Source organism: Larus michahellis, chromosome 23 (genome assembly GCF_964199755.1).
Source record: "Larus michahellis chromosome 23, bLarMic1.1, whole genome shotgun sequence".
In the NCBI taxonomy this organism is placed as follows: Eukaryota; Metazoa; Chordata; class Aves; order Charadriiformes; family Laridae; genus Larus; species Larus michahellis.
This window is the reverse complement of record NC_133918.1, coordinates 1,800,559-1,940,277: the sequence shown is the minus strand read 5'-3', so window position 1 is coordinate 1,940,277 and position 139,719 is coordinate 1,800,559. Positions and strand designations below refer to the sequence as shown.

General features: G+C 48.1%; 4 protein-coding genes across 9 annotated transcripts; 3 read left to right on the top strand and 1 right to left on the bottom strand.

The window, feature by feature from the left end:
* The first annotated feature begins 21,058 nt into the window (after positions 1-21,058).
* Positions 21,059-65,532, top strand: AP3D1 (adaptor related protein complex 3 subunit delta 1). 4 transcript variants are annotated; one of them, XM_074566148.1, is made up of 33 exons: positions 21,059-21,496; positions 35,519-35,614; positions 36,321-36,401; positions 37,150-37,230; positions 39,178-39,285; positions 39,615-39,744; positions 41,111-41,250; positions 41,524-41,597; positions 43,464-43,513; positions 45,159-45,208; positions 45,602-45,650; positions 46,461-46,606; positions 47,029-47,177; positions 47,270-47,500; positions 48,878-49,109; positions 49,604-49,749; positions 49,876-50,017; positions 50,959-51,030; positions 51,968-52,043; positions 52,850-53,049; positions 53,766-53,839; positions 54,982-55,005; positions 56,123-56,327; positions 57,082-57,144; positions 57,753-57,851; positions 58,355-58,504; positions 58,639-58,686; positions 59,074-59,263; positions 60,383-60,471; positions 61,521-61,606; positions 62,046-62,167; positions 62,947-63,026; positions 63,400-65,532. In XM_074566148.1, exons 1-33 carry the CDS (start codon positions 21,401-21,403, stop codon positions 63,493-63,495), a joined length of 3,675 nt encoding a protein of 1,224 aa, XP_074422249.1. In that variant the 5' UTR covers positions 21,059-21,400; the 3' UTR covers positions 63,496-65,532. The 4 variants fall into 4 exon arrangements, with proteins under 4 accessions (XP_074422249.1, XP_074422250.1, XP_074422252.1 ...); XM_074566151.1 differs by lacking the exon at positions 21,059-21,496 and adding an exon at positions 33,300-33,318; XM_074566149.1 differs by lacking the exon at positions 54,982-55,005.
* Positions 65,533-69,651: 4,119 nt separating this feature from the next.
* Positions 69,652-115,869, top strand: LOC141734408 (ceramide synthase 4-like). Of its 3 annotated transcripts, none has more exons than XM_074566153.1 (12): positions 69,652-69,831; positions 73,514-73,568; positions 89,814-89,987; positions 97,706-97,823; positions 100,415-100,533; positions 102,847-102,904; positions 105,404-105,454; positions 107,953-108,045; positions 108,929-109,057; positions 109,331-109,437; positions 109,856-110,012; positions 113,876-115,869. In XM_074566153.1, the coding sequence occupies exons 2-12, from the start codon at positions 73,549-73,551 to the stop codon at positions 114,065-114,067; spliced, it is 1,218 nt and encodes a 405-aa protein (XP_074422254.1). In that variant the 5' UTR covers positions 69,652-69,831; positions 73,514-73,548; the 3' UTR covers positions 114,068-115,869. The 3 variants fall into 3 exon arrangements, with proteins under 3 accessions (XP_074422254.1, XP_074422255.1, XP_074422256.1); XM_074566154.1 differs by having other exon boundaries at positions 69,677-69,804; XM_074566155.1 differs by lacking the exon at positions 73,514-73,568 and having other exon boundaries at positions 69,700-69,804.
* A 4,148-nt stretch (positions 115,870-120,017) lies between these two features.
* Positions 120,018-134,632, top strand: LOC141734409 (ceramide synthase 4-like). The gene is made up of 10 exons (XM_074566156.1): positions 120,018-120,321; positions 122,064-122,181; positions 123,449-123,567; positions 125,521-125,578; positions 126,139-126,189; positions 126,943-127,035; positions 128,435-128,563; positions 128,867-128,973; positions 132,332-132,476; positions 133,622-134,632. The coding sequence occupies exons 1-10, from the start codon at positions 120,164-120,166 to the stop codon at positions 133,697-133,699; spliced, it is 1,056 nt and encodes a 351-aa protein (XP_074422257.1). The 5' UTR covers positions 120,018-120,163; the 3' UTR covers positions 133,700-134,632.
* A 1,779-nt stretch (positions 134,633-136,411) lies between these two features.
* LOC141734405 (kelch-like protein 23) lies at positions 136,412-139,493 on the bottom strand. The gene is made up of 3 exons (XM_074566146.1): positions 138,365-139,493; positions 137,237-137,648; positions 136,412-137,014 (listed from the first exon to the last, which is right to left on the bottom strand). The coding sequence occupies exons 1-3, from the start codon at positions 139,341-139,343 to the stop codon at positions 136,702-136,704; spliced, it is 1,704 nt and encodes a 567-aa protein (XP_074422247.1). The 5' UTR covers positions 139,344-139,493; the 3' UTR covers positions 136,412-136,701.
* Between the last annotated feature and the right edge of the window lie 226 nt (positions 139,494-139,719).

Here is a 139,719-nt window from a genome sequence, read left to right as displayed (position 1 = left end):
GAGGTGTGACTGACACACCGGAGGGACAGGATGCCATCCAGAGGGACCTGGACAGGCTGCAGAGGTGGGGCCATGTGAACCTTCTGAGGTACAACCAGGCCAAGTGCAGGGTCCTGCACCCACGTCAGGGCAACCCCCAGCACAAACCCGGGCTGGGGGATGAAGGGATGGAGAGCAGCCCTGAGGAGAAGGACTTGGGGGTGTCGGTGGGGGAGAAGCTCCACACTCCCCGGCACCATGCGCTGGCAGCCCAGAAACCCCCCGCAGCCTGGGCTGCATCCCCAGCAGCGTGGGCAGCAGGGCGAGGGGGGGATTCTGCCCCTCTGCTCCGCTCGGGGGAGACCCCCCCTGCAGTGCTGCCTCCAGCGCTGGGGCACCGACAGCAGAAGGACACGGAGCTGTTGGAGCGGGGCCAGAGGAGGCCCCGGAGATGCTGGGAGGGCTGGAGCCCCTCTGCTGGGAGGACAGGCTGAGAGAGCTGGGGGGGTTCAGCCTGGAGAAGAGAAGGCTCCGGGGAGACCTTCCAGCCCCTTCCAGTCCCTAAAGGGGCTCCAGGAAAGCTGGGGACTCTGGAGCAGGGAGGGGAGCCACGGGACGAGGGGGAAGGGCTTTACACTGGAAGAGGGGAGATTGAGATGAGATCTGGGGAAGAAATTGTTTGCTGTGAGGGGGGTGAGCCCCTGGCCCAGGTTGCCCAGAGAAGCTGTGGCTGCCCCATCCCTGGAGGGGTTCAAGGCCAGGTTGGCCGGGGCTTGGAGCAACCTGGGCTGGTGGGAGGTGTCCCTGCTCATTGCAGGGGAGGTTGGACTAAATGATCTTTAAAGATCCCTCCCAACCCAAACTATTATCCGATTCTGTGGTTAATGCACCAATGGATCATAATTCTAGGATTAATTGCACAATCCATGCTCCCAGCACACCCTGCACAAGCCACGTGCAAAGGCACATCCTGAGCTCACCCCCACCCTGTCGTTATTCCCCTCAGGGCTGCGGGATCGGCTCCTGGCATCCGCCGTGCTCATGGGCGCATCGACCCTGGTGGCCGACGTGGCACTTGGCCGCGGGGTGGGCGCCGGGGTGGGCGCGGGGGCCGGAGGTGCACGTTGGCTTCTCCAGAAACTTGCCTTTTCAGTGATGTCTCATCTCGAGTATTGACCCAATTTAGTTGACAATAACAAGTTGGATCATGAGGCGGGTTAATGCGGGCAAGTCTGTTCCCATCAGATTAAATATTCCAACCAGAGCCCTGCGCATTTGCCCCCGTACCGGTGGGGAGGATGCTGGTGATCCATAGCCCCAGGGAAGGGGGGCAGCTCCCCGCTCTGACACCGGCTCTCCGCTCTGATGCCCCAGCCCCGCAAAATGCTTCCCTCATTCCGGGAGCCCACATCTTTTTGTTTATTTCTAATTCGGGCTCCCCTGGGACGGGGTTACTGGTGCCCTTCGTGGTCCGTGGTTTTTCCTTCTCTCCCCCCGGAGCCTGGAGCACGGCCAAGCTCTGTTCAGTGTTTCGTGGTAGGACCAATAAAACTCAGGCTCTGCAAATGGCTCCCGTTGCACAGCTCGTTTCACGGAGCCGTTAAGCTGTTTAACCCCAGCTGGAATTGCACGTCTCAGTCCCCCATTAGCCTTTCAGTGGTCCCGTGAAACAGGGCAGGACGTTTGACCACACGAGCGCGAGCCCGGCCGTGCAGAGCTTCCCTTCCCCTCCTTGCAAAGTGGCCCACGTGCAATTTTCCAAGCCCCATTTTAATTTCCTGGGGTCAATCCTGCGTCGCACCGGTGAGTTCCCTTCCACATGATGGAGCAGCATCTGTCCTTTCCATCTGTCCCGGCAGCTTCCTGGGCCAAATCTCTCCGGGGATGCTCTGGCTGCAGTTGCCACAACAACAAAATGATGCAACAGTTTCTTCTCGGGATGCAGAAGTGGCGTGAACGCGGGGACCGGGGAGGGCGAGAGGTGCTACGGCTGCGCTGGTGCCAGCAGAGGTCTGGGCGGGGTAAAGCCCTTTGTGGCCATGAATGTCCCCAGTCTGGGGACAGGAGGAAATTGTTTGCTGTGAGGGGGGTGAGCCCCTGGCCCAGGTTGCCCAGAGAAGCTGTGGCTGCCCCATCCCTGGAGGGGTTCAAGGCCAGGTTGGCCGGGGCTTGGGGCAACCTGGGCTGGTGGGAGGTGTCCCTGCCCAGGGCAGGGGGTGGCACTGGGTGGGCTTTAAGGTCCCTTCCATCCCAAACCATTCTATGATTGCTGAGCCCATCCTCTCCTGTTGCCCTTCCCTGTGCACTGCCCTGGCTGCCAGTGAACCCTGTGTCCCAGCTGTCCCCCCAGGTCCTCATCCCCTCAGCCTGCAGTGACCCCCCCAAGCATTCCCCTTTCCACTGCCTTAGGGCAGATCCGCACTCCCAGGATTAAGGGCTCTGCTCCTGCGGGGAGTCACTGCCAGGCTGGGCTGGGCGCCAGGGGGACAGGGAGGAGGAAAATGTCCCCTGCTCCCATCAGCCTCCTCCGGGCTCCATCCCTCTGTACTGGGCAGCCCGAAGGAAGGCACCTCTGAACCCAAGCCATGTCCTGGCTCCGTGCTCTCTGGTTGCCTCCGGCCGCCGCGTGGGCTTGCCCGGGTGCCGGTGAGTCACCGCACGGTGGCACCTGGGCCTGGCCAGGAGCCAGGCTGCAGCGGGATGTGGGGACAAGAGTGAACGGCCACCCCCGGGGCCCTGCCCCGCATGGGTGGGGAATTAACCCAGTGGGCGAGCGGTGGCATGGCCGGGCAGCCTGGGAAAGCCCAGACCCATCTGAGCTGGAGTTAAAACCCCAGAGGGGTTTCCCTCGCCGTGGAGGGCAACGTGCAGGCACAAAATGGTGGCTCCAGCATCCGCAATGAGCCCAGGGCTCACCAGCGTGTGCATCCCCCGGAATCTGTGGACCAGGCGTCTGCTGGGTGCGTGTCTGTGTCCCTTCACACCCACTTGCTCAGTTGTTGCTGGAAAATCCAGCTCTGCCCGGGTGCCGGCACAGCAGATGCTGACCAGGCTTCACAGAGCTGGACCGGGCTTTGCTCAGGGGCTGCGGCACAGCCTGGAGCCGAAGGATTCCCCCCCCCCAGCTCCCTCCCACCCTGCCCTGGGAGGTTTCTAACAGAGCTCTGCTTTGGCAGGGAAAAACAATCCCAATTCCATCCTTTTAGGCTCTGCTGGAGCTTGAATCACCCAGCGCCACGGCCCTGACGTGCATTAGCCAACGCCACGCTACCGGAGAGCTCCTGGGGCTGCGGGATCCATGCAAGGACCCTCTGCTCTGCCCCGGCCCCCGGCACAGCCGTGACCCCACAGAGGGACAGAGGCCAAGCCAGGTCCCATGGGAGGGCTGGGGGGTCCCCGCACCTGCCTCCCACCTCCATCACCCTTCTTCGCTCCCGGGCTTGCCAGCTCGGAGTTGGCTCAGGCAGCTGGGCAGCTTTTGTCCCCAACGCGCCTCTTGGCTGTGCCCAGCACCCCCTGCCCCCCCTGCCCGCACTGCAGAAGGCAGATGGGGCTAGTGGGGACACTGGGGACACCCAGCGCTGAGCTTTCCGCAGAGTCTGGCGGGGTCTCCCCAGCCTCCAGCTTGTCAGGCCGCGCCTGCTCCAGCCTGGCATCGTTTGCAACCGTTTTCAAGCAAGGAATAAAATGTGGCATCTTTAAGCACGAAGCTGTGGTATTTAATCCTTGGGCTCCATCCCCGCTCCGGGATGGCACTGTCCCCGCTGCATCCAGCTCTGCACCCCCATTTCTGAGGAGACTGGGGCGGGGGGGTGAAGGCGCTGGGAGGGTTGGGGGCAAGGGGGCCATGCCAGCTGTGTGTGCAGCGTGGTGCCAGACCCGAGTCACCCAACGCGGGGCCCGGAGCAGTCGAAAGCAGCCGCGGCGCATGCAGCCGCCTGAATGGGTCCCTTGTCCCCCAGCGCTGGCTGGCTGGGTGCCCTGCTCCGTGCCTGGCCCACGGGGACACCAGCTGCACCCCACACCCCACCCCACAGCTCATCCGTCACCCAGCGCAGGGCACCCACCACCCACACCCTAACATGGGTGACCCAAACATGGGACATCCATCACCCGCACCGTAACATGGGTTCAGGTGCCCTGAACATGAGGCAGCCATCACCCAGGTATGGGGCACCCATTACTCCCACCTGGTCACAGCTCACCCATCACCCAAACATGGGCCAGCCTTCAGCCAAATATGAGCACCCATTCCCCCCACCCAAACATGGGGCACCCATCACCCAAACATGAGCACCCATTATCCCCACCCAAACATGGGGTACCCATTACCCAAACATGAGCACACATCATCCCCACCCAGCCACAGCTCACCCATCACCCAAACGTGGGCCAACCTTCACCCAAATATGAGCACCCATCATCCCCACCCAAACATGGGGCACCCATCACCCCAACATGGGGCACCCAGTACACCGACCTGGTCACAGCTCACTCATCACCCAAATGTGGGCCGACCTTCACCCAAATATGTGCACCCATCACCCAAACATGAGCACCCATCATCCCCACCCAAACATGGCACACCCATCACCCCAACATGGGGCACCCATCACCCCAACATGGGGCACCCAGTACACCCACCTGGTCACAGCTCACTCATCACCCAATCATGGGCTGACCTTCACCCAAATATGTGCACCCATCACCCAAACATGAGCACCCATCATCCCCACCCAAACATGGGGCACCCATCACCTAAACACGGGCCACCCACCGCCCAAACGCGGGGCACCCGTCGTCCAAAGGCGGGTCCCCCCTTGTCCCCTGACACAGGGCACCCCATGCGGGCCAACCACTCCCGGCAGGTCCCGCCGTGTGTGTCCCTGTCCCCGCCACTCCCCGCCCCGGCTCTCCCGGGCCGGCGGCGCCATCTCGCGGGGACCGAGCGGGAGGCGGCGGAGCGGAGCGACGGACAGGGACGGGCAGGGACGGGCAGGGACGGGCAGGGATGGGCAGGGATGGGAAGGACCAGACAGGGTGGTCAGGATCGGGCAGGGGTGGTCAGGATGGGGCAAGGATGGGCAGGGGTGGGCAGGGGTGGGCAGGGGTGGGCAGGATCGGGCAGGGATGGGCAGGGGTGGGCAGGAATGGGCGGGGGTAGGCAGAGGTGGGGAGGGATGGGCAGGGATGAGCAGGGGTGGGCAAGGTGGGCAGGGATGGACAGGGTTGGGCAGGGGTGGGCAGGATCAGACAGGGCGGGCAGGATCGGGCAGGGATGAGCAGGGGTGGGCAGGGATGGGGAGGGGTGGTCAGGATCGGGCAGGGGTGGGCAGGGATGGGCAGGATCGGGCAGGGATGGGCAGGAGTGGTCGGGGGTGGGCAGGGATGGGCAGGGGTGAGCAGGAATGGGCAGGGGTAGGCAGGGGTGGGGAGGGATGGGCAGGATCGGGCAGGGGTGGGCAAGGTGGACAGGAATGGACAGGGATGGGCAGGGGTGGGCAGGATCAGATAGGGTGGTCAGGATCGGGCAGGGGCGGGCAGAGATGAGCAGGGGTGGTAGGGGCTGGACAGGGATGGGCAGGGGTAGGCAGGGGTGGGGAGGGATGGGCAGGGATGGGGAGGGGTAGGCAGGAGTGGGGAGGGATGGGGAGGGGTGGGCAGGATCGGGCAGGGGTGGGCAGGGATGGGCAGGGGTAGGCAGGGGTGAGGAGGGATGGGCAGGGATGGGCAGGGATGGGCAGGATCAAACAGGGTGGGCAGGGGTGGGGAGGATCAGACAGGATGGGCAGGGGTGGGGAGGATCGGGCAGGGGTGGGCAGGGTGGGTAATGGTCCACCGGCCGGGATAGGTGACAGAGGGGGCCGCTATGGGGGCTGTGCCGGAGCAACACGGGCACCCCAGGACAGGGTACCCAGGCATGGGGCACCCCAGAAAGGGCACCCCAAAATGGGCACGCTGGAACTGGGCACCTTGTCATGGGCACTCCAATATGGACACCTCAGCATGGGCATCCCGAAACGGACACCTCACCGTGGGCATTCTGTCACGGGCACCTCAGCATGGGGACCTCAACATGGGGCACCCCAATATGGGAACCTCAGCATGGGCACTCCAACATGGGCACCCCAGTATGGTCACCTGGGGACAGGGCACCCTGACGCAGGCACCCTGGCACAGGCATCCCCATCACGGGCATCCTGTCAAGGACACCCCAACGTGGGGCACCCCAGCAAAGTCACCTGAACACAGGCACACCGTCACAGGCGTGGCATCATGAACATCTTGACAAGGGCACCCCAACAGGGGACACCCCAATATGGGCACCCCAGCATGGTCACCCCAACACAGGCACACTAGCACGGGTACCCCAGCGTGGGCACCCATCGCCCCAGCTCAGGCACCCGTTGCCCCGCTTGTCCCTGGGCCAGCGGCGAGGGGCAGGGACGTGCCATGGGGCAGTGACGCTGTGAGACCTGGCACCCTGAAGTGCCGTCTGCGCTCAGGCTGCCGCAGCCCCTGGCCTTGGCTGGACACTGGGCAAATCCTGCCCGCTTCTGCCTCCCATTTGGGGACAGGACGGTGAAGGCACATGGCCCTGGGACCGGTGACACCATACCTGGCCACTTCAGCATCACGCTCCCGTGGCCACAGCAGTTGCTGGAGCCCAGCCTGAGCTCAGCTTTTGTAGAAAATCCTATTTTTGCCATTGGAAGCTGAATAGCACCAATTTCACATTTCCTTCCCCCGGATCAGTTTACAAAAGGTAGCAATTAATGTTAACTCAAACGAAATCTCGTTAAACCTCATCGGGACAGAGTCTGGGCAGCAAAACCCGTGAAGCTGGGATGGGGGAGCCCTGCAAGATGGTGAGAAAATTCAGCGAGGTGCTGCCATTGGGGGGAAAGCGGGGGTCAGGCCCTGAATGGAGCAGCCCAGGTCCAGCTCCACGGGGGTGCCATGGCTTGGGTTTTCCCACTGACAGGCACCGGGACTCGGTAGCCCATGGCTAGAGCTCTCCCGTGGCGCAGCATCCCTTAGGGATGTTCGCTGCCAGCAGCAGGAGGAGACGCAGCTGCCAGTGGGAAAGTTCCTTCCCTGAGAAAGCCGCCTGCAAAATTACACAAGCAAAAACAGGAGGTGGAGTTATTTATTTTTATTTATATATATATAAAAGAAAAAAATCCAAGCTGCAAAAGCCATAAGAGTCAAGCAACTGGGAATTTTAAGGGCTTTAGATATGCCCTATAGCAATGATTAGGGATAGAGCCGTGCTTTTAATTATGGGTGACCATAAGGGAATTTCAAACCCTCCGGGGTTTGTAGGAAGAAGAGTGAAAAAGTCATTATTGCCGCGAATTTTTAAGATTGAACCAAGTCAGGCCACCCCAGGAGGAGAAATCCCTGGAAACTCAGTCTGGGGGGATCAAGTCCTGGGTGTAAGTTTGTCTGTAGGAGGCTTTCCCCATGCGCTCGGTGCCCAGCACCCTGCTCTGGGTGCTTCTCTCCTGCCCAGCTCCCACCCCGCGGCACGGGGCTCGTTACTGGTGTTGTGGGGGGGGAAGTTGCGGTGTTGCATCTCCCAGCCTGGGCCTGTCCCGCAGGTGTGACGGTGTGCGGGCCTGGGCTTCAAGTGAGCCACTGAAATGGTTTGGGTTAAAACTAGGGCTTTTCACAAGTATTTTGGCGGAGTCCCTTGGAGAGGGGCACTAGCAGCCGGCAGAGGCAGGGGGACGGCTGCTGGGAAAAGTGGCAGTGGGGTGGGCACGGCCGCCCCTTCTCAACCTCATCCTGGACATTCCCGCACCGCGAGGGCTCCTACGAAGACGACTCCCACCCTTTGCCTTTTTCCCCGTATCGGAGGGGAGTTATGGGGGAGCCCGGGCACGTACCGAGGGATTATGGGGGGTCGGGGCACATACCAGGGGGCCGCCAGAGCAGGGTCGGGGCCGAGCCTGGACCCGCGCTCACCGGGCGCGGACCGCCTCCGCGCCGCCGCCATGCTGCCGCACGCGGGGATGACGCCGGGGGCCGGGCGGGCCACGTGACGGGGGCGCGTGTGCGGGGCGGGTATAAAAGGCCCGGCGGCGGCCAGGGCGCCTCAGAGCGGCGGCGGGGCCGGGGTTTGTGTGTGCCCGGGGCGGGGCCGGCGGCCGGGCGGGCTGTGTGAGGGGTCGCAGCGCCGCTGAGGTCAGTGTCCGTCCGGCTGTGGGAGGCTCTGAGCGCTCTGCGGGGGAGCAGGGCCTGTGGGCTGGGGGCGGCCCTCAGGAAGGGCCTGGCCGTGGGGGCAGGACCCCCGGGTGAGGGGCTGTCCGTGTGGGGAGGGGCGGCCGGTGCGTGGGCCTTGCAGGAGCGAGAGGTGTCGTCCCGTTTTGGGGCACCTCCTGGGTGCTGACCTGTGAGGCGTTCGGGATGAGCAGCAGCTGCTGTGCCGGGGGAGCAGGGCTCATCCTGGCTCGAGGGACAGAACAACCCCCCTAGAGGCCCCCATCTGGTGACCTCTGAGGGGTTCTGTGCTTTGGGGCTTTGGCTCTTCTGCCTCCTGCTGGCTGTCAGCTGGAGAAGGTGGAGCTCTCCGCAGAGATGCGGGGCGCTTGGTGTGGGCTTTTTTAATGTGGGGTTTTTTTAAGCAGTAAATGCAAGGCCTGGTCGCTCAGGGCTCAGCCGTCTCCCATTGCACAGAGGTGTAAATCTGCTTGAAGCTGTCCCGTGGGCAGAATTCTGTTGGTGCTGCTCCGGCAACAGGGTTTTCCACATTACCCCTTGGAAGGATTTTCAAGCTCAGCCCAGCTGAGGTGTGAGAGGGCTTTGTGTTTCGGCTGCTGGTGGCCCATGGGAGGAACTGTTTTTTGCTCCTCCTTTGGTGCAGGCCGTTGTGCCTTCTTCCTGCTGTGGGCAGGCTGCGGGATGGATGGAGGAGCCGTGGGACAAAGCTCCCTTGTCTCTGGGGGCTGGGGTCGTTCTCTGGCGTGGGCTGTAGCCAGCACATAACTCACTGCAGATCTTTGGTGTTGCCACACGTTCCTGGTGGGTGTATTAAGGAGGCTGTGCTGCTAATGCAGCGAGCAAGGGCTGGTGCTCATAAGACTGGCCAGAGTGCAAAGTCTGCCCTTGTGTTTGGTGTGTGGGTGGGAGTTCAGACTGAAAGACAGAGTGATGTGACAAGTGTGGGGTGTTTGGTGTGAGATGGCACTTGCTGACCTCTGCTTCCTCCCCTCTAGCTGCCACATCTTCCCCATGTGTTTGGGACCCTGGTTGCAGCCTCTCCAGCTCCATAGTCATAGAATCAGGTCATACGGAGGTTGGAAGCGTGTCCAGGGGGGCGAGGAGCTGTGAATCCTGTGTTGTGGCTGCCTGAGCTGGATGGCTTTCATGGGCGAGTAGAGTGCTTGGATCGCCAGAGCTGTCGCTTCAACATCCTTCAGCAGCACTAAAGCAGCTTTGAAGAAAACCACTACCCAAGAACTCGCTGGGAAAGGCCAAGTCAGGAGAAGAGGAAAGGCTGATTGCAGGAAAGTGTGATGTGTACACAGGGAGAACTAAGTCAGAAAAAGTTCAGCTGCTTGAACGTCCAAGTTAAACAAGGGCCAAGTATGAATGAAAATCCCCCTTCAGCGGGGCTGTGGCACCTGGTGGGGGCCGATTCCTGCTGCCCCCCTGTGCTCCCTCCCCTCCCACACAGGCACGGAGCGGGGCTGGAGAAACAACTTTTAATGGAAAAACACAAGAGAAACGGTCCTAACAAAGCCACTCTAAGCCCCCCTCCCTCAAATCCGCCCCCTCCCACAAAACATATCCCCCCACCCACCCCCAAATACAATACCCTCTCCTCAAATGCCCCACCCTCCCCTAAACTCATTTCCCCCAAAACACACTGCCTGCTACAACTTGTAATGGAAAAAGATGAGAGAAAAGTCTCTATCAAAGCTACTCTAACGCCCCCTCCCCTAAACTCACCCCCCCATCTCTCAAAATACACTACCCCCCCTTTAAATATACCTGCCTCCCCTAAACACACCCACCTCCCCAAACACACTGCCCACTACAACTTTTAATGGAAAAACAGGAGAGAAAAGGCCCTATCGAAGCTACTCTAACCCTCCCTCCCCTAAACATGTCCCTCACACCACCCCCCCAGATACAGTCCCCTCCCCTAAATACAACCCTCCCCCCACCCCCTAAATGCACCCCATCTCGGCCCCCCATCATCTCTGTCTCCTCACTGGGGGGGGTCTCTTCCCCCCTGCCACCCCCGGGCTGCCTGCCAGAGCCCTGCGCTTGCTGGGTGGTGGTGACAGGGGGCTCGTCCCCCGCTTCTCTGCCATGGTGGGCTGGGCTGGCGGCAGCTCCATCCCCGCGTCCCTGCATGGTTCCTGGGACTCTGTCCTGGAGCGGAATTCTTCCAGGATGCTGACAGCCTCCATGGTCTCCTCCATGCTGTAGTGGGGCGTCAGCAGCTCCTCGGGCAGCGAGAGGGAGGCAACCTCACAAAGTGGCGCAGGTGTGCCAGTGCCACTGGGGTTGCAGTCAAAGAGCCTCAGGGCCTCCTCGATGGGCACCTTGTGGGGCACGGCAAGGTGGCCGGCCGCGTCCCCAAGGGCTTGGCTGTGGGGGACAGCAGAGGGGCTGGTGGGGACGTCGCTCTCCCAGGAGGTGTTGCTGCTGCAGGAGGTGTCACTCTTTGAGGAGATGATGTTGTGCTCTGAGGAGATGTCACTCTTTAGGGAGAATTTGCCCTCTGGGGAGATGTGGATCTTTGGGGAGATGTCCCTCTCAGAGGAGATGTTGGTCCTTGGGGAGATGTCGAACGCGGAGGAGATTTTGCTCTCTGGGGAGATGTTGCGCTCTGGGCAGATGTCACAATCTGAGCAGATGTTGCTCTTTGGAGAGATGTCGAACGCTGAGAAGATGTTGCTCTTTGGGGAGATGTCGCTCTCAGAGGAGATGTTGCTCTTTGGTGAGATGTTGAACGCTGAGAAGATGTTGCTCTTTGGGGAGAAGTCACACTCTGCGGAGATGTTGCTCTTTGGCGAGATGTTGAATGCAGAGAAGATGTTGCTCTTTGGGGAGAAGTCACACTCTGCGGAGATGTTGCTCTTTGGGGATATATCACACTCTGCGGAGATGTTGCTCTTTGGCGAGATGTTGAATGCAGAGAAGATGTTGCTCTTTGGGGAGAAGTCACACTCTGCGGAGATGTTGCTCTTTGGCGAGATGTTGAATGCAGAGAAGATGTTGCTCTTTGGGGAGAAGTCACACTCTGCGGAGATGTTGCTCTTTGGGGATATATCACACTCTGCGGAGATGTTGCTCTTTGGCGAGATGTTGAATGCAGAGAAGATGTTGCTCTTTGGGGAGAAGTCACACTCTGCGGAGATGTTGCTCTTTGGCGAGATGTTGAATGCAGAGAAGATGTTGCTCTTTGGGGAGAAGTCACACTCTGCGGAGATGTTGCTCTTTGGGGATATATCACACTCTGCGGAGATGTTGCTCTTTGGCGAGATGTTGAATGCAGAGAAGATGTTGCTCTTTGGGGAGAAGTCACACTCTGCGGAGATGTTGCTCTTTGGCGAGATGTTGAATGCAGAGAAGATGTTGCTCTTTGGGGAGAAGTCACACTCTGCCGAGATGTTGCTCTTTGGGGAGAAGTCACACTCTGCGGAGATGTTGCTCTTTGGCGAGATGTTGAATGCAGAGAAGATGTTGCTCTTTGGGGATATATCACACTCTGCGGAGATGTTGCTCTTTGGCGAGATGTTGAATGCAGAGAAGATGTTGCTCTTTTGGGAGATGTTGCTCTCAGAGGAGATGTTGCTCCCTGGGGAAATGTCGAATGCAGAGGAGATGTCGTGCTCTGGGGAGATGTCGCACTGTGAGGAGATGTCGTGCTCTGGGGAGATGTCGCACTGTGAGCAGATGTCGTGCTCTGGGGAGATGTCGCACTGTGAGCAGATGTCGCACTGTGAGCAGATGTCGCACTGTGAGCAGATGTCGCACTGTGAGCAGATGTCTTGCTCTGAGGAGATGTCGTGCTGTGAGCAGATGTCGTGCTGTGAGCAGATGTCGCACTGTGAGCAGATGTCGCGCTCTGGGGAGATGTCGCACTGTGAGCAGATGTCGCGCTCTGGGGAGATGTCGCGCTCTGGGGAGATGTCGTGCTCTGGGGAGATGTCGCACTGTGAGCAGATGTCGTGCTCTGAGGAGATGTCGTGCTCTGAGGAGATGTCGCACTGTGAGCAGATGTCGCGCTGTGAGGAGATGTTGCATTGTGAGCAGATGTTGCGCTCTGGGGAGAGGTTGCGCTCTGGGGAGAGGTCGCGCCGTGAGCAGATGTCGTGCTCTGGGGAGATGTCGCGCTGTGAGCAGATGTTGCGCTCTGGGGAGATGTTGCTCTTCAGGGAGATGTTGAATGCTGGGGAGATGTCGCTCTCTGAGATGTTGCTTTTTGAGGAGATGTTGCTCTTTGGCGAGCTGTTGAACGCAGAGAAGATGTTACTCTCTGGGGAGATGTCACGCCCTGAGGAGATGTTGCTCTTTGGTGAGATGTTGAACGCTGAGAAGGTGTTGCTCTTTGGGGAGAAGTCACACTCTGCGGAGATGTTGCTCTTTGGTGAGATGTTGAACGCAGAGAAGATGTCACGCCCTGGGGAGATGTCACGCCCTGGGAGGCTGATGGTGCTCCAGGAGATGTCGCTGCCCAGGGGTGTCTGCGCGGAGGAGGCCCTGCTGGAGCTGTTGGTCTCTGACGAGCATTCCTCTGCGTTCTCAGAGGCAGGGATGGAGGTTGGCAGCTCGGTGGGTGCTGGGGCCACCGCTCTCCCCTCTCTGCCAGTGCCACCAGGGTCCCCAGGCGTGGGGACACTGGTGTCAGGGTCCTGGTCATCCTCCACTGCGTTCGGGGAGGAACCCAAGAGCCTGAGGGGCTCTTGGGGGAGCACGTCCTCGGTCACATCAATGTTGGCATCCGGGTCGCCAGGAGCTTCTTTCTGGGGGGCAGCAGCGGGTCTGGGGGGGACACAGGTGCCCGTGGGGACGCGGCAGGCAGGGGGTGTCTGCGCAGGTGTGGCCGTGCCGGAGCTGTTGTTGCCTGCAGGCTGTCCCTCGAGGTGCTGGCGTCCGGGGATGGAGTTGAACAGCAGCGGGGGCGCTGTGGGCACCGCTGTGCCCTGGTGGCCGTAGGCTGGGTGCTGCGTCACGTGGGGCAGTGGGTGTTGTCCCTGGGGGGTGCCAGGGGCTGCCCAGGCCGGGAGGGTCCCGCAGCCCCCGGGGCCCCACAGGGCAGTGCCTGGTGGAACAGTGGCGCCGTGGCCAAGGGTGGCGGTGGCCGGTGCTGGCCCGTTGGTGGTGGTGCACTCGACGTGGAGGAATCGTGGGTCGAAGCAGCAGCAGCCGCATGGGGCCCTGTGCAGCCCTGTGTGGGTGGGAGGGAGCCGTGCTGGGCCGGGGGCACCCTCCGGGGCACCCTCCGAGCCGCCCCCCGTGGCCATCAGGGCGCTGATGGTGTCAGGGTGGCAGAGGGGACAGGGGTGCCATACCTGGTGGTGGGGCCTGTGGGGCTGCCCCCAGTGGGGGTGCCCAGGCTGCAGGGAATGGCTGCTGCTGCCCGGGCAGAGGGAACAGGGTGGCTGCGCCTGGAAGAGAGACAGGAGCCATGGCCGGCGGTCACCTCCTGGGCTCTCATCCCCGAGAGGTGGCCCCAAGTATTGTGGAAATTCTCAGGAACTGGGAGTCACTGGGCAGGCGAGGGCAGGGACACTCAGCCGGGCTTGCTGAGCCCCCGTGCCAGAACTGCCGGGGGGGCAACAGGGGAGGTGGGATGGTGAAGGTGACCGTGGAGAGGGGAGGGGGAGGCTGAAGGTGCCCAGGGTTCTTGAACACCAATGGTGTTGGGGTGGCAGAGGGGACAGGGGTGCCATACCTGGTGGCGGGGCCTGTGGGGCCGCCCCCACTGGGGGTGCCCAGGCCGTGGGGAAGAGCAGCTGCTGCCCGGTCGATGGGAACAGGGTGGCTGCGCCTGGAAGAGAGACAGGAGCCATGGTCACCTCCTGCGCTCTTGGCCCCGAGAGCGTCCCCGGGCTGCGGGTCAGGGTCGGTCCCTGCCTTGGGGGTAGAAGGTTTGCGGGAGCATGAAAGCCTGAAGGCTCTGGGGCGCCGGGGGAGCACGGGGGCCACGCAGTGGGAGCCACCGAGGTGGCAGCGCCATGGTCAGTCCCCTCAGTCTCTCTGCTGCTAAGGACTCTTTGGCGTCTCCAGGATGGAATGTTGGGGCTCCCTGTGCTCCGCCCCCTCCCAACGGCCCCCCCAACAGCCCCCCCAGCTCCTCCTGGGGAGGGAAGGGGCTCGGGGGGGCTGAGGGCCTGCAGCCCCTACCGGCGGCTACCGGGGGCTGTAGGTGCAAGTGCCTTTGGCTGGAGCCTTGGTGTGTTCCCAGAGCTGGGGTATCCTCGGGGTGAGTGGGGCTCGGTGGGACGGTCCCACAGCTGGGGAGCCGTGCTGGAGGTGCCGGGCTGTGCCGGGGGGGTGGCAGGGCAGGGGTGGAGGGGTCGCACTGTACCTAAAGGAGAGGTTTGATGGTCCAGCCACAATGGTGCAGTGGGGGTCTGCGACCCATCGCCCAGCCAGGATGCCGGCACTGAGGCCATGAGTCTCTGAATCTCTAGGGGCTGAGGAGACACCTCTGTGTCAGGAGCCCTTCTCCTTCTGGCAGATTTCATCTTCCCAGGCAGCATGTGGGAAGCCCCTGGTGCTGTGAGGAGCAGGGCTGGGCAGTTCCTGCAGTTTGTGGGAGATGGGAACTTCTTGTCAGCAGCGCTCGGGGGGCCATCAAGGAAAGATGCCCTCCGAGACCTGGTGGTTGTGAGCGGAGAAGGACTCGTGGGAGACGGGAAGGTCTCGGCTGCAGACATCATGAAATGGTTGAGTTTCAAATTGTCAGAGAAAGGGTGGGCAGAGTTGCTCCCCTGGATTTCGGGAGCTGAATGCCCCATTAGGAAGGTTGCTGGTGATCCCAAACTGGGAGGTGCTGTTGAGACTCTTGAGGGCCAAGAGGCCTTGCAGAAGGCTCTAGATGGCTTGGAGCGTTGGGCAATCGTGACCGGCGTGAAATGGAACCAGTCCAAGTGCCGCGTTCTGCAGGTGGGAGGGAGGGAGTAACAGCGGCAGCAGTGGGAATGGGGAGGGTGCGTCTGGGGAGCAGCCCTGCAGAAAGGGCTGTGGGGGTGGTGAGCAGCTCAGGAGGAGCCAGCAGTGTCCCCTGGCACCAAGAGGGCAGCCGCATCGTAGGGGGCATCAAAGACAGTAGAAGCAGGCGGCCAAGGGAGGGGATTGTCCCGCTGTGTTCAGCGCTGGCGCGGCTTCACCTGGAGCACTGTGTGCGGTGCTGGGCCCCACCGTTGGAGAAGGATGGGAAGGTCCTCGGATGGTGCAGAGGAGGGCAAGCAAGGTGGTGACAGGGCTGGAAGGCATGTCCTCTGAGGAGCGTCTGAGCGCTGGGGGTTGGTCTCCTCTGGAGAGCAGGAGGCTGAGGGGCGAGCTCGTGGCTCTGTGCAGCTTCCTGAGGAGGGGACGTGGAGAGGGAGGTGCTGAGCTCTTCTCCCAGGCATCCAGGGATAGGATGCGTGGAAATGGCTCAAAGCCGCACCAGGGGAGGTTCAGCCTGGGCATTAGGAAGCGTTTTTTCACCAAGAGGGTGGTCAAACCCTGGAACAGGCGTCCTTGACAGGTCGTTGGTGCCCCAAGTCTCTCTGTGCCCAAGAGGCACTTGAACAATGCCCTTAAGAACACGCTTTAACTCGAGGTCAGCCCTGCAGTTTGGGTTCTGGTCTTTCTCTTCCCTTTTCCGCCTTCTCTGGCGCAGAGCAGCTCCCCGCGGCCCCCGAGAGCTGCGGGCGGTGGCGGTGCAGCTGCTGCAGGGGACGGGAGTTTTGGGTGCAGGAGGGTGCTCGGGGCGGGGGATTGGGAGGCCGGACGCGGAGCAGCAGCGGTGCCAGGAGCTGCGCCGGGCCCTGCCGAGGCCAAGGGGACTGCGCCCGCCCGGGGCCCACAGTGGCTCCCCCTGCCCCAGCGGCGTCCCTGGGGCTGCCCTGGGGCAGGGGCTTAGCCCCCGACGCTGGGGGTGCCCCGTCGGGGACCGGGGACCTCCCCCCGCACCTTCTGCATGCCGGACCCACAGAGGGGCTGCCGCTGCCCGAAGGCGCCCTTGGCTGCATTGGCCCCGGGCTGTGGAGCTGGGAGGGGGAATGGGCAATAAAGAGATGGGGTTTCCCAGGGAAAAGAAGGAAGGGGCTCGGGGGGGCTGGGTGTCCCTGGCTCCTACCAGGGGCTCTGTGTGCAAGTGCTTTTTGCTTTCAACAGTATTTTTCAGGGGGCAAAAGGACCAAGTTGGTTCAGCTGAGCTTTGTGGGGACGAAGCTGCACCCGCAGCCTCCTTGTGCCACACGGCAAATGCCTCTGTGACTGTCGCCTGTGCTGCGCTGCCTGGAGTGACGCAGAGACAGGAACAAGGACCTGGAGGGTGCGAGGGAAGGTCACACAGCATCCCTCGGTGGCACGCTCCCCTGCCCAGCCCTCCCTCAAATCCTGCTCTCGGGTCTTTTAGTCTCCTCATTGGGAAACAAGCAGCTCTGGGTCCCCCTCGGAGGGGGCTGTAGTTCCCCTGGGTGCATGACACCGGGAGGAGACGGTACCCACCGCTGCATGCTCCCAGAAAAGGCCGGGATTCTGCACAACATCCCATGACGAGATGCTGGGTCTCTTTGTGCTCTGCAGGACCCCAGGGACTGGGTTAGTTCATCCCCTCCTGGCACTGGGGAGGATTTGGCACTACCGAGGACACCCCGGTAGGAACAGAGGCCTCTCGCTCCCGCTACGGGAACAGCGTGTGGCGTGGGGGAGCCGGGACAACTGCCGTGAGCTGGAGGCCAGAAATCCCTCCTGGCCTGTATCCTGTTCATTAAACAGATTGCTCTCTGTTAGCGAGGCACCTCTGGCTGCAAGATCACGTGAGACCATCTGCTGTGTAACTTGTGGCAGGGACTGATGCTGGGGGCGTGAAGGCAACTTCTAAAAAACATAAAACTTTCATTTCATTTCAGAGCGCAGCTGAACAACCCCGTTCCTCGACACGCATCGTCCTAATGCCTCCTCTTGACCCGACGCTACAGGAAAGGGCCTCCTCAGCCCTATCTGTAGGAATTTGCCTTGTGTTTAGGCAGGCAGGTGAAGTTGGTAGCTACGGCTCCCAGCAGCAGCTCACTGGAAGAAAGAAAAGAACAAAAACAAAACAAAAATAAACCAAGGAGAGGTTTGTGTCCAGTACAATAGAGCCACCTGTACACTCTTGCGTCGCCCTGTGGCTCTACAGCGAAGGTGATGGCAGTCAGATGTGTCAAACCAAGCCTCTACCCTCCCGAAAATTTAGGGCTGCTGCACAAAACCGCCTCCGGTGCTGAGCTTTAACCTGCCCCTGTCATGATATAATGACAGCCTGCGGAGGCATAATTTAGCCCTGACCTGAAGACGTCTGTTTTAAGGTTAAAAAGTCCTCCCAGCTAAACTTTATCCAACAGCAGCAATGAAAAAATGAACTTGTCCGGTATTAATTTGGGTTCCTCTCGTTAATGAAGCCATGCAGGATCCCAGCCCGGAGGGTCCATCCTTGCTTTATCCTGTAAGAAAGGCAGGTATTGCTTTTGCAGAGGAGAAAAGCCGTTTCCATCGGAGGTGACACGATAAGGGAATGACTAACACCAAGAGGCTCCAGCAAAGGCTTGTGGAACATCTCTTATCGCACAGACAAAAGGACAAACTGATTCCTACTGGATTAGTGTCTAGAAGGGTAGTCAAACATTTAACCAGGGCTAATGACATTGAGCAATCTTTTACCAAAAAGGAAAGAAATAAACTAGTCAGATAATCCCTCTAGGTGTAGCATAGAGGGAAGTAAACAGAGGCAGGACATGCGGGAAGAATTTTAGGCGCCTCGGACAGACTGTGAACCCTGGAGTACCTAACCAATGGGAAACAGGGGAGGGAAAAATTCGGCCGGGATTAGGGAATAAAAAGGTGTGTTTCAAGAACGGGAAGTGTGCCTACTTGCTAGGTCACCCGCTCTTGCAAGAACGTGAATAAAAATGTGCTTCACAGAGGATTCTGCCTGAGCCTATTTCATTCGGACCGGAACTTGTTTCTCACAATCCCAACTTCCCATATCCGCTGCAAGGTTTAATTGGTTTCATGGCACCGGATCCCAACAAGGATTTAAAATGATCCGGTTGCTAACAGACCTGGTTGCTTTAACCCTGAACCCCAGCACTGGAGGGACGCAGCCTCCCGACAAGGACAATGCCCCTATTGCTGGGCATTGGAAAATGACATTTAAGAATTCAGATCCCGCTCGATGTGCTGGTAACGTGGTTTCAGGCAGCTGTTGCCAGCACTGACCAAAGGGATGAGGATTGGCAAAACCAGAGAAGGCCGTAGCCATGCTCTATTTCTGCTAGTCTCTGTTTCCGTGAGACGGGAAATAGCAGCTGGCTGCTCCAGCTCTCCTTTTAGCTGCCTTTGAGCTTGCAAAGTCATTTCAAGGCAGTGCCTGAGGACTCGTAGGTGTGGAGAAAAACAGTTCCCTGCACTGTGTTGCGTGAACTCAGAAATCGGGTAATGAAAAATGGGGAAAACGCTCAGCTCTCCTAACCTGGCGATGGGCACCGCTTCCTGCTTGGCATCTCAAGACTTGCAGCACCTCAAGACTTGCAGAAAAGGGACTCAAAAAAAACCCCACAGCCCTTTCCCTTCCAACTTCTGCCTGCTGCCAGGGAGACACAGCTCACCATTCCCTGCTCCTTGATCAGCTTATTTGCCTTCTCGCTGAGGTCTAGTGCCCAGAAATGAACCGGGAGCTCTGGATCAGACTGGCAGGAGCAGATCGGGTAACAGGAGATGAGGCAAAAGACAAGCATCTATTGAAGGAGGGAAAATGCACTGCAGAACGTCTTCTTACCTTCTTGTAGACCAGGTCAATGGGACACCCGACATTGATGTCTACAAAGTCCACTTCAATTGTCTGGTTCAGGAGCTCTGCGCATTTGGTCATCGTGTCTGGAAACGCTCCCTCCGGCTGCCAGAGGGGGACAGGTTGCATGAATTCAAGCAGCAGCTTTTCTCCTCAGAAGCGAGTTATCATTTCTTTGGTTCTCAAGATGATAGCACCCACCCGCACCCCAAAAATTACCTTCGGTGTGATGCCGTTTGAGGAGAGCCCACTGGGAGGACTGGCCCTGAAGCAGGTTTGTGCACACAGCCATCTCTCCACAGGTGACGTCTGCCCCAAAGCGCTCGAATAGCCTTTGGAAAGGGAGGTTACCGCCCTGACAGAGACAGCAGAGAGATGGTTTGTCAGGAGATTTGCTCTGTTCCAGATGTGGCAATGGCAAATTTGGACAAAAGGAGAGAATTATCCACCTACCGTGGTCAGCGGAGCCAAGTAGAGCTTGCCTTGGATTTCCAACTGGAAAACAAGAAGGATGGAGGAGCACGTTAGGAGAGCTGAAGCAGCAGTGGTTAAACAGAAGGATATTCCAGGTAGCAATTGTAGCACTTGCCTTGGCTAAATGTCAGTGGGAAACCCAGGAAATCACTGGTTTTTCTTCGAGAGCCCCAATTGTTCCAAGAGAATGTATCACTTGGAGAAAAGAACCAGAAACTTGAACCGCTCCGTTTGTTTTCAGCGCTCAGCTTGGAGAAAACTCAAAGCAGTTACAGATATAGAGGGATGCAAGACTGGCTAAAGGATGCAAGGACGGAGGTGACGAGGAGAGGAAGGAGGCAATGCTCTCACCCCAGGAGAGCACTGTGCAGTACTCACAAACCAACCAGCCCCGGACTAAGCTCTCCTTGCAGATCATTTCCACCTTCATGACAACTGAGCCCCTGCTCTCCTTCCCATGCAAGGGGCGGCAGCTTCTCTTGGTTCTCACCCCTCCAAGGACACCACCACAGCCCCAGGAGCTCACCTTCCCGCATCCTTCCCCTCTCCTGACAGTAACACGGTCCCCAGGCAGCTCTGTCCCCTGCCTGCCTCTCACCCAGCAAACAGGTCTCTTCTGCCTTCCCAAGCACAATCTCAACCACTCGGCAGGGACACGAGAGACGGCAGCCCTCAGCCAAACTCTCCCTGCTCACCTTCTTCTTCTCACATGACCGCAGCTTTATAACATCTTCATCTGTCACCGGGCCCACCGTTTTCACGGAGGAAGCCTCCTCACTGGCGGTGGGACTCTGCAAGGCGTCTGGTTTGGGATCTTCCCCCTGCTCCGGTAGCGCAGGACATTCAGGACCGTCTCCCAGCCCCTCCTGGGCTGTTGTGCAGTTGGACACCTCTTGCTCCTCTGCAGAACGCTCCGTGGCTTTGCCTCCCTTCCCACCATCCCCGTGGGGCTTGCCCAGACCACGGAGGTACTCGTCAGCCTTCCCGAAGCTAAACTTCCTCTTGCGCAGCTGGTGCTGGAGCTCCTTGGAAAGGTTGTTCCTCACCAGCGACTTCCCCTCCCACTGCTTGGCCAGGTCCGTCTTGATGATGTTCTGGTAGCCATCCCCGAGGTGCGCACTGCCACTTGCCACCTAAGGAAACGGGTGACTGTATTTATGAGTCCCCACGAGTGTTAGTTACTGTGAGCGGTCACGGAGGGTGGCACTTGCTCCCTGTGGGGTGGCGGCAGCCTCTGGAGCTGCCCCCATGAGGGATAGGGCCAAAATTCGCCTGTGCCGGTTGTGCGGCCACTAAAGTGGCCTGTGGAGCTCCGTCACCCGCCTCCCCGGGCCGGTCACACGGAGGAGCCCCCGTTCCCGTTACACGCGTGTCCCCGCAGCCCGCACCCCCCCCGCCACGTGGGACCGGGGCGGGTCCAGGCCATGGGCGTGGCCAGTCGGTGGGCGGGGCCAGGCTTTGGCAGTAACGCGGCCGTCGCTGGCTGGCGGGGATGGGCGTGGCCTCGCGCTGAATGGGCGGGGCTGGGCGGGCTATGGAGGCGTGGCCAGGCGTTTCGAGGAGTGGTTAGACGGAGCGAGGGGCGTGGTTAGCAGTCGGGGGCGTGGCTACGAGGGCGGGGGCGTGGCCGAGCCCTCAGCTGACCGACCGCCATTTTGTCAGGCGCTGGGAGGCTGAGCGGAGCCCGGAGTCGGGGCTTGCGGCCGCCGGGGCCGCCCCTGCCGCTCGCCTGCCTTGCGCCGTGCCGGGGGCCAGCAGCGTCCGCGCCCCCACTCGCCTCCCCGCCCGGCATGTGAGCGGCTCGGGCCCGCTGGTCTCACCCGGCTCTAGCGGTAGCAGGAGTCGCGGCGGCCCCCCCCTTCCTCTCCCCCGGCTGGGCCCGGCCCCTCAGCCCCGAGCGCAGGCCCCGCGGCCCGGCCCGGCCCCGCCGCCGCCATGGCGCTGAAGATGGTGAAGGGCAGCATCGACCGCATGTTTGACAAGAACCTGCAGGACCTGGTGCGCGGAATCCGCAACCACAAGGAGGACGAGGTGAGCGGACCCGGCCCACGCCGCCAACGGGGGCGTCCTGGCCTGGGCTGGCTCCCTTCATCCCTCCGTGCTGGCTGTCACCCGCTTCCCGGTCAGGTCCTGCTCCTCCGGGGGGCCGGGGTCGCTGGGAGCTGCCTCCAGCCCCCTCCCCGCAGGGGAGGCTGCGCCAGGCCCAGAAGCTGCCGGGTGTCTCGGCCGCCCGGGAAAGGGGATGTTGTGTGGGGGAAGGTGGAAGCAGGAATCGGAAGGAGGAAGAGATGCCTGTGGGGTGTAGGCCGAAAGGGAGAGGCTGTGGGAGGACCAGAAAGCGTTAGGGGAGCCAGGAGTTGAAAAGGGGGATGAGGGAGGCTCAAGCTTGGTACTTGCATTCCCATCTAGCGTGTTACTGTGGTGTTGAGATCCCTGATACATATAACAGGGAATTCCTTCCCATTTCACTACAGGCAACTACCATAGCCAGCTATATATTCTTCATCGTGAAGTTGATACACAGGAAAGCTGAGTTCAGTCATAATTCAGCTTTCAGATTATTCATGTTGTATACCTTTTGACTAAAATATATTTTCCTTGTTTCAAAGCCTTTGTAGGCAGAAGGCAATTGGATGTGTTGGGCTGTTATTCTCACTTGTATTAAAGGCACGTGATCAGGAAATTAGTATAGGTGAAATAACTAGTCATCAAGAACGTGTTATGTGAGACTTCCCACATTGAGGTGTCACACGTTAATTGGGAAGTAACGGACACTAAGGATATCATTTATGTTTGTCTTCAAGTAAGTAGTTGTGGCCTTAGAAGCTCTCTTACGAATGGCCTAACAGTTATGCTTTGCTGGAATATCAGTGAGTTGCTGTGGAGTTAGTGGCAGGCTAAAAATATTTGTAGACTATAGTGTCTCTCTCTAAGACTGCAATATCCAAATGGTGTCAGCTATGAAAAGTATCTGTAAAAGTCGTAATTGTCTAACTAAATAAAATATTTAATTTGGAAAACTATGTTCTCCATTACTGGCACTGCTGGATTGAAACACAAAATACAACTTCCAAAACCACTTGAATGTTTAAATGGCTTTTAAGCCTCTTGTGCACAGAAAAAGGGGTTAGTGATGATACCTGGGAAGCTTGGTTTTTTATTTTGATATACATTACATCTATGGCTATTGACTTGGTGACAGAGAAAGATAGTGCGACTATGAAGTGTGCAGTGCCCTGCAAAACACGGGAAGCTGTATGGAGAAGTGGAAACAGCATGTTTTTGTGGACATTTAATGTGTTATACTCAAAGCTGGAACAGGTGAACAGTAATTGTATGGAGCACTTCCCCATAGCATGGTTAGGCCCAGTTTGTATGTTACGCTGCTTTTAGTAAATATGTGTTGTTCTTTGAAGCATAGGACAAAAAATGTTTCTTCAAGTGTCAGACCTCTGAGGATTCCCCAGACAAAGGTCCAGGCCTTTGTGGCACCAGTACTCTTTGAGGAGGATTGAATGTACTGTTCTCATTTCTAAAACAATTTTGTGACAAATAGCTAATTTTCCAGGACTTCATATATATTCAGAGGGTAAAGAGCACAAGTGCAGTTACACAGTCAGGATTAAAAAGTTGCTGAGCATCATAAGCCACGCTGAGTTTGTTCTGTGACAAAAAGTAGTTACGATGCCTTGGCTTTGATCTCCTTTAGACTTAGGAAAAAATCCTCCTCAGACAATTTTGGAGGGCTCTGTATATTTGAAGGAAGCTGTTATACAGGTATACACACTCTCTAGGATTCAGGGAGGTCAAAGCAAATGTGTTATCTCTTACTGTAAGTAAGAGGCTGATGTCAGTTACAGTGGTGGGGCTGCAGCATTATTGTATTTTAAACGATGGTAGTTAAACCTGTTAGTTAAGTTAGTTTAAACTTGTAGTCTGAAATACAAGTTGAAAGATTTTTAAGTAGGTAACTGAAGAATAGTTCTGTTTGTATCCTCATGTGAGCAGCAAAAATTAAATCCTGAATTTCAGGATGTGTTCAGCTGGTCAGGAGGCATTGCAGTGATGAAATATGTGTCTTCTGTAGCACAGACTGTTCTGGAATCCTTCAAAGATTTTGCTTATTACATAGAGGGGCTGCAAACAGCACAGGACTGTTCCTTTCTCTAGACCAGCTAGCCAAAGAGGGCTGTAAACCTTCTGCTATTAAGATGCTGGGCATTGATTCAGTGCTTCCCAAGCAATGGTCTTCGATGTTTGCTAATTTTCAGGTGATGTTACAAAATCAGAATAGTATTTTAGAGGAAGTAGCTGCAAAAATTCTTCCTCCTTTTCCTACAGTGCTTCCATTGTTCATTGTATCTCTTACATGTTGCTCCAGTGCTGAATGTAGTTGTTCTACCAACATTTGTGTATCTCAAGATAAGTGTCTAAGCTTAAGACGCACACTCTGTCCTGTACAGAACAAATTTATTTAAAACAGCAGCGTGCTTTGCTGGCAAGGATAGGAGATGTTGATCTAAGCTCAAGAAGAATTACTCTGTGAAAGATGTCTCTGGAAAGGAGATATTGTGGTTGTTAAATAAAAATTACATGGAAAGAACTGAAAGCATGATTATTGCTTTGACTTCTGATTTAGTTATGCTTTTTGTAGAAGGTTAATTTCTGTTGTATGTGTTGGTTCTTGTCTCTTGGAATTTAATTGTATGGAAATTCTGCCATCGCTTTTTCCCCTCATCATTTTGGGCAGCCTCTCCTGGGACGTAGGAGATAGTAAGACTTATTCCTTTCCAGTTTCTCTGCTGGTACCATCACAAGCGAGTGTACCTGGTATTTCACTGACACATCGAGGATGTGTTTGTGGCGCAGGATGTGCCAAGTGGTTGTGACCTCGGTTCAGATGGGGGTTTCTCAGTACAGCTTTTCACCAGACCCTCTGCGTTTTTCCTTGGTGGTTATATGTTCACCCTGTATTGCTGGGACTCTTAAGCGTGCTCCCCAAGGCTTGTTGTGAAGTTAATGGAGCGCCACGAGCTCCTTACCAATAAATTTTAAGTGTCCTCCTCAGCTCAGTAGAAGAACCAAGAGGGTACTGGAGGCTGCCTGATGCTGAGCTCACATCCTTGTGGCAGAGTGCTTGATTACCTGTCAGAGGCCATTTTCATTTTAGTTTCTGGTCTGTATCCAAAGCTGACCCGTTAATTTTGCGTTTAAAACACTGGAAGGGAAGTGATGGCCTTCTGTAAGGATGAGAGGTAAGGGACAGGAGTTAACACAGTCACTTTTCTGTGCAGACGTGCTCTGTTTGTTTTCCAGTCTTCCAGGGAAAACTGGAGCTGCCATCATCCTTCTGCAAAGTAAATGCTAGCATGGAAGGAATGAGGCAGTATAACAGCATTAGAACTTTCCCTAGTTCGACGTGTTGTGTTTGCTTTTCAGCGCACTGTACAGATGCTTTAATCCCCGTGGTGTTTCCCAGTGCCAGTTCAAAGTTTGAGGGAAAGCCAAACCTGCAAGACAGACGTTGATCCTGTTCTATTCTCCCTGACCTTCACTTCTAATATGTCATTCTCTCTTTTGTTTGGAAGACAAATCTTCTTGGTAGTGAAAGCAGTGAGTTTTTCATCTGCTATTAGGTGGGTTTGTACCCTATGGAATAACTTCTCCCACTTTGTGCCTGCTTGTTATGGATGTGCTGTACAGCAGGCTCAAGGGGAGCGTGGCTGGTACCATAGGCAATTAAAAGTAGAACAGATTTTTTCCTAGCTATTCCAAACTGAGAAATTATTTTTGTTTAAGGGTGTTTTCCTGAGTGTGAAATAAAGGAAGGGATATTCCTTTGATGCTATTTGACTCTTGCACAGTGTTTTGCATTTGCAGTTAAGAAGTTTGTTGGTCCCAAAAAGGAAGCTGCTGTGAGAGCTATGGTGAGAGGTTCCTTTATAAAAACTGAGATGATAAAATAACAGAAACAGATGTTAAATGAGTGGTCCTTCATCCTGTTCAGGCCATAGCCTGTTTCAAGAGCCTTTGATGGAGAAAGGGTTAAAAAAAGTCCTGCATGAAATGTCTGTGTGCTTCTCTCATAACTTGAGAAAATTGCCTCCTTCTTCTTTCAGAGAATCTGCTGCTTGTGTGCCAGGATGAGCACTTCACATTTTTGGCAATCAATACTTGCAGGAAAAAGCATATAAAAAAATTCACGTTTTCTTGTGTATATTGTTCAGTGATAAGCATCTCATTGCTGGCTTATATTTAAGAAGTTGTTTTGTACAGAAGCAAGTTGGAGGAGCGAAAGGAGCAATTCAGTGTTTCTGGTTGGAAAAAAATAAAAATTCATTTTGGTTGATAATGTAATGTTAAGCGAGAGGCGTGTTGAGTGCCCATGCTGTGAAATATGTATTTCATTCTTCAGAAAGACCAGGCTTACCAAACCAGCAGCGTGTTCTCACTTCTTAGTGGCTGTTACCTGAGGACAGTGGACTTGTATTGTTAAAAAACCTTTTCCCCTAAATAAAGGGCTGCTGTGCTTGACTGCATGCATCCAGCTACTTTTCTGGTACGCTTTCAGATGAGATGATGGTCTAAGAGTTTTGAGGAGTCTTTTAACATCACAAACATCTTTTTGGGCACAGCCTGTCATCAGTGAGGCTGAAGGACCATCTAATGCTGTGGTCTTCTGACAGCTTCGCCTCCGGCCACTCTTGCGGTGTTAGTGTCTAATGGTAAAGGCTGTAGCGTGGAACATAATAGGGGAATTTTGAGGAATGTTAAAAAGCTTGTTGGTGCCCAAGACTGAAAAACCAGCCCAACTGATAGGCAGCGTGCAGTTCATTGATGACAGACAGCTCTTTCAGTCGATGATGCTCGATCACTTACTGCTTGTCATATGTGTGTTAATATCTTTGAAGGGAGCTCATTATTCCGCCCACTTTCGAGTGGATCTAGAGTTGCTATTGTTAATTCTTTGAGCATGTGAATTGCTGGAAAAGACAAAGTCGGAAATAGAAACAATACACAAAAGAGGGTTTGGGGAAGGACCTCGCAGCAGTTGGTAAAAAAGCAGACTAGTGGCGGCCTCCAAGGTGGCAAGGCCTAGAGCAACAGTGTCCCCAACGTACCTGCTGTGTCACAGAAAATAAAGAGCCTGGAGCCGTGGAACACGAGCCAAGCTGTGGGCTTTTTCTTGTGTGATTACGAGCACAGAGCAGCTGAGGCTTTGCATTAGTGCTGCCTTTCATTAGCTTCTTGCTTTCTCCTGTGTTAAATATTACTTAATTGACTGTGGCATAAGTGGGGCTAATAGCTTTGTTCCCAGTCCAGATCCTCTTGTAGCCGTCTCTTCTGAGGGTTTGAAACGCTCCAGACAGATCGTTTTCCTACACATGTAAGTAAAAATTCTGCCCAGGCAGGTCCAGGGGAGAGGAAGAGCTTTCTGGTACCTCATCGTGAGAAGTGGAGTGGCCCATGCACTGCACCATTCTCGAGGCCGGTGAAAGAATGCCCATAAAAATCAAAGTAGAATCAAGATAACCACATTTCTGTACTGTGGTCATCTTCAGAGAGCTGTTTATTTGATGCTTTTTGATGCAGCTCTCTGTCTCAGTGCTGAGTGCAGAAAATGGGGCCTTTTGTGATTTCCTCTAATGTCATCAGTGTTCGCAAAAGTGACTGACAAACCTCTTCCTCTGCGATGTGGGTTAGTAAATATATTTGGTGTACAAAGAGTACCTTTAGGTCTTTCACTGAGAAGTTTTCTTTGGTAGTGTGTCCCGTTTCTTGTGTGATGTGAAGAGCAGCAAGGGAAGCATTAAAAGACATGCATCAGAAAAACCGAGTCATGGGACCAGTTACAAAGAAGCATTTGTGTTCCTTAGGTTATTAAAAAAACCTGATCGTTCATGCTGAAAAATAGAAATGCTTCATAATCTGAAGGGGAGTCTGCTTAAATCCAGGTGGCAGGAAGTAAAAGATATTTGAGTAAGGTGCAGAAAATAACATGGTTAGTGGTAGCGTTAGTAGCTCATAAAGGCGGTTGAGTGCCTTTTTAAACAAGAAACATACGTTCAGAATAACTGACAATACTTACGAGTCCTGTTGAATACCAAAGTGCAACTGAGCATGAAAAAATGTGAGGTTCATACCAGTTTACCTCCTCGGTCAGTGCCCAGCAGGCTGCTCAGACAGGGTTTGTAGATCACGTAGTTGAGGGCTGGCTTCGTATTTGCTATTTCCTTTTTATTGTTATTTATTTTATGACCTAGGTGTTCAAACCTGTTAGCTTTCGCCGAGAGATTCGAATGTTAAAAGGTGTATAAAGGGAAGTAGGCATCAATGGGTGGAACTTTCTTCTGGTGGGCTCCATCTTCATGGCAAACTCAGGCTGCATAAAATCTATCACTGCCACCTACTGCGGCGTGACTGAGCTTCAGCCTGGAGGAGCGTAAGTTTGTTTAGAGCAAACGGCATGATTGTACAGCAGGGAGTAGGTGAACAAATTTACTTTAATTACACAAATATTTGCATTGAATTTAAGAAGTCAGCGACGGCCATGAACCATCTTTTTCTTCATTGTCCTTCTTACCTTCCATAACGGAGAAATACTCATAGCTTTGCATGAGTCAGTGTTACACCTTTGTAATATTTTCAGTGTTACATGTTTATATAGTATTAATACATTGTTAAGTGTCTTTTTTTTGTGATGTTTCCCTCTGAACTAATTCCAGTCAGCTGAGTCTTGGAAACAGTAGCTACTTTAGTTCCTTAGAAGGAAGTGACTATTTCCTATACATACAACAGAACACGTGCTCATAACGGCACCTACCTTTATCAAAGCCTGAAATTATGCACAGAAATATGTCTGGAACTAGCAAACTGAAAAAATCTACTGTGAGAGTACTTGCATAGCTTTTTGCATAATAATGTAAAAATAAAAGTTTGAGCACATCTTGTGTTTGTAGGGATCAGCACTTTTATCTGACGCATCTCTCTGGTCTTAAAAGCTGTCTGCGCAGGTATGATTTAGACAACGCAGGCCCCTGAGGATTGTCTAATTGCCATGCAATTAAATTAACAAATACTGTGATCAGACTGGAGACGTATGTATCTTAAGGGGCCGATCACACTAAGAGACATCTCTAGAGCCTTGCTTACTGATTTCTGTTGGGCTGGGTTGGATTTTCCTATCTAATGCCTGCTTAATTGTTGGCATCTCGGCCTGGGGAGGTGGTCCAGGATGGCTTGCGTAGCTCCAGCTTCCTGTGTAGGTGCTCTTTTGTGAGAAATACTTCAGTCGTCTTTGGGTGAACTGCTGGAAAGGTGCTGTGCGTGGGAGAGTGCAGGAGCACCCTGGTGCTGGAGAGACGCTGCGGTGCTCGGTGTGTCTGGGGCAGCCTTGGTCCGGCTCTGCCTTGGAGTCCCTTTGGATGAGCAGCTGCAGCTCTGCTGCTTCTCTGAAATCCAGTCCTTCCTTTCAAACGTACCAGTTGTTTCGTGTCTGCTCTGAAACTGGTAGGTGTACGCTACTTGCTTAGCATCTCTCTGAATTTTTAAAATAAGCTTCAAAGGTTTTTATTGGTTTATAGAATCACAGAATTGCCTAGGTTGGAAGGGACCTTTCAGATCATCGAGTCCAACCATCAACCCAACGCTGACAAAAAACATCACTAAACCATAACCTTGTGAATCAGTTTAGGATGGATAGATGCATCGTGTCAAATTTCAGTCAGTATGTATAATTTCAGGAAACATTAAGAAAAGAAGAAAATGTAAATTGACTTTTCACATACCTCCATCAGTGTCGTTTTGCCAAGGAGTTTGCTGTCTCCCTTTGGCTGTAATGGACAAAGGGGTAGTGGGTAATGCATCAAGTTTCTAATGACAGAGAAGACTGCTGCAGATGAAATGGCAAAGGTTCACCTTCATGCCTCCGGTGCTCATCACTGATGAGAACAGCACATCAGTCTAGAATCTTAAAGTACCTACAAGATGAGGGAATAAATCCCTGGACAGCTAATTACCAAAGGCAAACTGAGACATGTTAAAACACATCTAGCGAGACTGTTTATCACCAGCTCAGGGAAAGATAAGCTTGCCTTTTCAAAATGCCTTTCAAGTCGTAACATGTTTTCTGAGCTCTTTATTGCCCCTGACTACCCTCTGCACCGTTTGATTTTGGCTGCTGCAAAACTGGTTTAAATGAATGCTGTGCAATTTCTCTGTTATTGCTTATATTGTTACATGCTTATCTACTTGCTTGGTTTAGTGGAGTTAGTTGTGAGATAGCGTGTGCCTTGGAATTCTCTTTCTATCCAGCCATAGAGTAGTTTTAATGAAGGCTCCTCTTACTTATCACAAATAGCTTTTCCTACAGTATTTAAATAATATAATATTTTTAGTTATGTATGACAGAAGTTAACATTTAATATGTCTAGTGCTGCGTGTATAGCAGCACGTTTCACCTTTTTATGCTCTTGACTGTTCCTTCAGTTGATTTATCCTGTGCTGTCATGATATGATGCTTGTGTATCAGGTACTGTAGTCAATTATAGGTGTATAAATTCTATTTGACTAGTTCAGTGGCATTTTTTGACATGAAGTACTGCTTTTGAGGGTTTTAATAGAAGCCCGGCAAGTGATATGTATTTCTTTCCAGTCCTGTTCTTAAGTTGGGAGGTGGCAGCTGATCTGCACTGTGCTTGTAACAGGATCTTCTGCTTGAAGCACAAACTAACTCAAAAGTTGCTTCGCCTCCACGGCATGTCTGTGGTGTAACTCCATTTTGTGTTAAGCGTGGTGGTCGTGTCCTGTGGCTTGCACGCCACAGGTCATATTTCTTAAGATCATCCAAAAAGGCAAAAAGGGAGGGGCAGTTGTTGCTTTTTTTCCTGGAAGCTGGAGCGGTGGACATCTTCCTCTCATGTGAGATCGTCATGTGCTCGCGCCCAACGTCATTTCATGGAGTTAATGGCAAGCGTATGTCTTACGGTGCTACAAAAAAAGATAAATCCTGCAGTGCTTAAAAGAAAAGAAACTACATATTTTGTGCTTATTTCAGTGATTTGTTTTTATGTTCTACTTATTCCAGTCTTTCTTCTGTTTCAGAATGATGTAGGTATGCATTTATATCAAATCATATCTTGCTCCTTGTGGCATTCACTGTTAATCATCCTTTCCTTAAAACACTGTATTTAACCCCGGAAGTGCCAGAGAAGTAGGGACTGATGTTCACTGACGTTTTGCTGTTTCATCTGGGTGGAAAGCACTTGGCTGTTGCAGTAAGTGACAGGCTTGAATCTCAAATTGGCTGCAGCAGATGCAGTCATTGAGGCTGGATCCTGACAAGGACTTTGGTGGAGGATTCTGCCGCGTTTGGTTTGCTGGACCGTAACCCTCAGTGGTAAGAACATGAGTTTTCCTTCTCTTGGTTTCAGAAGATGGTATGTGGTTGAGATAAGAGTACAGCTTCTTTGAGACTATTGGAAATGAGTAGCTTTCATGATTAAATTTAATATAAATGTTCTGCAGTGATATCTCTTCTAATCATTAGTGTCGTCTCATCCGTCAATGAAAGTACAGCGTAGAGAGTCACATTTCCGAAGAATGTAATTGTTGTTCAGTTAGATCAGTGATTTTTCAACTTCATTCACATATTGCTTAAAAAAAAAACAAACCAAGCAGTCTTATGTGAACCTCTCTGAAATTGTCAGCAAACCCCAAGTTTGGAATTAAGGTTTAGTGTATTTTGAAGTTAATTCAAAAAAACTTGGCTTGGGAAGTGAAAAATCCTATAAACTGACATTTTGGTTCTCTACCATGACCCACTTTTCCCTTCTACACTCCCTCTGTTTCAAAGGGGTTGTCTCTTTGAGTCGTGATACCTTCATTCTCATTTTAGCCACTCGCACTAGCTTAAATGCACATATTTTCTGGGTGAGGTCTTGGAATTCTTGAGGAATTTGGGCTTATTTTAAAATTTAGCTTGTGTACTTTGTTAACGGATATAAAATGCTTACTGCATCTGTTTGGTGGAATACATTAAGAAATGGCAGTTGTGACTTTGTGCTGTATTCACAGCTTTGTTGGGTAATTACTGTTAACATCTGCATGCTTTACTTGTGTTGTAGCTGAGCTGCTCTGCGCGTGTTTCTGTCATCTTCCTCCTTCGGAGGGATACACGAGTGGAAACAGGCACCGGGTGGTTGCTATAGCAGTTCATTAAGGGCTTGTGGGGAAGGCTCCTTTCCCGCTTGGCAGCCTAGCAGGAATAAAAGAGCTCCTCTCAGCCCTTTTCCCTGCGTTATCATATGCCCTTCAGCTTCTGACGGCAGCCTGGCAGCTTGGCCTGGGTTGCCATCATTCGGAGGGGGTTCTTGTCCGTAATGGCTCTGCTTGTTCTCCAGTACAGCGGGACTGAAAGGCTGCCTTATAATCGCCGCACTCGCTCAAAGCGGTCTGGCTGGGGATGGCCCAAAGGTCTATATAAATATTGTGATGTTAGAAGTGCTTCTCAGTTGACTGGCCAAAAATGTGGGAGCAATTGAGTAGCATCCTGGGAAGACTTCAAATAATAAGACTGTCATGGAATTAATACTTAAGAAATATATCGATATTATAATGAATACTGTGAGCATAAATGAACTGTGAAGTATTTTCCTTTTGCATTCCTTTCTTCATGGGATCTCAAAAGCATTTAAGGAAAAACTGAGCCAGTTATGCCCTGGGAAGTACTTATTTTTAATTACCATGATAGGAATTGCTATATTAGGATTTATGCAAAAACTATCTGAATCAATGCTGGGAAAAGTATCCAGATTTTGTCCTGGTTTAGTATGCAGATGTTTTTCTTTTTTCTGCAACCATTTAGGCCTTGCTGAGCGACTGCCGTTACTTCTTCATTGCATCAAGTGATGGTTCTCCCATTTACTGCCTGGTTTGGCTCTGTTGAAGAGCTCTCAGGCTGCGGCGTGGGGCCTGAGAGCATCGGTTGCCTGAAAATGCTTTGGGGTGGCCTCCGGTCTGGCCCTCGCAGAGTTCAGTGATTCCGGTAGCCACAGTCCGGGGAAGGGCTTCACTAGAGACCTGCACATGTGAACTTGTTTCCTTCGTATTTATGTAGATGTTAAATGTGGTAGCGAATCTGGCGAGGTGGTTGGGGTTCACGTTTAAGTGGGAGACTTAAATAGATCAGTTTTCTTCATATTGCTTATTCATGATAGTGCTACTCCAGAGAGATTAACAAAAAGTTAATACCTGCTGATCCTTTAAAGCTTTCTATATATAGGGTCTTACATTCCTTGTAGTCTTCTAGGATTTGAAATACAGCTGGTTTGGAAGGACTTGTTTCTGCTCTTCAAAATCCCTTTTTTGAGTTTCAGATCTGATTTGGGGTTCTGTAATACACTTTTCCAAAAGTCCCTCGTTCTGTTGGGCTAACTGGGAGACAGGGCTTTGCCTGCAGGCTGCTGGGGCCATCGAGGGTGGCTGGTGGCTCGGGAGTCTGTACCAACGGTGCTGGGCTATACATTATTGAACTTTTCTGTACTTATTTTTGTTTGTTTTTTTTTTTTTTTTTTCCCCAACTGGTCACACGGTGGTTCACGTTCAACTCCCAAGAGGTTTCCAGGAAACTGAAGCTAATTTTGAAATAGTTTTGGTATAGGTGCCATGGGAAATGAAAATTGTGCTTTCTAGTAATGGACATAAAGCCTCAGAACCTGCGTGTTGGTGTCCTGCACTGAGAGCCAGTGCCGACCTTGCTGACCAGGATGCGGCAATGGGATACACACATGGAGGATTCTGTGATGCTGCTCCTCCAGTGCGCTCTTATGTGTGCATAAAATATTCAAGGCTAGGTACAATGTATTTGTAGATCAGTTGCATGTTGTATAAGTCGTTCTTTCAGCATCTCTGTTCAAGTGTGTATTTTCTACTCTCAGAAGGTTTGTTGGTGTGGGTTTTTTTTGGTTTTGTGTTTTTTTTAGTTTAAACTTCACATGGGAGTTGTCTGGACCTGAATTACTCTCAGGCAATGGATTTAGAATCCCAAATCTTCTAGTTTCTGGGAGAAGTCACCTGGGCTCTACATTGGAAGTGTTTGGGGGAAATGGCATCTCTGGTTTTGGCAGATGTGATCCACTTGCCTGTATCCAGGAGGACAGATGGGGATCCCTGTAGAGGAAAGGGTTGTTTGGGGTTTAGTGTGCTCTCCCTTTACATGAAAATTCCCATTGCAAAGATAGTATTTCTACCCCAGTTACAGGCATTTAGGAATATCTTAAATTTCTTCAACTAAATTCATTTGCCAGCTTGCTTTCTTTAGACCTTCTGATTTCCGTTATGCTGGAGAGCGGGACTGGTGTTTGAGGTACCTCGGTGTGCTGCAGGAATGGGTCAGACAGGAGCTCCATCAAGGTCAACAAAGACGTTTTACTAAAAGTCTCAAAATAACAAACGTGGTTGCACCTGAGCTTACCTGTGCCAGGGAGGACCTGGCTTTTATCCCTCTGTACGTGCAAGGTTTGAGAGAAAAGCCAAATAATCATTCTGCCTATATAGAAGCTGTTAAACCGGGGAAGCTGCAGCTCCTCTGAATTATGTGTATTCACCTTGTGTCCTGCTGGCGGATTCTAATTCTGGTTTCACCAGACTCTAAATGACAGTGGTGTGAATTGTCGCTACGTGACTGCTGCTTGGGGTACGAAGTCCCTGCATTAAAATTCAGTTGCTGCCTTTCCTCACCTGGATCGTTGCAGCATCTCTTTGCTCTGCAGACCTTGTACTTTGGGTTTTTTATTGTCACCTGCTATTTATTAAAAATAACATTCTCTGCTTCTAGCAGCATACTTTTATGAGTTGAAGCACTCTAGGATATTGTAAAAGACAAAAGAATCGTTGGGATAATACTCAAAATTTAGTGTTAAGGGGAGAAATGTTAATTAAAGGCAGGCCAGTAGACTTCTATGTTGAAAATATCGTTTTGGTGGAAGGTAACGGTATTCAGGCAGAATTTTACTTTGAAAGAAGGTAATCTCTTTCCGACCTGGTTCCTCTGTCAGTTGATATATTTATATGGAATGTGAAATGCCCTGGTGCATGTGTGGCTTTCCAAAGAGATTATTTCTCTCTGCATTTAAATTTTCATGATTTCTGTAGCAGATCATAATTAATTGTGAACTGAAAGAATCTCTGACTGAGCTAAGCCTACTTCTAAAGTAAAATCTTTACAGATATTTTTAAATCCTGCACTTGCCACATCCTTCCCACAACCACAGACGCGATTGTTTGGAAAGAAATGAAGGACCGATATTTAAATGTAAACATTATGACATTTAGCTCTCTGAATTCCTGAGAAATTCATAACAAATAACAGTTGCTTATCAAAATGTGTAAATGGGGAGATGGCTCTCCTAAGCTGGGAGCCCGGGAGGGGGTGTCGTTGCGGTGGGTGGGTAGATGGCCGAGGTTACTGGTATCCTGTACCAGACTTGTGCTGTGTCCCTCCAGGCGCAAGGACTGTTGTGGGTGCACACCTGCAGTGCCATCCCTGTACAGCGTGCCCAAAAGTAGAGTAACTCACGCTATTTTCATCAGCCATCTTAAATTTGTGGGCTGTTAATAGTGTTTGACACAGTTTGTTCTAGCCTGGTACTGAATGGGTGATCTCAGGCTTCCCATTGCGGTAAGTGACCGGTGTATCTTCTAGGAATGGTGGAACCCAGGTTTTGTCAGACCTCTGGGTGCACAGTCTCCACTGAACACCTTTTTTCACAAATCTTTGAAACTGGAGCTCCGGACTGAACAGTTTAATTGCAAGGGAGAGGGGGGTGAAGGGAAACCACCGAAGAAACATCTTGGCGTACTTTTGGTTTTCTAATGGAGTTGTGCTGTTTCTCGTTAATGAATGGTTTTGTCAGAATTAAGTGCTTACCTAAATAGTGTGTATGTGAGATTTGGTGCTTGCAAATGATGAGTTCTGCTGCTTCTGTCCGCTAAAATGTGGGAAATCTACAAAACTGCAAATGAACATAAATTTTTCTGGTTTGTTTTCATCAGGCAAAATACATCTCCCAGTGCATCGATGAGATCAAGCAGGAGCTGAAGCAGGATAACATTGCCGTGAAAGCAAATGCAGTCTGCAAACTTACATATGTAAGTGCCTTGCTGGCATACCGTGTCATCACATCTTTATTTTTTTCCTTTCTTGCTGACTAGGTGCTGGTCTTCACTCTGAATTCCCACTTTTCTTAGACTGCGGTTTCTTAGACTCTTGTAAGTGCAGGCTGCAGGTGAAAATGTTCCCAGCCATGTCTGAGGTCAGAGGCTGCATATTCCCGTTTTGTTCATTCTACTGGCACTACTGTTGGTACAGTTTTGTTTTATTAAGATAGGTCAGGAAGCTAATCTGATTTAAAACTTTAAAAAGTTGCCTTCAACTGGATTGTTCCTTATCACGCAGTTGCACGAGCACTTGAAACTGGTGTTTGTTTCTGTTTGCGCAGTCCTTTGTTGAGAAGGAGAGGGGGGAAATACTGCTAAAGAATTATTTTTGTTGTTCTGTTCTGGTTTTCATTTAAAAGAAAAAAATCCAGGAAAAACACCCTTCACAATGAATCTTATATAACTGCCTATGTGGTACCTGGAGTTAATTGAAACTATTTAAAACTTGCTTCTGGTGGAAATTTGAGACTTCTTTCACTTAGTGCGGGGGGTGCAGAATGTAACATTATTCATAAACTTGAGACGTCTTCTGCTATTATTTTTGGCCTATTGTTACATCTTCAGTTTTGTGAGGTATCCTGACCTGTTTTCTTGAGTCCCATATTTCAGAAGTTTATCTTGGCTTCTCTGCTCACAGTTACAGATGCTGGGCTACGACATCAGCTGGGCTGCTTTCAATATTATTGAAGTCATGAGTGCATCAAAGTTTACATTCAAAGTGAGTTCTCTGCGTCACTGCAACTGTGCGAGCCGGGCAGCTTCAGTACTGTATTTAATGCATGCGTTGGTACATTGTCTTTTCTTTTGCTTTCTTCAATACAGAAGGGAGGTGGGCTGTATTTGTTTCTAGTGCACGGATAATACTTGGCCTGTCGGTATAGGCTTTTTCTGCCAGATACCCTGTTTTTTTCACAAAAGCTATGATGCCTGTTTTTTATGTGAAGACCACCTAAGATCCCTAGCAGCAGGCATATTTTATTTTGTAATAGCTTTATAATGTTTTTCTTGAAAGGTTTTGTACATGCTCTGTGTGGCAGACCTTTTTCACCAAAGGGAGTGGAATGTTACTTTGTAACAAAGAATTTCCAAGTTGTGCTTTAGTACCTAAAAAATCAGGCGTCAATACAGACAAAATAAATGTAATAGTCTCCATTTCTCCTACTGACAGACCTATCTTATTTCTACATGTTCGTGGTCATTGAAGCTGTATGTTTTAATAAAGTAGAGAAGGTGAAGCTAGTTTTATTATCCTTGAGAGAGATGTATTATCTCTAGAGATGTTGCTTGTCTGAGACTATTCTTTCCTGATCCAAACCCCTTTTTCTGGAGAACCCTACTATGCCTCTTCTGTTAAGAAACCTCCTGCCTAATTGCTCATCTTTTTAATACTGCTTATGAAGCTACCAGTTGTTGTTCATCTAAACATTGTCTGAACTTACTTTTTTTTCTTCCTTGCCTTTTTCCAGAGAATCGGTTACCTAGCTGCCTCTCAGTGCTTTCATGAAGGGACTGATGTAATTATGTTGACTACTAATCAGATCCGAAAGGTAAACTTTTTACTCCATTTCTTAATTTTTTTCTCGTAGCGTCTCCCTACTTGTATTTTCAGATCAGTACAAAGTATTTCTCTTTTAGCAATATAAAGGTGTTCAAGTAGAATCCCGCTTGCTTGGTTTACAGTCTGCTCTCATTCCGCAAGCAGAAGGATTAATTAAATACTGAGGATCTGACCATGGGCTTCCCTCATGCTGTCTCAGACCAGCTCTCTGTGTTTATTTGCCACAGGGAATGGTGACAACAATAACCGTTGTTAAGGTTACTAGTCTCTTAGCCAGCCCTTAGAAGAATGTAATGGGTAAGAAAAATGTCCTCATTTCTGAAGTAAAATGAGCAGTAACTTGGGTCCACAAACCTCCTATTTGTGAGGGCCTGTTTTCTTCTGTTTAATAACAGACCAGGCTTTTGACTTCTTTCGTATAATTGTGTCTAAAAAAAAAATGAAGAGTGTGTGTAAAGTTGTATTCTGTATTAGTGTACCAAAGTGTGTTAGATTTATTTTCATAGAGCTTTATCCCTTGATTTTTTTCACAGTTATTGGGTCACAGCATTATTTTCTTCAGATTACAGATATCTTTTTAAAGCTCTTATGTTTAATTTTTTTTAAAGTATCACTGCTTAAAAACTTGACTGATCCAGTACAAGATGTGCCTACATTTTTAACATCTAAGTAGCTAAACTGTCTTTTACTTGCTTAAAAAAGATCAGTGGGATGTTATCCAGCATCTCTCCTAACGACTTAGTGCTTTTCCCTTTATCGTTTAAACTGTTCTGCTCTGACAACTGCATATTTTTAATAATGTCCATCCATTTTCTTTACTATGGAGACTTTATTATACTGGATTTCAGTCACTTAATAGGGTTCTTCCTTTTTGTGCCTGAGTTTTTACTTAAAAGCATCTTTATTTATGCCTCTTCATGTTTCGTTGATCTAGCAGGTTTTTATTTTAAGGGGCTATCGGTTCTCAAAGCCAGAATGAATTGCAAAGATTTTGTTGCTCCTTAAGTAGTAGATTTCATTATTCTTAAAGTAGAATCTAATTGCCTACCACCTGTGAAAGGTTTTAAAATGAGCTGGAAATGGCAAGGAACACTGAAGGCCTGGCTATGGTTAGGTCTCCTAAAGCAGCCCCCGTGTACGTGGGAATCTGGAGGGTTAATTCTGTGCCGTTCACTTTGTATTCTTATTTTCTAATAACTGCAGTTAAGGATCAATCCTGTGACCCTCTGTATTCAGTGAGGTCTGGTTTTATAATCTATACTTGAACATACTCAATAGTAATATTATTAAGAGTCAGAAGCTTAGAGAAAACTATGTAGGATACTGACTACAAATAAGTCAAGAGAAACTTGACCAAGAAAATGTATTCTACGCTCTAGCTTGGGTTATGTCTTCATGGACGGAAAATCATGGTGCTGCCAGCATCTTGGAAGGAAAGTAATCCCATTTCTCTAATAGATTAAGCTAGGACATTGTTAAGCACTCGACAAGAGTGCCTGTTCCCAGTGAAGTTGATGACAGTTGGGCTTTGATTTAGCAGGGTTAGTATTTAATATTGATTTTTTAGTATTCTAAACATGTTTGTGATGATGTCATGAGGGTTTAAAAATTATTTGCTATTCCTAAATATCACCAAGGTACCATATCTCTCGTTGCTTTTGTGTCTCGCGGTCATCCATCTATTGTTTGATTATGATTCCTCGTGCCCATTATTAAACCTCAAGCTAGCTGTATTTTAGCAGGTGTTGGAGGACGTTCCCATTAATAGTTGATATAAATATTCTCACGGAATATTTATATATTATATATAAGAAGCTTATATATTATGTAAGAAGCTCTGCTTCTTATCTGTTGAGTGAATAAAATTGGTCTGAGAAAATTGTTTTTCAACATCCTGTGTAATCTTAAATTTTTGAGCCTGTTTTTCCTTTTTTAGGATCTGAGTAGCCCTAACCAATATGATACTGGAGTTGCACTGACTGGCTTGTCCTGTTTTGTTACTCCAGATCTTGCCAGGGACTTGGCAAATGACATCATGACACTGGTGAGTTGATAAGGTTGAAATAACTTTTTCCTGTAATTACAGAATGTTAAATTGTTCAAATGTGGTAAATATCTGTTAAATTTAGAAGTGTTGCATGTGAAAACTGACACCTGTGGGGTTTTTGGGGAGCCTTTGCAGACCTTAGTTAGCTTAAGAGGGTCACCTTGAATATTTCTATTAATTTTGGTGATAAATGACACTGAGTTTTCAACAAGTGGTTGAGTGTCCCTGGGGAAATTTTGAGACAGTGGTGTGGACATAAGGACCTTGAGAAGAACTCTGGAAACACAGAGTTGCTAAGGGCCTGATTGCGATTATTTCATTAACAGATGTCTCATACAAAGCCTTATATCAGGAAGAAGGCAGTGTTAATCATGTACAAAGTTTTTTTGAAATACCCAGAGTCCCTCCGTCCCGCGTTTCCTCGCCTTAAAGAGAAACTTGAAGATCCAGATCCTGGTGAGTGGATTTCAGTAAATTATTTCTGCTCCAGAACATCTGGGTATACATGCTTTTAGAGCTTGGGGAGAGAAGAATACATGAACAGTGCTGTAATTATCTTCTGGGTACTGATTTGCCTGTTTAATAGGTAGATGAGCATATGAGAGTTTTGACAAATGTTGCCATATTAAAAATACATTCTTGAAAATGTCCAATTCTTACTTCAAACCCAAAGCTGTCAAAACCATATCTTAATGGGACAAAGCGACTTAATGATTCCTGGTTTGTTGTTTACTTAACTTGGCCATTGGAAATATTTTGGATGGTTTCAGGGTTTGGGTTTTTGTTGTTGTTTCCTGTGCTCTTTTACAAAGCTGCAGCTGTTGGCTTGCAATGGATATACTTAAAATAACTTCACATCACTTAGTATATATATTTTTTTTTTCCATTTTTTAAATTCAAACTTTGAGTCAGGAGTGCTCTTTGGGCCCTTCAGTACTGTGTCAGTGCAATTCAGCTGCAGTGCGGGAAATTTGCAATTGCTCTGTATCGTATTCACAATTCTACCTGGTCTTCCTGGAAAATGCTGGTCTTCCCTCGCTGCACCAAAACGCCATACACTTGTTTCAAGACTTCAGTGTGCGATGCAGTTCTGTGATCTTCGTTTGATTTGCATGTGTGTTTAGAGGGAGAAATTTAATTGCATATACTGGACTAATTTGTGGGCACGTAAGAAGCGTCTTCCAGGGACAATATTTTTAAAAAAAACAAAACACACGCACACCCCCTCACCTGCAAACAGAGGAAGAAAATACCTATTATGCTTTATGGAGAAAAGGACTGCTCTCTACTAGAAGACTCGGACTATCTAGATTAAGAGTCCACATTGAGAACAATCAATCTGAAGGCTGAGCCATTAGAAAGGAATGAACGTGTCCAGGCAGATTATCTAAGGATTCATTATTTTTGTGTTGTATTGAAACATGTCTAAATAACACATTTTAAAGAAGCAAGAGTGCTTGGAAACTTTATGGTGAGTAGGGTTATTGGTTATTATGTTGTCTGTGTCCCACAAACAAGCACCCACAGTAAAGGGGGAAGGAGGCTGGCAGTGTCCTGTTCTTTCTCGTGCTGGACCCAAAGCAGATACCCAGTTTGCTGGGATGTTAGAAAATAGACACAATTAAATAAAATCCTCTCTGTTTGTTTTTGCATTCTTGTGTTTAGTTCACCACCCCACGGTTGGTAACGATGCTGAACCGTTCCCCTTGGACACACAAGTCTGAATCTTTAGCTGCTTTTGTTCTGGGGGTTCTGCACCAGAAACTCCAATTACAATTAAGGCGTTGATGAGATTTCTGCTTCTCGCACTTCTTTTTCCCAGGTGTGCAGTCTGCTGCAGTTAATGTTATTTGTGAGCTGGCTCGACGCAATCCCAAAAACTACCTTTCCCTTGCTCCACTCTTTTTCAAGTTGATGACGTCATCAACCAATAATTGGGTTCTCATTAAAATTATAAAACTGGTAAGTATTCTGAACCTATATGTACAGGATTGGGGTACTCATTAAATTAGCTTGGGTGTGAAAATACATTTCTTGCTTGGAGGTGTGGTTATCGTTTAAATCTGAATAAAAAGAAACCAGGAATATCTTCTAATGTTTGTGAACGTAACCAAAGAGAGAAAAATATTTTAACATAGCTTGGTTTAAATAGTGAGCTGCAATTTAAATAATGTTTTTATACTGTTTAAAAGCAGCTATTAAGTCACTTTCTTGTCTGCACTTCTCTTTTAATAGTTTGGTGCTCTTACTCCATTAGAACCTAGGCTGGGAAAGAAGTTGATTGAGCCTCTGACCAACCTCATCCATAGGTACGTATAAGTGTTCCTTTCTTCATTCAGGACTGGTGAAGTGCCTGTAGGTGGGTCAGTAACCAGGTCTCTGGATGCATTTCTGCACCTTTTTTTTTTTTTTTGAGTCCCAATATATTGGCTTCAGGTATCAAAAGGTAATTCCATCAGTGCTATTTCTGAAAAACCTGAGAGAGATAAAATACCTTAAAGGAAAGTCTTTGGGTGTCTGACTGTCAGCATGAATTTCTCCAAAGCACGCATGAAAACTGGAGCAATTTGATTTCCTTTCACTTAATTTTAAGCTGGAGATAACTATGGAGAATATATCAAAAGTTTGGCTTAAAAAAGGCTCAGCTGTATATTTGCAGCTGTCTGTTTGCTGCTTCTGTTCAGCTACACACATTTTGTTCTTCACTTTTTTGGGAATGCCTTACCCACTAAAGCAGCACGACAAGGAGTACGCTAGAGTTCTTCCTCATGCCTTTGTCAGCCCAGAACTGTTTTGGAAGAGGTTCCTTTAATATCTGTCCTAAATACAGATTAGATAAATTTGAAGATACTTCCTTGTCCCTTGTTAAAGCTGGTTTGCAGTTTTGTTTTGGATCCAATTCTGAATTGAAATCAAAAAGTAGTAGATGTCTTGGAGGGAACACATGTATTTTTCCAGCTATGAAAAGGAATTGTAACCTTAGACATGAGTTGTTAAATGAGAAGGTTTGTTTTTCTTCATGTGGCAGAGCAAGAGGATAGATGGGAATGAGCAAATTTTAAATAGATATCCGTGTAGCTGTGAGAGCAGCTTTAGCCAACGATTTCTGTCCATCCTCCTAGTATGCCTTTAAGGCTGGTTCAGAGCAGACCAGCCAGCAGCCTTGTGTCCAGGTACCCAAAGAGGGATTTTGCAGCAGTGACAAATACATACAAATTCATCAGAAACAGGGCTTTGCCAGAAAAAGCAGGAAAATGGACAGTATGTCTTCAGTCCTGCCTCTGCCTCCCCTCCCCAACTCCCACATTAGTCATTCATTTTATTATTTGTGAGATCTTAATGCTGTTCGGTTTGGTCTCCATGTGGTGAGTTTGGATCTCGTATCACTCACGCATAAGGCGAACCACCCTGCCATCCCCCCTGAAATGGATAGGGAGCGAAAACGATTCTCAGTTCTGAGCGTCCTGGAGTATACGGTGTGCTGTGACCGTCACGCAGCCGCTGGGACTGCTGCCTCCAGAGCTGTTTGTTCATTCCCTTTGCAGACCTTGCTTCTGGAGTCTGCTCCTTTCTTACTCGTGAGGTTCACTGTGTTTCCTTCTTGTTTAGATCAGGATTTGTAAGTACTTCCAGAATCCTCAGAACTGCACTGTACATGTGTTCAACTGGCAAAAGTTGTCTTGAATTTAAGTTTTGGGGGAAATCAGACGGGGAAAATCTGTAGCTCACTTAGGAATGAGCAAGCGTGTACCTGCATGCCAGCAGAGTCTGCTGTTTGTGTAGGGCTCGTTCCCTTTGGAGAGGGACTTGAGCTTCTCCATTTGCCTGCCTTATCGTGAATTTTTGACCTTGGGCAGCGGATTTGATTTGACCCTCGGACAAGATTGGTTCAGTGCTTTGTAACTGGGACCGAGGTTTTGAATAACTGCTTCCTTCCTCATCCCTTGTGTTACAGCGCTGTTACTTGCTGCTTCTCAGAAGATATTTAACATTCAGTAGTCCCCCTCCCCCATTTTTGGGTGAGAATCATTTCATCTAGTTTGAAGGTACATGGAGCAGAATACTGGCAATTTCCTCTGTAATTAAAGGTGTTAACTAGCTCCAAGATATTGTTGACAACTCTTCAAAATGTGCTGGTTTTATTCCTTATTTAAAATACTTCATTTCTGTTTCAGCACCTCAGCCATGTCTCTCTTATATGAATGTGTGAACACAGTAATAGCAGGTGAGAAATGAGATTTGTAACCTAGAAAATAACATGATGAACTTTGTCGTCAATTAACACCATCTGCAAACCTTTCTTTAATTTACTGTGTTTTATAACTGAAATAAGTCGCCTGGCAAACTTTGATTTGTGTCACTGTGTAACTGTAACTGAAATCCTTTGTTGTCAGTCGATGAGGCGAAGTTACTACAGATGTGTTGTGTTTGCTAAAGGCTGAAACAAAATACGGACAATGGGTGTGATATTTATATGTTGCTAGAACTATGAAGTATCCCAGCAGCAATAGAATTAAAATATGACGGATGCCTCGTGGAAACTTTGACAAAGTTTTCTTATGTGACGAAGGAGAAGACTTATTTTTTCAATTCTACAATTTCACAGTTTAAAAACTCGGTGTAATTACTTAAAGGAGGTCATTGGAATAATTGATTTACAGTTTCAGCTGCTGGGGGAGGGATGTGAGAGAGTAATGGGGATGGAGAGAGAAACAAAGGCAAAAAGGGATAACGCAGTATTCCAGCTCAGACTTGGCACTTTTCTGTCAGAGTGGGGAAGCAGAGGGTTATTGACATCCACAGTCTGGCTGTAAATCTGTTTCTTTTGGGTAGTTTGGATAGTGAGGCAGGAACGTGCTGTACTGGGTCAGTTTGGAGAGGAAAGGGTGATCTGTCACTCACTTTGTATTCGCTCATTCCTTCAGGGAAATGTGAGATGACGTTATGATGGGTGAAAAAAATAACATGGAGGTTAATTCCATTGTGGATGACAGTGTGCTTCCCTGAGATACAATACTATAATTCTGTGGTTCAAAGGGAAGTTCACACGCCCAGGACGCCTCAGGGACTGTAATGTGAAGCTCAAATTCAGAAGATGAGATGTGAAGCCGGGTGCCTGCATTGGAGCAGCACCTTGTGCCTGCCAGCTCTTTGCATGACCCAGGACGATAGCATCTAACACGGCTTCTCAGAAATGCAGCTCTGCGGGATTATGGAGAGCAAAATGCCACTGTAGTTATTAGTTGTGTGTGGCTTGCTCGCTGAGAGCCAGTGTTGGCGTGGCCATGCTGTTTGACAGCAGCAGTTAAGGAGATAACGCCACCTTCTCTGCTGTGGGGCTGTGTGCTGCCAGGGCTTTACAGATGCCAACAATGGGACCTGATTTTTGCCTCGAGTCTCTCACTGGCTTGATTAAAGCTCCAATCTAATTACATTAAACTCCAGGCTCCGCTGCTGCATCTCGTTACATTAGGGAAGTGCACACTTAAAAATTCAGCTATACGGTTGCTGATGACATATTTACAGTCTCGATTGCTACGTGATATCAGTGAAGTAAACCTTAATGAGAGCAAAGTGTAATGAAAAGCAGCTTTGACCTGGCTGTTCCAGCAGTTCCTACCCTTGCACTCGTTTTTTTTTTTCCTGCCCTGCTATTATTCCTCTTAAAGTATATGAAACTATGATTTGTGTAACAACCTACTTTCTCCCACATTGCTCAGGTCCCCCAAAAGTCCAAACAAACAGACAAACAACAAAATAAATGGGCATCTCTGTGTGAGCCGAGCGAGCTGTTGAGCTTTAAGTGTTGTGTTGTTGCACTCGTTCGGAACACAGAAATACTAACTGCAGTTTGTGCTTGTGTATTGCAGTTTTGATCTCTCTGTCCTCTGGGATGCCGAATCACAGCGCCAGCATCCAGGTACAGCTTTTGGTGGGGGTTATTTGTTCTGCTCTACTGTGTAATGCCATGGAGAAACTGGATTGTATTCCTCTGCCAAAAGTTAAAGCAATAGCTCGCTCTCACATGGGTGGACTCCTACAGACTGAAGCATTTCCTATATACCTTCTCTTATTTTCTTTGCTTTAAAATGCAGATTCTTCTCATTTAGAGTTTTCCTAACTCTTGTTCAGGTGCTACTGTCAATACAATCCTACGGGAGTTCCTTTTGTTTTGAAATCTGTTAACGCAACAAGACCCTCTGACCGGGTCTGGGTCACAATGCTTCCTTGCGTATTGAATAAATGTCATAAAACGTTATTCTAATTAAGGCTTTTAAGGCTTGTAATAAGCATGATGTGATCTTTTTTCCAGCTTTGTGTTCAGAAGTTAAGGATATTGATAGAAGATTCTGACCAGAACTGTAAGTATGTTGCTTGTCTTCATGGAAGCTTTTAGAAACGAACCGCTGGGGAGGAACTGCAGCTGCAGAAGAGCGATGAGCTGTTTCTGCAAACAGCTTGTTCAGTGTTGGAGTGCCTGGCATGTTGTACACCATTGCTGGGATTTTTAATGTGGAAATAATTTTTGATAGTGAGCGCTTCTTTATAATGAGCTTTTTTAAAACAAATTAGATTAATTGTTACTGCTGTTTGTGGCCTTGTAAATCTAAAACAGTTCTTTTTCCATGCTCCGGATTTTCCCTTTTTATAAACTTGCTGCTTGGAAAGTAGTGAGGGGTATTCAGCAGTGTAAGCGTAATAGTAAAATGCAAGGACGCTTACTGATTTTAGTGACTGCAAAGAACACTGGGAAATCCTTTTTTTGGTAAACCTTTTTCCTGCTGTCTGAATTTTTCCCATTGAGAACAGGATTCCTACTTAAAACACCAATCTTCGGTGCTTTTAAAGCTTTCTTCATCCTGGGATGCCTGTTCTCGAACCCCATAGCTTCTATATATTAAATACATACTTGTAAATCAATGATAAAATTTGAGGTGCAAGAAGACTGTGATGAAGACTGTATATGTAACTATGTGCCTGTATGTGAGATTATGAAATTAAAGACCGTAATCTGTGATGTATTGTTTCTCAGAAGTGCTTTTCCTTATTACAGATTTTTATTCAAGTGTATTAAAGTCAGTTTCAGTAGAAGCACTTGGTATTAAGATGTCATGCACAACACAAACCAGTGTTTCTATATTTGGAAAGAAGTTTTATTTTGTCTTTCACAGTGAAATACCTGGGACTGTTAGCTATGTCCAAAATCCTGAAGACACACCCTAAATCCGTTCAGTCTCACAAGGATCTCATTCTCCAGTGTTTGGATGACAAAGATGAGTCCATCCGACTCAGAGCTTTAGATCTCCTGTATGGCATGGTATGTTTCTACGCCTATTTCCTTTCCTCTCCAGCCCCTGTGACCCTGTAGGAGGTGATGTTTAAGAAAAACTTGCAACTTTCTCTTCCTCTCACCCCAGTAGTCTTGTGATAATAACTCCCGTATCTTTTCGTGGCATGTACGACAAGTAAAAGATCTGTAATTCTGATTCTCAGCTCTCCCACAGCATGGCTGTGTATACTTGCACTGGCTCTGCTTTAATAACAACATTGAAAAGAAAGAAACAGTTTCCTTTTTCAATTGTGATCAAAGCTGGGACCTCTAGAGGTGGTTCTGATTTCCTGTTAACACATGACACGGGTCCGGCAAAGAGCTCGCAGCTGCTTTAATGGGATTAGAAGGACTTGACAGTATGGGAAATGGCTTAGTTTTGGTTCAGCCTCTCAATAACTCTTTAACAGGTATCAAAGAAGAACTTGATGGAGATAGTGAAGAAACTGATGATTCACGTGGATAAAGCAGAAGGGACGACATACCGGGATGAGCTGCTGACTAAAATCATAGATATTTGCAGTCAGTCCAATTATCAATACATCACAAACTTCGAATGGTCAGTGGTTTTGTGTGTTACCTTTGAGATCATCAGCAATGGTAACGCACGATTGTCTGCTGATAAAATTGCATCCCTTTCACTTTTTGTAGGTACATAAGCATCTTGGTGGAGCTGACCCGCTTGGAAGGCACACGGCACGGGCATCTCATAGCAGCTCAGATGTTGGATGTAGCTATCAGAGTCAAAGCTATCCGTAAATTTGCAGTTTCTCAAATGGCCATGCTTCTGGACAATGCTCATCTCATAGCCAGCAACACCCAGAGAAATGGGATCTGTGAGGTGCTTTATGCTGCCGCGTGGATATGCGGGGAGTTCTCCGAGTAAGTGCAAACAGAAACCCTGCTGTGCTTTGAGCAGCTTCTTTCAGGCAAATGTTCAGATTGCTCAAAAGTACTTTTGGGAGAAGAGTTCAGAGTGTGCACCCTGAAGCTAACAAAATGACTGCTGCTTTCCCCCTCCCTCACCCCATAAGACTCCTCAGCTGTTTCTAACCAAGAGGGATACTTCATTTTGAATATCTGGTCTTTTACCATATCTCTGTAGTCCTGCCCACTCGTGCAGGAAGGCGTAGTTGTGGGTATGAGCAGTAAGATCTTGACATTGGAAAAACTCCTTAACCATGAAGGTCTAACCCCACTTTATCATAGGGAAAATGTCCGATCGCTATGAATTAGTTTTTGCTCTCCTCCCTGTTTTGCCCTTGTTGAAAGGTTTTTGCAGCACCTAATCTTTCGGAGGGTTAGAAGTCATCTTTTTTGCTCAAAATTTATCTGTACCCACACTAGCGCAATTTTCATTGGTTTTGTGCCAACAATGTCTTTTAGCTTAAATAGATGTTTTTGTCTCTCGATCGTGTGTGCAGATGCCTACCCAGCTTTCGTTTTGTCAAGTTGGACACATCATGATACTGTCGTCTCCTTTTGTCGTCTGCTTTGGTGTCTCTTCTTGTAATTGCCACTCTGAACACTGGTTCCAGTTTAAATTCCCATAGTAGGTGTGATATTTTTAGGGAACTCTGATAAGGCGCAGATCTTCATCTGATTAAAAAAGTTCTGCAAAGAAAACTGGAGATTAAGAACCAAGAGAACATACTTTCCTGCTTCAGTTTGATCACATTTTTTACTTGGAAATAACTTTAGCTTTCCATTTGCAATGGGCCAGTAGCTTTTGTGCATCTTCCATTTAGTTGTGAGCAGACAATGTTGAAGAAGAGCATGGGATTATTATCACAAGTGCTGTGTTCTGCATTCTTTTTGGTGTGTTAAGCATTGCCTACTAGATTTTATTTTTGTTCAGTGTATCATTGGAAATACAACCTCGGTGATGTGAGTGGTGAAGTACAGAATGGCAGGAAGGCAGTCGGGCTGCTAGATCCAGGCTGTGCAAGGAGCTGGCACTTAAAAGTGCAGTGCTTAGTTAATGGAGAGAATAATGAACTTGTAAAGGTGGAAACTGGGGCGTCCCTCCTCTCCGGTGAAAGGAGAAAGCTATAAAGTCTTCTGTGCCACGTTACTACTGTAATTTGGAAGGGGAAGATACACAGGGAGCAAATCATTCCGCATTTGTAATCTGTCCTGTCTTTCTGTAGTACTTTGTACTGCAACCGAGGTTTTTCGAAAAATTCTTTTCCATGAAGACTGATGAAATTTTGAAATTTCTCAGTTTCTGGCTTTCATCTGTCCTCTCTGTCTTTACAGACACCTTGAGGAAGCAAACCAAACCTTAGAAGCAATGTTGAGGCCTAAAGTTACAACTCTACCAGGCCACATCCAGGCAGTTTATGTCCAGAACATGGTGAAGCTGTACGCGTCCATCCTGCAGCAGAAAGAGCAATCTGGCGAAAAGGAAGCAGCTCAGGAAATTACGCAGCTGATGATTGACCGCCTGCCGCAGTTTGTCCAGAGTGCAGATCTAGAAGTTCAGGAGAGGGTAAGAGAACAAAATTACTTTGGATTTTATCATACAAAGTCTCTTATTTGTCTTGGAGCATAAATGTAATTTGCTGTGGCCATGCATGTTTTATATAAGCCATTGTTATCGATGGAGCGGTGCGTTATTCTGTACTTGGTGTAACTCGGTGGAAGAGAAGCTCCGGAACTAGAGAACTGGGAAGGATGGGGACAGTTCATGTCAGAGCCCAGATCTTATTCCAGTTCAATACCACCTCGGAAGACTGCCGTCAAGAATTTCACTCAAAACAATGTAATTTTAAAATTATGCAAGCACTTAAGGACACAGCTAGAAGAGAGGGTTGACATGGATTATTTCTTTTAACATTTGCTCTAAACCTGCAGTTATGCTGCTTCCCTTAATTCCCTTAATGGAGTAGAGCAGTTCTCTTCTGCTGACGTTCATTCAGTTGATTTTTTTTTTTTGGTTCAGTTTAATATTAATCCTGAAATTACTTCTGCATTTGTTTTTAGGCTTCTTGCATCTTGCAACTAATAAAATATATTCAGAAGCTACAAATAAAAGAAGTACCTGTAGCTGAGGAAGTGATAGCCCTGTTTGCTGGTGAGCTGAACCCTGTGGCTCCTAAAGCACAGAAGAAAGTACCAGTTCCAGAGGGGTAAGGTTCCTTCTCTCTCCCAAAACCTTATTTAAACTTAAGTAGCAAAACAAAATATATGATTAGAAATACCAAAATACTCAGGGGCACTCAGTCGAGCTGTTTGTTTACTGCAATTCTTCCCAGATTGGACCTTGATGCCTGGATCAATGAACCTCCATCAGACAGTGAGTCTGAAGATGAAAAGCCCAAAACAATTTTCCACGATGAGGAACAAAGGCATTCCAGACACAGACAGCCAGAAATAGATGAAGAGGAACTGGCCAGAGTGAGTGAATGTTAAAATGCTTTTCCCTGCATAATTCAGTAGTAATGTTGCAAGTGCTACAGAAGCAGCTGGAGCTGTTGTGTGTTCTCCGTGTAGCCAGGGAGCCGTGCTGCTTTCTACAGCTCAGAAATCTGATGATTTGATGCAAACAAAATATATGTATTTGAATACAGGTATTTTTTTTTTTAGGCATTGTGGAATACAGACAGTATAAAGTTCTCTTGGAAATCTAGCTTGCCTGTCTTGTCCAAATGGAAACAAGATATCATAAAAACATGGCTCTTGTTAGGAGTTTGGAGCTGTTGTAAAAATCTGACCTGTAAACTGTGGGGTGTAGTGCAGTGCACTTCGAAGTAATGGGGTCTTGAGGATGGACGTTTGTGCTGAGCTCTGCAACTGCTTGGTATTTTACACGCCTTCTCTGTTGGTGTACTTTTCTTATTCTGTGTGCTCTGTATAGGCAGAAAAAGAGGCAACACCTTTGCTCCTGGACTTTAGCAGCTTCTAGAAATTACTCTAATGTGACTGTTCTCAGCAATGATACCATATTTCCTGCTTCTGACCTTTTTGTTTTCATAATGAAAACTTTATTGATAAGAGTCTTCACTTCTTCCTATTTTTGCAAAAATGAAAATACAAACGTTTGAATTGCCATCAAAATCTGGTCTTCAGAAGTTACTCTCTCCAGTCCAGAATTAAAAAGCAAAGAAAGGGTGTTCTAAGGATTATTAGTTGTAGTAGTAACAGTACTTGTGGTTATATTCTAGTATGTCTTGTAACTCAGAACTGGTTTGTTATACACAAGCTAGTGTGCTGTAGCCTTTTTGCAAGCGGTTATATATTGTTCCAAAAATTCAGGGAGATTGTGTTTTGCACTTTGCCTTTTATCTGTTTTTGCTTGTAAACAGACATTCTAACTACAAATATTCATCTGCTTTTAGCGACGAGAAGCCCGGAAACAAGAACAGGCAAACAACCCATTTTACATTAAAAGCTCTCCTTCGCCGCAAAAGGTGAGTGAGCCTGAATTAAAATCTCTTACTGGCCTCTCATGTAACTGTGTGAAGGCTCCCTGGATGTCAGAGCTGCAGCTTCTGTCTGGGACATTCTGATTATTTCCACTGCAGTTCTGATCATGTAACAGTGTGCCCATTGGAGTGACGACCTGCAGTTGTTTTTCTGAGTCTCCTTTGTGTTGAGAAACTCAAAAACGACCTGATATAACAAGAGCAGCCAGCTTTCTGTGAACCTTTGGTGGACCTCCAGTTTAGAAATAAGAAAGTGGTGATTGTCACAGCTCCCATTACACAGCAGTTTGGAACAATCTGGATTAACTTGTCATGGAAAGCGCAGCGTTTGTGTTTCTAAAAGCTGTAGAGAAATACTGCTTCTCTGTGCCCCTGTGTCACAAATTCCTGTGCAGGTAGTTTGTCCCAGCTCTGGGAGATGGAAGGATTCAGGTTGCACTTCATTAAGAGCCACGAAGAGAGAGGGAGCCTTGAACATGTTCTTCTTGAACACCCAGTGATTTTAATGGATGAAAAGGTCGTGGTCTCTTAACACTGTTTTCAGGGAAAGAACCTGCTTTATTCCCTCTCTATCCTAAGGACTGCCCCATTTTCTTCAACTCAAATCTCAAAATTGATCTTTTGAAGTGGCAAGTCATTGGCAATAAAACACAAAGCAAAAATTCTTCAGAGAGTTGCAACAAGCCTTCATGGCAGTAGCAAGGTTAAAAAACTGTAGGTAGAAGTAGGGTCTTTATAATAGCGATGAGCTGGCTTTAAAATGCACCCTGCTCCCGCATGGGATTTAGTCCTGAGCTATTCCATTCCTATCCTTTAAAATGTTTGCTTAAAGGATTAAACTACTTGATGTTTTGAAATGCGCCCATCTATATAGATTTTTATCTGGCAGTGCTCTGAATGTAACAAACTTTCATTTTCCCAGCGATACCAAGACACTCCAGGTGTGGAACATATACCCGTGGTCCAGATCGACCTTTCTGTCCCATTAAAAGTTCCAGGTAAGTTAATTGCAGAAATTCAGTTAAGCAAAACAATAATTCCTTCTTAGGAATTTCTCCTTGGGTTTTTAAGGGCAAGGAACATTCTTTCGTTAGACTCTTAAATGTATCTCCTTAACTTACACGTGTTTGAAAATAGCACTTTGCAGTCCAAGTGCGGTTTCTTTCAGGACAGTATTAGAAGTAATTCTGTGATTAAGTATAATATGCAGCAAAGTCTGTAACGTGTAAACTAACGCTGTTCTGGTAGGAAACAGTCACCTTTGAAGTGTCTGAAAGGGCTGATGAAGGTGACCAGCAGATACTAAGTGGAGTCTAATGGTAGAGCTACTATTTTAACATCTTGTTTCAAGTATCAAAAGATAGGTGTGTGTCTGATGAGTGGTTTGATATAACGCTGAAAGGCTGTTGATAAAGTGCAGCACATTGCAAGTGATCACTTCTAGGTGCAAATATTTGAGGCTTACACAACAAAGGTTTTCCTGAAAGTGTGGAAAGTTGTCAGAATTAGTACAGCAATGGCACCGGTTCTGCTTAAAGAGCATCTAAACATTGATATTTTAATCCAGTTAACATGGACAGGAATCGGGGAGCAGGACAGAGGTGTGTCCTGTTTCTGGAGAGATGGAGTGTGATAGTAAAGCTGCTGCAGGAGGGGCTGTATGTGAGATAATGTGGAAGCAGGGAGAAGTGTCGATCCTTCTAATTCTGAGAAGCTACACGCAAGGGTCACTCCAAATGTTATTGTTTCTGAGATCACTGTCCATGTGGACTGTAGCCTGAAAGCAGTTTGGCTTCCTCCACAGGAATGCCTATGTCTGACCAGTATGTGAAACTGGAAGAAGAGCGAAGACACAAACAGAAACTGGAGAAAGACAAGAAAAAGAAAAAACAGAAAAAGGAGAAGAGGGGTAAACATCATCGCCATAACTCTCTGCACACGGAGAGCGAGGAGGACATCGCTCCAGCTCACCACGTCGATATCATAACGGAAGAGATGCCGGAGGTCAGTTGCTTTGGTTGGAGGTCTGAGTTGTGGGGGTTTATCTGTGTGCTCTTCTGGAGAGATTTCGCCCCAGGAATCACCAGCCAGTCTGTACTGTTGCAGTTCCAGAGCTCTGATTTCTTGCAAAGCTGTTGAAGAAATGACTGAGATGCTCCTAGGCTGTTCTTTGCAGGGCGAAAAATGCTTTTCTTTTTGTTCAGAAAAAGACAAAAATTGCCACTGAAGCTATTAAAAAAAAAAAAAAAAAAACCAAACCAAAAAAAAACCAAACCCAAACCAGACACCAAACCCAAAACAAACAGTATGCATCTCTGCTGTAAAAGTAATGCTGTCCAAATAGTCACTTCATTTATTACGCTCTGCTGCTTCACTTTGACACTAACTTGCTGTCTAGTCAGCAGGTTTGCAGCTGATTATAATTAATTGCGCATGCTAATGATGTAATCTGTATTTGTTCCTAAAATTTCCTTTAATCAAAACCAAAGAGCAGCAATTCAAATCCTGCCGTTTATAAAGAATGAGTTTCTGTTCTAAATTAATCTTGTAACTAGACGCTGCATCAAAGTGCATTGTTCCTAGAACTTGCTGTGCCTGATCACAAGCTGGGCTGTTCCAGGGTTAACAGTCTTAAACTGCTTGGGGGGATGTAGAGCTCTAGTTTCGAAACTGCCTGTGGTTCACTTCTTTGGTGGATGGTCTCTTTATCTCTCCTGCAGAACGCTTTACCCAGTGATGAAGATGACAAAGATCCCAATGATCCATATAAGGCACTCGATATAGATCTGGATAAGTAAGTGATGGTTTTGTATGTGAATTTACTTGATTGCTAACTGGAATGCATGAGGGCAAGTCTGGGGCTGAACAGGCAAAGGCGTTATTTGCAGTCCGCTGGGTGAAAAGACCAAGTCGTGTCTTGGATGTAACCTTAGATGATGGTCCAGGCTTGGGTTCCTGCTGCAGCATGAATGGGAAAAGCTGAGCTGCTGGTGTCGCGGGGGTTCGGTAGGGGCAGGGAGATCATTTTCTGTGTGTGAATGGAGTCTGAAAGCACAGGCAAGTGCAGCTGGGATCGGGTGTGGGAGAGTTAGTCTGAGCTTTTGGGTGTACCAGCATCTCTCTGATCTAACCTGCCTTGGCACTGAGTGTGACCTGTGTTCGGCTTGGCCTCAGTACACACAGTAAGCCTCTATGCTCTGTCTTGTGATAATTTGACCAGTAACAGCCAGTTTATAGCATCCCTGTTGCCCTGTGGACATTCAGCGTGGTGCCACTGTTGAAAAATGATTGAGTGAACTGCACATCCTAATTTTGACCAGAGTCTGGCCCCCATTCAGCTTCTGGAGTTGTTTACAGTTCAGGCTGTGAATCCCTGCATGCCACGTGATAATTAGCAGTGCGCTGTTGAGTAGTGCACATGGAGATTTATTTTTTTTTTTAGTTGGTGTTTTACAAAATTGCCATGCTAAAAATAATGGCTGATGTATGGTCCGTGGATGCCTCCTGTAAAGTTTTGAAGACTCTGCAGGCACATTTAAAGTCTGTGCCGTTCTCTGTAATTCTCAAGTCTGTAGGGACCCTGCAAAAAAGTGATGTAGCATTTTTAAAAAGCAAAAGAACAGTTTCTGTAAAACGTCTGTTTTTTTCATGAGCTGGTCTCATTTTACTGAGTCTGCAGGGGATCAGTGTATTAGTTTCTGACTATAGACCTTGTATTTGCATGACAAACCTCAACAGCCTAGAAAACACTGAGCAGAACAGTTCCTGAACGCTGTGCTCCGGGAGGCATCTTTGGACTTTTGTATTGTTTCCGTCCATTCTCTTGCCATTTCGTATGAGTCGGTGTGCTCTCCTGTCACGTTTTCTCATGTCTCTGTCCTCTCTCTCTCTCTTTCTGTGCTTGCACTGCTATGTCTGTGTCACGCTCACACGCAGTCTGGTTTCAGGGAAGCCCTCCAGGTAAGAATATATTGCCAAGTGGCTGACCTTCTTCGTCAGGTTGGTTGATTCCTGTGGACAGTGTAAATACTTGAAGGGTGGTGAAACCATTGAAATCCTTCACCCTGAAATTAGTGGGAGTTTATTTCATCGTTGACTTTCAGCATCGATCCCTGTTTCCTTACAGGTATATGTGAAATAGCTTAAAGATGAGATCTGGTTACTGTTCAAACAGATGTGGGGGGGATCCATCTTGCCCTTACGTTGTATATTTCAAAGTTAAAAAATGAATCAAGTCTGGTTCTTTATGCAATATAAGCAAAAAAAATTAAAGCAGGTGAGACCATTAGAAATTTGCTGAATGCGTGTTTGCCGCTGAAATGTGAAAATTAATGTTAAGCAAATGCTGTAGAAATAGAAAAAGAGGCAATCGGTGAACGTCCCGCTGATTTCTGGACAGTGTTTGACAAGAGTGGAGAAATGGCTAAGCTGGTTTTTCCCAAGTAATGGATTTGTGATACAGTGTAAAACTGAACTACTCATGCTTTTTGGAAGCAGGTATCCGAAATTAAACGCAATGCTTAAAACGTAACAGTACAGTACAGATTCATAGTGTAAGCTTTCAAAATGAGACAATTTATTGCTTATAATAATTTCAATTTGAAGTGATCTGTTTATTGATAACAACAAAAGAACACGCCCTTCAAGGGCTGTTTGAGCCATGCTGTCGTTCCACTGCTTGAATTTCCCCACTGTTGCAAATGCTCCCTACTGTTTCCTGTTTTTGCTCTTCCTTTGAGAGTGGTTTCGCAGGAGTGCAGCGTAACGCCGTGTGAATGTGTTCTTCTGCGGCTGTTACGCAGCCTGCAAGTCTGTAGTTTATCCCTTTTAAGAGTGATCAGGTGTCAGCAAGAGCTTGGCTCTTGGTCACCTTCAAAATGTTTCCATTAACTTCTAATCCACGAGGGCAGTGTCTGCAGTTATGTAAATAAGCTTCAGGTACAAAAGTATGTGCTGATTTAAGATTTTGGGGCCCAACTCTTTAAAACCAAAGCATACCTTGTCTTGGATGTCCAGCAGGATAATCTGAGCTGAGGGAGGCTGTTTGCAGAAGGATGATGGTCTCTCTGTTTTTAAGACCCTTAGCGGACAGTGAGAAGCTGCCAGTGCAGAGACACAGAAATGTTGAGACCCTGAAGTCACCAGATTCCGAAGCTCCCCTGGTAGAGAAGAAGAGCAAGAAACCCAAAAAGAAGGAAAAGAAACACAAAGAAAAAGAGAGAGACAAAGGCAAGAAGAAAGAGAAAGAGAAAAAGGTAGTAGAAGAGGAAGAAGCAAAGAAGGTAATTCTCCAAAACTTGCTTTATTTTAGAAACTGCTGTTACGGGCCATATTTATCGCTGTGTTTTGTTTGTGTTGCTTAGGAACAGTCACGTTTGACAATCCAAACAGCTGAATGTTTTCAAGCTTTTTTTCCTTAAATTTTTACAACCATAAGAGCAGGTATTTAAAGATTTCTGCTAATAAAAATAACATTTACTTAGCCTCACAAGTTAGCAGATCTCAGCTTACTGCAGCCTACGCAGCAGATCTTCCAGATCTAATTTGGAAGCTGAGTCTACTGATGCTCTGTCGGTTCTTACAATGGGGAACTCGTTAGCAAAATATCTGGAACTCCCTTTTGTTCTCCATCCTGTCCCCTGTGTACTTCAGAATCTTTCAGTTACAAAACCTGCCGTTAGTTGTCAGTTACTCTGGAGGCTTGAAGTATCCTTCATGTTAACCACTCTGCGGAGATGCACTTTTCCTCTAAGGGGCAGCCGATGTGCTTTGAATGCCTGTAGATACTGTGATACGGAGGGTAACCTGCAGTTACTCTCAGCCGTGTCCGGGTTTGGAAGTGCGTTCAAAGGCTGACATCAAGCTGCTTCAACTATTTGCTCCTAAAACGTGTTGCAGTATCCGTGTGTGAGCATTCTGGAGCGATGAGTTTCCATGAAAACTTAAGGTTTTAATTTAATTGATGATTTTTTTTTTAATCTTTCAAAGAATGGTATCAAAAAAACTATAATGGCTTTGTTTTCTCTTGAAATTCAGGGGGAAGACTTGGATTTCTGGCTCTCTACGGCTCCACCGTCTGCTTCTACTACCCAGCCACAGGTAGGCATCTTATCTCATGATTGCATTTTAGCTGTGATCCGAGTGCTTTGTCATGCTGCAGGAGAGAAGGGGAAAATCGGCTTCATCTCCTCAATTTATTGCCGTGAAGCAATGACACTTTATCTCCCCGGTTTGCAGCCACTGTAATGGGGGGTTTCAAGCTCGTTCTGCTGTGCAGATCAGTGGATAGGAGTACAGACGCAGCTACAGCCTTGGTGGATTTTAATATTATTGGTGGATTTTAATATTGTGTTATTGTATGGTTTTATTTCCTAGTGTGAGCCGGACACTAGCAATGTTAATAGACGTGACAGACACAGTCTGAAAGGAAAAGTCTCGTGAATTCTGATGGGAGATTTTAGAGGAAGAGACAGGGAATATAAGGGGACATATTCCTTGGAGGAAATCTTTTGTATCTTGTCCTCAAGATCGTATTTGCTGGTTGTCAGAAGCATGAAACAAAAGGCTTGATACTGTGTTAGTCTAATGTAACTTTTTGAAATAACAGTTGATGGGTGGGGTGTCACTGTTGAGATTTCCTTTGGTGTGGGATTCGGTGGTTCCAATGCATTCCGTTAGTGTCGTAATCCTTCTGCTAATCTACTCAGAGTGAGCCTGAAGCGGGTGCTGCTGTTGTGGCTGAACCTCAAGAGGTAAAAAAGGAAGACAGGGAAGAGCGAGATGAAGAAGAGGATGATGAAGGAAAGGTAAGTGGTTTAAATTGCTGACACCCATAGCCATTTTCTCCTAGTGTCTCGTATTCTTTAAAAAGAAGCCCACAGGAATTACCAATTACCAGTCAGTGTAGCAACCACCTGCAAGTAGGCAGCAGTGGGATGTTACGCCCTTGAGGAGCTCGAAATGCTTCATAGTAAGAGGTTTGGTTGTTGCTTGAGCTAAGGGTCAGGGAGCAGTTTTAAAGCTGAGCTTCCAAACAGTTGAAGAGATTTGTCCTTCTGCTGAGCCCAGGCTGCTTTGGGTTTAAGGTATTGTCATCTGAGTGGGGAGCAGGAGTTTACTGGGACTCAGCACAGGATGTCGGTTGGGGTTTCGGGTTTGTGCAGTAGTAGGAAACCACGTTCAGTCATCCAAAAGGCTGTGTAGAGTGGGAGTCTGGAGTTGAAAGATTGGTAGAGGGGTCATGATGTAATGGGTGGAAATGTAGGGTTTTCTTTAAGGGTTTCTCGTAGTTTCTTGTTCTTTTTGGTAGAAATCCTCCAAGCATAAGAAGAAAAAGCACAAGAAAGAGAAAGAAGAGAAATCAAAGGACAAAAAGAAATCCAAAAAGAAGAGTCATCACAGCGAGGAGGAGACAACAGAGTCGGTGCAGAATGGAACACTAGATGATGAACCACTACCAGTGAGTAGCTGTGCACTGGCAGCGCTTGCCTCGGGGAAAAGGCAGGAGCTAAACTGCTTTGCGAGGAAGGAGAATGATCGCTATTTCAGAGAAATTAGTTACGTTACGACTATGATTTCTTTCTTGTTTTTCAGCCTATGTCCAGTTACCGCCTTCTTGCTGAAAATCCATACATTAAAATGGTGAGTTTTTTGGCGTTCAGATCCAGATAGATGTCTTCTCTTTTTGTGCTCTCTAAGAAAAGAGAGCATACGCTGGGGATCCTACAGCACTCTATGTAGACAATATCTAACTGAAACACTGTTTAAATCCCAGGAGGCAGAAACGTAACAAAGTTCCATTGCCATTCCTTTGGCTGTCCCACTTAACAAGTTTAAGTTGATATTTTCCCACAGTTTAGCAGTACTGTGGAGCTGGTTACCAGTGTGCTTTTCACTACGCTATAGCTGTACCAAATTACCTTCTTTTTTGAAGTTTGCTTTATTCTGATGCTGTGTTCTGTCCTGGTGCTCTGCTGTTTGAAGTTTCTGAATCTTTCCTTTGATTTTTTTTTTCTTCTTCATTTGCAGACCTACGATATTCAAGGAAACCTCCAGAATGATAGTCAAGTTACCGTCTCTGTTATCTTTGAAAACAAAAGCACTAGCTTCCTTAAGAGCATGGAACTAAATGTCCTGGACTCTCTCAACACTAAAATGCTCCGACCAGAAGGATCATCAGTACACGATGGGATACCTGTGCCCTTCCAGCTACCCCCTGGTATGTGCAGCTTTGCACAGGGTTCTTGGAGTGTGTCTAGTCCTACACTGCCCTCCTGTGGAAAGAGTTGTTTGAACCTCTTGCTACTTGCTGTTTTCCAGAAAGGCTTGTCCCTCTGCCTGGGTGTTCCCTGGGCTTTCGCACAATTCACTGGACAGGATAAGCCTTCTCACAGTATGGGTATAAGCGCAGGTGGTTCTTCACAGCAAAAGAGCAAAGCCTGTAACATAGGGCTGGGGGTCCGAATGCCTGAGTTCCTTTTTCAAGTGACCGCAGGCTGGCACACCTTTGAACGTGCCAGCATTGCCAGCTAAAGGAACTCCCAAATTCATGAGGAGTTTGCTATGAGATTTAAAATGGAACACAGCTATAGGTTCTTGAACCGTTAGAATCTGCTCTGGATTGATTCTTGAGCTGTTGTCTTATTCTTTTAATGGCAGAGGCCATATGCAGTGAAAGTTTGCGATAAGTATGTGCTTATTCTGCTGGGGAGCTGAGCCCTTAAGAAATGTTAGACACAGATGAAGAATAATGGCTTCATATAGAGTATAATAGTACAGTCGAATCGCCGAGCTGCTCCAAATTTCACTTCCTTTGCCACAGAGTTAATTTGAACGCTGAAAGAGCTCACAGAAGTCTTCGTGGGATTTAGTGGCTTCAGGGAGCATTTTGATCCCCCGTGGAAAGCAGTGGGGTATTTTTTTATTTAGTCTGCATAAGACAGTTCTTAACACAGAGCCGTATATTACAAGAGAAGCACAGGAACATTAGAATGCAAATTAGTTCTGAAAACTATGTGGAAAGTTGTATATTTTCCCATTATACAAACAGTTGCCACTGTGACATACTTTTGCTCAGGCCCTCGCTCAATAACCTCTGCCAGGTGCCAGCTCTCACTGCTGCTTTTCAGAGACCCGAGAACTAAATGCTGTTACGCTGTTAGTTCACAGCGGGAATTGTGCATATAACTTTCCTCCAGCTACACGGAAACCTTCAAACTTGGTTCAGAAATAGTCAGTACATAAAGCTTAGCTGCTACTGATCAGTTTAATCTAACCATTACTTAGATCTGGAAACCATTTTCTGACTTGACTTTTCCCTCTCCTCTCTTCGTGCTAGGAATCTCTAATGAAGCCCAGTTTGTGTTTACACTTCAGAGTATTGTTATGGCTCAGAAGTTAAAAGGAACACTGTCCTTTATAGTCAAAGTAAGTGCAGCTTTAAACTCTGTGCTTCTGCTTCCTTTGGAACTGCGTAAGGGAGCTTGACTTGGGTGGAAAGCACTGCTTTAGAGCTTTTTTTTTTAGGCATCATTTCATCTCTGCTGCACCAGCCCATTCTGTGATGTGAGAAGTATTTTTACATGACATCTTGTGCAAAGAGTGTCCTGAATACTGCGTAAGCATGTCCTAAATTGTCATTCCTGGCAGTGTGTGAGCAATGCAGCCTGAAACATATGCCACATTGTCAGCTAGAAAGTCACTGCAGTGGTGCATCTGGTGGGGAGAGGATGTCAACCATCTCATGAGAGATGCAGCCTGGAGTCCGTTTCTTCTGATCTCGGTTACCCAAAGATGGGTTGGATACTGCTGCCTGGTACAAGACTGGCAAAATAATCCTAACAATTAGATAGAGTTAATAAGGATGGAAACCCAGAACAGGAGTGAGGTTAGCTGAAGGCATTGTTTAATAGGGGTTGACCTGTATAAGGCTATATGGGGTTCTGATCTTATTTCAGTAAAATTCAGTAAAATGAAGGAGCTGCGTGAACAGCTCGAAAGAAGTGAATGGAGACAGTTGTGGCTAATTCTGAGTCAGCCATTATCTCTATTTTAAGGGTTTCTTAAAAATAACATACCAGTCCTATTTCCAGTACCTAAGAATCTGGGAGTTATAGCTTATTATTTTGCTTGGGAAATGGTGAACTGTAAAACCACGTCTCCAAGTGTTAATTTAAATTGTCTGCTCAATGTATTTCAGCAAAGCACATTGAGAAATGCAGCCGCATCCCTCCAGTTGTGTCCCTTACCTGCTCTCGGTGTGCGTATCAACCCGGCTGTCCAAATCTTGTCTCTAACTGGCCTGATGTAGTAGCGTGATGGTCGTTCTCAGACTGATCCTTCAGGCCTAGCCAGGGTATATCAAAGGGAATTGAGCCCTAAAGTCTCCATCGGTGCCTGTTTTGGTAGGTGGGGGTGGTGCCTCCTCTTGCTGCCTTGGGGCTCCCATTCATCTCCTTTCCTTTGACCTGTTGCAGAATGATGAAGGTTCAACCCATGAAAAACTAGATTTCAAATTGCACTTCAGTTGCGCTTCATACTTGATCACGACGCCTTGCTATAGGTAAGTGCCATTTAGGGAGCACAACATTGGTGCTTTCGCCGCCCATGTGAAGCTGAGCTTTGGCTGCAGGCCATCTCTGCAAGACACGCAGCATGCTTTTGACTGTGGCTGCTTGTGATTGCTTTGATTACAGTTCCGTTCTCTTGTGTAATATTTGACTGTTAAAATATGTCCAGCAACTTATTTCAAGTGATTCTGAAGAAGGAGCTGTATGCCCTGTAGGCTGGCAGAGGTGTGGAAGTAGCTCTGGTTGAGGTCGCAGGGTGCTCCAGTGGATTCTGGAGTTTCGTTCCCATATTTGCTGTAAACCTTTTTTCCTAGAGCTTGGTAGTACTTAGACTTCTGCATCCTGAGATGTCTCAAGGTCTGCATGGGGCTGATGTGGTGGATTACACTTGAATTTCTAGTACGAGTGTTTACTTTCCGTCCTGTTTTGCAGTGATGCTTTTGCCAAGCTCCTAGAGTCTGGAGATCTGCACATGAGTTCTATTAAAGTAGATGGAATTAGCATTTCTTTCCAACATCTACTGGCAAAGATCTGTTTTCATCATCATTTTTCAGGTGAGTCTTCCTTGACGCAGAACCTTCTGCAAAATTCCATATTCTAAAATTTCTGCTGTGCTTGGCAAGCGCAACGCTCCGTGGCCTCAACAACGACAGAAGCAGGTTAAATGTCCAGATTAAATACATCTGGGAGAGGAGGGTTTTTTAACCTGGTTTGTAATACATTGGTATGCTTAAAGCATGCAACGTTCTTTAAAATGAACTCTCCTGGCGTCCCTGTGGCTTTCCCCCAGTCCAGCGAGGCACGTGGCAGGTGTCACAGGAGCAGCTTCTAGTCAGGGCTGTAACGGTTCCCTGGGGAGTGTGTTTGATCTTCAGTGCTTCAGCCTCCCTCTTTCCTCAGCGCTTCGTTTCAGCAAGGGAGAGCCCGAGCTATTCAAGCTTGGGCTTATTAATTAAAGCAAAGCACTTAGTAAGTAAAGTAAAACAAGTACTGGATGAAGCGAAACAAATGGCTGTTTCATCATGCTCTGGTGTACACATTAGACATTGCCTCACTGGAGGTATTTCTGGGGAAGAGATCTACGCTCTAATCAGCTTTTTTGCCACAAAAAATTTGCAGCTTACTTAAAAGACAAAGGACTAACATCATTATTGCAAAATATCCCAGATAGGAGCCAGGCACATACATCATCTTAACCCTGACTCTCTCCTCCCCTCACTCAGTAGAAGCTTCTGTTCCTTGAGGCCAGACAAAGCAGCAGTGCCTAGTCACGGGAAGCAAATCTTGTATTAAAAAGTTGTCCCGCTAAACGAAAACTCCTGCTTTTTTATAGTTGTGGAACGCGTTGATTCGTGTGCATCAATGTACAGTCGTTCTATCCAAGGCCATCACGTCTGCCTACTGGTAAAAAAGGTGAGAGCGTTGTAACCCTCTGAAACAAGACCCGAGAGAAGCTAAATCCACAGCCTTCCCTGTCTTAACAGAAAGGGGGAAATAATCCTGTCTAAATCATCCGGGGTGCCATGGGGGCTTTAACTGCGCAGCCAGCAGTTCTCGTTGTGCTGCTACAAAGCTCCTTCCTCCCCGGGGGTTTCCTCTTCCCCAGCGTGTAGCTGGTGGGTAGGAGCAGCGCTGGTGACTTCCCCGAACTGACCTCTGGGCTCAGCCCGCTTCGTCCCTGTGGGGGCTCCACCGGCTGTTCCCAGTTCCTGCGCTTGGCTGGGAATAAAATTGTCCCTGCCTAGAAGAGGAGCTAATGGATTTCTCTTTTCTTTTTCTTTCTAAGGGAGAGAACTCTGTATCCATAGATGGGAAATGTAATGATTCCACCCTGCTTAGCAACTTGTTGGATGAGATGAAAGAGACATTGTCCAAGTGCTGAATATTCCTTATGAAATACTCCAACTACAAGAAACACACCTAATGTGTAAAGACGAGCAGACCCAAGTGTTAAGTTTCTCCCTCGTACGCATGTACTATCCTGGGGCACGTGCTTTTCAGTTAACTCCACCATTGTTTGCAGTTTAGACATTTTAAGGCTGTATGTTACCTTTTTATTTCAAAACTTTTTACAAACTGTGGTGTTAACCCTTTCTAGCCCAAAGAGATCCTGGTGACGTGACTGGAGGAGGGAGGGAGGGACGCTATTTATTCAGCAGCTCATGGTGGTCCCTTGCCATCTGCGAGGGACGGTGGACTAAGAGTTTTACCAACAGTAGCACAGAGTCTGTTGCTTGTGCTTATTGCCGGGGAAGGTTGACTTGATCCATAGCCATGGAATATGTCTTCAGGGCTGCTGTAGTCGATGTATATTTCTAGCAGAGGCTGGTGCTGGACCTGAAGGCCTCTTTTTTTTTTTTTTTAAATATGATTTATTATTATTATCTCAAGATCTATTGTGATCGGCATATAAACATCCTCCATCTCCTTGAGCTAATCCAAATGAGCCCTGAGAGAACTGGGATGTTTGAGTTTCTGTTTCTAGTAGTTGCCTCGAGCCTTAACCTTCTTTTAGTGACAGCTGGAAGAGTAGAGCGTGAATGCATGGAACGGGCTGAAAGTGTTACTGTTTGGTTCTCTGCTCCTGTTGACCGCCCCAGCAAATGGAGTCTGTCATGCCTCTCCCCTTTGAGCAGTCTCTGCCGATGTGTTTTATGAGTCCACTTCAATTTCACATTCCTGAAAAGCTTAGGGTGTAGCAAGAAACTGGAAATCCAAAGGGGTCTGTTCCTGCTTTATTTTTTTTTTATCATTTTGCTCGCCAGCAGAGGTTGACCACTACCAGGTTAGCGATGCCCACGCGTTGTACTCCCTTCGCTCTGAACAGTTTGCGGGTACAGCCCCGTTCCCTCTGTGCTGTGAGAAGGGAGCTGTCGTGCTCTCGGTTGTCCCCGTAGTGTCCCCTGGCCCTGCGCGCGCAGCAGCTGGGTCCCTGCAGCAGAAGTGTCCCTCGGGGTGGGAGGGAGGGGGGGTGAGAGGCCGAAGGCTCTGTCGTGGGGTGGCATTAGAGGGGAGAACGGGAGGGTTTACAAAGTGAAGCCCTTTCTGCACTATTGAAACCTTTTGGAATCACTGACTGGAAAGGGATGTCGCCGTGTCCTTTACAGAGATGCTTAATTGATGTCCTTCTCCGAAATCTCTTGCTTTTGATTTCTTTATTATTTTTTTTCCCCCCCCATTTCTCTTACTTGCTGTTCCGTACCCAGCAAACTGAGGACACGCTTGAACGGTTTTGCTTTGGGGCGTGGGGTGGGAGCTGTCGGTGGCTCTTACCAAGAGGGTCCCCAGGGAGGGACTGGGCTGCTCTGCGCTTCTCCAGCACCGCCACCACTCCCACGGGTGACACCAGAGCCCGGCGGAGCTGAACTAAAACCCTGCGCAGGGAACGGGATAAAGCGTTGAGCTTTTGGGTGAATGCTTTAAGCGTGTCTCATGCTCTTTACACCTTTCCCATATCTGGGTGTTTTTGCAAAGGCTCTGGTGTGGTTTTATTGCCAGGACCAGCTTCATCTCCTGATTGCACTTGGCGCTGCAGGAATTGGTTTGCAGCAGGTTTCACTCCTGGGGAAGTGGTGGGGTTTGGTATTGGTCAACCTCCCCTGGTTAGCCAGTTTGTGTATTAGAAACTGAACATATTAAAATTGTCTTAAAGGATAATGTTCCTCAATTAGTGTTTTTTTTTTTTTTAATTCATGGATGAAAACTGTCACTTTAGCATGTAGAGTCTTCTCTTACAGAATCCTGTGCAGTGATTCTAGAATTTTGAAACTGTATGATGTGTTACATTCACAAATTTATTTGCTATCAACATTCCCTTGGAGAAAAAAAAAAAAAAAAAGAAACAGAAAACAACATACCACAAGCTGCTGTAATGATTTTGTGTCAAGATGATCCAATAAACTTTCAAAACAAAGTTAAATTTTTGGCTTTGTAAATAGTCCTTTCGTAAGCCCCTTCCAGTCTGTATGGACCCAGAAGCATGAGGTGATGTCCCCCAGCTCTGAATCGTGGAATGTGTTGGGTGGGAAGGGACCTTTAAAGGAACTGCAAACAGAGCTGGACTCCTGGTACGCCTTAATCACGTAAATGCCCATTACCCCATTGGCACAGTCTCAGCGTTGGCTGGGCTCGAGTCAGGTGCAGGGAGCAAGCGCATGGGGAGGTGCCCCAGTGGAGCTAGAATTCATATCCTGTGAAGAAAGGGTTACCGACAGGCTTGGAACAGAGTTATCTCCTCCTGCGAAGACACGTGAGGATTCATTTTGAATGACCCAGCTTAGCTGATGACATGGACGCTCTGACTCCCCAGCCTGTTAGGGTTATGAGCGTTGGCATAAGTAATATCACTAATTTGGAACAAGAACATTTCTAGAAGAAAGGGAAGTTTGGTGCAATTAATAATTGTTGGGCCTCCTCTTGAGAAGGAAGGGGCAGCCACAGTATCTATGCCGTAGTACCCATAGTATCTATCCACTGTCACCCTCGTTGCCTGACCATGACCACATGCCTAATTGTAATCTACAGGAAAGGAGATTCTGGAGTTTGTCTGCTACTGCTGACTCCTTCCACATTCCCAACTTACTCTGCTTTGATGAAGCGGCACTAAGTGATAATCAGAAAGGTATGTTCAAAAGAAGAGTCATGTTACAACAGCATGTTGTCAGGTTTCAGGTGCACATAATCGCACGTTCTTCCCCTGAACTATCGACGCGCTTCCAGTTAGACACTGTCCCACAGCCTCCTCTCTTAAGATCTGAGGAACTGTATGTCTCCCGAAGACAGCCTCCCCCTTTCTTCATAAACAGGATCTATTTCAGGAGAAGATGAACTCAGCCCGTGGATATGCTCTGTCCTGGTCTTGAATTACAATGGCTTTGGGATCACTAGGATTGCGAGGCGCACGAACAAGACGGTAGGATGAGGTGCCATGAGAGAGTCGGGACTCCAGACTGACTTGAACTTAAATGTAAGAATCCGACTATTTTCCAGACTATAACCGAGGTGAGGTTTGTTGGTGGGAAGATGGAGCGGTGAGGCTGCAGTCCCCAGCAGCTCCGTCCCACCCCCGCGTGCCACATGGCGCAGGAGCACTCGCCTCGCCATCACCGACCCCGCTGCACCCCCGGCTGGATGCTGATCAGCGTTCGTTTTATCTTCGGAGTTTTGATTCTCCCGAGTTGGGCTGCGTGCGCAGGGATGGGGGTCTCCCACGCGAGGGTGCCGTCCACACTGGAAAAAGACACGCTTGAGGTTTTCCAGTACAGCCCGTCGCAACCCAGCACCGCACCAGAGAGATGGGAGCCGCTGAGCATCAGCCCTGCTCAGGGCTTTATTTGGACTTGTTGAACAGGATTTCAGAGGGTGGTTTCACAGACGACGGCTAGAGGACTTTGACTTCTGGACCCAATATCAGCCTGCTCACAACAGGAAGCTGGTGGATAAATGATCACATTTAAAAATACCTGGGTTTCTTACTCATAAATGTATTGTAACATAAATCCTGACCCATCAGGGCTTCAGCAGCCTGTGTTCTAAAATGTTAAGTGATTTTTAAGTACCTCAGATCCTAATTATTTTATGGAACAACTTGAAGAAGCCTGATATTTAAATCCATCTTTGTGTTTCAGACCCCTCTGGATGTCTCAAGGTACGTATCCCAAAAAGCCTGGTACTTTTTACAGCAGCACTCTCTACAGCGGGGGTGAGGGGCGGCGTTCAAGCACTCGTGGCCCTAGTTCAGAATTCACCGAGATTTGTACAAGTGAGGAGGCGCGCGGGGGTCGTATCCCTGCGCACCAGGTCAGGGCTCCTCACCAAGGCTCGGTGTTTGGAATTGCTTTGCTGCATGGAGCCGTGCAGGTTTGCGCTGTGCTGCGATGCTGCCAGTGATGGCTGATCGCGCAGAGGCCGCTCCTCCCGCGTGCAGGACTCGTCACACCTCTGTAATGGGGAGAGTCCCAGCTAACACAAGGAAAAAAAAAAAACAAAAACCCAAAAAAAAAGGACAAATACCCCAAACACAGCCCCTTCCTTTGCCCCAGAGGTCTTAGAAGTTTTTATTTCACCCTCCACACACACTGAAATGAGCAGGTTTTTGCTCATGGAAAGCCCAATCGCAACCCTCTCGAAGTCGGTGGGAGTTTTTCATTGATGTCTGCGGGCTTTGTACCAGACCCAGGAAAGCTGGCTGTATAAATACAGACACCGCACGCCAAGCCGTGTTTTAAGTTGGTTTTGGTGACGCCGCAGGACAAGCTCCAGGACCGTTACCTGCATGTGGGAGCGCTGGGGTCCCCCCAAGGGGCTGCGATACGGGCAGAGATTCCTGACGGGATGGTAACTCCGGGGCCCTACTCCCTCGTGCAAACGTAGTCACGGATACCTTTGCCCAGACGCTCATCTGGTCGTGGCAACCTGGCTACTGGAGTTTTCGAGACGTCAGTCTGCCGTGAGCCTCGCTGTGTATTGCTTGATTGGAACGGAGCGCGTAGGCTAAAACGTGTAAGTGCGAAAACTGTTAACAAGTCACGGTGTTTGTTTTAAAATGGTTAACATCTCTATCTGCACGGGTATTCACAACCACGCTCACCAGAACCCTGCGTACTGCGTCTTTAGAAAAGTCTGGAAATAAAAAGCTGGTGGACAGCATTTTAGTGAGAGGAGAGAACAGTCTGAAGTGCTCCAAGAATGCATTACAGCACAGTGACAAACAATAACAGTCCACATGATCTCTGCTCCTGAGGCTTGAAAGCAAGAATGATGGAGTGGAATTTTCTTTGGCCTGTGTAACACAGGAGGACAGGCTAGATCATCTTAACGAATTTTTTTTCTGGCCTTAAAATCTACACAGCTGTACCGCAGTGATTCCAAAGCCGCGGTCCACAGCATTAGCTCTTTCTCTTTGTTTTGACTGAAATAACGTGTAGTACTTTAGCCACTGTTTTTCCATATGAAGAGCAGCTGCAATATTGCTGAAGGACCTTCTTTTTTTTCCTTTTTTTTTTCTTCACTTGTGAAGAAAACTTCACTTGGTTAAACAAAACATATTCATTGTTGGCCACAGACGAAGTGTGGAACTGCAGAAATAGGTTCCAGCACCATCCACTCAAGCGTTCACGGGCTGCTGTACGTCCTGCTTGGTGCATGATGTTCCGGTTTTAGAATATAACGGTGTGTGCATGCATTCATCCATGTATTTAAAATGTATTTTTACAGAAGCGATGGAGCTAGTGCTCGGGCATGAAATTAGCAGATTTGTTGTAAAGAGCTTTAGGACAGGAATGGAGGTAAAAGAAGAGGTTACGGGCAAAAGTAAAGGCGGGTGAGTATGCGCACCAAGAAGAGGAGCAGAAGCTGGTTTGGCGGGGCCCGGCAGGATGGGTGGAGGCCGTCTCCTCCTATCAGACTGCAACAGGAGCAAGGGTCTCCTGATGAGGATTCCCCTTGTCTTTTTATTTGTACTCCTGAAAGGTGCTGATGAGATAACCGTGAGGGTACTTCACTGGCGTTTCACCCTGGCAGCCATAACTGGCACCGTGCAAACGGCAGCGTTACCTTGCAGTGACACATGACAGAAGAAAACAGGGTCCTTGGTGACACTTCTGCTGAGACTCCATCTGTATTAGGGCTGCCATGTCCTTATGTCACCTCCTCCATGTCCTAGTATTGCTGTCCCTTCCAGCCCTGGAGATGTTCCAACCCTCTGGGGGAAGGCGAACGGGCCAAGTTTTCCTTCAATGAGGTAACACTCCCGAGCCCCGCGGGCTGCATCGCCCCCGGCACGGCTCAGACAGGGTGGAGCCCTCCAGGGTCCCCCGCACCCGCCTGTCCCCGCACAGCCCCTCCGCGCCCGCTCCCCTGCCCGCCTGGGTGACCCGCTGGCGGCCCCTGGCGCTGGGTGCCCATCCAGCCCCTTCCCGCCTGAGGGAGACCCCGCCGGGGGGCCCTCGGCTCGGGACTCTCCCAGCCGCGGCGGCCGCCCTGAGGCCGGGAGGCCCGGACAGACAGGACTGGGCGAGGGGAGACTCGGCCGTGCCCCGGGGGGGAGCGGAGCAGAGCAGCGCCCGGCCGGCCCCGCCGCGCCCCGCGGCCGCCGCCTCCTCCTCGCTCCGCCCGGGGCGCGCAGAGGCCGGAGGCGGCGCGGGTCTCCGCGGAGAGCGGGTCGGCGCCGCCGCGGCGGGGGAGGCCGGAGGTGAGCGGGCAGCAGGCGGCGGGTGAGGTAAGGGCGGGACGGAGCCCGCGGGGCTGGCGGTGCCGGCGGGGCAGGGGGAGAGCCCGGGGGCGCCGGCGGGGATAGCGGGGCGGCCGGCAGTGCCCCGGGGAGGCCGGGGGTCCCGAGAAGGGAGGGGGCGCCGGGGGCGGGGGTCGCCCGGTCTGCGAGCGGTGCCGAGGGGCGCGGGCTGCCCCCCGCCCTGCGGGAGCCGGGGCGGGAAGGGACTTTAGGGGACCGGCTCCTCATGGCGGTCCCGCCCCGGCGGAGCCGTGCTCTGAGGGGAGAGCTGCCGGGAGCGGACTCCCGCCCGCCGCGCGGCAGCCGGCCGGGTGGGGAAGGGGCCGGGCGGGCTCTTGTGGGCCGCCACGGCCCGGAGGAGAAAGCCGGTCCTTGGCGCAGCGCTCCCGGGGGAGTGTGCGCGCCGGAGGGGCTGAAATCAGCCCGGGAAGGGGGTGACACCGGGCCGTCTGCGGCCGGGAGCGCCCGGGAAGCCATTCCGACCTCGGGTCGGGAGCTCCTCCCGGGCCTTCGGTACCTCACGCTTAACCCTTCGCGTGAAAAATGGTGGGATTGAGGGAGGGTTTTCTAACTGGCCATGAAAACTGTTCCCAGAGAAAAGGATGTCAAAACTGGCTGAAAGAATGCGTTTGCGATTATGATTCTTTTTGTGTAATGGACAAAATTCAAGTAGTATAAGGACACACACACACACACACATAGAGACACACAAAAATCATCTTAGGTTAAAGTTTCCAAAGAAAAAACCCCAACCCAAATGCCTGATGGCAAATTCCACTTCTGGAATCATTTACAGCCAGATCGGATGGTAGGTTGTAGGAAGCACTGGCAGCTGAGAAACACTAAAGTGGGGTATCGGAACATGAGGTGAGTGTTTCTGGGGTAGATAATGATGGTTAATATAAAGTCAGACACGTGAATTTTAGCTAGCCAGATCTGAAAATGCTTGCTTATTTACCTACGTCCTTTATCAGCATCTAAAGGTAATTCCTAGTTTTGCAAGTGCAGTGTGAAGTTTTACGGGGTAAGTTTTGCAAAAGCCCGGCGGAAGGTGTGTTTGAGAGGACAAACGTGGTGATGTTTGTCCTCCAAAGGAGCCCTTCTCTCCTTTGGCCAACAGAGACAGCTGGCTGTGAGACGTGAGACTGTGCCGGTGATTGAGGTATCTACAAGCTCAGGTTTATCAAGGTATTCAGGAGACTTAAAAATGCAGAGAAGCTTTTTCTCCATTTCTGGTTTGGTTTTTTTTTTTATTTTTTTAAAAAAAAGCTTTTATGCTGTTAACCTAATGTTGTATGTTGGAAGACGACAGACTTTGTGAGATGCTTGTGTTCAGCCCAGCAAAGATGCTGGCAAAATTGAAAAGTGCATCTGATGTTAAGCCAAAAGTGCTTTTTACCTAGAATCAATGCTGCTGAGTAAGGAATACCTGTTCTGGATTATTAGCTGTTAGAAACTGGTGAAATGCATATAAAGTATTCATTTTCTTAACCTAATTCCCATGTCATTAGAGTTACATTAAGGAGGTAAAGCAGAGAGTGGAGATACCTCATCTTGAAAGCTGAATCCAGGCAGGAAGGAATGAAAAATGCTTATTGAAAATAAGCTTATGAAAATATCCTTATGAAAAAGGCAATGAAAAATGATTATGACATTGTCCTTCTGTTATAGTCCAGCTAAATCCATAGAAACTGGATTTATTTTTGCAGTCTTATCACACAGGTAATTCGGAGAGACTCAGCTTCTCTTCTCATGTGGCAAAGATTAGATTCCTGCTGCCAGCTCGAGCAGGCAATGCTGGAGGAGCTAATGCTGTATTTCAGCTCTAGTCAAAATGAAAATGTCTCTTCTGAGTTGGTACCTTTTCCCATTTTCTTAGTGTCTGGGGAGGCCCTGCTCTACCAAGAAAGACAGATCAGTGGTGGGGCTGGGGGATGTCTAATCTGTCTGTTCTCACCTTCCAAGTCTACCTGGGGACACCAGCCTCTCTGAACTCTGAAGCCCTGAGGTTGTGCAGACATCATTACAGACTTTAAAAATTCAGTTCTCTAGTATGCACTTGTTTGGCAGAAATAGAGTTAAAGACGACTTCTTTTTAAAACATCTCCACTTGAGGGAGTTCCTATTCTTCTCTTCATGAGGTCAACAGCTTGATGGAAGGTATTTTTGTTGTGGTCTTGAAGGCTACTTACGGTTTTCTGATACCCTTTTGAGTCCAGAAATTAAATAGTATCTGGTCTGAAGGAGAACACGAGCTCTGAAGAATCAATATCGTAACAACAGACAATTTTTATAGACCTAGCAGTGTCCAGTAAACACAAAACCAGCTATATCCGTCATTCCTGCAATTGAGAATTTTTCTGGAAGGCATCTGATGAGGATCTTTGATTATTGATCATGAATATTGATCATATTCATGAGCCCAAGAGGGCTCAAGAAGCATAAAGGTGTCAGGAAAGTCTGATTGCTTTCTGTCCTTTGATATATATATATCTCAAGAAAATTAATACTGTTTTTCTAAATTTTTATTCTGTATTATAACATCAGCTTCTGTAATATTCTAAACTCTTTGCTGCAGAGCCTTTTGGGGGAAAAATGCTTTTGGGTTCATAGATTTAGACAAATTTTTCTTTTCTGAAATGTTTACAGCAGAGAACAATACTTCACAGGCCAGGGAAGGAACTGAAAGCCCCTGTAGATCCTGCATTTCGGCATTCTCCGATTCTAGGAGGCAGCATATGTGGGCTCGATACACAAAAATCAAACTGTAAACCAGCAATTTCTATTTGTGAATCGTGATTATGGTAAATGAGTCAATAGAGCTGCAGGTGGCAAGGCTACAACCATCTAGGCATAGAATCACAGAATGTGTTGGGTCGGAAGGGACCTCTAAAGGCCATCCCGTCCAACCCCCTGCACTGAGCAGGGACAGCTTGAACTAGATCAGGTCGCTCAGAGCCTCATCCAGCCTGGCCTTGAACGTCTCCAGGGATGGGGCCTCCACCCCCTCTCTGGGCAACCTGGGCCAGTGTCTCACCACCCTCCGTGTAAAGAACTTCTTCCTAATGTCTGATCTAACCCTGCCCTGCTCCAGTTTAAACCATTGCCCCTTGTCCTGTGGCTACGTGCCCTTGCAAACATACTCATAAGCGTTGCCCCATTTTCTTCCAAGGAGGTTTACAACCGTGGGACTTCTCTTTCTGGAGAGCACTGCACACAGAACTTGTATAAAAGAGCTTGGTTTGTGACCACGGCTTGCAGCAGATCGAGTGATCTGACCCCTGTTCCGGATCAGCTGGGTTGCCACGTGTCCGGGTTATGATGATTTGTCAAGACTTTGGAAGCTGTTGTTTTAAACGAAAGATCTCTCATGAGGGGAATCTTCAGACCTTAATTCATAGCCAATTTCTCTGCAAGAGAGTGAAATGCAGCTGGAGTGTTATCCTGTACTGCTTTTTCAGGTCTCAGATGAGAGGGGGAAAATTTTATAAGCTTGCTAGTCACCCTTAGGAGAAATACGGGAGAAACACAGGCACGGGGTGTTTTATGTGATGTGATGCTGAGGGTTCCTGCAAGTCAGTTGCGTATGCACACTCACAAATTGCTTTGGGCTGCATGTATAATCTATTTAGGCTTAATTTTGTGTTTGTTTTTTTTTTTTTTCCTTCAGGTTCCTTTTGCAGAGGCCAGTAAGGACTTGATGACATGCATCCAGATATTTCCAGGTATGGTGTAGCGGTTGGACACTTGGAGCTCAATGGAGGCGTTTTCTGCAACAGTCCAGTTTGATCAGCTTGAGCGGCATTTCTGGAGAGGGAAGTAACACCTTTGCCTGCCCCCAGCCACTTCTGCTTTTCTCTCGTACCTCGCATTGAGCCTGCACGAATGGTTTTGAAGCTAGGCAGTGAACTGCACTGAGGAACCGCTGTGGGGTAAAATCATCTCCGAGGGAAAAGAAACCAAGTTGAAGTTTTAACCCAGATCTTTTTCTCAGCCTGGCTCTCTGTGAAGCCTCACAAACTCAGGCACTGGGTACGGGGAGGTGGTGGCAGGGAATGGGAGCGCTGGTCAGGAACGGGTGGGGGCCAGAGCGGAGTCTTTGATGGCGGTGTTGGTTTACACTGGCTCTAAGTCACAAGGAGCCTGTCTCAGCAGGGAAATCTTTTCACGCTGGAAAGAGCAGCGGTTTCATTTTAAGGATTGTAGTGGATCTCTCCACCCATTGATATAATCTTAAAGGAAGCAGGCCTGTTTCTTCCCTCGCTGGGGTTGCCTGTGCTCCAGTCTTCGGCGTTGTTCAGGTGAAAGCAAACGTAGAAGAAATGAGATTATAGAATCTCAAAGGACTAACATCCACAAGTGAAAAAAGATAGCCTGTCTCAATTTTCTGTGCCGAGGGCTGTAACTAACGTGTACTTGTTCTCTGAAATGCTGAAAATTGAGTCTGTATCTCACAGCACTACCTGGAAAATCACATTTTTTAAAAATTTGGACTCTTTGGATGCATCCAAACATTTCTATGACGTAACAAGTGCATGCTAAAATCCAATTTAGAGAAGGGAGTACAGTTTTGAGCTGACTCTACTTTAGCTGTGAATTTAGAGCCTGCTGATAAGAACAAAAGTGTAATAAGATTTCTAGGGTCAGGATGGCTTTTTGTGCTCTGTGTTTTATCTCTGGCTTGTATTTCTAATGTCGGCTCCAGATTTCTTCCCTATGTGAGAAAACCCATGTTTTCACATAAAGGGGAAGCCGGGAGTCTTTATCTCATACAAGAACTTACTGTTTAGAAAGCCAGAATCGTGTAATAATTTCCTGCTAGTAAAATTAATTATCCTAATTATAGCTAATATTGATAGAGTAATTGAACATGTCACAGGTTCAGAAATACACCACCATTTTCATTGCACGCTGCGGGTTGTGTTGTGAAAGCTCCAGCTAACGGAGTCTCTAGATCTGGAGTACATCTGATAAGAGGTGCAGAGGAAACTCTGCCCAGAGCTGGGGTACGGCAGCCTTGCCCAGCAGGACACGAAGCCCCAGCACACACAGGTTCTGACTTCCCTGTGTTGGGGAGATCGGTTCCAGGAGCCGTTACCCATCCCAGGCTCGTGGCTGGTGCAACGCTGCCATAAAGGGCTGAGGCGTGCAGAGCGGTGCTCGCCACCAGCTGCATCCTTGCTGTCGAAGGAATAAGACAGAGCTGCTCTCCCCAGTCCTGCTCCGCACTCGTGATGCGACTCAGTGGTTGTCCTGCTCTCGCACACTGACCCTCTGGCTGTAGGCTGTTTTTCCACAGGTCACTGAAATACATTGCAAGTCATAGAATCACAGAATGTGTTGGGTGGGAAGGGACCCCTAAAGGCCACCTAGTCCAACCCCCTGCACTGAGCAGGGACAGCTTGAACTAGATCAGGTCGCTCAGAGCCTCATCCAGCCTGGCCTTGAATGTCTCCAGGGATGGGGCCTCCACCCCCTCCCTGGGCAGCCTTGTTCCATGTCCTTGACCGCCCTCCTCTTTCAAATATAGGCTTTCATTTTATTGCGGGTCTCTATCGTATGCGTGTATTAACCTTTAGTATCTCTCTATTGAAGTTTTAATGTTTAATTCCAGTGGCATTCTATGACAGGTTCTTCCTAAGTAAAGAGAAATCAAATGCCGTCATTTCCCCAGTTTTGAAAATCCACTGAAGGCTGTTGGTTCTGTTGGGGGTAATTTTTGTGGTGTATTCATGTTTATATTCGTGTTTACTAAGGAGTACACCTCAGCATGTTTGTCCATAATTACACAGCAATGTCAAGAATCCAGTGCATGTTCCTCACTCCTTTTTTCAATATGCTCTGGTTTTAATTAATTCAAGAGTGGCTTTCATGTGAAAAAATAGGAAATATGCTCAAAGAGGACCAACTGCAGTAATTCTATTAACCTCAAGATTGATTCAGCTTTTACCAAAATTGGTTTTGATAACAAAAGGTTCTTTGTTTTAAAAGTCAGTTCCAAAAGTCAAGAAATCCTTCAAATATTTTGCTTTGTGGGGCTGTTGCACAGCTGGACGCAGACACTGGTATGGCGTACGCCTTGTAACCCAACAGGTGCCAGGGCTTTGAATCAAAATAGATAAGGCAATCCAAAAAAAGTCTTGAAAGAGGGAAACTACAGGCTGTGTTCAGGGTTTTTTTTTGTAATAAGCACTATTATTTTTACCCCTGAAGTACTGTCAGAGCTTTTTGGGAAACTGCTTCCTTATTGTTCATCTGTCTTTCTTCGTACGTGTATGAAAGATAGCGCCCTTCTGGAGGATTTGAAAGATGTTATGTCAGAGTTTGTGTTTAATGTCTTCAAAGAAAAGATCAGAGGAATTTTTCTGTTTAGAGATCAGGCTGAAGTAAAAGCAGGAAGGCAGAATTCCCGAAATAATGCTTTCTATGTGATTTTTTTTTTCTTGTAAAGTTGTTTGTGGTGAATCGAAGCAAGGAGAAAGTGACCCTTCGTATCTGTGTTTTAAAAATAAACCCTGAGCTCAGCTGGTATGAATCAGGGCTGTGCTGCCAGAGCCAGGGGTGTTGACTTTACGCAGGGGGATCCAAATGGCTGTGGCCCTCACTCTGGCTGTGTTGGGGCCGGCGTATTCCCCCGCTGCAGCTGGCGTAGGCCTGGTTGTCCCCAGGCAAGGCAGAGCAACTGGCTGCGCTGAAGATAAATTAATATCTGTATTCCCGAGAGATTGGCCCAGCGTGGAATAAATGCGGTGTTTGAGTTACCTGTCGCCTGCAGCGTGAGGTGGGGACTCCTTGTTAGCAGAGCAGGAGGCAGAATCTGCAGCGTAAGGAGTGGCCGCGTTAGGAAGAAGCCCAAGAGGACCACCTGCGCTAAGCCGTCTGAAATGAACGCTCTGCCTGCAGTGAACAGGTCGCTCATTCCAATGGTCCCGTTGTAGGTCAAATTCAGAAACCAGCCCATAACGCCAAAATTGCTGGATAAATAAGACAGCGTGGTTCCAGCCTCCAGTATCGTGACACATAATATACGGTCCCATAATGATTTGTTTATGTAGTTGGGAAAGCTCAGCTGGAGACAGGTTCTTTTGATGTTAGGTACTACTCCAGCAAGGAACAGAGAAGGCCAGTGCGTGCCGAGAGAACTTGAGTTTTACATTCTGCTTTATAAGCTGTCCGTATGATAGGGCTTTTAAGTTACCTGTGATAATAAAGAATTATTCATATTCAAATTTTTTTTTAAATAACCATCATCATATGATAGATTGCAGTACTCATTAAGCAGTAATGATTGTGAAAAGTGAGTCACTATTCTTTTAATCTTGGAGAAAGGGAAATCTTTCTGTCGGTTACTGTTGTTTCGTTCTTAATGTTTTTAATGTATTTTGCGGTAATGTTGGGAATGCAGATGTTATTCTCAGATAAGGTTTTAATTTTTGTGTTTTGAAATGAAAAATAATGAAAACACATACTACTTTTAGAGGTATAAGAGTACCGTTTAAAAAAAATCTTAATTTTAGACTAATTAAAGTTATATATATATATTTTTAAGCTTTGGAGCAGCCTAGGGAGTTTGTGGGAACAAACACCTGGGCAACTGATGGAACCGTTGATACTGAAATTCAAAACCAGCTCATACAAAGTAATTAAAGCCTGTGTGTTTCCTGCACGAAGGCGGAGAACAAGGATGGCATGAAAAGTCATGCCTTGCGTCTTGTAGGTGTACTAGGTTGTAACATAGGGTGCCTCCCTCAACTTCACGCCAACAAATTCATCCCAACTGATAGATAAGCACCTTTCTAGTCTGCGTTGGCATTCCAGATGTTCCAGTTCCACTTTGATGTTTTATCTTTGCTGGATTTGTGGCAGAGAAATCACGCACATCTGTCCCTTTGTCTTCCTTATTTATCGCAACTGATTCTCTCATTTTGACCTGAGATTAGCAGTTCAGGAGTTCAGTGCTTCACTCAGCTGAACGCTCTCAGTTGCTGGCGTGATGAATTAGAAAACACGTCTCTGGGGAAATATCCCATTTATGGGAGACATAAAAGGGTAACTTGACAGCCTGTAGGGGCTGACTGTACAAATAAGGGGCAATGGTGAAGCTTTGGACTTCAGGAAAGCAGGAACTCCAGATGAGAATAGGGGTGAAGAGCTGGGGGCTGCTACAAACTGCAGAACTAAGCGCGTTGCCAGAGGTGGCAGGGCAGAAGGGGAAGAGCTGTCCTGGAAGGTCACAGAAAAGCTTGCCAAGGGTGTTCTTAGAGGACAGATTAGGATAGAGGGCCATCAGACCAGAACTGTACGACTATTTAGGAATATTTATGCTTTGAAAGGGCTGAAGAATCAGGTAGTTCATTGGACAAGCATTGCACTGTACCATGAGCTTACACGAAAGAGGCTTTATTGAGAGCTGCGTGGTATTTTGATGTGACTCGAGTATGGCTTGGAACCTTGAATTTACTACCTGCTTTTTATTTTTAACAGTTTTTAAGTTAGAATTAAACTTTTTGAGGCCTAATATGTGATTGTTGAGTAACAAGGATAGTGATTAATCAGTTGAAAAGTTTCTGCTTAGAGGGCTTTTTGGCAGTTTTTACTGTCTCAACTCGGTTTGAAGGAGGAGGTCTCACTAGGGCTGCCTGACTCTTGCGTTGTTTGGTACTGATGACTTCAGAGAAAGGACAGATGAGCCGTTCAGGTGGAAGTAAGCTCCTTCGATTTCTTGTTGTGAACTTCCAGCCTGAATTCTTAGCTCACTGTGGCCTGAGGCCAGTAACTTGCTTTTCTTCCTCAGTTCTATCAAGTGATGTCAGCCACTGATTGCTAGTTCTACAGCAAGACTGGAGGAAATAGCAGGCATTAGAAGAAAGAATGAAGGAAAAAATCCAAAGTAATGGCTGAGTAGCTCGTTTGGATTTTTTAGGTGCCTCCTTAGTGCATTTTACATTTGTGCTCTCTCAAGAGACACACGTAGATCTAGGAATACGTGTCTGTGTGTTCTGTGGAGATGTTCTAGCTGATACTTTGTGTGTCTCGGTTGCCTTACTCGGACACTAGTAGTGTCTGACGTTCTTACGGAGATGTAGTATGGTCTGTAGTTTTCTATACAGTGATGGTAGAACATGGTGTTCTTGCGCCTTACCAAAACAAGCAGCATGTGGTCTCCAGTGGTTTTTTGTTGAAATTTTTTTTTCTTTGCAGAGTTAGTGTTTGGTAGCAGAATACGGATTGTTCCCAAGTGTCAGGACAACGAGGTTCGTGTTACCTGGAAGTAATAAAGGAATGTTACTTCATTTAGTAATGCAGCCATGGGGTAGGTGCCAGACAGAGCCTGCAAAGGTCTTCAGCTTTTGTCTCTGCTGCTTTTTACCCTGGTAACTTAGCACAGCACTTGATTTTTGAGACTAGTTTGAAAGTAGGTGCTGCAGTTCAACCCGGGTTTCTTCAGCCTTCATAGGGAAGCATCTCCAGGTTCCTGGAGGAGGAATATGGCAGAAACAGACACAGGATTTCAAAATACGCACGTGAGTTCTTGGGGTTTTCTTAAATTTCAGGAGGGTAGGTTTTGGCTTGTTCAGGGATCTGCTTGGCTGGATCTCATGGGAGACTGTCTTGGCAGACAAAGGGGCGCAGACAGCTGGATGATTTTCCAGGACAGCCTCCTCCAAGCACAAGCGGATGTGCAAGAAGGCAAACAAAAATGGTAGGAGGCCAGCAGGGATGAACATGTAACTGTTGATTGAGCTCAGACACAGAAGGGAAGTATCAAGAAGATGGAAGGGGGGATGGATGGCCAGAAGGAATGTAGAAGTGTTGCCTGAGCGTACAAGAATGGAGATAGGAAAGCCAAAGCTCAGCTGGAGTGAGGGATGTGAAGGGCAACCAGAAGGGCTTCCTTAAGTACACTGGCAGCAAGAGGAAGGCTAAGAAAAAGTTGAGCCCACTGCTCTGGGTACCTCCTGACCAAAGGCGTGGTGAAGCCAGAGGTACTTGGTGCCTTTTCTGGCCTTGTTTTTAACTGGTTAAACCAGTACTTGTTTTTTACTGAGCAAAACCAAGGAGTTGTATTCATCCCCCTCAATGAGGGATGATGGAGTGAGAAGAGCTGTCTGATTTGCATTCTGATGTGGATGAGTAACATCAGCCTGAAACCCGTGCTGGCAGTCAGAGCTGGCAGTCTGCTGGGGAGCCAAACACCAAGTCGGAGCAGCCGGGCAACAAAGGAGCTGGCAACCGGAGCACAAGGTATGGAACTTAGTAAATAATTACGGATGATGTTCACTGGAGATCTAGGTAAACAAGTTTGTTTGCTTGGTGGATGGACTTTTATTTGCAGCTTCCAATCTTTGGTCATTTTATGCTTTTTCTGGGATGGAGGTCTCCCAGAAGAGTGCGTGTATGAAAACTGTTGCCTTTCAACGGAGCAACACATGACCAGCCTGCACCAAAGTACGATATAGGGTTAATCTTGGTGAAAAGCTGGAAAGTCGAGGAACCAAGGCAGAGCAACCCGGCTCTCGGTGGGCTGAAAAGAGATCGGGGGATTTTTGTCAGGAGGTAGCGGAGGCAAGTTTTGCCTTTCTGCTTTTAAAGTTAGGATTAAAGAATCAAGCTTCTGTTGGACTAGTAGCGGAAGTAAACAAACAGTGAAAAGCTCCTTGAAAAAGTTGAAGAATTGCAAAATTAATTTATTCTTGGGTGGGCAGCAGACATGAAATAGTTCAATAGGAAATTTCAGCTGGTAGATCTAAGTGAAGAGAACATCTGAAAGTGGGGAAGTTGAGGATAACTGGTCATTGGTGGAGAAACAAATAATTTGAAATTTTCAGCCAGCTTCCGAAGAAGAGGATGTGGAGAACAAAGTCTGAATGAGGAGAGTGAGCCTGGAGAACAGTCTTATTTCATGCAAAAACAAAGGGGAGATGCTGCCAGAAGTTGTGGTTTTAGGGAAAAAAGAAGGGCATTCAGAATCACAAGAGAGATGAGAAATCTGGGGAACAGAGGAGCAATGAAGCAGAATTGGCTGCAGGTAAAAAGAGATTCGTACCCAAGATTCATACCAGAATCCGTCCGTGTGGTGGGAGATTCTGCATCAGTTATGGCCAGAGCAAGCAGGCTTATACTGATCTCCAAAAGAAGTTCAAAGAAGCGGAGGTGTAGAGGGCGGTGGGTTTTGTAGGAAAGTTACTTTGACAGAGTGAAGAGAAGGCAGGCTGAGAGGGTGAAGGTGAATAAGTGGTTCATGGACTGGAACTATAAGGAAAAATTTTTATTTATTTTTCTTTTGCCATGGGAGTACATTCATAGAGAGGCATTTTTCTTAATTCTTACATTTCAGCTGAGTCCCTTGGCCACCGTCCATCCATGGTTAAATTTGCTTGATGATAAGAAAAGCCTTAAAACTGTGAAGAAGCAACGGAGGGATAGGGAAAGAGAGAGATCTCGGGCAAAGGAAATGTTGTTATGGATAAGGCAATATCAGAAAGCAGGTCTGATGCTGGAATAGCTAACAGGGACGAGGAAATGGCAATGAAGATATCAAAGCTGAAGTGAAATTTGAAAAGGTTAATGTATTCCCTTCAGACAGGAGACTGGAACTAGGCAATATCCGTCTCAGCATGCTGAAAATAATGGGACGTGTAATTAAGAATTTTGGAGCAAAGTTGGTTTTTTTATCTGTAAATTTTACCAAATCTTTAGTAACAATACTTGATATATGTTAGGAAAAAAGTATGAAAAAAAAAACAAACCCTGGAGACTGACATTAAGAGATTAAATATAATATGGGTGTTCAAAAAATAACCTATGTCACATTAATCTGAGCTTTCTTTGTTAAAATTATTTATTTCTGTGTAAGAGAAATGCAGTAGACTTCCTGTCTGAACTTGTAACTTCTCTTGTCTACCTGTAACAGGTAGTTTTAATTAAAGTGGAAGACATCAGGATTATGGGAAGTATCAAACAGGTAAAAAACTGCCTAGAAGAGCTCTCAGGAGAGAATTTACCCATGGAATTCTTGAATAATTGATTTCTTAGCAAAATTAGTTAAAGGTTCAAATGCATCATACGCAGTCATAACCCAAGTTGAGAAAGCGTGGATCACAGCAGGACTAGATTACAACTTGAAATAACAGGGAACTTCTATAAATATGCAGAATACTCCGTTTCTTGACCCCAGCTGCTTCTCAGAAAGACAGGACAAGCCTCTCCGTTTTGTGGCATATCAAGATTTAAGAGACTTTTTTTGGTTTTAGTCATTCCAGCCATAGCCACATGGGAAAAATAAAGCATGGGGAAGCAATGTAACTGCGTCCTTATGGTAGTGTGCTTCCACGTTAACTCACAATTTCCCCCGTGGCAGTACTGTGCTGCCGGTGGTTAATTAAGTCCTGGGAAAACTGGCTGTACCAGGAAGTCCTCTGCAGGAGTACGTGTGCTGGTGCTGGCAGCGATGTCGTTAGCATGATGCTGCACTTAAGCTAATTAAGACTTGGCAGACCTTGCCACTTGGCCCAGAGCCACTTCAGGGATGTTTGTACCTGTGGAATTGTCCACCCACAAACCTGGATAATCCGCCTGCAGACAGTGGACCATCCCTGGTGTAGTCAAGGACTGGAAGGCCTTCCTAGCCACAGCAGGAGGAATGATGAGAGAGTGCGGAGTTGCGTATCTGGGGACTGACAGCAGAAATTTGTATTAAAAAATGCAGATGTTCATGCTAGACGCTCCTCTCGGAAATCTTGTTCAGAAACAGAACCTAGTCAGAAACAGGAATGTGCAAAGAAAGGTTTTCCTTTTCTCTGCCTATAGCTAATTGTATAAGCTATATACAATAGAGAGAGGATTGGAAGCAGGGGACTTGTTTAGCCTAGACAATGAGCTATGAGAGAGAAGTATTGTTCTTTAAACAGTAAGAACAACTTGTTTGTGGTGAAACCCAGTGTTAATGCAAAACCAAATAGCATTAAAATTCTTTATTGTGGATATTTTGTACCCACCAGAGGGTTTAAGAACAGCTTTCTAGTATGATGCGAAAACATTGAGGCCTCTAATACAACGTGGTACCCTTATTGAAGGGATTATTCTTGCCTGTCCTAGCAAAAAGCTGGAAGTGGCCCAGTGAAGCCTTGGTTGTTCCTGAAATTAATTCCTGAAAGCTTCCTGAGGTAGAGAGGGGGAGGAGGAAACAATTTAGCGAATTGTGTGTTGGAATTTGGAAAGAAGTTGGAAGGTCTGTGCCATTGGGCTCAGAATTCCTACAGCAAAGACCAAAATTACCATCACATCAATGTTACCAGGCTCTGCTGCATGAAGAGTGAGGCAGGGGAGGAGGCTTGCGCAAAGGAGTATTGCTTAGTCCAAACTAAAACCTCCAGTGTAAGCTTGTTTTTAAAGAAAAATATACCAAGAAATAGAACAAGAAAAACAGTTGTGTTTTAAAAGCAAATTGAGAACCCCAGTGTAATCTCTTCTTTTATTATGGATCTTTGCATTAGCTCACCAGGACAAGCCGTGAGCGGTGGCTAATGCGGTGGTGTCTGGCGTGACGCGGCAGCTGTGAACTGCAGGGCAGGTGCCTGCCCTTGGTCTTCTTCAGAGTGAGAGGGTAATTACCCGGTTCTTTACAAAGACCCATAAGTCTTTTCTCTCTCTCTGTTTCTCCTCCGCCCTTATCTCCTATATACAATATGTAAATTTACATGAGTATTCATGTACCTGTATATTAATGTTTATCTTGGGAATAGATTATGCAAGTGAAGCAGCAGAATAACTCTTTGAAAATGTAAGCGACAGTTAACGTTTCCTGGGTAAACCTGCTTGGCCGTTTTACCTGTGAGACAAGGCTTAACCTTTCTAGCTAGATGCTGTGCTGCTTCTCAAACAGTTCTGCTTTGAAAGTGAAACTGTATGTAAATATGTCCCTAAGGGATTTTAGTATAGTTGCGTTCCTGCTCTCCGGCTTGGGGTTGCGGGACCCCGCAGTGCTGCTCTCTGCTGCAGCCTGCAGTTACCGCACCTGCATTCCTGCCCGCCAGCACAGCAATTTTGGCTTTCCTTGGAGCAGCTCAGCACAGCCCGGCAGCAGAGACCTTTGTAACTCAGGATTCAGATAAAGCCACCAAGGTTAAAAAAAAATAAATCAGGAAAGGCAAGATTTAACAAAGCAAAAACAGTGGACAGGGCTGCGGGGCTGCACAGAGCCCAGTTGCTTCGAGACCTTCTGGCTGTGTCAACTGAAAGGAGCTTTGTTGGATTGTATATTGAGTGCCTGATCTTGTCACGGTATAGGCTTGGTAAGTGCCAAAGCCTCGTCCTCCTTGTCCCCATGGCATAGCTGTGATACTTCTTTATTCTTGATTTCATCCTTACATGTATTTTCTGTGGCAAACTTATTGCTGTTCTTCCAACGTTTACTATTTTGCTAGTAATCAGACCAGCTGTCCCCAGGGTGTTCAGCCTCCTGGGCTGGAAGATAGGGATGGAGAGCAGAACAACCCACCCATAATCCAGGAGGAGGTAGTCAGTGATCTGCTTCTGCACCTAGACGCACATAAGTCTATGGGGCCAGATGGGATTCACCCAAGAGCACTCAGGGAGCTGGCGGGAGAGCTCACCAAGCCTCTCTCCATCATTTATCAACAATCTCGGTCAACAGGGGAGGTACCAGATGACTGGAGGGTGGCAAATGTGACGCCCATCTACAAGAAGGGTTGGAAGGAGGATCCCGGGAACTACAGGCCTGTCAGCCTGACCTCGGTACCAGGAAAGATCATGGAGAGGGTCATCTTGAGTGAGCTCTCACAGCAAGTGCAGGGCAGCCAAGGGCTCAGGGTCAGCCAGCATGGCTCTAGGAAAGGGAGGTCCTGCTTAACCAACCTGATCTCTTTCTGTGACCACGTGACCCGCCTTCTGGATGCGGGGAAGGCTGTGGATGTTGTCTGTCTGGACTTTGGTAAGGCCTTTGACACTGTCCCCCACAGCATTCTCCTGGAGAAGCTGGCGAATCACGGCATGGACAAGTGTACTCTTCGCTGGGTCAAAAGCTGTCTGGCTGGCCGTGCCCAGAGAGTTGTGATTAATGGGGTGAAATCCTCTTGGCAGCCAGTCACCAGTGGTGTCCCTCAGGGCTCAGTTTTGGGGCCAGTTTTGTTTAATATCTTTATCAATGATCTGGATGAGGGGACTGAGTGCACCCTCAGTAAGTTTGCAGATGACACCAAACTGGGTGGGAGAGTTGATCTGCTGGAGGGTAGGAAGGCTCTACAGAGGGCCCTGGACAGGCTGGATCCATGGGCCAAGGCCAACTGTATGAGGTTTAATAAGGCCAAGTGCCGGGTCCTGCATTTCGGTCACAACAACCCCAAGCAACGCTACAGGCTTGGGGCAGAGTGGCTGGAAAGCTGCCCGGCAGAACAGGACCTGGGAGTGCTGGTGGAGCCAGCTTAACATGAGCCAGCAGTGTGCCCAGGTGGCCAAGAAGGCCAACAGCATTCTGGCTTGTGTCAGGAGCAGTGTGGCCAGCAGGAGCAGGGAAGTGCTGGTGCCTCTGTGCTCGGCGCTGGTGAGGCCTCACCTCGAGTGCTGTGTTCAGTTCTGGGCCCCTCTGTACAAGAGGGACATTGAGGTGCTGGAGCGTGTCCAGAGGAGAGCGACCAGGCTGGGGAGGGGTCTGGAGACCAGGGCATGTGAGGAGAGGCTGAGGGAGCTGGGCATGTTCAGCTTGGAGAAGAGGGGGCTGAGGGGAGACCTCCTTGCCCTCTACAGCTCCCTGAAAGGAGGGTGCAGAGGGGTGGGTGTTGGGCTCTTCTCCCAGGGGAATAATGACAGGACCAGAGGAAATGGTCTGAAGCTGCGGCAGGGGAGGTTTAGATTAGATATCAGGAAGAATGACTTTGCTGACAGAGTGGTCAGGCACTGAACAGCCTGCCCAGGGAGGGGGTTGAGTCACTGTCCCTCGAGGTGTTTAAGAAACGTCTAGATGTGGCACTTCAGGGCATGCTCTAGTGGCACAGAATGTAGGGGTTTTTTTTGTGTGTGTATGGTTGGACTTGATGATCTCAAAGGTCCTTTCCAGCCATGAAGATTCTATGATTCTACCATTCTGTGCTCTATGAGGCATAAAGAACTTTTAAGAAAGAAATGGACCCACTTAACGCTTTTCTGTGGGTGCTCAAATGGTATTTTAGCTTTCCAGCTGCTTCGAGTTGGGAACTTGGCCAGTGTAAATTGCAAAAGATAAATATGTTGCTTCATACTGTACCCTTTTCTATATTTTTGCGATGTGTAAAGATAGCCGCAGAGATAAAGAAATCTCCCAGGACGGTGATCCTGTACTATATACAGTTTGCGCATGGGAGTAGATTAGGTAATGGCTGTCTACTTCCTTAGCGCTTTGAATCTAAGAGTATTCCCCCAAAGCAAATTGGAAGACTTATTTTATATAATCCCCGCAGAGAGCCCTCAGCAGAGTTCAGCTGCTGTCAATAAGCGTGTGTTGCATCTTTTTGTGTGGCTGCCAGATACACAGGAGTTCTGGAGGGAGCACCCTTGGTTCTGTAATTGCAAAGCAAGCTATTACGGCAGCTTTCCCTAGCGTGCCTGCTGTCTCTGCGCTGTGGGATAACCCTGCAGTGCTGAAGAAATGTTTTCTGAAGAGCTGAGGCAGGGAGGAGGTGTAATTTCTCTCTATAGTTCTCTTAGGTATTCCTGATGTCCTAATGCTTTTCCTGACAAGAGCTGAGATTTTTATCAGCTAAGAAAGTTTACCAACACTGTTGAGGTTGGTGTCTTTCATGCCTTGTAAAGGTCTTTGTAGTTCAGACACCTCGCTTAGGTTATCTGACTTTTCTAAGCTGGTATCCAGCACCTCTCTGAAGCGCACAAGCTGTTTCGGAACACTGTCACCATGCTTCATAGTGACAGTGTGTTGAATTCATTGTAGGCTAAGCCCATACTCACAGAATTTGCTTCTACATAGACACTTTCTGCTCTATAACTGTAGAGTTTTGTGCAGAAACCGGTGTTCACATGATCTACAGCAGACTCAGGGACCTCCTGAAAAGGTGAATGGCATCCTGGGGGGCATCAAGAAGAGTGCGGCCAGCAGGTGGAGGGAGGTCATCCTCCCCCTCTGCTCTGCCCTGGGGAGGCCGCACCTGGAGCGCTGGGTCCAGTTCTGGGCTCCCCGGTTCCAGAAGGACAGGGAACTGCTGGAGAGGGGACAGCAAAGGGCTGCCAAGATGCTGAGGGCACTGGAACACCTCTCTGATGAGGAAAGGCTGAGGGATTGGGGTCTCTTCAGTCTGGAAAAAAGATGGCTGAGGGGGGATCTTATCAAGGCTTATAAATACTGAAAGGGGGGGTGTCAGGAGGATGGGGCCAGGCTCTTCTCAGTGGTGCCCGGGGACAGGACAAGGGGTAACGGGCACAAACTTGCCCGTGGGAAGTTCCATCTCAACACGAGGAGGAACTTCTTTGCTGTGAGGGTGGCAGAGCCCTGGCACAGGCTGCCCAGAGAGGTGGGGGAGTCTCCGTCTCTGGAGACATTCCAACCCCGCCTGGACGCGTTCCTGTGCCACCTGCTGTGGGTGACCCTGCTGTGGCCGGGGGTTGGAGGAGATGATTTCCAGAGGTCCCTGCCAACCCCGGCCAGTCTGTGATCCTGTGAAAACATCATTCACTGGGGCTCTGAGGTTCAGCACAGTAGCCAGTCTGTCCCATGGACTTACGTGTGTCTCTCAAAAGGAGCTATACTGGTTAATAGCATGTTTATTGAGCAGTCTGAAAAGCTTTCTCTAGCATGTATGGCTGTGTGCTTCTGCTAGCTTCTCTCTTTTTAATGCACAACGAGCCGTGCCACCACTCTTCCCTGGTCCTGGCTTCAGGTGCCTTTGCTGAATCACCAAAGGCAAGATGGAAAGGGAACTAGCGCTGAAGGGTCCTCCAGCCCTGCCAGAGGAAAAGCGGACAGAGAGGGGGTAGCAGATGTTCCCACCTTAAAACAGCCTTGACGGGGGAAGTTAGGTTATACTCCAGGCCCCAGAGAGTTGTCGAGACTCGAGATCTGGCAGGCAGTTTAAAAACTGTTGCATCTTGATTGTCAGGCTCTTAAAACAGAATTCAAAGAGTCTGTAAACCCTGTTTATCTTCGTTTTATGTGCCAATGATTTTTGTCCAGACATTGCACTGGAAGGAGAGTTCGCACAAGGAATGGAGAACAGCCTGGAAGTGGGAGCAAAACCGCAGTTTCCAGAGTCCCAGAAGCTGCAGCAGAAAGAAAATACTGTGATTGTTGTCAGATTGGAAGCTGGTGAAAGACCTGGATGTTCTTTTTGGTGCTAGTGAAGTTGGACGTTAGCCTTACTGGCACTTCTTTTGTTTGCTGTTCTGCAGTATAGCAGGCTCTTGATTTTTGGGAGGTGTTTTTGCGTTGTGGGTTTTGGTATCAGAAGCTGAAATCAGGGAACGCAGGGAGGAGGAGAAGAATGCGTTTTTAGTAAGAGATACAGTAGTCTATATAGTATAGATATATTTTAGTGAGATATATGTATATCATAAATGATGAGAAAGTTTGCATCCACTTGGTGTCAGTTACACCTGTATTTGTAATCAGCTTTGTCATCAGGCTGTGCATGCTCCAGGGGGAATGAGAGTCAGATTTGAAGAAATAGGGTGCTGTTCTTCCCTCTTGTAGTCAGGTCAAAAGACTGATAACTAAGAAAGTCCAAATCAAGAAAAGACGTTATGATTCAGACGATAACCCTCAGACCCTGCAAAATTCTGGAATCAGGCTGATCTTCAGTTTAACTAACAAAGAAACTACTTCTGAATTAAAGATACCTTCAAAATCAAACGTATGATTCATTTTTGATTTGTTAGGCAGTTGTCCTTGCAGAAAACAGGGGAGGGTTTGGGCCTTCACTGGGTGAATTGCTTTATGATACTCAGGTCAGACACTTAAATTATATGCTTTTTGCCCTGGTTCGGTAAGATGGCGTTTCCTGTGTGCCGTTGAGATGATCTCGATTGGCATCTCATTCCCACACTGCCCGTTTCCTCCTTCCGTGACCGCGCAGAGTCTGTTTGACTCCCGTTCAAAGCGTGAGTTTGGGGCATTTGTTGTTACCAGCTAGAACGAGCAGCCTGTGTTGGAGGGCAGTCCAGGTCGTATTTGTGTATGAGGTAGAATTATCCAGCAACAGCATTTTCGTGGCGAATCCTTTGTTACACCCATTCAGCTGTCTTTTATGCTGCTAAATTCTCTGATCATATATGTAAATCCCACCTTCAGGCATGGTCTTTAAAATTACATTAAGAATCCAGTTTACCTCTTAGCACAAAAATTCTTACCTGGAAGTACTTCCCTTAATCATTTAAAGCAGAAGATAGATTTATTTTTTTTCCTTTTTTTTTTTTTTTAGGGTGGAGTCTCAGGATAATATAAATTATAGCACATACATATACACACGTGCACACAGTGGAATTGCAATGTGTAAATAGAAACAAATAAATACAATAGATCAAAGACTGAAAACTAAGGATATGTACGTATAAAAGGACAGCTGGCAGGCAGTCCCGGAGCAGACTTGCCACATCCTCATGATACCAAGCTGTCAGTTCTGTGGAAAGGAACCTATGAGTCTGAGAAGCTGCAGGATTAAACTTAAAACTTTCCGATGCGTCTTGCCGAGAGCGGCACCAACGTTCTGTTGAATCCTGAGGCACTTTTCTCCATTTTTTTCCCGTTTTTTCGATTGTGCCGGGAGTCGGCAGTCACTGAGCGCCTGATAAAAATCTGCGAGCGGGTTATCAGTTCCTTGGGCACCGATGCGTTCCACACCTCTTCTGCTTTCACAGCCAGATGCAACCTCAGCGAGGGTGTAATCCTTCCTGTGCCGCACTGGCTTGTGCTGACAGGTTTGCTGTGTGCAAAGCTGTCCCCGCTTCATTCTGGTCTCTCTTCCTTCCAGGATGGCACGCGCTCTGAATGAGTGGCTGTGGCAGCATGAGTTCTGGCTGCCCCCAGGAATCACCTGGGAGGACATGCAAGAGTCCGAAGACGTCCATTACCCTCAGCCTCGTGATCTCCTGCTCAGTATCCCTTTTGCTTTAATCTTGGTTGTCGCTCGATGTGCCTTTGAAAGGTAAGTTATTTAGCACTCTTTGGGGTTTTTCAGGGATAATGCTGGCAGTTTGGGTCCAAAAGCTGGCTTTAGTGTCTGTGCCAATGCATGACTGAAGAGGTCCACAGAAACTCCAGGCCGTAAAGGTTGCTGAGGTGCATTTGTCAGCGCTTTCTTTCCAGCCCTGGGTAGTGGCTAAAGAAGTGTGTTGGATGTAGAACACAAAACCTAACGCTTAAGGTCTAATTATAAGCAATGTGACTTCCTACACTTAAACCAGGCAGGCCCTAGATGAGGTTTATGCTTGTGTTTTAGAAGGCAGACGCACTGTTTTGTGTCCTGTTGCACATTACTTGCTGTTTCGGGGTCAAGCGGAGCGGAAATCATGTTTAGACTACCCAAATACAGTTAAGTCTCCTTTATCTTGGTTAATGGCGATCTGGGGTATCGCACCTGACAGACGAGCCCGGAAGGATGCATTAGATTGGGCTGAGTCATCTGACCTCGGGATCATCACCACATGGCCACACGAACGTGTGCGTGTCACTGACCGCTGCTCTGGGTTCCAGGATGTCATTTCCTTGAGACGTTTGTAGCTGCTGCTTTCTGGCCAGAGCCGTTTGAGTGTTTTGCATATTACTCTTCAGCACAGAAAATGTGGGAGTTGTGGCAAAAGCGTAGCTAGAAATCCTGCAGGTTTCACTGAGTTTCATAAAAGTCCTGAGCTGGTGCCAGGCTGCTTCGTGCAGTTTAGTCAATAGTCAGTGTGGTGCGCAATACAACATGATTTGCTGGTGGATAACTGAGATTTATAGTGTCAACCATTGTCGAGGCTGCAGAGTAAGTTCTCTTTCATGATTTTAAATACTCTTCAAAGTGGTCTTCACTGGACTGCAAAATCCCTATTCCTAGTTGCTGACCGAAGAGGTTATCGTTTGAGATAGTTCAGTCAAATCTACAGCGGTTCGAAGTTTAGAAAGAGGGGGGAAAAAAGACAATTAAAATGTTTTTGTCATCTTTTTTTGAAAAGTGGCTGCACAAGAAAACGGAAGCAGACCTCTGTACCTAGAAAGATGTTTCTTCTCCAGATTCTCTGTGATACAAGGACAGCTTGTAAAAGTTTATAGGAGTTGACGTGATTCAGAGCTCTGCTGTGAGAATGTTTTTAATTAAAAAAAAAAAAAAAGCCAATATTTTAATGTAAACACAAGTGCATGAATGATTCTTTAAATAGTCATTTTATGATGATACAAAGTTGGAATCCAAATCTCTTCTTTGTAAACAATACGCTTAGTGTGCATTCCATAAATTCCCTGGAGTTTATCCTGCACTTTCCTGGGGACAATGACGTCTCGGTTACCTCTGTGGGAACCAAGGTGCTGTAGGTAGCCATTAGAACACGAGTAACTCACATTTCTTCCTCGCTGATCTGCAAGACGTGGCTGGACACAGTACTGCTTCAGGTGGGCAGTGGCAGTTGGTGACTTCGACACGTTTGCGATGTGAAGCTGGGGATTAGCCCCCATGTCCTGCCTGGGCCGGGACTGCTCAGTTCCGCGTTCCCCAGTACAGGACGTGAACAGGAAGAAGGAGCCAAACTCTTCTCAGTGGTGCCCAGCGACAGGACGAGAGGCAATGGGCACCAACGGGAACACATGATATTCCATCGACATAAGAAAACGCTTTTTTACTGTGAGGGTGGTCAAATATTGGAACCGGCTCCCCGGAGGGGAAATGGAGTCTCCATCTGTGGAAATACTCGAAACCCGGTGGGACGCAGCCCTCCACAGCCTGCTGTAGCTGACCCGGGTGTGCTGGATGATCTCCAGAGGTCCCTTTCAGCAACAGTCCTGTGCTTCTGTGACTCTGTTCCTTTATTCCCCTTCCTCCTGCCACACCGTTCCTACTCAATCTAAATATCTTTTCTATATCGATGCCAATGGCCAGGTAAAAAGATTTCTTTCTTTCCCATCCAAGCGCTGCCTCAGCTGGGGGAGTTTCCGCAGGCCTGCTCCTACTCATTAATTTTAAAGCTGTTTTGATTCACAAACTTCATTAAATAAAAGCTTCTTGTCACACCCTTAAAAAAAAGATAGTATCACAAGCCCATTTTACAGGTCCAGCAAACCTATAATCATACCACTGTCTTACCTGTGCAAATTACAAGCCGGCGTTCTGAGCTGCGTTCTTGTTTGTCCTAACTCGCTGCGGCCATTTATTTCAGCGTGACATTTTCTTATTTTCAATCATTACTGTTTCATGTTCAGTTCATCCTGGAGAATAAAGCTTCTCCTGGTGAATGGGAGCCGTGAATCCAGTCCTCTGTTGCTCCGTTAACCTCGTGCGTGCAGCGGCGCTAGCCCTCTTTAAAATAATTTGCACAAAGTTTGAGAATTGAGGACTGAAAGATGTAGGTGGCCTTGACTTTGTAGCTTTGTACGTCTGATCTGTGGGTCAACATGGGTGTACGTAACTAATGGACACGTTGGTTTTGGTGGCTTTATCTTGGCCTCTGGCGATTTATTCTGCCCTCACCTATTACTTGCAAGTGTGCATAGGGCGCAAAGTGTTTTTTTTCTCTAGATACACTCTCTGTTTCTGGTGGTGCCTGTGCCGGGATTTCAGAAATGCTGTAATGTGGTATGGCATTTATCTGTGTCAAAACTAAGAGGCAGGAGAAGCCCAGAGGATTTTCTGCAATCCCTCATTCAGCAACCGCATCGGCCACCATGCTCTGCTGATGGTTCCGTCTTCTCGGTTTGGAGGTTAAACCTGGGAAAGACCCCGCTTCCTTGAGCATGGATTTTCCTCTCCTTGGCACTTGCTGCCTGACCTGGGAAATCCTGAGGCAGCGACATCGTTTTAACAACCGTTTATTCTGTGGATTAGGTGGTGGCTGTGGGAAGAGGCCATGCAGTAGCTGGGTGGGGCCTGGGAGAGCTGAGGAGGTTGAGGGTGCAGCCCTGGGGCAGAAGAAACAGCTCACGCCTCCGTGAAGCAACCCTTCCGTGAGGCAGTTTGTTCTGGGGAAGGTGGGAAAATGGAGCATTCGGTGCCAGAGAGCAGAAAGCGTGTTACCCCTGCAGCGTTCCTAGTCTTTGCCATAGTGCTGCAGCAGGGGCTGGGGGAGGTAGGTGACGATCACCTGGCAGAAGAGAGGACCTAAAAGTTGGGAACCTCTCCCCTTCCTTTGACGTTTCCAGGTTGTGCTTATGAGTAGAAGATAACGTCCTGCACTCGTAACTTGGAGCCGGATTTTAAGCACCTGTATACCTTAGCAGGACTTTCCCTTGACATATGCCTGCAGGCAGGGATGTCAGCTTCTCTTCTTCTAGGTCTATAACGTGTGAGACCCTTTTCCACTCAAATTCTTGAAGTGCTGTGATTACGAAGGATCACAGCTTCTATTGCAAAGTGTTTCTTGCTTGGGTGATTAGGAAAACGTGGAAACCGAAGTGCTCTGAGGGACAGTAAAGCAGAAAGTTGAAAAACAGAATTTACGTCCAATTTTGTCATCTGATTTTGGACTTGACCAGTGATTTTTGCATGTTGGGGGACTGAAAGCCAATGTCAGTGCATTTGAGTCCAAATAGTTCCCAAATTTCACCAGAGGAGGGTTTTAGTCAGGAAGATGGGGTCTCTTCTTAGGAGGGCTGCGACAGCACGTGAGCCGTGTGTTGTACATTAAAAGAGAGGGATGCCGGTGATCTTCCAGGAACAGATACTTGAACTCAGAACCAGAAGAAAGATAGAAGGGGACAACCTTTTCAAGTATTTAATTTTGAAATGTGTCTTTCTGATATTGATTTTGCACAGAGGCTTTTGTTGTTGATCAATAATGAGGAAGGATTTGAAAGCAGTTTCCTGGGAGGTCCTAAAGGCAGGTGTTTGTGCAAAGATGTGGGACGTGTTGTAGGATTTAATTGAAAAGGGCGAACTGGCTTGGCTCAGTTCGGACAGTAGCACTGTAGTGACTTGAGATCTTGAATGGAATGGAGCAGTCAGTTTAACTTCAATGTGAAGCAAGAGAAGGTAGAGACTATTCCAGGAGCACAGGGATCGCCCTCTGCCGAAGGAAAGCATTAGACTAAAAGAGCTTGTGCGGTTCAAAGAAAAGATGTTCTGATTGCTGCTGTCACTGGTTCTGCGTTTCTTAGTACTAGAAGATAAAAAGCCTCTGCAGAAGGAGCGTAGCCCACTTTTGCAAGATGGAGGAGTATCGATTTATGGCCCTTCATGACTGATCCGGTTGGTTTCAACTTCAGCAGCTTTCGCACAAGACAGTTTGTTCTTCGGTGATTACTCAATAAAACGCCTTAGTGTGAACTTTTCCGTGTAAAGCGTGAAGTGGGAGAAGGTCACTGATGAAGAAGTAGGCTTGAGATCAGAGTCATCTCCCTGACTGTGTCTTGCCTGACCCAGCTGGGGAGAGTGGCACAGTTTAGTCCTCGGACTTTGTCCTTCTCTCTTCCAGAGAGCTGATAAACTGCCACGATGAGACCATCCCTGCAACTGAGATGATGAATCTGAGATGTTGAAATCAGTAAAAGCATCATTCTCTGAGGGCTGTGCTTGAAACAGACTTAACTACAAACTGAGTCAGAGCGTATATCCAACGTGTGCAAACGTCCCTTAGGAAAAATTTCAGGCCTTGATTTCCCAATGGTGTTTATAAAAGTAGGATTGGCCCCATAGTTCATGGTTAAACTCAAAACCTCAACAACAAAGTAATTGTAGTGCTGGTTAATTACACCCTGTCTTCATCAACTGCAACTGGTTTGTTTCTGTTATAGTAAGGTTTCATGCCGTGACCATAACAAACCTGCAGGAAAGAGAGAGAAGACAGGGATTAAACAAAATTAAGAAAACAATCAGTCTAATTTAAATAGTTTTTCAATAAAAAACTTGTTGGCAAGCTGCCCTGACAGCTGGCAGAAACATTCTGTTTCCTTTTAACGTGTCTGGAAAATTTCAGACCTTTCAGTTCCCGATGTGGAATAAGGTTCTTCAACAACCGAACTTGATTACGTTTTCCTCTTCAGAGGAGCTTGTATCAAATGACTTACCTTTAAAAAAGAAGGATCCGTCCCACTTCAAGGAACCGCTTAATATAAGAAGCAAGACCTAGTGCAGCGCTTAAGGTAAATGTTTTTCTCAATTTCGACATAGTTACGGGTACTGAAATACTGCATCGTTGTTCTTAGCACAGCACCTGCTGGTCCAATGTCAGTGTTAACCCCTTTGATTGTGTCTTAAGACGTAATTGAAACATTCAAGAGCAATCAGAGCTAAAAAACAAAACTCCCAATGATGGCTATGTTCCTCTGCCATCCGGCAATGCGCCGGTTGCAGCAATGCCAGGGTGCTGCTGAATTTCATAGAATCATAGAATCATAGAATTGTTGAGGTTGGAAGGCTACAGGATTGGGGCAGAGTGGCTTGAAAGCAGCTCGACAGAAAAGGACCTGGGGGTGTTGGTGGACAGCCGGCTGAATATGAGCCAGCAGTGTGCCCAGGTGGCCAAGAAGGCCAACAGCATCCTGGCCTGTATCAGGAATAGTGTGGTGAGCCGGACTAGGGAAGTGATCATCGCCCTGTACTCGGCACTGGTGAGGCCCCACCTCGAGTACTGCATTCAGTTTTGGGCCCCTCGCTACAAGAGGGACATTGAGGTGTTGGAGCGTGTCCAGAGAAGGGCTACAAAGCTGGTGAGGGGTCTGGAGGACAAACCTTATGAAGAACGACTGAGGGAGCTGGGGTTGTTTAGCCTGGAGAAGAGGACTGAAACTAATCAACGCTTAGACAGAGTTACCGCAAAAGCTTGTTGGAAAGTAGCTAGTAAGCACGCTGCCCCGGCTCTTCTCTCCTGGTAGAAACATCTCTATTTCAGTGGTCTTGGTACATCTTTGAATGTTCCTGTAGCCAGCGATGCCAAAGGAATTTTGCAGAGATGACGAACAACTGATATATAGGGCTGGCTGTGCAAAAGCAGGGTGGAAATCAACTGTTAGACGAGTGAGCAAAATTGTGTTACCATTCTGTGTTTTATACCTTCATGTACTCAAAGTTAAAGCATTCCTTAGGTAGGTGGTCTGTTTATAAAATTGCTTTTGATATCTGTTAATTAAATTAAGAAATGGGTTCTTGAAGAGAAAACTTCCGGAAGACCCTTCCAGAAGGATGCTTGCTCTGGAATAGTCCCGAAGCACATGCACATATAGAGTATGGGCTGTAGGGCTAGAAGAGACCGCAGGCAACCACACCATATAATCACACTCATAAATATATCTCATATTATTTTTAAGCAGAACGTCTTTTAAACACCTGCGCAGTGAAATAGCTTCGGCGGCTTTTTTGCTGCGAAGTGAAAAAAAAAAAGGAAAAAAAAAAAAAAAGAAATCTCAGTCTGTGTGTGAATCGTTAGGGATAACTGATGGGAGGACCTGCCTGAACAGCATGAAGAGCGACCCGGTGGAGCGGGGCTGGGTCTCAGCGCTTGCTTCCTCTGTGTGGTATGTGTGAGCTCGGAACCACCCTCAGCACTGATGATAATTGGTAACCCCATAACTGTTCAGGGCAGCTGCTACCACCTTAAGCAAAAAACTTTTACTCCAAAACGCAGAGGTAAGGTTTTCCAGAGATTTTGCATCTTCAGTGTTCAGCAACAAGTGCGGAAAAGCGTTCCTGGGCAGACAGCCTGCTCTTTTTTCGAATGAGACTAATGGCATGCCAGTGGCAATGCGTAGGTAGCGATTAATAAGGAACAACTAATTCTCCAGAAATTCAAGGAGAATGCAGCAATTTGAGCCTTTTTTTTTTAAACGTTGATTTGCCAAGTTTCCTGTTCGTGCAGTGTCCGTGCGGAACGCCTCGCCGCGACCCCTCACTTCACACCATTGACGAGGCCGTTTCCTATTGCCGAGGGGGAGGCGAGCGTTTGTAGTGGAGGAGTTGAATTGTTGAGCACAGCAATTCCATGCCCAGTTTTGTTACCTCTTGGTGACTTTTTTCTGTTTATGCAGATCTTTTTATTTGTGTTGTTTCCCTGTGAAAGACTGAAGATGCGCGGCTAGCAAGTCGCTCCTTGTGACTGGGTTTCTGGTTGCTGTGTCCTTATTTTACAACCGATGTTTGACTTGCATTAGGAGAAACAGGGGTAAGTTACTCCAGTAAAGGCAGAGTGGCCTCCTGTTTCAGCAGGACATTTCTTCTGCATTAACACCCCACATCTGATAGAGCCTCCCTCTTGATCCTCAGCCTAGTTCAAGTGGATGCCACGTGCTAGATCGTGTAGTGAACAACATTTAGGCTTTATCAGTAGTGTGGTTATCTGCATAAGCTGCAAGCAAGCCAAAGGGCAATGATAGGTATCGTGGTTGTCTCCGCGAGCCTGGGCTTCGTGCCATAATCCCAGACACCCAAGCACAGTGGAATCGGAAGTAGACCAAGCAGGATATAGCATTTTCCAACCTCACGTGATTTCAGATATTACAGCACAGGACTCAGGACAGTAGAATACCAGTCCCACTGTTTCTGCTGTTAAGTTTGGGGTTTTTTCTTCTCGGTTTCTTTATCTGTCTTATCTGCTTGACATGATACTTGTCAAGTATCATTCAACTCAATATCAACATTCAAACTGTGGGAGGCAGCTGATATGTACTACATCACGTTTTAACAGCGCTGCGATATCAGAAATCACTGTTCTATTTTTGGCTGAACCTTTATCTTTTCTTTCGCAGAGCCATAGCCCTGCCCCTCAGCAGCAAACTGGGTGTGAGAGACAAGCAGAGACCAAAAGCTCAGCCCAACCCCGTGCTGGAAGCATTCTACAGCACGTGCTGCAAGAACCCTGGTGAGGTGAGTCCTTTATTCCTTTGCTTTCCTCTAGATTTAGCCCTTGTGTCTTTAGCCAAATACAGTCACATTTGGAATCCTGAAGTTTGGTAATGCCACTCGTATGTGGAAGCTCAACAAAGCAGCAGGAGCCACTACTGTACAGGCCACCTGACGCCAGCCAGCCACAGATGCCATCAGCTATCAGTTCTGCTTCTGAAGATGTGGGAGTAGCAGCTTTCTATAGGTGGCATTCTAAACATTTAAATTCCAAACCTCTATGGACAGGACCCTCTTCTCCCAAAGGAAATAGTGACAAGTCCTGTTCCCTCTTGCGTTTGCTTATACATGGCACAAACTGAAACACAGGAGGCTCTGTCTGAACATCAGGAAACACTTTCCTACTGTGAGGGTGACCAGGCACTGGAACAGGTTGCCCAGAGGGGTTGTGGAGTCTCCATCCTTGGGGATACTCAGAAGCCATCTGGACATGGTCCTGGGCTGTAGAGCTCTAGAGCTGCTGTAGGTAGCTCTATTTGAGCAGGAGGGTTGGTCCAGATGACCTCCAGGTGACCAGAGGTCCCTTCCAACCCCAGCCATTCTGTGATTCTGTAATGGCTTCTTTACATATATTAGCAAATCCCTGTCACATCAGCTGCTTTGAACGGACTCCCGTGTTGGTAGTCCTTGCAGCTCAGCAGGCGTGGATTGCTTGATGCTCCTACTTCTGGGGTGGCTCATTCTGTTGCTGTGCAGTCCATGGGTTTGAGATTGGCCTTTCAGGAAGCCACCTAAAGTCTTGGCTGTCATCACAGGTTGTAAGGAGCGTCAGAAAACTGCAAACACAGATGGTGGGTAGTTTTCCCGTGAGAGATAAGAAGAGTGATCTTGAAGAACTTGGCAGGATAAGCCGGAGTTATAATGGCTGCTGCCGAGGGAGAAAGCATTGCCAGGACTGTGACTTGTCAGGCAGTATTGGGATTTAATCCTGTCAGTGAAGTCCCTGGATGTGACCCCTGTGTAGGGAAAGGAATCAGATTTTCTTTCAGCTCTTTTTTGCAGGCTTTCTTGGCCTTGAAGCAATAGCTATTACCCCTTACCAAGAACGTATGAGCAGGGGCCTGGGGTTCCAGTCCCAATGGGCAGTCCAAGGGCAAACATATTCTTGCCTTGCAAGGCTGTTGCGGCATGGTTCATGCTGCAGTGGGGCATGTGGAGCCCCAGGACATGCAGTACCAGGTTGAAAGTATAAAAATGGAGGTATTCATCTGGATTGCGCAGCCAGCCTTTCTCCCCAGCAGTTGGGAAGAAGCGTTCTCAGGAACGCTTGCTGCTGTGGTGGTCCCTGACCTTCCTTTTTCATGTCTGTCTGCAAATTCCACACATTTCTCAGTAAAACTACTCCGGTCTCAGAGATCTAACTCGAGGCCTAGCTTTGCAAACAGGTTTTCCCCACAGCTCTCCCTGCACCCACATTGCACTGAAACCGGCACTTTTATCCCAGAGAATCCGTGATAGCGGAGCGTATCCTCACCACGAGACTCCTGACGGTGTGACGTGGAGCAGGAACGGTGCAGCTGCCTGCTGCCTTGCTCTCTGCACTCACCGGTTACACCTTCGCCAGTCTTCCAGCTTCCTGCCTCTCCCGAGAGCTCTCAGACAACTGCTTCTGAGTCAGCTTTTACTTGTCCAATATGAGATGAGATTTTGCTGTTCTCAGTAGATCTTCTCCTTGGGAGGAATTCCACATTATGGAGCAGTTGGAGAGTATAAATCAGTGCCTCCATTTGTCTCCACCGCAAGAACAGAAGTCACTAAGAGTGGAAAGAAGCACATCTTAAAATTGGTAATGAACATACTTTTGTACGACATGCTCAAATTATGGAATTCATTCCTGCGTGATACCATTAAGGTAAATGGAATCTATGAAAAACTATTGCTTTACTTCTTAAAAAACAAGGCTATCCGTGGTGACACTTCCAGAAGGAATATAAAACATGACAAACTGTTTTTCGCGTCACATGCCAAACTCTTGAGAGCCTAAGGGCAAGCAGGATTTTTGTGGGTAATCTATTGAAAAATTATGCCTAACAGGTTTACCACAACAGGAGAACATCCAGCAGGAAGATGGTGTTGCCTCTGCTCATGACGTCAGTCAGGTTATTGGCTGACACTGCATCAGAATGCTGAAAGGCATGACAAGATTCAGTGCGGAACTTTAAAAATTATTTAAACTGCAGTAAACGTTTCTTGGAGTGACAGATTCAGGGACTCAGGCCCTGAAGACAGGGTGAGGAAGTGACTCAACAACAAACTCCTGTGGAGATGAGAACAGTTTTAAAGTTGAAACTTGAGAAGTTCACATAAAAAATGTAAAAGTTTTAACACTTAGCATTAATAACCAGTTGCTCATGGGGGGAACGGAAGGATTTTCTACTATCTGAGGTCTTTACGTTAAGAACAGACAGCTTTCTGAAAGATGGCTTAGCCTGAACAGATTTGGGCTTGCCAGGAGCCTCCAGCTGGGCTCTGTGGTGGGTCAGACAAGATGCCTGTGTTGCCCCTTCTGACCTTCAAACCTGCATCTGAACCCTGCTGCCTCACCTGTTTTCCAGGGTGAGCTGATCAGTTTAGCCAAACAGTGCGACCTGCCGGTGAGGAAGGTGGAGAGGTGGTTCCGGCGCCGGAGGAACACAGACCGACCCAGCCTGTCGAAGAAGTTTTGTGAGGCCTGGTGAGCGGGAGCACAAGCCATGAGTGGCAGGGGCCTTCACCGGAGCTGAGCTCCCAGGGCAGCTCGCTGCCTCCCAGCCTGCCCTCTGCCCCTACACAGCGAGCACCCCAGCTCCTCTGCCTCCCCATCTGCCCTCTGCCCCTACACAGAGAGCATCCCAGCTCCTCTGCTTCCCCATCTGCCCTACACAGAGGGCATCCCAGCTCCTCTGCCTCCCAATCTGCCCTACACAGAGAGCATCCCAGCTCCTCTGCCTCCCAATCTGCCCTACACAGAGAGCATCCCAGCTCCTCTGCCTCCCAATCTGCCCTCCGCCCCTACACAGAGAGCATCCCAGCTCCTCTGCCTCCCCATCTGCCCTACACAGAGAGCATCCCAGCTCCTCTGCCTCCCCATCTGCCCTCCGCCCCTACACAGAGAGCATCCTGTGTCTTCCCTGCCTCACCTAGTTCTTCTGCAACTCTGCTGCTTCTCTTTTACTAAAACTTTCCTTGCTTTTCCCCTTTATTTTCACTCCCAAGTCTCCTTTTACTCCCGTTTCACCTTTGGTCCTTACAGGGCCTCTTTGTTTCTGCTTTGATACCCAACTGTACCTGAAAAACTCACTGCTGTTTTGTATCTTACTGCTTCTCGCTGCTTTGCTGCTGTTTCGTTCCCTCCAAATTAGTCAGCCTTTCTCTTGCCTTTCCCAAGACTTTTCATTACCTCACTGCAAGCTGCTTCCTTCTGCTGCATCTTTTCTACAGCTGTTTTGAATGCTGTTGCTTTCAAAAGTCACGGGCAGCAGGCTAGATTAGATTGCATTCTGCTGTCAGTTGACTTCAGCATCCTGGAAATCAAAAACCAGCACCCTTTTATAGTGGCAGAAAAAGGGGCCTACGTGAAAGCTTGTGTTTTCCAAAGAGGAAAACTCTTCTTGGAAACAGCTGTGTGGAAATCCTCCTTACTATGTGGAGGCACAAAATAAATCTCACGTCAGCCAGTTCAGTGAGTGTTAGCCCTGGCTAAGCTTTCCACGGAAAAGCAGGATCCTCCTGAGCTTGGATGAAATGCCTTACTTATGAGTGGCTCCCAGGAAAGCCACGGAGGTGAGAGATACCATTAAAAACCTGCAGTGCTATTCATCTGTCTAAAAGCGTATAAGCACAGGGTAGCTTCACGCTAATCACCTCGTGCTCCATTTAGCACTCACTCTCGAATTCAAAACCCCTGCCTAAAAACCCTAATTGAAAAAAAAAAAAAAGGATGTGCATTATTTATGTATAATATTCCAAATCGTTGCAATTAGAAATGTTTAGAAAAGCCGTGGACAAGGATTTGTAAAGCAACCACGCTTAATCTGCTCCCATCAGGATGAAACCTGAGTTCTCCCTGCTCTCAGCTGACGTGCAGTAAATAGTAACAGTAGATGGAAAACAGTAAATCCTTTTCTGACTCAGCTCTCTGAGGGCAGTGTCCTTCCACCTGCCCGTTATCACCATTTGCAGTCTGTAGAAGGAATGTCTTTCCGTGATGTAGTAGCTTTGTACAGTTCAGGTCTGTCTTGGAGCTCCTGGGGGTTTCACGGAGAGGTGGAGTCTCTCTCTCTCTCAAAATGCGGTAACTTCTCGTTTGTTATGGAGATTTTGGGAAACTAAAAGACTGGTTTAGACAGTTTTACTCCTTTGAAGATTTCCTGTGTTTATTAACAACTTGTTTATTCTCTTGGGGTGAAATTCCGCTCATTCCTTACTATATGTGTGTATATTCAGTGTCACCTGCCTCTGTCCACTGGACTGGGCAAACGGTCCCTATGTCCTTTTGTGTGGATTTAATGGGGGTCAGTCATTGCCAGCTCCTGACTGAGGCCAAACGTGCCAGCAATCAATTATTTTACATGATAATGAGTTTAGCATGCCCAGTCTCCAAAAGGAGAGAGATTGGCGTGACAGCAATCAATTATTTTACGTGATAATGAGTTTAGCATGCCCAGTCTCCAAAAGGAGAGAGATTGGCGTTGTTTGACTTTTACCCAGGCAATCTGCTAGTGCTGGGAAGGTTTGGGGCGATTATCTGGGTGATTTTAGTCAGCAGGGTTCTTGTATTTTCTGCCGTCTCGAAAGCAGAAGAATTGCTCTTTGTCGGTCTGTTGACTGTGCTAGTGACAAACAAAGAGCCACTTCTGTTATGATCTGGGCAAACTTTGAACATATTAGCGTATGTCTTTGCCTTAATAGTACGTTTTTTGAATGAGTGTGATTGATACACGGAATTGCAGCTTGGTGGTTAATGAATGGGATTCTAACGTATTTTGTTTTGTTTGTTTGTTTGTAGCTGGAGGTTTACATTTTACTTCATTTCTTTCTTCACCGGACTTGCTGTCCTGTACGATGTGAGTACACAAGCAGTGCCACCTGCTGTTCTACCTAACCAGTGCCTGCAAGAATGGCAGATTTTGTTGCCAAACATGACCTTTCAGACCTTCTTATAGAGGTTTTCCCACCAGGTCAGTGTACACCCTCTGCACAGCACGCTTATGAGACCACAAACATATTGGACCCTGCTTATTTTAAAACTCCAGCTCAAAACCAAGAGGTTTCCTCTTCTTTAACAAAGCAGAAGACAGTTGGGATTGTGTAAAAATACATTTCTGTGGGGTAGGAGGTGGAACGCTTACCTGAGATGGAAGCGGCAGGGCCTGTTTGTGTGTTGTATCCGATACCTGCTTAAGGTGAAAAACTCATGCTTCCGTTGGAGCAAGTACTGCAATTTAATAATTTCATTTATTAATTTTCTTTTCCTTACCCAAGGTGTGATTGGTCCAGGCTTATGCCTCTGCCTTTTCTCTGAGTCGATACATAATGAGCTCTCTTGGTGCGAATCGAACTGCCTCAGCAGGCAGAAGTGCTGGCAGAAGCCACGCGCGTGCTCTAATCACTGAACTGTGGTCCCCACCTGGGACTAGGGGCACCAGTCAGCCTCTGGCTGTGTTTTAAAGGTTCTCCTGGCTTTTTTGCTGAATCCAGCTCCCTAGGCGAGCTTTGCAAAAGTCTGACACTTTCTGAGGGATTAAGGAATGGAAAACCTGCAGATGCCAAGACAGCAGGCACAAACTGTCCGTGTAACTGCTCATTATTGTAACAAGTGAAGAACTATTGAACTTCCACTGACTTTCAAATCAGAATTTAAAGTCCTCTAGGAGTATGAGGATTACAGGATGAGCTAGCAGAGGACTGAAGGTATCTAAATCCCAACTGCGGTGTTTTGTGGATCTGTACATCAAATTAGAAGGCTGTTTTTTGAGGCCAGCTCTGAGAGTTTGGTATGGATCACCGGCTTAGCATAGTACAAGAGCCCTGTGGCAACAGAAGAGGCAAAATCGTGGTCTGCGTATTACCCGACCATTCTAGGAATGAGAGACCATCTTCACTTTTCATGAAAGTCTTTTCTTTAGTCAGTACACATCTTCCAATTTTCACAAAAAAAGGAGGCATCTGTCCTACAGACATCACCTGCAGATCCCATAGCAAGTAGCATGTTATCCTGTTAGCTGAAATTGTACCAAAATGCCTACATTAAATAGAAGGGCAAAGAATTAATGTGACAGGGCATATTTGCGTGTGACATTTCCTGACTTTTGGATGTTACTTCGTAATCAAAGTAGTATTTTAACATGCATTTGTTTTTGTGAATCAGCCTCCTTTCTTTAGGAAAAAAGCAAGTGTTTAAATTCTGTATTATTAGCTTTAGACTGACGGCAAAAACCTCTGCCCCATGAGTCAGTGAAACAGCAGGTAGCAATAGCAAGCCGTCTCACAGTAGGCCACCAGAAAATGGCTTTATTTGCTGAGAGTAGAGGAATGATGAAATTCAGGGATCTGAGGTTCCTTTCTAGTTTACGTAACGTGGGTTGCCGTAGTTGTTGCGGGAGTTTTTGCTTTGCCCTCTCTGATTGTGTATCACACATCTCTCCTGGTTCTGTACCTGTATTTGCTGGAAATCCTACTCCCAACCCCACTCCCAGCCAGCAGGAGGCTGTGTCTGCTGCTAATTACCCCTGCTCGTAAAAAACCACTGCTTCCCTTCCAGTAACGCGTGTGCACCAGCAGGTGCTCAGTGAGAGAAGTAGAAGCGTTGCCTTCTTGCTCCCGGCTCTGATGTCTGGAACCTTGTAGAACTGTTGTACAAAATTACCCTTACAGACGTGGCGGAGAGCGTGTTCCATCACTGTGTGCACTAGGACACGCTGGCTCTGCTCAAATCCGGGCACAGCAAAGGGTCAGCGCATGCTCCATGCAGGAAGAACTTCTGGAGACTTTAATCGCCATGTTTCTAGGAAAGTTTCGAAGCTGCCAAGTCCTAAACTACCAATTTTATATGAAGCGTGAACAAAGTAGGAGGATCTTTTCAGAGGTTAATTACTTAACAGAATGCAGGATGATCCTCACCGTTAGAGGAACAGACATGTTCCTGACACACAAGTTTTCAGCCTTTGTACCTTTTTTAAGTGTCATTGTCCAAACCACAGAGATTCTTAATGAAATAGTTGTAAGAATATTGTAATATATTCAAAACATAACCACCACCACCACCCCAAACGTGTAGAAGGCTGCAGTAAGTTGGTAGAAATCTTCCTGAGCTATTTTATTTGGAATTGGGTTAAACGGCATGTGAAATTTCAGCACAGTAGCCACAAATTGTCAATATTGCAAGCAACTGCAGGTTCTTGTAGTGGAAATCTCTTGGCAACTGAATTCCAGACAGTGCAACCAGCTCTGCTTGTAATAAAACACAACAAGGTCTGTGGTAGTAACAAACTAAAGGAGTTAGAGAGTTGATAAGAGAAGAATTGCTCTGTCGTTCTCACATTCATGTTGCATTTTCTTTCCAGAAGCCTTGGTTTTGGGACCACAGAGAGTGCTGGACAGGATATCCACAACAGGTGAGGGAAAATTGGTGTTATAAATCGTGTATTGCCTTTCGGTATCTTTTGAAAATCAGGTTATATTAGTGACAAAAGAGAGGCCGCTGAATTAAATTCAGACTCACAAGCCCTAAGAATTCAAAGCCAGATCCTTGTCAAGGGAGAACATCTTTGTATCTGGTGTAATCTAAACACAATAGAGGATGAGGAGACCCCATCCCTGGAGACGTTCAAGGCCAGGCTGGATGAGGCTCTGAGCGACCTGATCTAGTTGAAGGTGTCCCTGCTCAGTGCAGGGGGTTGGACTAGGTGGCCGTTAGAGGTCCCTTCCAACCCAACACATTCTAGGATTCTATGAGTTGGGCAAGCAGGAGGAGCCTGGAGAAATAAAGGAAAAGTGAGAGCTCTGACCAGGTGAACCAAGAAACTGAAAAATGGGAATGCCCTAAGGTTGTTTAGTTTGTAGAGGAAGCTGAGGCCAGAGAAAGACATGTTGCCTGAGGAGAAGCAGAGAAGACTTCAGTGCAGAGTTTGTAAAGCAGAGGGCATTCTCTGAATGCTGTGTACTTCCAGCCCTACTGAAGAATCATGTCCACAGTGCTCCCCAGGGAGTTTGTTTCCCAGTAGAACTGGCAGTGTCAGCAGTAGCAATACATCATCATTCCCATTAGGTTCAGGAGATGCTCTCTTAGTTTTACAATGTACGCTGCACAGTGACGAGTGGCGTTCCTCAGGGGTCAGTGCTGGCACCAGTGCTGTTTAACATCTTTGTCGGCAACATGGAGAGCGGGATTGAGTGCACCCTCAGCAAGTTTGCCGATGACACCAAGCTGTGTGTCACGGTCGGCGTGCTGGAGAGCAGCCCTGAGGAGAAGGACTGGGGGTGTTGGTGGATGAGAAACTCAGCATGAGCCGGCAACGTGCACTCGCAGCACAGAAAACCAACCTCATCCCGGGCTGCATCAAAAGAAGCATGGCCAGCAGGGCGAGAGGGGATTCTGCTCTCGTGAGACCCCGCCTGGAGTACTGTGTCCAGTTTTGGAGTCCGCAACATAAGAAGGACGTGGACCTGCTGGAATGGGTCCAGCGGAGGGCCACAGAGATGCTGGGAGGGCTGAAGACCCTCTGCTGTGAGGACAGGCTGACAGAGCTGAGAAGGCTCCGGGGAGACCTTGGAGCCCCTTCCAGTCCCTAAAGGGGGCTCCAGGAAGGATGGGGAGGGGCTGTTTATGAGGGAGTGTAGTGATAGGACAAGGGTAGTGGTTTGAAACTGGAAGAGGGGAGATTGAGATGAGATGTGAGGCAGAAATTGTTTGCTGTGAGGGTGGTGGGCCCCTGGCCCAGGTTGCCCAGAGAAGCTGTGGCTGCCCCATCCCTGGAGGGGTTCAAGGCCAGGTTGGCCGGGGCTTGGAGCAACCTGGGCTGGTGGGAGGTGTCCCTGCCCAGGGCAGGGGGTGGCACTGGGTGGGCTTTAAGGTCCCTTCCCACCCAAACCAGTCTGTGATTCTATGAAATACAATTTCTACTAAACAGACCGTGGCCTGTGCTACAGACAATGACAAAAGAAACGTGAATTCTCCCAAATAGTCTTATCTTTGGGGGGAAAAAAAAATCTCTTCTGATCCAGAGCTCCTGTTCGGATAACCTCCAGGGTGTGCACAGCACATACAGCCTGGGAGATGTTAACGTCCCCTTCCCCGCTAGCACCTGTGCATCCAGCCGTGCTTCCTCTTGTGGCCAGTCACTGGTGCTACAAAGGAAAACAAAAATCTATGAAGGCCATAAATCAACAATTTGGGTAGAGAAAGCACAAAGATATTGGTGCTCAGGAGCACCATACTCCATGATTCTTTGGAAATGCCAGTTGCAAAGCTCCTTTAGTCATAGTAATTTTTTTTTATCAAATAGGTTCAGGTTTAACAGCAGAAAATTACTTGTTAAATAGCACACATCTTTGCTAAGTGGGTCTAAGCTTTTAGTTTTCCATCTGTAAAACCCCGGAAAAGTTACCCAGAAGAATGCAGATTACTGTTCCCGCTGGGATTGCACTTTCTTCCCATTAGTTTGATTAAACTGAAAAATCTGTGATAGAGTACAAGGTGTCTGAAGTATCTCCTTGTATCCTTAAAAGGGAATGATTTATTCTGCTACTCCTTACCTATTTCGCCATAGTGAGATGGTTTACATAGTTTTTAAAGCTCTGTATGGAGTGCTCGGGAATCTGCCCAGTGCTGAAGAAACCCTAAAAATATTCAGAATCTTCCTGGTGGTTCCCTGAATGTTCTACGTGGTGCAGCAAAGTGGAATTTCCCCTGCTATTTGCTTTTGCCTCAGCACAGATGGCATTTAGTAAGTAAGCACGTTATTCACTTCAGGTATTTCCCCCTGAAGCTGCAAGAACCAGTTTTGTTGATTTGAATGTCTGATAATGCTCTTTTACCTAGGAAAGAGTCTTCACTTTCACACTTGCTCTGCTTTACCTGATGGATATTTTGCTGTCTCTCCCTCTCTCCCAGCCCCTCCTGCCCTCCCTCTTCTGGTACTACCTGCTGGAGCTCTCCTTCTACTGGTCACTGGTCTTCACCCTCCCCTTTGATGTGAAGAGGAAGGTGAGTGGCAGCCTCGGGGAAGAATCAAGCACAAACAGGGCCCCAGCTGAACACTCAGGAGAGTGATCACCAGGACCACGTGTATAGTGCTAGTCTGAGGTTTTGGGAGACTCTGTCCTTGCTCATTCCCAGGAATTTCCATTCCCAGTGACTAACTTCCCTCTCCTCTGGGAAGCGGAGAACATAAATCTTGACATAGAAAGGTGCAAACTACTGCGGAGTTCTCAATCCAAACTTAAAATCCAAATTAAATTAAAAATTGCTCTTCTGGGACTCTTCTAGGACGCACTGATTGTAGAGACAGAAGAGATGATTCTCTGCCAGTTAAGCTGCGTCTGTTCCCAGGTGCCAGTGCCCCTACAGAGAGGGTGCTGCATGATTACATGGGCATACGTGTGCACTGAGGCTGCGAATGTATCCGTATAGGTAAAGGGTGGTCGTGAGTCTCCATCAGCGAGCCTGGGGGTATGAGGTGATTGCGCCAACAGGGAGGCATGCACAGGGGTACAGAGCAGAGATGGATATGGGCACTGCCATGTGACGGAAAACAAGCTTTCTTTATGTTGAGTTTGTCTGTGCTGAATCATTGGCTCTTATTCCGTCTTCTGATTTGCACCGTCATCGGACCATTATTGGTGGAGGGAGAGAGTGTCCTTTGTTGTGAGATCCTCAGTTTACACCACAAACTCTTGGTTCCTGTGTTACTTGGTCGCCTACATTTCTAGAACGTGTTTGGTAGAAGAGTTACGTGCTCCCTTATGGTGGGAGGTTTCTTAGTCATTGGGTAGAGAGATTTCATTGCTACCTGCAGGAGGCATGCTTTCACCGGGCCGGAAGGTGCATTGTGTATTATTTTGTTCTCTGCTGTCCCCTTTCTCATCAGGACTTCAAGGAGCAGATAGTCCATCATGCTGCAACCATCTTCCTGATCAGTTTCTCGTACTGTGCCAATTACATCCGCATTGGGACGCTGGTGATGGTTATTCACGATGCTTCTGATTGCTTCCTAGAGGTGAGCTCCGCAAGTGACGTGACAGGGAAAGCCTAGTTAGCAATGGTGCTCTTTAGCCAAAGGGTGTCTTTTGATCTAGCAAAGTATGGGCCAGGCATTACGGTTTTTCGCAGGTAACTCAGTGCTGATCTCCTGACGCAGCCTAGGGTGCCCTGCAGAGAGCAGGGAAGAGGCATGGTTACCTGCATGTAGACTGTATCGTATCTGGCTCATCTGGAGCATGTGCAGATGCACGGTCTTGGCCTGCTGTTTTATTGTTCTTTCTCCTTCCAGCCAACTAAGATATTCAATTACATGAAGTGGAAAAAAACTTGTGACATCCTCTTTATGATCTTCACAGCTGTTTTCCTCATCAGCCGCCTGGTCATTTTCCCCTACACGTGAGTCTGCTGCAGTCGAGGGTAGTGGAAAAGCTGCCTCCTGGGAGACAGGACAATTCAGCTGGGTGCTGAGTCTTTTGCTGCAGCCTTTGCTTTTCAGTCCTTGAGCGTATGTCACTGCCCTTTGCACAGGCTACAGTGCCACGTGGCTGTTGCACCTGCCTTGGGGTAAACTGGGGTGGTCTGGAGTTCGTAGAGTAGTCTTAAATTCCTGAAGTACACTGCAGAGGAGGAGTACTTGGCCTATGGCTCTACCCTGCTTGTTTCTGGTGGCGAGCTGAGACTTGGCCCACGTGTTATATATAAGAAGAAGGTGACTGACCTGAAACTTCCTCTGTGACTAGAGCTTTCTGGGGCTTAATTATGGCCCTACTAATAACACTATTTCCCTCCACTGCAATTCCCTCTCTCTTTGCAGAGTGCTCTATAACACCTACTATTACTCCATGGAGATATTCCAACCCTTCTTTGGATACTACTTCATGAATGCTCTCCTGATAATTCTGCAGCTGCTCCATGTCTTCTGGTCCTGCCTAATTATTCACATGGTTTACAAGTTCATCCTCCAGGGCACGGTATGAATCGATTTGTAGTCCCCTGTACATCACATGGGGAGGGAGGGCCCATCTAGGGTGCTCTGGGAGCACAGGGGTTCATCTGGGATGGATTTCTTCTTGCTCTAGTGAAATTATACATGTGCATTCCTAACGGTGAGGTGAATGGAACATTCAATACTATTAGTGAAAATTGACCCCAAAAAAGTAAAATTTTTATGAGCCACTACAATATTGGGTCCACTTCTGATGCTTGTATTCAACAAAAATGTGGATTGGACTCCAGGGGAGATTTCCATGAACAAAGCCAGTGACATTTGAGTAAGGATCATAGAATCATAGAATGTGTTGGGTCGGAAGGGACCTCTAAAGGCCACCTAGTCCAACCCCCTGCAGTGAGCAGGGACAGCTTGAACTAGATCAGGTTGCTCAGAGCCTCATCCAGCCTGGCCTTGAATGTCTCCAGGGATGGGGCCTCCACCCCCTCTCTGGGCAACCTGGGCCAGTGTCTCACCACCCTCAGTGTAAAGAACTTCTTCCTAATGGCTAATCTAACCCTGCCCTGCTCCAGTTTAAACCATCGCCCCTTGTCCTGCACTTGGTACAGTATGATTTACATTTGTAACAGAACTAAGAAATCAATGCAGAGAAAGTTGTCATGATTGGTGAGGCCAATGGAAACGCGCTTCCCTTATAGTACAGTATTTTTAATTACAGCGTTACTGAGATCACAGAACCACAGAAGGGCTGAGGTTGGAAGGTACCTCTAGAGTACCCTTCCCTGGCTTTAGAAAGGTCACCTAGAGTCGATTGCCCAGGACCGTGTCCAGACAGCTTTTGACTATCTCCAAGAACAGAGGCTCCACAACCTCTCTGGGCACCCTCTCAGTAAAAAAATGTTTCCTGATGTTCAGAGGGAGACTCATGTTTCAGTCAGTGCCCATTGCCTCTTGTCCTGTCACTGTACACTACTGAGAAGAGCCTGGTTCCGTCTTCTTTACACCTTTCCTTGAGGTATGTGTTCATAAGATCCTGCCGAGCCTTCTCTCCTCCAGGCTGAACAGTCCCAGCTCTCTCAGCCCGTCCTCATGAGAGATGCTCCAGCCCCTTCTTCATCTCTGTGTCCCTTCCTTGGACTCTCCAGTGTGTCCATGTCTCTCTTGTACTGAGGGGCCCAGAACTGGACACAGCACTCCAGGTGTGGCCTCTGAGCAGAGGGGAAGGATCACCTCCATCGACCTGCTGGCAACACTCCTCCTAACGCAGGCCAGGAGGGGCAAGGGCACATTGCTGGCTCATGTTCAACTCACAGGACCTCCAGGTTTTTCTTAGAAAAGCTGGTTGGCCCCTGGCGTGTACCGGTACCTGGGGATGTTCCTCCCCAGGTGCAGGACTTCACACTTCCCCTTGCTGGATTTCACGAGGTTCCTGTCAGCCCCATTCTCCAGCCTGCCCAGGTCTCTCTGGGTGGCAGCACAATCCTCTGGCGTATCAGTTACTCCTCCCGGTTTTGTGTCTTCAGCAAATTTGCTTAGGGTACGCTCTGCCCCATCGTCCACATCATTAATACGTGTTTCATGTGGCTTGTCTTATATTGCTGTAGATGTCTACAGAGTAGATACTTCTGTCTAAACTAGCTGTCGGGACTCTTCTCGTGGCAGTAGAGGTGAACGGGCGTGTCCAAAGCGTAATCCGTTCACGATTGCACCCAGGTAGTGCTGTTCATCCGTCCCTCGTAGAGCACGCCTAGGTGAGTGTCTGAGATGCAGCTGTGTAAACTTAAGTGAAATGCATCGCGCTCTTTCGGACTGTAGCCTGCAGGATTTGCTGTGAGACCAAACTGCTGCTCAGCATGAAATTCTTCCCGAAATCAAAGGCGTGAGCTAATGGCATTAGATTGGCCACATGACAAGGACACAGTCCAGCAGTAACAAGTCAGTGCCTTGTGGGAGTTGACCTCATAGCCCAGGATGAATTATTTTATTAGTATCCAACTGGGGAATTCTGTCTTACGGGAACGGAGAACAAGCATTAAAGGCTCATCTTCATCCATATTGTCCCCGTTTTCTTTATCTGCCTTCCCTTAAGGTAGCACAGGGCAAATTACTTGCAAATTAGGAAACAGAAACTTCCCAGAGCAGAAAATGAAGGCACAGCTGAAGACGCCCTTTTATTGTTTTCCTAATTCTGGTGTGGGCTGTATTACTATTGCAGTTATTACAGTGTAAAACGATGAGGTAATAAATTGCCTTATTAGAAAGAAATGAACCATCGGGGAGAAAAATACTGACGCATATCCAGAATTTTTCCTATTTTATCTAAAAATCATCATCTGCCACGTTCGATGCAGAAGTGTATTTGAGAGCTTTCCGCGTTGAGCAGTGAATAGCAAAGACAAACCATCCTGAACAGATCTGTTTCAATGATGATATTCAATGATGATACAGCCCAAAGCAGTATCAGCCAGAATACAGGACTTTCTCCCCTTTTTGAGAGCCGTGAAATTCTCGCTCCCATCAGAAGCTCACATTCTTCTCATGGGGCCTTTCCGATCTGGCTACAGTTTTCCGCTCTGGCTACAGGATTATCTGCACCACCTTCTCACGTGGCGTGCGCTAATCCCCAGTAATTAGACCTCGGCCTAGATCCTGAAGTACCAGTTTCATTCCCTCATACAGGCAACCTGAGATACCTTCTTGTAATTCATGCAGCTGTAAATTCCTTTGTGAATCTTGATAAGTTTAAGGCCTCAGCCCCATTCTATGGCCAGGAATGGATAAAATTAGGAATATTGATAGTATTTGTCCTTATGCTGCAGATCAAGACTCCTGCATAGTTCCTGAACTGCCAGTTCTAGATGACGTGAGGTGCGGGTTGTTGACATCAGATAGCGTCTCCTACATGCAGTGTCCTTGGAGGCAGTTTGAATTCAGTGCAAGTTCAGGTTGTTACGAATCCTCTCTGCATTCGGGTGTAGTCATCTCTAGAAAGAGCATCAGACCAAATGGACTTTTTAATATGATCCAAGAGGCATCCCCAGAAGAACAGAGTAAATGGAGACTACAGGTGACCGTGCAGCAGCTGACACGCTCCTGAGCGGTTTCCAAAGCCCGGGTCACGGAAGAGGTGTGCTGCTTTCCTTCAGAGCACTCTGTCCAACAAGGACTGCGACACCGTGAATTTGTCCCCAGTTTTGGTGTCTTGTATTGCAGCGTAGAAACAGCTTGGGAAGCCAGCGAGCGATAGGCTGCTCTTCTAACCTGTCATTTTATCACGTTGTTTCTTCTTTGTCTTCCTTTTAAGGCAATGAATTAAATATTTACAAAAGTGGATTGCAGATCTCTCGGTTAATAGCAAGAGGAAAAACGTGCACGTGAAACCGAATGTAATCAGAGTAGAGTGCCTTTGTGTTGAGCTATTGGTTTGTTTGAAAGCACGTGCTTTCAACCTGTCCAACGCAGTGTGCCCAACCTACGGCCACCCAGGCCAAGCGTGGTCACAAACTGTCTCCTTGTCCCTTTTGGAAAATGTAAAAGGGCTTCATTAACTGCCTCCCCCCATCCTTCTTCCACATGCTGATGCCAAAAGCAGCAGGGTGGGTCTCCTCAGTCTTACGTGGTCACCATCAGTCCTGGGTGTCTGTGGTCGATGCTGCTTCTAAACCTGTGCAGCAATTCCTGATGTTTATCAGGATCACAGCTAGGATTCCACTGGGACTGGAATAGAGAGATGGAGAGAATCCGTTTCCAAAGCTGAAAGGACCCGGTAGAACTGGGTGCCAAAGGCGGGTGTCGGAAGTAGCAGATGAAGTTCGGGCTCAGCTAGCACTGCTTCTTGTGCAGACCTCTGTGCTTGTGTTGCTTCTCATTCACATATCTCTGTAGATGGAAAAGGACATGAGAAGTGACACGGAAGAAAGCGACAAGGATGAAGAAAGAGAAAAGATCAGGGAAAAGGAGAAAAACGGGATCGCATATTTCAGCAACGTCACAAGCAACAGCTATATCCAGCGGAATGGGTCTGAGCCACTGAACAACAGAACCCATCTCACCAACGGCCACGTCAAGGAAAGATAGCTACTGCTCACGCGCTTCCGATCGGGTCTTTCACGAATCCAGTGCACCGTCTTGAGAAACACTTTTGCTCACCGTGTAGATAATACGGAGTGTGATTGCAGTGTCATAGCTGAATCCCTGCTTCCCGTAAACACAAGTATTTATAGTCAGTGATATTTGAAGGAGGTTTTTTTGGTCATTCTTCAATAAAAGCTTACGATAGGTGGTAGCCGTGAAGCAGATAGAAAGGGATCAAAGTGGTTTGCCTTTTATTAGACTGTACCATAGTTGTTGTTAAATGTGTTAATCTTGAAAAATACTTAACAAAAAAAAAAAAAAAAAGGTGGGTAAACTCTGGCAATGTCAAGTCTTAACCACCTAATGTTGCTTGGTAGGAATCTGTTTAGCTTTGATCAGCCTCTGGAGGCCCTGGCCCCTTGCCACTAGTGATTATGGCTAACGAGGAAGTGTGAGACTCTGAATCTTAATACGGGGACACCTTTTTCGAGAAGACAGGTGCCCCATACGCACTCAGAAAAGGTAAAACTCAACATAGTGGGATGATAGCTTTGCAAAGACATCAGAGAAAACGTCTTCTTCTCGAAGGGAATGCTGCTCTGTGCCCTATGACCAGTTTTGTAATGGTACGGATCTCGGGCCCTGCTGTTGTCAGCATTATTGCCACAAAGGTGGGAACTCCAAAGCCCAGGTTGGAGGGAGTACCCACCCAAATCGCAGTTGGAAGAGCTGGAAAATCCAGGCAGCTGTGTCTCAACTGTCAGGTAATCCTTTAAACCTGTCTTGGGAGGAAGCGCAGTCAGAAGAAGGGAGATTAAAATAAACTAGATAGTCTAGAAGACAACGCTGGTTAAGTGTTCATGTTTTCACCAAGTGTGATGATTGGCACAGTGCGAAACGTTTACAGAGTCAGCTTGCGGTAAGAAGGGAATTCCCCTGTCCTCAGAGGAAAAAGGATCCGGAAAAGATCTGCTGAACCTTATGGAATAATGCTTTAATGCGGCCTTCTAACTTTAGGGCCTTTGCCTAGACGTATCAAGAGCAGCAGGCTTAAAGCAGTAGTCCATGAAGTCATGATGCAGTTCTGATTCAACTTAGATGTCCTATATCTTATATACTGTGTAGTCTGAGACTTCGGATTCTGTAATCCCTTAAATGACTTAAATTAGTATGATGTGAGTTTCTGTTTTATAGATCAATTAACCTGTGAAACCAAAGTATTAACAGAGCCACTGTAATGAGTGCGGGGACATAGACTGCCAAGGCCATGCAAACTCTTCCCTGTATGTGCCCAGTAAGGGCCAGCGCTAACTGGGGGGGACATGGACCAAGGAAATGCCTGCTTTGAGGAGGTTGTGCACATCTTTAAAATTAAAAGGCAAGTGACAGCATAGAAGGACAAGAGGGTTTTCAGCAATCCACTCAGTTCACCTGAGATGTGACTGAGAGCGCTTTGATCTGAACTTGTATGTGCTCATCTTAGGTTTCGGCCAAAATACATTGGATGATTCCAGAGGGGAAAAAGTGGTTCCAGCATGGGTGATTCCAGGGCAGTGACATGCTCTGGGAGGAGAGCATGTGTTTCTGCACTGTCATTTAAATTCATATTTGCTGAAGATAATTTGTCTCTGAAACCTTGAGCTAATTTGAAGTTCAAAGTACGTGTTCTGTGTACTGTCGTGTGTCTTTAATCTGAGTCTACAATCTTGCCACTCCTCTGCAGGTGATGTGTTCAGGAGAGATGGTTATATATCATTTTGTACTACTGAATATAAATATTCTTTATAAATTACTTTTGAAAGGTTTGATTGTCTGGGCTCTTTTCTGCTTCTTTAACTAGCAGGAGGTAACCTGGGAGGTTCTGCCTGATGGGTGAAGGCGTGATGAGGGCGCCATGCCTGGAGCCATTGCCGAGGTGGATACACATGCAGCACGCGCAGAGCGGATATTGCATACCCAGGACATCACAGAATCACAGAACGTCGGGGTTGGCAGGGACCTCTGGAGATCATCTCCTCCAACCCCCGGCCACAGCAGGGTCACCCACAGCAGGTGGCACAGGAACGCGTCCAGGCGGGGTTGCAATGTCTCCAGAGACGGAGACTCCCCCACCTCTCTGGGCAGCCTGTGCCAGGGCTCTGCCACCCTCACAGCAAAGAAAATCCTCCTCATGTTGACATGGAACTTCCCATGGTCAAGTTTGTGCCCGTTACCCCTTGTCCTGTCCCCGGGCACCACTGAGAAGAGCCTGGCCCCATCCTCCTGACACCCCCCCTTTCAGTATTTATAAGCGTTGATAAAGTCCCCCCTCAGTCGTCTTTTTTCCAGACTGAAGAGACCCCAATCCCTCAGCCTTTCCTCATCAGAGAGGTGTTCCAGTCCCCTCAGCATCTTGGCAGCCCTTTGCTGTCCCCTCTCCAGCAGTTCCCTGTCCTTCTGGAACCGGGGAGCCCAGAACTGGACCCAGCGCTCCAGATGCGGCCTCCCCAGGGCAGAGCAGAGGGGGAGGATGACCTCCCTCCACCTGCTGCCCACGCTCTTCTTGATGCCCCCCAGGATGCCACTGGCCTTCTTGGCCACAAGGGCCCATCGCTGGCTCATGGTCACCCTGTTGTCCCCCAGGACTCCCAGATGTCTTTCCACAGAGCTGCTCTCCAGCAGGTCAGCCCCAACCCGTCCTGGGGCAGGGGGTGTGCTGGCCATGCAGCCATGCTGGGCCATGCCAGTAGAGAATTGCAGCTGCCTGATTTGTCTCCTACCAGATAAAACTGCTTTTGGCCCTGAAACAAGGGACACTTTGGGGCACCCCTAGGGACGGGCCATGTTACTTGGTACTGCCAAGGCAGGGGCAAGTCCAGGACTGCGGCACTGGGGAGGTGCTTTGGACTTGCAAGGACAGGAGGTGAGAAACTAATATCGGTCCTTGTTTTTCATGAGGATCTAGAAGGCTGGGGAAGAGCCCTGCTGTAAAATCACTGCACCGCTCGCGTGCGGAGCAGAACGCTTCCCCGAGACTGCACAATGCGCTGTGGAGCCATTGCAGCCCTATGTTGATGCCTGCTGAATTTTAGCCTCAGGGCTGTGCTGTCCCCCTGAAGATTGAGATAAGATTATTAGGAGGCAAATCGGGTTCTTGTGAAAGGATTCATCACAGATTCGGGAGAGCTGTTGGCCTTGATTAAGAACCACTGAGTGCTGCTTTTAGCTGAGGAGCCCAGTGTGGCAGCGGTGAGTCACTGGGGCAGATCAACAACACAAGTTGTTTCCTTGCCATCAACTTGCTCAGGCTTAAAGAAGCTCTGTATATAATCATCTTCCTCCCCACGTTGCTCCGCCTTCTCACTTTACGGCTGCTCCAGTGTTCGAAGCTTGTGAACGCTGGGATGGCATTTGGGAATGTAGTGTATCAACTCCTTCCACCTCCTCCGTGCTGGGACCATCACAGCCCCCAGCTTAGAGAAGCTCTTGTAGCAAACCTGCGGCGAGACTGTCACTTGCCTGCCGGCAAACCCAGGAGAGCGGACGGAGCACTGGGCGCCGCAGCACGGTCTGAATCTGTTTCCCCTGTACCTTTCCCCTCCGTGTGCACGGGGGGGGCGTGCGTCACGCAGCGCGTACATCACACGACGTTATCAAGCAGCTGTGGGAGATGAGGTGTCCAGCTCCAGGTGAGCTACAAGAAAAAGAACGGTTACTGGTGCTCCCAGGCTGCCGGGTGGTGGGTGAGTCGAGGACTGGCCAAGCACGGCTCCCAGGCTGGCGTCTGGCCGTCCTGGCCCAAAATTATGACTGACGCGAATCTGCTGATGCCAGGAGACGTGGACATCTGCTGCTGGTTTGGATCTCGTTGTAGGAACAGTTTGGCGCAGTTGTTCCATTCCCCTTGCCCACGCTCGGCAGACATCAGAGACGTGCCTCCACCACGTTTTTTCGTTTAGACACGTACGGCCAAGGGAACTTTTACTTGGATGGCTACACTTTGAAAACCATTGCTTTTTGCCTTTGCGCGTGTACAACAGACACAGTGTCTGCAGGTGAGGGCGTCCCTAAGAGACAGCAAGGCTTGCTTCAAACAGCTGAAGTCGTGTCTGAACAAGGAAAGTGGAAAGGGTCCATGACTTCATCACATTAAGGTGAACATGGAATAAACAGGCCAAGAAATATCTTGAGAAACAACTTGAAAGGCAATACCGATCGCTGAAGCACTGGAAAGACCGTGGGAGTCGCAGATAACCCAGGCACGTAGCAACACCAGGGTGATGAGAGCGGGCCAGAGCCACAAAATTCAGTGAGCTGCCTGCGTACGGCTTCCCGGCTTAGAAGCTCAGAGAGGGTCCGATACCCGACGTCCTGCTGAGGCCACGTCCCAGGAGGATCCCCCTCAAGCTGACGGGTGAGAAGCAGTTATCCCGCAAACAGACGGAATAGCAGCAAACCTTGGAACCTGGGTGGCGTTCCTTCAAGTGTCAAGAGGAAACTCGTGCTACAAGGATCATAGAATCATAGAATCATTTAGGTTGGAAAAGACCCTGGGGATCATCGAGTCCAACCATCATCTCCACTCTACAAAGTTCTCCTTTACACCATATCCCTCGACACCACATTGAAACGAGTCTTAAACACATTCAGGGATGGTGACTCCACCACCTCCCTGGGCAGCCTATTCCAGTGTCTGACCACTCTTTCTGGGAAGAATTTTTTCCTAATGTCCAGCCTAAACCTCCCCTGCTGCAGCTTGAACCCATTCCCTCTTGTTCTATCACTAATGACCTGTGAGAAGAGACCAGCACCAACCTCTCTACAATGGCCTTTCAAGTAGTTGTAGAGAGCGATGAGGTCTCCCCTCAGCCTCCTCTTCCTCAAACTCAACAGTCCCAGCTAAAGGACTGTTTAACTAAGGAGTTAAACTACCCGCTGTGGAACGGCATATTTTGTTTCAAATCGTCTTGCTATCAGAAAAATTTAAGAAGGTTCTAAGAACGTGAGGGGCTCCAGCCAGCTGTTGTCTGGCACCCAGACTGGTCAGACCGGTAGAAAGTGTAATAAATGATGGAATTAGAGGAAACGCACACGAACGTAATATTACAGGAAGGAGTCTCCATGGGTTGTGTATGAGGAAATTATGTCTTACTCCGCTGGCGTTGTCCCAAAGAGTCAGTGAGGACATGCAGAGGAGAGAACCTGCTGCCTACTCAGCTTTGCAGAGGCATTTGGAAAGGTTTCACCGCAGAGGCTGCCATGAGACACCAACAGGGGGGTGGTTTTTTGCAGCTCGGTATCGTTAACAGGTGCCCAAAAAAGGGGGCGGGAAAGGCAGATGGTAAAATTGGCTGATAATGAAAGTTCCTCCCGGTGGTGGTGGTGCAGACTGGCTGCAGGCATCGCAGGAGGGTTTACGGTGGCGAGACTGAGTCATAAAACACCAGGGAAGTGGAATATGGAGGAGAGCGGTGTAGCGCACGTGAGGAAGTGTCCTGAAGTGCTGGGCTGAGTGTCAGCTCTTCCAAATAGTTTTGGGGAGCGGTATATCAACTTAGTGCTCGGTACGTGATGGTTCAAAATGCGACTAGGATGTGGGGTGTTGCTGGGCCAGATGGAGGAACCAAAACTGAGACTGCTGGGGCCCTAAGGGTGCCAGAAGATCTCAATGGCTGTGGCCAGTCTCCCCTGAGACCTCCATCCACACCCGCTGCCAGGCGTCGGAGCTGATTAATAGGCGAGGGCTTTGCAGCCCGGGAAGGAAAAGGCTGGTAGAAAGAGGGAGTGAGAGAGAAGCCCCTGCTGTTATTGTCACCGTGTAGGAACTTCAGTCACCTGTGCAGCAGAGCGTAATTGAAGTTATCCACTTTCTCGACACCCACTAAATTACGTTCTCGTACCAGAACATCTTACCCCACCGCCAAGACGGGCAGGTCAGAACAAGTAATGCTATTTCAGCTAGTCTGAAGTCATGCTCATGGGATCGAGTGAGAGGTGGGGACTGTGACTGACAGGCTGTTGAGCTGGGAATCCTGATTTAGGAGTGAGCTTTATGCCTTGCTGCTCCCTGCTTCCTGGGTCCCCAGAGCCTCTGCTCTCCGAGCCCATCATCTGACCAGGATGGGGCTGTCAGAGGGGTTCTGGCACCACGAATACTGGCTGCCACCTGGAGCTACCTGGGAAGACATGAAGGGCGCACCCTACCCGCAGCCTCAGGACCTCTTGCTCTGCATCCCTGGTGCCCTGCTCTTGATCGTTGTCCGATACATCTTTGAAAGGTGAGTGCAACAGTTCTGGTTTCTCCTGTGCTGGTTGCCACCAGTGTCGCAGGGTTGCTCCAGACTAATCCTTCCCTGCTTCCTGAACAGGGGATTATCCCCAACAATACTGGAATCTCTGCTTTTTGCGGCATATGGTATTTGTGCGGCAGCTCTTTGTCCTGCCCTCCCTCTCTCCTGTACCTGTAACATAACCCGTACCAACGGGTGCGAAAGGACGTGTCTGTCCGTCAGTCACACCACAGCGGTGGGTGGAGGGTCCTTCTGGAGAGATTCCAAGTGGGAGCTTGCAACACAGATGAGGGATTTGCTGGGTACCTCAGTGTCGGGAACCCCCCGCTGAGCCAGGCTTCAGCCTGAGCCTGCAGGATGCTCCCAAAGGTGTTACGTGAGCCCCCGCTCTCAGCACAGAGGCAGGAGGAGGAGATGACCATGGCTGTTGGAGCTCGTTGTGGGACCGCTTTGCTCATGCCACTCCTTGCACAGCTCTGCCCTGCTCTCCCTTCCCGGCACCGGAGATCCCCAGCTCAGTCAGAGATGATGTACTCCAGTGCCCTACCCGGGGGAAACGGTACTCCCCAGGGAGCCTGAGGACCGGCCGCCATCTCCCCCAGGACTCGCGCGTGGAAACAAGGCAGGTCCACGTGGCTCAGCGCAGGAGATGGACTCAGGATGGGCTTTGGGCCCCTTTTCCAGGAGCACAGAGACGCAGGGAGGCGCAGACCGACCTCACACATGGGGGACGGGGGAGCGGATCAGTGAACGCGGGGCAGCGTGCCAGCCGGGGCAGACCTGCCGAGGTGCTTCCCCGCCGAGGTGCTTCCCCTCCAGGCAGAGCAGGCCGTCGGGCAGGGGGTGCTCCCCAAAGCTGCCCTCAGCTAGAGCTAGGACGTGGGCTTTCCCCCGTGGCCTGCAGGAGCCGGGGAAGCACTGGCCCATCTCGCCGCAGACCTGGCACCTCCCCGCTGTGCACAGCGCTGTCAGAAGCTGTGGCAGACTGGGGCTGTACGAAGAGCCATGATTAATTCCAGCATCATCAGGTCTTCCCTCAAAGATGCTGCACTCGCCTGGCTTTCTAGAAACTACGAGGTTTTAGAAACCGGTGCCTCCCACTGGAGCCTTGCTGGGATTTTCTGCAAAGCTGGTGTTTCCTGCAGGAGCCAGCGTGTCCCCATGTGCTCTGTCCTTGGCTCCTGCTTTAGCCAGTGGTTGGGTACCCTGGGCACAGGGCACAGGGGACACTCAGACACTTGCAGACTTGTTTCGTGGCATGGTCTGGGCTACTTGGGCCGTTGTAAAGGGGACCAGCATGTGCTCCAACACAGAGAAAGGCAAGGCGTCTTGGGGCCTCAGCAAAGGAATTAATTATTGCTTACTTTGGAGTTGTTATTGTTGTCTCCACTGTCTCCACTGCATCCAGTGCACTGTCCCCATGCATCCAGCGTTCCCCACCTTTGCTTTGGTGCCAGCGTATCTCTCGAGGGAGAGCATTGACCCGACAGAGGCACTGGGCTTCGTGTGTGCTCCTGGAGCAGAGCTGGGTCCCTTGGGCTGTGCGTGTGTGGCTGGGGCAGTGCTGGGCCCCCTGGGCTGGGTGCGCGAGCCCCCAGGGCGATGCTGGACCCCTGGTGCAGTGCATCCATACACGGGATACGGCACTGCCGGCATCTTGCCGTCGGCTGCCCCTGGCTCACGGCGCAGGCACGTGCGTCCTCTCCTGGCTGAACTCTTTCCTCTTGCAGAACCGTAGCTCTGCCCTTGGGCAGGAGCCTGGGTGTGAGCGACAGGCTGAGGCCCAAAGTTCAGCCCAATGCCACGCTGGAAGGCTTCTACGTTCAGCTGGGCAGAACCCCGAGGGAGGTGAGTGTCCCCAGCGTCCCCAGTGTCCTGAGAGCCCAGGCAACACCTTCTCCCTGCCCAAATACCCCAGGCCAACCAAACCAGCGCCACAGGCAGGGCAGTTACTGCTAACCACCCTCCCAGGGAAGAAGATGACATAAGCAAGTATTTCGGCATCTTCCCACATGTTCAAGAGCCGCAATCCCAGCACCCCCTGACCTGCTGCCCATCAAATACAGCAGCTGCTGGCTCTGTAAGGAGGCAGCCGTCGCCCTTTGGGGGCGCAGGTAAGGCCTGGAGCATCCATGGGGTTGGTGTGACCCAAGTGCAGGACCCAGCATTTGGCCTTGTTGAGCCTCACACCACTGGCCTCGGCCCCTCAATCCAGCCTGTCCCGATCCCTCTGTAGCGCCTCCTGACCTCCAGCAGATGGACGTTCCCGCCCAACTTGGTGGTGTCTGTGAACTGACTGAGGGTGCGCTCGATCCCCTCCTCCAGGTCATTGATAAAGACACCAAACAGAAGCCGTCGCAGCGGCGAGCCCTGGGGAACACCGCTCGCCACCCGCCACCAACTGGACTGAACCCCCTTCACTCTTCGGGCCCAGAGCACGACTCACACCGATGCATGAATTTTAAAAAGAATTCTTGACTTAAATTTGTACGTAGCTTTGTCAGACGAATTAAAAAATGCTCACGAGCTCATGTTTACATGCATTTTAGTCACAGTTTATAAATCTTAAGGCTAGGTAGTTTTATTTGGAATTCGTGCACAAAATAAAGCGTGTCGGAAATGATGCTTTTTAGCCCGTGAACGTGCAGTCACTCGAACAGCCGGATGCTTTTTCTGACGTTACTGAAGGAATTATGTGCTTGTTTCTTTATCATCACAAGCTAAAACTTCTTTTGTCTTCAAGTTTGCTATCTGTAGCTGATAATTACCAGTCAAAATTGCATCAGAGTTGGAAAGAAAAAATGCTTTTAACTTCTATAGCAAAGACATTGAATCCCGTTGTGTTGGGCTGGCAAAATTTCACCAGGGAGAGCCTGTGCTTACTCCTGAACCTGCACTTAGATATGGCTGAATTGGAGTTTTAAAGTGGCCGAAATTATTTGGGAGTTCACAAATGCAAATACGGCTGATATGATTTTTTTTTTTTTTCCCCAAAGAAAGGTGTTCTTCAGGGAAATGTGGACCAGAGACAGCCTGCGGGAACACGGCTCTTCCACCCACGCGGGGACGGACGCCTTACGATGGCTAAGTCCTGCTTCCCTCACCTGTTTTGTAGGGGGACCTTATTTCACTGGCCAAGCAAAGCGACCTGCCGGTCAAAAACGTGGAGACCTGGTTCCGGCACCGGCGGGCCCAGGATCGGCCCAGGCTGATGAAGAAGTTCTGTGAGGCCAGGTAGGTGGGCCAGCAGAGGCTTTTGGTGATGGAGACCTCCGAGGTCTGCAGACCATCGCCATCCCCTGCCCTGTCCTTAGCCCCGAACACGGTCCCAGATGACCCCGCTGCCGGCTGCGGCTGCGAAAGGAGACTTTGTGCCACAAGGCTGGGTCCCACCACTGCACGCGCCGGCGACAGAGCCTCCGGGCAGAGCTGCCAGCTTCCTCCTGCCTTCCTTTCCACGTTCAATTTTAAAAAGTTAAAGTCGCCTCAAAGGAGTCCTCGGTGCAGGTCAGGTTTAAATCTCAGATGCTGGTGGGATTTTGAGCAGGGATGCTGCTTGCATCAAACTTCTTTTCAAGGTGATCTCGATACAAAATTAATATTTTAAAATACTCTTAGTGTGGAGCGTTGGGCAGAGAACAGATCCGTGAAGTGCGGTTAGCAGGCAGTGCAAGCCATGAACGGAGGGAGGCAAAAAAATGAAAAACACCAGAAAGCGCTGAAATCTTCGCAGCATTCCTTTTCCTCGAGCTGTTTGCTCTCTCCTGTGAAATCTTCCTGCATATCTCAGTTACAGACGGAGTCAGAGCGCAGAGGAGAGTCACCAAGTGTCTCTCTCAGAAAATCAGGTTATCTCTGGTTCTGGGCTGGAGCGTTAGGGCTGTACGCACACAAAGACCCCCATCAGGCACGAGATCTCCTCTCCCTCTCCCTCGCCCTCTGAAAAAAATTCAGTGCTTGAATCCTGTTGTTATGCTTTTTAAAAAATATTCTTCTCCTGAAACCTTGTTCAGGGGAACACACTCTGCAGCATTTCGGAGGAAACTAATTAAACCCCCGGTATTCCCGTACCACCACGAGCAAACATTAGGTGCCTTCCGCAGGTGGTGGTACCTGAGCGTTTGCAGGTAATCGACAACCACCCCCACAGCCAAAGGAGACAGGCAGAGGCATCTTGGTAGCCATGCTGCATTCCGGTTAACGCTGATGGAGTATGCCAGGAATTTGGGCGCTGCGCGGACCAAAGCAGAGCCCGGGAGGGCTGTGGATATTCTTAACAGCACGTGCCAACAGAGCTGAGGTTCTGCAAGGTCCTCCATCTGGGTCGGGGCAATCCCAAGCACCGACACAGGCTGGGCAGTGACTGGCTCGAGAGCAGCCCTGAAGAAAAGGACTTGGGGGGGCTGGTAGATGAGAGGCTCCACATGAGCCGTCAGTGTGCACTTGCAGCCCAGAAAGCCAATCGTATCCTGGGCTGCATCAGGAGAAGTGTGGCCAGCAGGGCGAGGGAGGTGATTCTCCCCCTCTACTCCACTCTCGTGAGGCCCCACCTGGAGTACTGCGTCCAATTCTGGAGCCCCTACTACAAGAGAGCTACGGACATGCTGGAACGTGTCCAGAGAAGGGCCACAAGGATCATCCGAGGGCTGGAGCACCTCTCCTATGGGGACAGAGTGAGAGAGTTGGGGTTGTTCAGTCTGGAGAAAAGAAGGCTCCGAGGACACCTTATAGTGGCCTACCAGTATCTTAAGGGGGCCTACGAGAAAGCTGGGGAGGGACTTTTTAGGATGTCGGGTAATGGTAGGACTAGAGGGGATGGATTAAAACTAGAGATGGGTCGATTCAGCCTGGACGTTAGGGAGAAGTTCTTCACCATGAGGGTGGTGAGACACTGGCACAGGTTGCCCAGAGAGGTGGTGGAGGCCCCATCCCTGGAAGTTTTTAAGGCCAGGCTGGACGGGGCTCTGAGCAACCTGATCTAGTGGGAGGTGTCCCTGCCCATGGCAGGGGGGTTGGAACTAGATGATCTTTAAGGTCCCTTCCAACCCTAACAACTCTATGATTCTATGAAATCCCTTTCCAAACAAGCCTCGGTTCCCCTGTGGGCTTTGCAGTGTCCTGGGCACAGCCTGAGGAGCTATTCCAACTCTGGAGGAAGTTTTAATTCCTTGTTTTTTTCTGTTTTAGCTGGAGATTTACATTCTATTTAACCTCATTCTTCTCTGGGCTGGCTCTCCTGTATGATGTAAGTACATGAGCAGGGTGCTGCTGTGGAGTGACACATTTCAGGGGTTCCTTGTTCATGGCAAATGAGGCCGATGGTCCTGGGCCTTTTCAAAAAGCCCGTCCAAAGATCATGTGTGACCATGACTATGGGTTCCAAAGCCAAAGAAGGACAAATCCAGGGGCATAGAGCAGAACCATCCCCAATCCTGACCCAGCAGAAGTCTCCCTTTCCCTGGGTGAACGTGGCTGGGTCTCAGTGATGTTACCATGGTTTTCTCCTTGTCTTAGATCATTGTGTAAGCGATTCCCCACTGACACCCACACGCAGCCCTTGCATCTCGGGCAAGGGCAGACTGTGTCCTGGCGTGGGGGCTGCTGCCCTCTGCGTATCGAGACCCTCCACGTGACATCCTGTGCATCCACTAATGACAAGTGCATTTTGTCAACCATTCTTTCCAAAGCTCAAAGGCAGATTGGACCTAGCATGGGCACACTGACTTCTTGAAGTACTTCTTTGCATGGTCATTACGTGTCATTTGAAAGGCTCTGGGTTCTCACTGCTGCCTTCTCTCTGCACAGAAGCCCTGGTTCTGGGACCACACCGTGTGCTGGCTGAGATTTCCACAACAGGTGAGCAGCAAGTACAGGGAATCGCAGAGTAATTCGTGTTGGAAAGGGGGACCAGGAGGTCTCTCGCCCAACCTCCTGCTCACAGCACCCACCTGCAAGATTGGAGCAGGTTACCCAGGGCTTTCTCCCACATAGTTTTCAAAACCTTCAAGGATGGAGACAACACAACATCTCTGGGCAATCTATTCCACTGTTTGACTGCCCTCATGATGAAAACGTTTCTCCTTACGCCCACCTCTCTTGTTTCAACTGATGCCTGCTGTCTCTCATTCTCGCATCGTGCACATGTGCAACCACGAACAGCGTGGTTCTGTCTTCTTGGCCAGCTCCCTGTAGGTACTCCATATGATAGCAGACGGACAGTCTCTGCCCTGAGCAGGCACCTCTTCTCAACGAGTTTCTCTGTAACCCAAGCCTGGCTGGAAGCAGCTCCGTGTATGTGCCCACAAAAGGGATCAGGTGGTCAGGACATCCCTCGGCCTCTCGAAGCATGGATGGAGATAAGGGATGTCCCACCCCTGCAGAGTGGAGGCCCCCGGCTCCTCTCAGTCCCTCTGCAGACTGGCCAGGGCTGGTCCTGGCTCCGGACCAGGCTTGACAGTGCATCAGCAAATGGTTCGGTCACGGGGAACAGGAAAATTTAGATGTGACCAAGCCCTGTTGTCCCAAACGCAGGTTGAATGAAGGGGCTTCCCCTCTCCCACCCCCCAGAGCTGGGCAGGGGTGTCACACTGCCTGTTGCTTGTCTCGCAGCCTCTCCCGCCCGCACTGGGCTGGTTCTACCTGCTGGAGCTCTCTTTCTACTGCTCACTGGTGGTCACCCTGCCCTTCGACGTGAAGAGGAAGGTGAGTGACAGCAGCACAACTGCACCCCGTCGGCTTGGTCGGCCCCTGCCATGAGGCTCTTCCCTGCCGCTGCCAGCTCCCCGGGGGTGCAAAGGACAAGACAAGCACGCTGCTGCAAAGAGCCCTGAACACGCGAGCTCCCTGCAGCGCCCGTATCCCACCATCGCACCCCGTGCTGAGTCCCACTCGTGCGCTGCACGGCCCTCCTGCCTGCTGGGCCAGGGAAGCGCTGGGGGTGACGTGGGGTCCCCACGCCTGGCCAAGGGACAGTCACTGGGTGGACACGGCATCATGGCCCTTCCCAGCTCTGGTCGCAGGTACAGCCCTGCTCAGGGTTGCGTCCTCCCGATTCAAGGGAGCCGGGCTGTTGTGATGAGGGTACTGCGTGTGGCTTTTGCAGCGTGGGATGAGGTGAGCTCCTGGGACCCACGGACCCAGCAGCCACTGCTGCCCTTGCCTTGGTTTGCGGTGGAGATGGCACAGCGCTGTGCAGCTGAACTGCACAAGCTGAGCTTCAGCCTTAGCTTCATTTGACTCCTTAATTTGATGATCACATCTCTCTTCAGAGACTACCTGCTTTTCCCCAGAGATGGACTCTGCCCAACTCTTGCAAAGCATGTCCTGGGTCCAGAGGACCAGCAGAAATTCTGTACTAAAATTCCCAGCACTGCAGTAGTCTTTGTAGACACGTCAGTTATTGGGCACCTGCAGTGCTCCCCAGAAGAAGCGGGAACCCACTGCCTGGCAGTGATCCTCCCGGGGCCTGAGCCAGAGCTGCCCTTCCCAATCTCTCCACAGGGCACCCAGGAGCCATCTCATATCCCAAAGCATTGCCTTTGTGCACGTACACATTTGTCCGTGTGGGCATGACCCACCCAGCAAGGTCCTCGATTTACATGAGGCATGTGAGAAGGCGTATTCCCCACCTGCAGTATCTCCACCCCAACTCCGTTGGTCCCTCTCCATGGGCAGCGCAGGGAGGCTGAAGAGCTGCCTCCATTATGGCTAGTGGATAGGACCTGCCCCAGGCCAAGGGCAACCTGCTGTCATTACAAAAAGCTCTTCAATACACAGTGGAGGGGGCTGGGAGGAAAATATGGAGTGTTAAGAAAGGAATTTTTTAAGGGCAGCTTGATTCATGGAAAATTTATAAAAATCTGTCCTCTAGCATGTTTGCATCTACGTGTACCTCACTGGTATTTATCTGGGTTTCCATAAACAAAGCATAAAGATGTTCGTTCTCCTTGGGATTGTGCAGGACCTGAGCGAGCTGTAGCACAGTGGGGAGCACTGGTGGTTCGTGGAGGTGTTTGACATGCCCTAGTGAGGCAGCAGCACCCAGGAACCCGTGCTGCCAGGTCAAGGTACGAGTGACACGCAATGTCTCTTCTCATGCCAGGACTTTAAGGAACAGATCATCCACCACGTCGCCACCATCACTCTGATCTTTGTCTCCTACTGTGCCAATCTCGTACGGTTTGGGACGATAGTCATGCTGGTCCATGATGCCTCTGATTACATTTTAGAGGTGAGTTACCCTCAGTGGGAAATGCGGATCTGTGCTCGCGTCTGTGGGTAGTACCGCGGCCCATGTGCCTTGCCACACACGACGCGTGCGGGTGCAGGGGCCCACACAAGTGGCCACACGCGTACTATAGTGCCAGGGCATTTAGGAACTATCAGGTTTACTGCCCTTGGGGAAAAGCGAGTGCACAGGGCCTGGGACACATCCCCACAGGCTGGGTAACCCTTGCAGGCCGTGGGGAATCCATCAGCCCCCGAGAAGGAGAGCACAGGCACACGGGACATACGGCAATTTGTCTCTCTACAGCTTGCCAAGATGCTTCATTACATGAAATGGAAGCGGGTCTGCGAAGCAGTCTTTATTGTTTTCGCTGTGGTTTTCATCATCTCTCGGCTTGTCCTTTTCCCGTTAATGTGAGTTGTGTTTTAATGTTCTCTGACCGCGGGTGTTACGCGCGATTTGGGCTTATGGAGAGATGGCCCTCCATGCTGAGAGAAGGAAAGGCAAGGAACAGGACACCACAGGTAAGCTCAAAAATTAATCCAACTGGAACTGAGGAACCCAAGAAAAAAAAACCCACAGGTTTTTAGCTATATTAATTAATTAATCTAGAGCCATAGCCTCTGCCCCTCCATTCTCATGCTCTCGCTGTTTCTCCCAGGCAGGGTCTGTCTCTCACGCTGTGATGAGATGCTCACGTGCAGTCACAGCAGCTGACTTCTCATGAGCTCTGGGAATGTTTTAGGACTGTCTTTCTCCATCTGCCTATAGCCACCCCCAGCACGGTCTGAGGGTAATCCTTCTCCTCTACTCCTGCTCAAGACCTGGTTTGACTCTTCCAGTGTGGAGGAAATGGCCTCTCTCTGTTGCAAACACTGGTTCCTACAAGAGAAAGAAGGCACCAACTGTACTCCTTAAAATTTCCCAAGAACTTCTTAGCAGCCTAAGAAAGACCTGCTTAAAGCTTTATTGAGATAAAATTAATGTAGAAACAACGGCGTAGTAATTTAAGGTGACCCACCACCTAGTTGAAACAAAACAAGGAAGTCATGAGTGCGAGGCTTCAGGAGGGAGAATACTCGACACGCTGGGAGGGGATCAACAAAGATTCCTTCAGAAGCCACACACAGGCACCAGTCGTGGACTATGGCTTTTGCCTACGCACATCTGACCACGCACCCAGCCTTTGACTCTGCTGAAATTGCTCTCCTTTCCTTTCTTTACCACCGCCAGGTTGCCCGGAAAAGGCGATCCTGGTTAACTTTCCAGAAACTCATTCCACAACACTTGCGTTACAGCCTAAGGTTTCTGCTTTCTTTCGAAACCAAACATTTCATTTGTTACAGCCACAGTTTTTAAAATGGGACCTGTTATAGACACACACAGGGACAAATCTGCATTGCTGTCCTCTATTCCTGCCCTGGCTCCACACCAGCACCGAAGATGCTGAGTTTTGAAATTTGGTCCTGCTGCCATTGAGTTTGGACGCCCGTGAGGCTGACTTGGCACAACGGGTCCAAGATTCTGGTGGTGAAATGGCTCCCTTTTAGAGAGAAAAGCAATAAAAGCTTGAGGCAAGTTTCCGGAGGAAGAAACGACAATAACCATGATTTCAGTTGTCTCCGCTGCAAAAAGTGGAGTCCTGCTATCTCGACCTGCTCTATCATAACGCAAGGACAAAGAAGATGACAGATGTCCCAGATCGGACCAAGGGTCCACCTACATCAGCACCCGTCTGCAGCAGCAGCAAGGAGCTGGTGGCCAGGAAGGCAAGAGCAGAGCAAATACACACTATATCCAACAACGTTTCTTTCCCAGCTTCCAGTATGTCTTAGATTTCACGTCTTAGACGATAACTTGCAGAACAGGAGGCGTTCTAGCGCTTGGCATGTCTCTCCCGTGCTGAACTGCTCTCTGCTCTGCCTGCTGCTTCCGAACCAGTGCTTTCCTCCTTTCTGTCCCTGTCACTGACGATAACAGGCTTTCTGTGCCTTCCGCCAAAAATAATTCCCCCGCCCAACTTTTCATCTGAAACTCCAGCCTAACTTCCGTTAAAAAGATCATTTATAACCTTTTTATTTAAGCACCAGTGGCCAGGTCCCCTTATGGTTTGATTTTAGTGCATTGCGCCTCTCCGGATTTATTTTAGGAGAAACGCTGCCGGTTTCTGGTTCTTCTGGGCAGCATTGCAGGTTGCCGATAACCGACCTGTCTGCAAAAGCTATCGCGTCGTTGGTAACTTTAATACAGAGTTTCGGCAGGTGCCCTGGGACCTGCTTTGCAAGGGCTGGGCAGAGCCTGGAGCCTGATGGCGCAGTCCTAGCGCAGCTCGGCTCCGTGTTGCGAATGGGTGGTTTAGATCACTAAAAGAACCCCGGTTGTTAAGTGTTTGTTAGCAAAGCAATTTTAATGTGATGTTACAAAGCGCAGCTTTGCAAAGTTTGATGGCAAGGTTCACTCTCTTAATTACCGCACGGGAAAACATACAGAGGAAAATCGAGTTACACTCCAGTTAAAATGATTCGTAGAGAGACCAAGGGCAGAAAGGGTAAGGGAGACCTTCCTCTTGGGTCATGAGGATCAGAAAGGACGCCCTTGCTTTGTAAATTCATTCTCAAAGAGGAGTGTAGGTGCGGATGGATCCAGACCTAGTCCCGCACTTGATTATTGACATCAGTTCAGCATGCAATCATCAGTGTCATCAAGGCAAAACCAGTTACCAGACTACAGGGCTATGGGTGATATTGAATCATAGAATAGACTCCTAGAATGTGTTGGGTCGGAAGGGACCTCTAAAGGCCACCTAGTCCAACCCCCTGCAGTGAGCAGGGACAGCTTGAACTAGATCAGGTCGCTCAGAGCCTCATCCAGCCTGGCCTTGAACGTCTCCAGGGATGGGGCCTCCCCCACCTCTCTGGGCAACCTGGGCCAGTGTCTCACCACCCTCAGTGTAAAGAACTTCTTCCTAATGGCTGATCTAACCCTGCCCTGCTCTAGTTTAAACCATCGCCCCTCGTCCTGTCGCTCCATGCCCTTGCAAACAGCCCCTCCCCAGCTTTCCTGGAGCCCCTTTAGGGACTGGCAGGGGCTGGAAGGTCTCCGCGGAGCCTTCTCTTCTCCAGGCTGAACCCCCCCAGCTCTCTCAGCCTGTCCTCCCAGCAGAGGGGCTCCAGCCCTTATTAAGTGCGTGCCCTATTGGTCATTTACCAAATACCTGACATTGGTAAAAGGTCTCTGTGCCGTCAAGGAGCAACCTTGAGAGGTGTCCCAGCTCAAGGGGAGAGCACTGCCATGCAGCCACGCTGCCTCGCAGGGAGAGCTCAAAGATGGCTCACTCAGGCCGTCAAATTTATGGTACAAAGTGGTTGGCTTGTAGTTGGCTTCTATTGCGCTAGAAGAATTATGCATGAGGCTCCTTGTACCCAAACTTAGGTTGTTTTTTCATAAATGAATTTTGAAAAAGCCACTGTTATTTATGCATTAATCACATGATCAGTGTTCCGAACTCATCTGTATTGATGTTTACTGTGCCCTTTGTGGGTTTTTGGAGAACAGGTTGAAACTAGAGTAGTTCTCGGCTGCAGCTCAAGCCTTTACCTCCTTTGGATCCTGTACCAAACCAGCACTAGCTTGGTTAAGGGGTGGAACGCATCCGTCACACTCTGCCCTGGGGACACATAAGCCAAGTAGTTGCCCAGATAAGTGTGAAGGTACTTGGCCTGATTTAGTGTTGTGTCTTCTGATTTGTCTCTTCCTCTCTCTTTCCCACAGCACATACTATTACTTTGTGACAAAGTTTCAGTTGTTCCTCATAAGCTGTGTGATAAACGCTTTCCTGATGATCCTGCAGTTGTTGCACATCTTCTGGTCCTATCTAATCATCCAGATGATCTTTGGTGTCATCCTCCATGGTGCGGTACGAAAAAATCTTTGTCTCCTCTGTGCCACAACTACTCATGAGAAACCATGAGATCCAGGGTGATCCCATGCCTGCAGGGAAGGGGTGGGAGAAAGGGGACGCCCTGAGAGCTTCTGAGGTCACATGCTGGGAGGTGTATGGATACCTTTGCTCATGGAGATCAGAGCAGCAACTCACTTTTACTTCACAGCTGTGTTCTAGTGACACGGGAGCCATCCACAGTCCTTGCTCCTCACTGCCTGAAGCTTTTCAGCGTGCAGTTTGGGAGAATAGGAACTGCCAGTGTGTCCAAAGTGGAGTAAGGAAGGAGCAAACACATAAACCTAGTAGATAGCACACCGTGTATTCGCACCTCTGAGTTTCGGCTGCATTCCACAGTCTTTTGATGCACGCCAGAGTTCGTATAGGGATCATTGGAAGAAACCTTGTCATCAGAGAAGGCAGTTCCCTGGACTGGCTTGCTAACATAAGCAGATGGCACCTTGGTAACCTCTGAGTAGATTTGTGAAGGCTTTGGTGATCTGTGGCCAGAAAATAACCCACCACAGTGTTGGAGTTACACCTTCAGCTTACTTGAACTAGTCCTTCATTGAATCAAATCCCGCCTGGACACGTTCCTGTGCCACCTGCTCTGGGTGACCCTGCTCTGGCAGGGGGTTGAACACGATGATCTCCAGAGGTCCCTGCCAACCCTTATCATTCTGTGAAGCTAAATCAAGAGAAAAAACAGTTTTTCTGGAGGAAATGATGGAGTTTGTGATCAAGTTTGTAGATGACTGCAAAATGAGGAGACCAGTCAATACGCTCACTGGACAAATAGGCGCTGGCTTTCAGAGCATTGACAGTAATAAACTGCACAGGAAAATATGCAGAATAAATACTAATTTTCAGAAGGTCACATTACAAGAATATTATTAGGGTGGCAAAAAAAGCATTCAAAAGCTAGGTGAAACCATAACAATATCAACCTCTGGCAGTTTAAGTCCCAATGCAGGGACGGCCGCAACACTGGCTTTAAGGACACAGTCATGCCTGTTATTTTAGCTGTCAGGTTTACCTGACATATATATATATTTACCTGACATAATATATACCACGATACAGGGTTTGCAACTCATTTCAATTGTCTGTCTTTCCTACAGAAAAGAAAAGACGCCAGAAGCGACACCGAGGAAAGTGACAGGAGCGAAGCAGAAGATCTGGCAAAGAACCAAGAGTAGAGCGGGCTTTGCTGCAAAATACCAAGAGCCAGGCAGACTCTTAAAAGTGGGGAGGTTGAATGGGACCTGGGGGGAGAGGCCAGCCAGGCTCACAAATGGCTTCACAGTAGTCTGCCCAAGGCACCATCTGATATCTAGAGGGAAGTGCATTTCATCACAGCGTTGACAGGCAGTTAAGTCACTTCAGGAGATGTTTTCCTCGCTTCTCCTGTTGGGACCATTCTTTTACAACTACTCTATGATCATTTATCCATGAAAAAAAAAAAAAAAAAAAAAAGGTCTACCCACAAAAGTCTCACTGTAACCAGGAGAAGAGGGGTGGAACAAGCTGCTTAAGTTACGACACCTTCCTGTGGTTATCCCAAAACCTCCCCAAAGGTTCGTGAGATAATAAACTACAACTGCTGAAGATTTAATCGATTTGCAATTCCAGAAGATACTGGCGGTCCTCGCCAGCCACCTCATGAAAGGACTTGCTTGTGAAAGACACATGCTTAAGTGGCAAATAAGTTCTCAGTTGCATAGCGTAAAATGGTTAGCCCTGGGGGAAGGATAAACCATTTCTGCAAGTCAGGCCCGCCCAGCTGACACAAGCTGTGTTTGTTGTAAGAATTACACAAAATAGTTCACGTGTCGAAAAGATTTTGCTAACTAAATGTCTATTTAGGGAGAAGGCTCCTACAATTGAAAGCAACTGAAACTCTTCCAAATGCACCCTTTTCCATTAGAAATTGTAATTTAATCCCTGCGCAAATTTTCCATTTAGACATCTTCATTTTGTTGAGGTTTCATTTTCAAAATTGGAAAATAAGAGCGTTGCAATACTAACATTTTAATGGGTTACTTCAGGGGTTAGATGACTTTTCACTTTGTAATATATTGTACCTGATGTCTTTTTCAGAATTTATAGTAGACCATAAAATTTAAAGTCAACGTAAAAAGTAATTACGCCTAAACCAATGAGTCTGTTTTACCTAGATTTTGCATGATGCAGAAGTTTTTTAGAACATCAGATCTTATGTCAGTGGGAAAATCTTCTCAGAAACTTGCTGGAGGTCTGACATCACTGCTAACTCCAAGGCTCAGAAAATGCCGAGGACAGATAAATCTCTGTATATGTGTATATCCATAAACAATATACAGAAACCTGCAAACACTGTCTTCAAAATACATTTTCTACTCAGGCTTTGAGTAGGCTCCCAAGGCGTCTGACACGTTTTACACACACACTAGGGGGAAACTGTTTCTGAGAAATGCAAAGAGGTGGAGAATGAAGTACGGCGTAACTAGAGCACACCGCTGTGAAGAACCATGGCCCATCTCCCACATGGGACCTACGCAAGGCAAAATATGAATAAAGTCAGGAAAGATGTGCAGGAGAAAGGCAGAAGGAACTGAGCCAGCATTCCCTTGAAGGATTTTGACATTCAGACCTGCAGGAAGTAATGCTGAAAGACATACACCTATCTCTGCGAGACACCGGCCCCAAGAAGGATGTTGCCGAGCCCCAAGTAGCTGTACTTTGCTGGGAGTGCAAAACCCCTCGTTAGGATACCCGGTGTAAGGGTTCGCCCAGGAATTATTTCACCCTGTCCCCCAGGGATGATGTTTTCTTTTAAAGCCCTAAATGATACAGGAGAATCTCAGCTTTTAAAAGGTTCATATAGCCTTCAGAACACAAGAGTCCAACTGGCCGTTGGACTCACAGAACAGGCCCAGCCTTTCATTGCGGGGAAGCGCCCGCTCTGCTCTCAGTGCACGGAGCTGGCGATGCCACAGCCCGGCTGGAGGCTGAGAGATGGACTAGAGCCAAGGAGCGGAAGCCAACCTTGATTGAGAGGGCTCCACCTTCGCAGGCCCGGATAGACTATCTCCTGTCACCCTGACATAGCTCTCACAGTGGTAGAGTTGGCGTTTGACCAACACCTCTTGGTTTTTAAGGCCTATCCCATTCTCTGGAGATGACAATCACGCGGTTCAGGAACATTTTTCCTTTCAACATCGCTGCGTCACATCAAAGAACAGACTCTGCTAACGCAGATGACAGTAACCTGTCATAATAACACCCCCCGGGTCAGTGCTGTTGCACTCTCCCCTTCTCGCCCAGTCAAGCAGACTTTGTGGCAGCCATTCTCTCAGCTTCTCCATGCTTGGGAGGCTGAGCACCCTTGGAGATCTATCCCCTACTGCTGTACTAAGTCCACCAAACCCTCTTCCTCGCACGCAGTCTTTAATTAAGGCTACGTGCAGGTCCCTGGCTCCTTGCACCCTCATTTGGGATAGTGATTTTTCTTCTGGGCCAGTACAGCAAAGAACCCAAAGGGCACTAAGGAAACTCAAGCAAGACTCTTTAAGTGCCCCAGTTTGCAAATAGTTATCATCACATACCTGAACGCATAAATCCAGAATAGCCTCCCTCCTGCTGTGGTGCTCTCCAGCCTGGAATAAAGGTAATTTTAACCATAATGACATAACCTGGGAAACTTGCTTATTTCAGGCTATAATGATACTAATACTGGGTTGACTGCAGTGGTTGTTTGGGTTTGGGGTTTTTTTGGCTCTGTCCTACAGCACTAAGAGCTCATATATCCTGCTGAAGATTCCCATGACACACACTCGATTTATTATTTTACTCCTACTACACTATTTTCTAACACCGATGCAAAGACTTCCCTGTCTCTCCCAGCTGTTCAAAGGACAGAGACACAGAGGTCAAAGGTCAGAGCATCCCTTTATTTAGCATCGACCTGAAGGAGTTTATGTACGATAACAACGCTGACCATTATTTTCAATAATGACCTGCAACCTTTGTGTAGACACCAAGGTTTCACTGGCTTTTGCTTCAAGTTCATTTGCCAGGTAGAAACAAAAGACAAAGTTTTGAAGGAACAGATCTATTTTCAAAATTAAAAAAAATTCACAGACCAAACAACGCAACCTAACTCCCATCAGCTGCACAACACACGACTTTTTCCTTTCGGCTATGCTGGATCTGGCATCGCTCATGCCCACGTATCAAATCTTCTCACAGAAACACACCCATGAATAGGAAGGGGGCAAGGGAGTTTGTTATCTATGACCTGGCACGTGTCAATGTAGGGGTCAAAGATGATTACAACGGGGAGAGCACTGTTCCCCTTCCTCTGTCCAAGGAGATAAATTCGTCCATTCGCAGTGCTGCATCCCATGAAGAACTTCTGGGACAAGCATTCCTCATCCACCTGGGTCCATTCATCGGTCTCCACATCAAATCGAAAAGCTCCCCCTCCTATGGTGTACAGAGCACCGTTCAGCGATGTGATGCGGAGGTCATACCTGGGAGGGAAGAAACCCTTAATGAGAATCAACAGAAAGATCTGGCCCCCGAAATATTCAGTGTGACCTTGGTCCTCATATCAAGAGTCCTATTCAAACAGAGAACCACAAAAGTGTCGGTGGGGCACGCCTTCTGGATTTCTCCAGTCCAACTTCTTCTTGGAGCAGGAACAACACTAGAACCTTTCTTCTCCTGCCAGGTCCCAGAAAATTATTTCTTACCTTGGAAGCGGGGAGAATGAGATGACATCCCAGCTGTCCGTCTCTGTGTTCAGCCTTTGCACTCCATCATATACGTGTCCATTTTCATCCAGGCCACAGACCACATAGATCCTGGTTCCCACACTGACCGCATCTCCTCTCTCCACAGGCTGAGCCATAGGACTCATGCTTTCCCACTCTGACTCCATCAAAGCCATGCGCTCCACTGCTGGGATTATCCCTTCATCTGTGTTCCCTCCAAGTACATACAGGTAGAGCCCTGCACCTACTGCACAATGGCTATTGCGGGACTTCTTCATGGCAGGCCCTTCCAGCCAGCTATTGTCCAAGCAGTTGTAGATAAGCACCCAATCCACACTATACCACACAAACCCATCCCGGAAATATCCTCCTGTCACAAAAAGGAAGCTCCCTGGAAAGACAGTGGAGAAAAGTACCAGTTATACAAAGGCTGAAAATTGCTCCTGGGAACTATGGTTCTCATTTTTCCCCTGGGCTGTACCGATGAGGCCCAAGGTGAGCAGAGAAAATTACTGCTCTTTGTATCAGTTTGCAGTATTTTATTCCTCATCTGCACAGATATGCCAACCTGCAAGATACAGCAAGTCCTTCCAAGTCTGCTCCCACTCTTGGAGGGAATCATGGAAACACTGGCTGGGAGAACCCTTGGGGATCTCATGGCCAAATTCCCACTTGAAATGGGACTATCACCAACACTAAATAAGGGAAGCCATGGTATTGAGTTGTCTTCAAAATCTTTAAGTATGAAGATTTTGCAACATCCATGGGTAAGTTTAACTTAACGGCAACTATAAATCAGAAGCTACCATCTGCGAAAACCACCAGGAAAGAGAAGGCCAAAAAAATATCCTTCTTAAAGTGAAGTCATTAGACTCACTCCAGATAAAGCTAATCTAAGGAGTTCAATAGTTTCTGCTATTCAGCTTGTCCAAGATTCTCCCAGGACCAAGGAAAACAAAACCATTCTTCAAATGAATATGAACACAAATATGAATGAAGTTTTAGCAACACTGAATAATGCGGTTTTACAGGGGAAGCAGCTAACTCCCTGCATTTGGGTCTCAACTTCTGTTTGGACTTGCTCAGTCCCACTTCTCTGTAAGTTACCTACTGCTGCCACTGCATATTGGGTGAGGTTCCTGCGCTGCAGTGGAGAACAAGCCTGCCAGGTCCCTGTTTTAGGTTGAAAAAGAAATAATTCTTGCTGTTCCTTGTCATGCTTTCCTCCCAGAACATATAAGGTGTCATAGCTCCGACCAGCATAAGGACGCAGTTCTGTATTTTGCCAGCTGGGTGGAGGACAGCTGTCTAACTTCTTTATTAGTCTGGAAAAGGTATCTGTCTCTCCAGGGTGCTTGCTGCGTTTCACCAAGATATCAAGGAAGGACAAGCTCAGAAAAGTGACCCTGACTTCGCCCACCAAATCCAGAAAGTCTTCCTCTCTCGTTGCTGGGTCCTCCATTATCCACCTCATAATACTGTCAAAAACCACATCTTCTCGCAAAACGAAGAGGTCATCGCTTTTTAGAAGCTGCATCAGCATTTCTTTGGGTAGTGCCTTAAATTCTTCCTGGCACATCACATCCCCCCAGTGAGTGAGAGCCACATTCATAGCAGACGCATACAAATCTATAAAGGCAAATTGCTCCGAGTAGGTCATCAGGCCCACGCAGTTGGAAACATGCAGTTCTCTCTCCAGAAATTTCTCACACAACAGTCTCACCCTGTCAAACTGAAAAAAATCAGCTGTTTCCAGTAAGCTGATCACATTTTCTTGACCTATAAACACTTGGGCTGTGCGAGTGAACTCAAGTAGTGCCTGAAAAGGCACTGCGTCAATCCCTCTGATCACTATGTGGTGTTCAGAGCTCTCTCTCGCCCCCCCAAAAAACATGGCTTCAAAATAACGACTGTGTACTGAAAGTACCCTACGGCTGACCTGAAAGAGTCTCTCTCCAACCTCAAGAATTGTGTCTGCAATCGTTTCTGTCTGAGGTTCCAGCTCCTCTGGTTCTTGTGCAGGTTCCATGCTTCCTGACTGCCAGGCAGTTAAAATTAACCCAGCCTTTATGCAGCCGTTAAGCATGTGAGGTCTCTGGAAACATTATCCCCCTAGCTAGGGCAAATACAAGATAAGCCAATCTTTTCCTAAAAATAGAATATGTTTTCTACCCTCCTGCTTTACTCTTCAGTCTTTCCTGCTGCTTTCAGAGCAGCAATAGCAGGAGAGCTGCATGACCGAAAAAATGCAGATTTAATTGGCATCTACCTTAGCCAGGTAAGACCACAGCAAATTAGGGGAGCTGTTAGCCAAGCAAAGAGCCTGGGCTACGAGGAAAGAGGAGAAACAACCAAAACCTTCCTAAGCACTAAGTATCAAGAAGTGGTAGAATAACATTGAATCCATTTGGATAAAAATACCCCACTTTGCAAATCAAAAACACAGGAAAGCTTGAGGCTTC

What these genes read in the sequence shown, in the direction of transcription:
- AP3D1 (XM_074566148.1), top strand. Translation starts at nt 21,401, where the DNA reads ATGGCGCTGAAGATGGTGAAGGGCAGCATCGACCGCATGTTTGACAAG. An exon ending in ATGAAGAGGAACTGGCCAGA is followed by an intron (nt 50,018 to 50,958) that starts GTGAGTGAATGT and finishes ATCTGCTTTTAG; the next exon opens with CGACGAGAAGCCCGGAAACA. An exon ending in AAGAGGATGATGAAGGAAAG is followed by an intron (nt 57,852 to 58,354) that starts GTAAGTGGTTTA and finishes TCTTTTTGGTAG; the next exon opens with AAATCCTCCAAGCATAAGAA.
- LOC141734408 (XM_074566153.1), top strand. Translation starts at nt 73,549, where the DNA reads ATGCATCCAGATATTTCCAG. An exon ending in AAGAAGTTTTGTGAGGCCTG is followed by an intron (nt 100,534 to 102,846) that starts GTGAGCGGGAGC and finishes GTTTGTTTGTAG; the next exon opens with CTGGAGGTTTACATTTTACT. An exon ending in GACTTGCTGTCCTGTACGAT is followed by an intron (nt 102,905 to 105,403) that starts GTGAGTACACAA and finishes TTTTCTTTCCAG; the next exon opens with AAGCCTTGGTTTTGGGACCA.
- LOC141734409 (XM_074566156.1), top strand. Translation starts at nt 120,164, where the DNA reads ATGGGGCTGTCAGAGGGGTTCTGGCACCACGAATACTGGCTGCCACCT. An exon ending in GGCTGGCTCTCCTGTATGAT is followed by an intron (nt 125,579 to 126,138) that starts GTAAGTACATGA and finishes CTCTCTGCACAG; the next exon opens with AAGCCCTGGTTCTGGGACCA. An exon ending in CTTGTCCTTTTCCCGTTAAT is followed by an intron (nt 128,974 to 132,331) that starts GTGAGTTGTGTT and finishes TCTTTCCCACAG; the next exon opens with CACATACTATTACTTTGTGA.
- LOC141734405 (XM_074566146.1), bottom strand. Translation starts at nt 139,343, where the DNA reads ATGCTTAACGGCTGCATAAAGGCTGGGTTAATTTTAACTGCCTGGCAG. An exon ending in ATATGCAGTGGCAGCAGTAG is followed by an intron (nt 137,649 to 138,364) that starts GTAACTTACAGA and finishes CTGTCTTTCCAG; the next exon opens with GGAGCTTCCTTTTTGTGACA. An exon ending in TCATTCTCCCCGCTTCCAAG is followed by an intron (nt 137,015 to 137,236) that starts GTAAGAAATAAT and finishes CTTCCCTCCCAG; the next exon opens with GTATGACCTCCGCATCACAT.